The 144,179-nt window shown below is 46.7% G+C and overlaps 2 protein-coding genes across 2 annotated transcripts; both read right to left on the reverse strand.

The window, feature by feature from the left end:
- Positions 1-13,877: 13,877 nt before the first annotated feature.
- tmem214 (transmembrane protein 214) lies at positions 13,878-80,707 on the reverse strand. Its single transcript, XM_056294312.1, has 17 exons — positions 80,171-80,707; positions 58,980-59,173; positions 56,985-57,135; positions 55,629-55,763; positions 51,991-52,073; positions 51,631-51,736; positions 49,266-49,347; positions 41,002-41,103; positions 33,136-33,277; positions 28,145-28,236; positions 24,334-24,382; positions 24,089-24,196; positions 19,177-19,294; positions 18,424-18,520; positions 15,821-15,989; positions 15,480-15,631; positions 13,878-15,306 (listed from the first exon to the last, which is right to left on the reverse strand). Exons 1-17 carry the CDS (start codon positions 80,307-80,309, stop codon positions 15,180-15,182), a joined length of 2,046 nt encoding a protein of 681 aa, XP_056150287.1. The 5' UTR covers positions 80,310-80,707; the 3' UTR covers positions 13,878-15,179.
- Positions 80,708-101,834: 21,127 nt separating this feature from the next.
- mapre3b (microtubule-associated protein, RP/EB family, member 3b) lies at positions 101,835-130,142 on the reverse strand. The gene is made up of 8 exons (XM_056294493.1): positions 129,977-130,142; positions 123,722-123,785; positions 122,940-123,064; positions 122,684-122,829; positions 117,827-117,983; positions 113,758-113,894; positions 104,182-104,334; positions 101,835-103,681 (listed from the first exon to the last, which is right to left on the reverse strand). The coding sequence occupies exons 3-8, from the start codon at positions 123,058-123,060 to the stop codon at positions 103,613-103,615; spliced, it is 783 nt and encodes a 260-aa protein (XP_056150468.1). The 5' UTR covers positions 123,061-123,064; positions 123,722-123,785; positions 129,977-130,142; the 3' UTR covers positions 101,835-103,612.
- Between the last annotated feature and the right edge of the window lie 14,037 nt (positions 130,143-144,179).

Below are 144,179 nucleotides of genomic sequence, written 5' to 3' on the forward strand. Positions count from 1 at the left end.
TAGGGGCAGATGAAGGGGAGAGGGACCTGGGTAAATGAGATTTGGGGATGTTAAAATGTAAATTAAAAAAAAAGATGATACAGAGTCTTTCAACTGTAAGGTATATTTTGCTCAGTTTTCTGTTTTCCTTAAAAAGAAATAATAATTTTTAAAAAAGCAATGCTGAGTTCAAGCTGATGCAGTGGCTCCGTTTCAGTTCTTCATGGAAGCAGATCTTTTACCAAACATCTGTTAAGCAAACTGAAAAGAGGGCGAATCAAAGTTAATCAGTATAAATGGACGATCCAAACAATTCATAATTGCTAATATAATGTAATAGCCACTATCGACAAAGTAATAGCAGGCTGCAGATGGGTTTATGCATGGCAGCGGGTGGTCCTGGGGACATTCCAGGGCACATTCCTAGGGAAATTCCTGCAGTAGTGGCGGGGATAGATAGGATACGCACATGGGATAGGTAGGTGGGATAGGTAGATGCAGTAGGTAAATGGGATAGGTAGATGCAGTAGGTAGATGGGATAGGTACATGGGATAGGTAGATGCGATAGGTAGATGGGATAGGTAGATGCAGTAGGTAGATACAGTAGGTAGATGGGATAGGTAGGTGGGATAGGTAGATGCAGTAGGTAGATACAGTAGGTAGATGGGATAGGTAGATAGGATAGGTAGATGGGATAGGTAGATAGGATAGGTAGATAGGATAGGTAGATGGGGTAGGTAGATGGGATAGGTAGATGGGATAGGTAGATAGGATAGGTAGATGGGATAGGTAGATAGGATAGGTAGATGGGATAGGTAGATAGGATAGGTAGATAGGATAGGTAGATGGGATAGGTAGATAGGATAGGTAGATGCAGTAGGTAGACGGGATAGGTAGATAGGATAGGTAGATGGGATAGGTAGATGGGATAGGTAGATAGGATAGGTAGATGCAGTAGGTAGATGGGATAGGTAGATAGGATAGGTAGATGGGATAGGTAGATGGGGTAGGTAGATAGGATAGGTAGATAGGATAGGTAGATGGGATAGGTAGATGGGGTAGGTAGATAGGATAGGTAGATAGGATAGGTAGATGGGATAGGTAGATAGGATAGGTAGATGCAGTAGGTAGATGGGATAGGTAGATGGGATAGGTAGATGGGATAGGTAGATAGGATAGGTAGATGCGGTAGGTAGATGGGATAGGTAGATAGGATAGGTAGATGGGATAGGTAGATGGGGTAGGTAGATGCAGTAGGTAGATGGGGTAGGTAGATAGGATAGGTAGATGGGATAGGTAGACGGGATAGGTAGATGGGATACGTACATGGGATAGGTAGATGGGGTAGGTAGATGGGATAGGTAGATAGGATAGGTAGATGGGGTAGGTAGATGCAGTAGGTAGATGGGGTAGGTAGATAGGATAGGTAGATGGGGTAGGTAGATGGGGTAGGTAGATAGGATAGGTAGATGGGATAGGTAGATGGGGTAGGTAGATAGGATAGGTAGATGGGGTAGGTAGATGCAGTAGGTAGATAGGATAGGTAGATGGGATAGGTAGATGGGGTAGGTAGATGCAGTAGGTAGATAGGATAGGTAGATGGGATAGGTAGATGGGGTAGGTAGATGCAGTAGGTAGATGGGGTAGGTAGATGCAGTAGGTAGATGGGGTAGGTAGATGGGATACGTACATGGGATAGGTAGATGGGGTAGGTAGATGGGATAGGTAGATGGGGTAGGTAGATAGGATAGGTAGATGGGATAGGTAGACGGGGTAGGTAGATGGGATAGAGGCATAAGGGGCTGACTGGTTGGCTGCTAGTAAATCGAATAAAACGTTGCAGTGAAGGGCAGTGTGGTATTAGACCAAGGACAAAGAAAACATTCTGTATTGTAAGACCCTGTCAGTGTGAAGTCCACAGACACCAGCAGAGTCGTTCGTCTGTACACTTGGAGTGGACACCTCTATCTGGCACTTTTTATTTGCAGTCAGTTCATATGAGCTGAAAACGTTTCAGCTCTGATCAGCAGCAGCAGAGGACCGGGTGGACCAGGTGGACTGCTGGATGTCCACAATAAATACATCTTATTGGGAGTCGGAGAAAAGGGGGTGCATTCATTTTCTTTATAAGTTTTTTTAATCAGACATGTTTTTTTAGTTACATAAAAAATAAAGAAACACAGCATCCATGTCCAAACCTTTTAAGTTAAGGAAAACTGAGGTGATTTAATTGAATTTGATTGTATTCCACAAGTCACTAAAATAAAATGTAACGTTGACCTGCCTGGTCTGACACTGTAGGACATCACTGAAGGACATCACTGTAGGACATCGCTGTAGGACATCACTGTAGGACATCACTGTAGGACATCGCTGTAGGACATCACTGAAGGACATCACTGAAGGACATCACTGTAGGACATCACTGTAGGACATCACTGAAGGACATCGCTGTAGGACATCGCTGTAGGACATCACTGTAGGACATCGCTGTAGGACATCGCCGTAGGACATCACTGAAGGTCAACAGGAGGACTGACAGGACTGTTCATTATCTCACCTTTGGACAGGTTCTGAAAACGTATAGCTGATTTTACTGCACAACATGTTCGTTGGGTCCTGGGCCAGAAACTACCTCCACATGTGGGTAATGGCATCAACAACACCGGGCACCGCTGGGTTTAAGGGTGATACACTGGCACACTTCAGCTTGTGTCAAAGGTCAAACTACCTCTTCTGTGTGGGGTCTGTTCCCTGCGAACGTGTCTTCATGCCCCGTGGCCCCGTGTGTCTTCCGGTTGGTGTCCATCTAAAACAAAAATAGTAGTATAAATATGGTTATTAATGGCAATATTCAAAATGATCGATAGATAACAGTCGCATGGTGAGAGCAGTATAATGGTAATAACGGGGATTGAACAGAGGAGTACTGGTAACATCAGTACTGTTACATACACAACGCTACATGGTCTACATGGTATGACAGTAATAAGCACTACTGCAGAAGAGCCAAGTCTCTCCTGTGGTTCACCTCATGTTAGCTTCACTGTTGGGGAAACCGGGTGGCGTGGCGGTCTATTCCATTGCCGTCAACACGGGGATCGCCAGTTCAAATCCCCATGTTACCGCTGGCTTGTTTGGGGCGTCCCTACAGACACAATTGTCTGTGTCTGCGGGTGGGAAGCCGGATGTGGGTATGTGTTCTGGTCGCTGCACTAGCGCCTCCTCTGGTCGGTCAGGGCACCTGTTCGGGGGGGGGGGTACCGTGATCCTCCTACGTGCTACGTCCCCCTAGTGACACTCCTCACTGTCAGGTGAAAAGAAGCAGAGGAGGCATGTGGTAGTCTGCAGCCTTCCCTGGATCGGCAGAGGGGGTGGACAGCGACCGGGACGGCTCAGAAGAGTGGGGTAAATGGCTGAATACAACTGGGGAGAAAATGGGGGAACTGGACCATGGAGCGAAGGAAAAAGGTGGCCTGGTCTGATAAATCGGGTTTTCTTTACATCATGTGGATGGCTGGGTGCGTGAGCATGGTTTACCTGGGGAAGAGATGGAGCCAGGGTGAACTACGGGGAGAAGACAAGCCAGTGGAGGCAGTGTGATGCTCTGGGCAACTTTCTGGTGGGAAACCTTGGGTCCTGGCAATCATGTGGCTGTAACTTTGACACGTACCTCAACCTAAACATGGCTGCAGACTAGGTACACCCCCTCATGGCAGCAGTATTCCCTGACGACAGTGGAGTCTTTCAGCAGAATAATACCCCCTGCCACATTGCCCAAACTGTTCAGGAATGGTTTGAGGAACATGACAGAGTTCAAGGTGTCAGCTTGGCCTTTATTTCCCCAGATCTCACACTGATCGAGCATCTGTGGGATGTGCTGGAAAAACAAGTCTGATCCATGGAGGCCCTGCCTCGCAAGTTATAGGACTTAAAGGATCTGCAGCTAACATCTTGGTGCCAGATACCAGAGGACACCTTCAGAGGACAGCTTCAGAGGTCTTGTGGAGTCCATGCCTCAACGGGTCAGAGCTGTATTATGCAGCAGGACGGGGACCTACACAATATCAGGCTTTGCCTGATCGGTGTATTTGTTCTTGTACATGTATCTCCATAAAAGTTACATAGGTGGCTTCTTGAACACCGTCTCATTACTGTTTGGGCACAATACCTTTCCCCTACAGTAGCATAGCAGGTACAGGTTCAGCATCGAGGTAAGGGGAGGTAAGGGGAGGTAAGGAGAGGTAAGGGGAGGTAAGGGGAGGTAAGGAGAGGTAAGAGGAGGTAAGGAGAGGTAAGGAGAGGTAAGAGGAGGTAAGGAGAGGTAAGGAGAGGTAAGAGGAGGTAAGGGGAGGTAAGGAGAGGTAAGGAGAGGTAAGGAGAGCTAAGGAGAGGTAAGAGGAGGTAAGGAGAGGTAAGGAGAGGTAAGAGGAGGTAAGGGGAGGTAAGGAGAGGTAAGCAGAGGTAAGGGGAGGTAAGGAGAGATAAGGAGAAGTAAGGAGAGGTACGGAGAGGTAAGGGGAGCTAAGGAGAGGTAAGAGGAGGTAAGGAGAGGTACGGAGAGGTAAGGGGAGCTAATGAGAGGTAAGGGGAGGTAAGGGGAGGTAAGGGGAGGTAAGGAGAGGTATGGAGAGGTAAGGAGAGATAAGGAGAGGCAATGAGAGGTAAGGGGAGGTAAGGGGAGGTAAGCGGAGGTAAGGAGAGGTAAGGGGAGGTAAGGGGAGGTAAGGAGAGATAAGGAGAGGTAATGAGAGGTAAGGGGAGGTAAGGGGAGGTAAGGGGAGGTAAGGAGAGATAAGGAGAGGTAATGAGAGGTAAGGGGAGGTAAGGGGAGGTAAGGAGAGATAAGGAGAGGTAATGAGAGGTAAGGGGAGGTAAGCGGAGGTAAGGAGAGGTAAGCGGAGGTAAGGAGAGGTAAGGAGAGGTAAGGAGAGGTAAGCGGAGGTAAGGAGAGGTAAGGAGAGGTAAGCGGAGGTAAGGAGAGGTAAGGAGAGGTAAGCGGAGGTAAGGAGAGGTAAGGAGAGGTAAGGGGAGGTAAGCGGAGGTAAGGAGAGGTAAGGAGAGGTAAGGGGAGGTAAGGGGAGGTAAGGGGAGGTAAGGAGAGATAAGGAGAGGTAATGAGAGGTAAGGGGAGGTAAGCGGAGGTAAGGAGAGGTAAGCGGAGGTAAGGAGAGGTAAGGAGAGGTAAGGAGAGGTAAGCGGAGGTAAGGAGAGGTAAGGAGAGGTAAGCGGAGGTAAGGAGAGGTAAGGAGATATAAGGAGAGGTAATGAGAGGTAAGGGGAGGTAAGGGGAGGTAAGGGGAGGTAAGCGGAGGTAAGGAGAGGTAAGCGGAGGTAAGGAGATGTAAGCGGAGGTAAGGAGAAGTAAGGAGAGGTAAGGGGAGGTAAGCGGAGGTAAGGAGAAGTAAGGAGAGGTAAGGGAAGGTAAGGAGAGGTAAGAGGAGGTAAGGGGAGGTAAAGAGAGGCAAGAGGAGGTAAGAGGAGGCTCAAGGGTTTCATAGATGATCAAAAACGCGGACTTCCGGTTTGGCGAATGGCGGAGTAGGCAGCGAGTCGGAAAAGCTCTGTCACCATCCGACATTTATGTGATATCTGCTGTATTATTTACCCATATAAACACTGGGGAACCCGCCTCTAAGTCTGGCTTTTGACTTCACGTCCTTTATATCAAGTTCAACATGGGCAAAACAACCACAGCCAAAGACAAACAAGCAGGAAGAAGGTGAGGGGAATGGTAGTGAACGTGGCGGGTTAGCTTCCGAGCTAGCTAACGACGAGCCCAGGTATGACGGCGGCAGCAGCAACTCAGCGGTAACTTCGGCTGATATACAGAAGCTGCTCTCCGGCACGGAGGAGCCAATTATCACAAGCATGGCAGCACACATTTCCTCCATCCACGTGTTAGCGGCCTCGGGTGTAGGGGTGCCTGAGCCAGTAGCTACAGTTGCTGCCCAGTCCTGACATGGCTGTGGAGCAGCAAGGGACAGACACGGGTTTTGCGTGTTAGCAACTCAAGCGCCATATTTATTCTGCCCCTGACGTAACCGACGCGGCTTGAGTTGGGCGTTTCCCTACTGTACCCGGTGTTACAGCGACACCTGCTGTCACCAGACGGTAACCACATTTAAATGAATTGACGTATAGAAAGAAGACTATTTATTAAGGAGCTGGCGATTTACATGTTTTAGATTTACTTTACAAAAAAAAATAAGGGGGGGGGTGTCAGTTTTTACTTAACTTCCAACAGAGGCTATTTTCCCACCCTCTACACATGCTACTATTGCCAGACACGGTCAGACAGTTCAGACCATGAAACTGTAGCGAATTCAGGGGGCAACCACGGGAACCACCGCAGCCGGGACGCGAACCCGTATCACTCGCACCGCGGGACACATCGCTAACCGCTCGACTAAAGGGCACGACCCGTTAGCCAAGTGTTATGTATGCACACATCGACAGTGCTGCATTTGAGCGACAGCGCTGTGTCCTGACGTGGTTTAAAAATACAATACCAAGGGTTAACGTGTGTGTTTATCCGTGCACGTTACACTGTCAATGAATGACCCCAGGGGAGAATAACGGCACTAGAATCTACAGCTGGTCATCTTGTGAAGGAGCATGAACAACTGAAACTGAAGATCGACGACCATCAGAACAGGTCCAGGAGCTGCAGTATTCGTATAACGGGCATACCAGCGAGAGCCGAAGGCACCCAACCCACTTGTTTCACTCAATCCTGTCTCAGAGAAATATCTGGTGCCGGTGCTTTCTCGGCGCACCTGGTCCCTCCATAGCCTGTATACACCACCTCCAGGTGAAGCCCAAAATAATGCAGCTTGCACGTGAGAAAGGCCCTCTGTTTTACGGGGGCGCGGAGATCCCCATCTATCCAGATTATAGTGCTGGGCAGCCAGGAAGAGAGCCCCCTTCACTCCTGTCAAGACCGAACGGAGAAAAGCGGGGCTCGGCTTTAGCCTGCTCCTCCTTCTTCCTGCTGAGCTCCGTGTGTTGCAGGGGGTACCAGGCACGAGGTCAACACCCCGGCGGGAGCAGCTGCTTCAACAACACAACACCCCTCAGCAAGCATGGCCAGGGGACGTGTCATGACCGGGGCTGTCACATTCTCCGAGACTGGGTTGGTTGGACTGTCCGGTGCGTGAATAAAATTGCTGGCTAGCCGAGTTGACCAACACTTGAAAACTGAAGAACATCTCCCGTATGCTGTTAGTCCATGTGTGGGTGTTTATATGGGGGGGGGGTCTGCGTTGTGAGCAGTTTATCATGGGGGGGGGGGTGTTTGCATAACGCTGTTCAGTTGTTCAGTGGTTGCTAACTCTACGCCTCTCATGCTAAGCCTCTCATGCTAGGCCTCTCATGCTAGGCCTCTCATGCTAGGCCTCTCATGCTAAGCCTCTCATGCTAGGCCTCTCATGCTAAGCCTCTCATGCTAAGCCTCTCATGCTAGGCCTCTCATGCTAGGCCTCTCATGCTAGGCCTCTCATGCTAGGCCTCTCATGCTAAGCCATTAGCTCTCACGGTGAACCACATGCTGTCAGTACTAGCCGAGTACATAACAGCCCTTTATTAGGTTCAACGCTCAGCAGATGATCTCGGTCTGGCTGGTAAGGCGTGTTAAGTGTGTGCCTTGACTGTGTGCAGAGCCATGCAGCACAAGGGTTTTTCTTTATTTTCTGTATTTCTCTGACACCTCGCTATGTCACTGACGCGAATCTGACCAGGTAGAACAGAAACGGACGTGACGGTGCGTCCTCGGTCCTTCTTTTTTGGACCGGGCAGCCCGAAGGCTGCAGTGGTGCGTTGCTGCCCCCTGCTGTTTGTTGCACGTGTTCGGCGGTTGCGTGAAACACTGCAGAGTGCCTTCTATGCCCATGTCCACAACTTTATGGCTCAGAACTTTCTTTTAATAGAAAACTAGCGGTCTAACTGAATGTTTTAGGGCTCTTACTTTGACCTAGACAGAACCAACAATTCCCGATTATAGGTTTAAATGTCTAATTTCTATTTTATTCAAACTTTTTTCATTTTTTCTTTATCCTGTTGAGATACAGAACTGCTGATAGAGACATTGGTTGGAAATTCGTTTTCACTATATCATGGCTTAGATACATAAGTAGCAGGATACCAAGTTTAAATTCATTTTTCTTTGTTCTTCTCAATTTTCCATGAAGACAGAGCCTGAAGTGCAGGATTTAAGCACAAAGTGAATAGCAGTAAAAGGGAAAGGGTCGACAGGTTTACAGGTACATGGGATTTGAGTACCCCCCCCCCATTTTTTTCTCCCTCCCCCCTTCTCTTTGCTTTCTTATTACCTTCTTCCCCATTCATATGCTCTTTCAAACAGGACACTACCTTTGGGCTACCACATGTGGTTTGCTTCTCCCTTTTTATTTCTTTTCTTAGACTGTCATGGTAGGTCAATCCAATAAGGCGACTGATAACCCTACTAAGTTCATATCCTGGAATGTAAAAGGGGTCAATAGCCCAGTGAAAAGACAAAGAGTTATATCTCATTTGCAGCAACTGAAGGTAGACGTAGCATTTTTATAAGAAACTCATCTTTGTAATGCCAGTATTTCTGGGCTTAATCGAAAATGGGTTGGTTAAATATACCATTCCAAATTTAATGCAAACGCCAGAGGGGCAGCCATATTAATAAACAAAAACATTTCTTTTTGTTCCAATGAGGTAATTAGTGATCCAAACGGGCGATATACACTCACTGGCCACTTTATTGGGTACACCTTGCTAGTACCGGGCTGGACCCCCTTTTGCATTGAGAACTGCCTTAATCCTTCGTGGCATAGATTCAACAAGGTACTGGAAACATTCCTCAGAGTTTGGTCCATATTGACATGATAGCATCACGCAGTTGCTGCAGATTTGTCGGCTGCATATCCATGATGCGAATCTCTCGGTCCACCACATCCCAAAGGTGCTCTATTGGATTGAGATCTGGTGACTGTGGAGGCCATTTGAGTACAGTGAACTCATTGTCATGTTCAAGAAGCCAGTCTGAGATGATTCGAGCTTTATGACATGGCGCGTTATCCTGCTGGAAGTAGCCATCAGAAGATGGGAACACTGTGGTCATAAAGGGATGGACATGGTCAGCAACAATACTCAGGTAGGCTGTGGTGTTGACACGATGCTCAATTGGTACTAAGGGGCCCAAAGTGTGCCAAGAAAATATCCCCCACACCAATTACACCACCACCACCAGCCTGAACCGTTGATACAAGGCAGGATGGATCCATGCTTTCATGTTGTTGACGCCAAATTCTGACCCTAGCATCCGAATGTCGCAGCAGAAATCGAGACTCATCAGACCAGGCAACGTTTTTCCAATCTTCTATTGTCCAATTTTGGTGAGCCTGTGCAAATTGTAGCCTCAGTTTCCTGTTCTTAGCTGACAGGAGTGGCACTCGGTGTGGTCTTCTGCTGCTGTAGCCCATCTGCCTCAAGGTTCGACGTGTTGTGCGTTCAGAGATGCTCTTCTGCATACCTTGGTTGTAATGAGTGGTTATTTGAGTTACTGTTGCCTTTCTATCAGCTCGAACCAGTCTGGCCATTCTCCTCTGACCTCTGGCATCGACAAGGCATTTTCGCCCACAGAACTGCCGCTCACTGGATATTTTCTCTTTTTCGGACCATTCTCTGTAAACCCTAGAGATGGTTGTGCGTGAAAATCCCAGTAGATCAGCAGTTTCTGAAATACTCAGACCAGCCCGTCTGGCACCAACAACCATGCCACGTTCAAAGTCACTTAAATCACCTTTCTTCCCCATTCTGATGCTCGGTTTGAACTGCAGCAGATCGTCTTGACCATGTCTACATGCCTAAATGCATTGAGTTGCTGCCATGTGATTGGCTGATTAGAAATTTGCGTTAACGAGCAGTTGGACAAGTGTGCCTAATAAAGTGGCCGGTGAGTGTATTATTGTTGTTGGGCAACTCTTTACCAGTCCTGTTATTTTAGTGAACTTATATGCTCCTAACTGCGATGACAGTAATTTTTTTTGAGAAATTATTTTTGACAATACCTAAGCTCGACAGTGGATTTCTCATAGTGGGAGGTGATTTCAATCTTGTACTAGGTGTAACTTTAGATAGGTCATCAAACACTCCCCAGAATCTCTCTAGGTCAGCTGGAGTTGTGAGTGACTTCATGAATCAATGTAGTCTTGCAGATATTTGGAGGTTTAAGTTTCCCCACACCAGAGCTTATTCCTTTTTTTCTTACGCGCACCATACCTCTACCCGCATAGACTATTTCCTACGCGATAAAAGACTGCTGCCTAAGGTTAAAACTTGCTCATATAATAGTATTATTGTATGTGATCATAGTGCCATCATATTTGATTTGGATCGTCCAAATCGTCCTCCCCAAATAGCATCTGGAGACTTAACTTTCTTCTATTATCGGACGACAAATTTGTGGACTTCATTTCAGCCCAAATACAATTTTGCCTAGAGACAAACACTTCCCCCGAGATCTCACAAGCCACACTATGGGAGACTCTTAAAGTGTACCTCCGAGGGAAAATCATAGCTTGTTCTTCTACAATTAAAAGAGAAAACAACTCAAAATTAAATGAGATTTCTCAACAAATCCTAATATTGAACTCAGAATATACTCAGTGCCCGATCTATATAAGGAACATTTGAAACTGCAAACTGAATTTAATCTTTTATCCACTGATGAGGCAACACGTCTCATTTTGAAATCCAGCCACAACGTCTATGAATTTGGAGATAAAGCGAATAGATTATTGGCCTTGCAAGCCCGTCAAGCTACCCGCTCAATCACAAAGATTCAGTCACATACAGGAGAGATGCCGACAGATCACGATGACATAAACAAAGCTTTTTTTGCAATTTTACTCTAGCCTCCATGCATCAGAATGTAGTGATGACCTTGCTCCCCTACATGCCTTCTTTGAAAACTTGATTATTCCCACTGTATCAGAAGAACAAAATACCAATATGAGTGCGGACATTTCGATCTCTAAAATAATTACGGCCATTAAATCTATGCAAAATAACAAGTCGCCCGGTCCTGATGGGTTTACGGCTGAATTTTATAAAGTTTTCCCTGCAATTGGTACCAATTGTTCAAGCTATGTTTATAGAGGCACTTTCCTCAGGCATTCTTCCTATGACTTTGAGACAGGCCTCTATATCTCTGCTGGCAAAGATAAAGATCCGTCATTATGTGCATCATATCGTCCTATTTCTTTGCTAAATGTAGATTTTAAGGTACTGTCCAAGGTCTTAGCTAAGCGCCTGGAGAGCGTGATTCCAAATATCGTTTCACCAGATCAAACAGGATTTATTCAAGGCCGGCACTCTCACTCTAATCTAAGAAAATTATTCAATGTTGTCCACTCGGACCGGTCAAAATGCCCAGAAGTCATGTTTTCACTTGATGCCTTTGACCGGGTTGAATGGAAATATCTATTTTTCACCCTCCAAAAATTTGGCTTTAAAGACGAATACATTGCCTGGATCAAATTGCTTTATTCCGCTCCCCTTGCAGCAATAATCTCTAATAACACTCAGTCTGATTACTTTCCCCTTGGAAGGAGGACAAGACAAGGGTGCCTACTCTCCCCCCTATTGTTCGCATTGGCAATTGAGCCCCTAGCAATAGCACTGCGACACTGTAAGGACTTTAAAGGTATACACCGAGGTGGGCTAGAGTTTAAAGTTTCTCTCTATGCTGATGATCTGCTTCTGTATGTCTCCGATCCAGCTTTATCACTCCCCTGCATTCTAGACATCCTGAATCAATTTGGAAAAATCTCAGGGTATAAGATTAATTTGCAAAAAAGTGAACTCTTCCCTTTAAACACTGAAGCAGATACACCTCCTCCTAGCCTTTACCTCTTTGAAAGGGTCCAAGATGATTTTAAACACTTGCGAATTGAGGTCACTCACTCTTTTCTAGCTACTTTTACAAAAAACTTCACTGCTGTTTTTAATATGTGTAAACAGGGTATGAATCGCTGGTCCTCTTAACCATTATCATTACTAGGGAGCATTTACCTAATTAAAATGATAGTATTACCAAAGTTTTTATATCTCTTCCAAAACATCCCTATCCTAATTAAAAAATATATTTTTTAAATCCTTGATAAAAGTATCATCTCGTTCATATGGGGGAATAAGTCTAGTCAAATCAGCAAAACACATCTCCAAAGACCAAAGCGCTCAGGAGGCCTGACTTTGCCTAATTTCCTTTTTTTTTGGGCATGCAGTATTCAGAAAATAATTCACTGGTTTGAAGACAAACCAATTGCAGGAAAGGCAGACTGGGTACGATTAGAGTTCTCATCATGCCAACACCATTTGGGCTCAGTGGTTGGTGCAGCCTTGCCCCTTCTTAGCAATAACCTGACTTCAAATATAATAGTCAATCACTCAATAAGAATATGGGCTCAGTTTAGAAGGCATTTTTGGGCTGCAAGGAACTTCTATCCTCTGTCCTATTAAGTCAAATCACATGTTCATTCCCTCCTGTACAGACGCTCAATTTACTTTATGGTTTAACAAAGGGATTGGATCAATGCATTATCTATACATAGACGACATATTTGCGTCCTTTCCTCAATTATCCAAAGTCTATGACTTACCTAAGAACCACCTCTTTCATTATTTACAGAGCAGGAGTTTTGTACAAAAGACATATAACTGATTTCCAAACAAACCCATAAAATCACATGTCGACCATATCCTGGACTTGAATTCAGACCATGGAGGATTGACATCCCAGATTTATGAGTTCCTTAACATCAATCCACATTCCATGGAAAATTTAAAACTGGCCTGGAACTCTGATCTTGGAATAGATTTAAGAGATGACCAATGGGACTCTATTTTAGATTTGATACACACATCATCTACGTCTGCTAAACATAGCTTAATACAATTAAAAGTTGTAGAGTACATTTTACTTACGCTAGATTGGCAAAGATTCATCTAAACATTGAGCCTTTATGCTTTTGATGTAGAGGCCAGCCGGCAGATTTAATGCACAAGTTTTGGCTATGTCCGAATCGCTCCACCTTTTGGATAAGAATTTTCAAAGCCTTTAGTGAGATGTTTGAAATCCAATTTGACCCTGACCCAATCTGTGCTCTCTTTGGTTTAACATCATAGCAATCTCGTGCTATCTTACCAGATAAAGCCCATGTGATCATAGCTTTTACCATATTGATCCTCTTAAAATTGAAACAACACACTCCTCCATCCTTTTCTCATTGGGTCAAAGATGCTATGCATTTCCTAAATTTAGAGAAAATTAAATAAACACTCAAAGGGTCATCTGGTACCTTTGCTAAGATATGGAGGCCCTTTCTGGGTTTCTGTGACTCTCTACAGGAACCCCTTGAAAAAGTAGGGTAGAAGCCATAAATGTCCTATTACAGTAATGAGCACACCCCCCCGTTTTGTTTTTTTCCTTTCCCCCCTTCATCTTTTCTTCAAATAATTAATACAATTATTTGATTATCTTATGTTTTCCCTTCTTTACCTAAATGTATTCTGTAACCTGTGGTCCTATGAGTGGGTGGGTGGGTGGGTTGGTAGTGATGGGAATGGCGTTTTCAATTTGTTGATACATGTGGTGAATAATACTTTGTATCTGGGGATGAGTAGCTGACTTGACGTTATACATGTTTTGTAATTCTTGTGGGATAAAACAATTGAAAATCAATAAAATATATTCACAAAAAAAATGTTGACTCTGTCTCAAAACTCAACTATTTTTGACAGAATATAGACTCATAAAAAGTAAGTGTAGACCTAGCTAACTTGTGTGGAACAAGACGCCATCAGCAGCTAACAGCTGCCAGAGGATGGCGCCCATGGGTACAAAGCCAGAACTGAAACACAGACTAAATGATTTTCTGGACTTTATTATGAATCATTTACAGAAAAGTGACAAATTAATCATTGCTGTGTGCATCCAAACATATCTCCATGACGATGTGGGGTGGGAACCAGCTAGACTCAAAGGGTCACTCAGAGGAAGGGGAAGTCTCACACAACACTTGCACGAGGTCAATCATCACCCCATAACCGCAACAGGCATGCACATCAACACAAGCACACTACCACACACGAAGAGGAAACACTGTAACCCTTCAACTGAATGTGGGGTACAGCAGTTGCCGTCGTCTTCTTCTTCTTCTTTTTAACACAGTTCTATCTGGTTTCCAGTGACAGGCAGTGGGGGAACGAGAGAAATGAACTCAAAAGACTGAAACAGACGGCAGAGGAAGGTTCCGGGTAGTCAGCAGTATAGCTGAGAAGAAACGAGATGTCACCAGGGCAGAAGAGGTAGATTCTTTCTTCTGGACTTCCTTTCCAAACCTCACAGCTGAGACAACTTGACTGCTTTTAAACTCCTGTCCCGAGACAGGGGATCAGCCAGGTCTTCATCCTCCTCTGGTAAACTCAACGCAACCAGTGGATGTGGACTCCAACCACCAAATAATTCTCTGCTGCCTCAGGACAGCTCGGCATGACTGACAGTCCCCTGGGGGGGGGGGGGGGGGGTACAAAAGCTTGATGCAGGTGCTGACACAGTGGGAGGTACCTCGACTAGCTAATCAATTCCCTGATCACTGAGTTTAAGTGTGGGAGAGAACCAGCCCTCAGAACTACATCTACAATGGCTTAGAGTCACCTGCAACATCATGTGGTCTGGCCGGTCCCCTTTAGCAGGTTTTCATACAGCACGTCTTTGTGTACGTGAATAAAAAAGGGGTTTAAACCCCATACGGACAAAAGTTTTGTATAAATGGTATAAGCAGCAGCTTACAGGAGAACAGTTAAAAGTGTGAGACCGAAAAGTCAGGAGGGACAATCTGCACCCAACGGTGTGAAGGGGGTTGTGTAAAAAAAACAAAAAACAAAAAACAAAAAAACCTCATGTAAGCAGCATGCAGATCAATAAAATTTAGTCAAAACCGGGAGACAGAAGCATCATTTGCAGGAAAGTCTGTTTGTCTTCATCCCCGAGCCTTTGTGTCCTGCCAGTGCTGAAGAGGCAAGAAGCAGCAGCTGACGCACTGAAGGGCAGCGTCAGACTGGACCTGTGTGTGTGTTTACAAGCTGGTGTCCATGAGTGACAGTGGGCATGTCAGTTGAATGATCAGGCATCTGGATGCTTCCATCATGCTCGTGTCAGCAGTTCCTGTGCCCAGGCCTTGATGGCAGAGGTGGTGTGTTGGAGCAGGTGCCATGTGGAGTTGGTGAAGGACAGAGCGTGGCTCTGCAGACATGTGACCGACACTTCCCCGCTGCAGGAAAACCACAGACACCAGTCACATCAGACATCAGCATATTTAGGGTAGACAAGCAACAGACAGACACACAGTAAAAGACAAAATGAAGAGACAGACAGACAGCACTTCACAAGGTAGTAGATGGCACTCCAGTGGATCAGACTAAAATGTGGTGCAGCACTACTGACTTGCAAGAGTCCTGCAGGCTCATCCACACCAGCTGCAGCATCTTAGATATGTATGCCAGAGCAGGTAGTATGTAGCCCTGATGGAGGAGGAGCAGGAGCTCCTTCAGGTACACCAGCGCCTGGAACACACTGTCTGGTGTGTTGCTGCTCACCTGGGGAACAAACACAAGCTCATACTCTCAGCGCTCTGACAACTATGACGTCATATCTGCGGCTGGGTCTGAAAACGCTGTAACTTCAGTTTCACAAGAACATAGATTAACTGGGCTAAGATGTGACGATAACACACGGCACACTTTAAACAAAGTGGGTGCAAGAACAATCTTCCATGTCCGCCTCACCCATTCAATAAGCACTGGTGTGTTTTCCCTGACCCGCTGGACGAAGTGAGTCATTTTTTCAGAGATCAGGAGGGCGACTGCTTTTGCCTTCTCCAGCCCCTGCTCCGTCAGCGGCCCCGAGACACGCACAAACTCAGAATAGTAGTACGGTGTGTTTGTTTCCAACCAGCTGCAAAAGAGACACACAGTTGTGTATTAGTCATGCACATGACATTCTACACTCAAAAACCCCCCAAAATACATATGGGCAAACTGAAAGGAAAACTGAAGGACATGAATATTTTAATAATTCCCTCTCCACCTCAAGCTGGAGGGTGGTGAGAGAGTAGGGAGAGAGCATGGAGAGGTGGAGGGATGCACAGGAGAGAAGAGGAATGAAACTACTGACAAAGACGCAATACATACAGTGCATCCGGAAAGTATTCACACCCCTTCACTTTCCCCACATGTTGTTATGTTACAGCCTTATTCCAAAATGGATTAAATTCCTTTTTTTCTCATCAATCTACACACAATACCCCATAATGACAAAGTGAAAAAGGTTTTGTAGAAATTTTTGCAAATGTATTAAAAATAAAAAACTGAAATAATGCATGTACATAAGTATTCACACCCTTTGCTATGACACTCAAAATGGAGCTCAGGTTCATCCTGTTTCCACTGATCATCCTTGAGATGTTTCTACATCTTGATTGGAGTCCACCTGTAGTAAATTCAATTGATTGGACATGATTTGGAAAGGCACACACCTGTCTATATAAGGTCCCACTGTTGACAGTGAATGTCAGAACAGAAACCAAGCCATGAAGTCACAGGAATTGTCTGTGGATCTCTGAGACAGGATTGTATCGAGGCACAGATCTGGGGAAGGGTACAAAAAATGTCTACAACTTTGAAGGTCCCGAAGAGCACAGTGGTCTCCATCATTCGTAAATGGAAGAAGTTTGGATCCACCAGGACTCTTCCTAGAGCTGGCCGCCCAGCCAAACTGAGCAATCGGGGGGGGAGGGCCTTGGTCAGGGAGGGGACCAAGAACCCGATGGTCACTCTGACAGAGCTCCAGCGTTCCTCTGTGGAGATGGGAGAACCTTCCAGAAGGACAACCATCTCTGCAGCACTCCACCAATCAGGCCTTTATGGTAGAGTGGCCAGACGGAAGCCTCTGCTCAGTAAAAGGCACATGACAGCCCGCTTGGAGTTTGCCAGAAAGCACCTAAAGGACTCTCAGACCATGAGAAACAAGATTCTCTGGTCTGATGAAACCAAGATTGAACGCTTTGGCCTGAATGCCAAACGTCACGTCTGGAGGAAACCAGGCACCTCTCATCACCTTGCTAATACCATGCCTACAGTGAAGCATGGTGGTGGCAGCATCATGCTGTGGGGATGTTCTTCAGTGGCAGGAACTGGGAGACTAGTCAGGATCGAGGGAAAGATGAATGGAGCAAAGTACAGAGAGATCCTTGATGAAAACCTGCTCCAGAGCGCTCAGGACCTCAGACTGGGGCGAAGGTTTACCTTTCAACACGACAACGACCCTAAGCACACAGCCAAGACAACGAAGGAGTGGCTTCGGGACAAGTCTGTGAATGTCCTTGAGTGGCCCAGCCAGAGCCCAGACTTGAACCCCATTGAACATCTCTGGAAAGACCTGAAAATAGCTGTGCAGCAACGCTCCCCATCTAACCTTACAGAGCTGGAAAGGATCTGCAGAGAAGAATGGGAGAAATACCCTAAATATAGTTGTGCCAAGCTTGTAGCTTCATACCCAAGAAGACTTGAGGCTGTAATCGCTGCCAAGGGTGCCTCAACCAAGTACTGAGTAAAGGGTGTAAATACTTATGTACATGCAATATTTCAGTTTTTTATTTTTAATAAATTTGCAAAACTTTCTACAAAACCTTTTTTGCTTTGTCCTTATGAGGTATTGTGTGTAGATTGGTGAGAAAAAAAAGGAATTTAATCCATTTTGGAACAATGCTGTAACATAATAACATGTGGGGAAAGTGAAGGGGTGTGATTACTTTCCGGATGCACTGTATGTGTGAATGAGAGGGAGGACAGTGGAATGGTGAGGATGCAAGGAGTAGAGATGACGAACTGGATGAGTTTAAATACTTGAGGTCAACTGTCCAAAGTAACGGGGAGTGCAGAAGAGAGGTGAAGAAGAGAGTGCAGGCAGGGTGGAGTGGGTGGAGAAGAGTGTCAGGAGTGATTTGTGACAGAAGGGTATCAGCAAGAGTTAAAGGGAAGGTTTACAAGATGGCTGTGAGACCAGCTATGTTGTATGGTTTGGAGACAGTGGCACTGATGAAAAGACAGGAGGAGCTGGAGGTGGCAGAGATGAAGATGATAAGATTTTCATTGGGGGTAACGAAGAAGGACAGGATTAGGAACGAGTATATTAGAGGGACAGCTCAGGTTGGACGGTTTGGAGACAAAGCAAGAGAGACAAGATTGAGATGGCTTGGACATGTGTGGAAGAGATGCTGGGTATATTTGGAGAAGGATGCTGAATATGGAGCTGCCAAGAAAGAGGAGAAGAGGAAGGCCAAAGAGGAGGTTTATGGATGTGGTGAGGGAGGACAGTGAGAGTGTCATACCTGAAACACTGCTTAGAGTAGAGGGTCACCTTCCCCCAGGCCTGCTGGGACACAGCCATTGCCCCTGAGCTTTGCAGATAATGGGATGTCCTCGAGTCTGCAACACAACATGTGTGATAAGACATCCTCATGAAGCAGGAGTCCATCACAGTTCACAGCAGAAATTACTTCTTTAAAACTCATTTGTTTTGGATTTTGCCTTAACCATGTAGATAAGAGTGCAAAAAAAATGTAATATCAGATGTAACGGACCAACCCAGTAATTTAAAAATGCAGGTCATCTTCTATATGAATATGGTTTTCTAAAAAACGTCTTACAATGTGTAACAGACAGAATGAAGTTGTCTGGGTTTACACTGCCATGCGTCAGTGAGCCTTCAGTTTGAGAAGGCATCACATTTCGTACTGTAGGACACCTCATGGTGGAGTGAAACTCTTCAAGTACTGAATTGTGTAACACAGATCTGAGCTGAAACAAACCCCAGGAAGGGACATGGTAAACAGCAAAAACCATCTGAACGAGGGTATGAAACGTGTGCAGCTTGTTTTTAGGCAGTGTGATGCGTTATTTTGGTGTATTGTGCACAAAATCCTTTAATTTGACAGGTATGATTTGTATAAAGGGCCACTGGCTGACTACAAATCACAACATGCAGGTATGTGATGCTTCAGCTGCTGATGTAAGGATGATGATGATGATGATGATGATGATGATGATGATGATGATGATGATGGAGTAGGAGTCAGTCACACCTGTGAAGGAGCCATGGGACCTGATGTCGTGGGCGATGAAGCCCGCAGCAAACACCAGTAGGGCCATGAGCAGCCTGGACCAGGGGAATCCATGACCCCGCATTTTCACCTGGAGGGTCTGGGGCAAAAAACAACAACAGAGGGCAAGTTGAACAAACTCGTTAAATTCTCTGGTTGTCAACCCAGTGCCTACACAGATCACACAGTCAGCCCAGCGTTTCTTCAGGGGTTCTTCTGTTGGGTCATGTGTTGCATGAAATGTACAGTTTAACCAGTGTATTATGTTCTTTGATGGATCACCTTGTACAAAGAAGAAATCTCAAAATGTGTTGTCAAGGTTAACACTTCCAACATGTCAAGGTTAACAATTCCAACATGTCAAGGTTAACCTTCAAGGTTAACACTTCCAACATGTCAAGGTTAACACTTCCAATAGGTCAAGGTTAACGCTTCCAACATGTCAAGGTTAACACATAAAGGTCAACACTTCCAACATGTCAAAGTTAATACTTCCCACATGTCAAGGTTAACACTTCCAACATCAAAGTTAACACTTCCAATATGTCAAGCTTAACACTTCCAACATGTCAAGGTTAACACTTCCAACATGTCAAGGTTAACACTTCCAACATGTCAAGGTTAACACTTCCAACATGCCAAGATCAACACTTCCAACATGTCAAAGTTAACACTTCCAACATGTCAAGGTTAACACTTCCAAGATGTCAAGGTTAACACTTCCAAAATGTCAAGGTCAACACGTCAAGGTTAACACTTCCAACATGCCAAGATCAACACTTCCAACATGTCAAAGTTAATACTTCCAACATGTCAAGGTTAACACTTCCAAGATGTCAAGGTTAACACTTCCAAAATGTCAAGGTCAACACGTCAAGGTTAACACTTCCAACATGCCAAGATCAACACTTCCAACATGTCAAAGTTAATACTTCCAACATGTCAAGCTTAACACTTCCAAGATGTCAAGGTTAACACTTCCAACATGTCAAGGTTAACACTTCCAACATGTCAAAGTTAATACTTCCAACATGTCAAGGTTAACATTTCCAACATGTCAAAGTTAATACTTCCAACATGTCAAGGTTAACACTTCCAAGATGTCAAGATTAACACTTCCAACATGTCAAGGTTAACACTTCCAAGATGTCAAGGTTAACACTTCCAACATGTCAAGATCAACACTTCCAACATGTCAAAGTTAATACTTCCAACATGTCAAGGTTAACACTTCCAAGATGTCAAGGTTAACACTTCCAAAATGTCAAGGTCAACACGTCAAGGTTAACACTTCCAACATGTCAAAGTCAACACTTCCAACATGTCAAGGTTAACACTTCCAACATGTCAAGGTTAACACTTCCAACATGTCAAGGTCAACATTTCCAACATGTCAAGGTCAACACTTCCAAAATGTCAAGGTCAACACGTCAAGGTTAACACTTCCAACATGTCAAGGTTAACACTTCCAACATGTCAAGGTTAACACTTCCAACATGTCAAGGTTAACATTTCCAACATGTCAAGGTTAACACCTCCAACATGTCACGGTCCACACTTCCAACATGTCAAGGTCAACATTTCCAACATGTCGAAGTTAACACTTCCAACATGTCAAAGTTAATACTTCCAACATGTCAAGGTTAACATATGTCAAGGTTAACACTTCCAACATGTCAAGGTCAACATTTCCAACATGTCAAGGTTAACACCTCCAACATGTCACGGTCCACACTTCCAACATGTCAAGGTCAACATTTCCAACATGTCAAGGTCAACATTTCCAACATGTCAAGGTTAACACCTCCAACATGTCACGGTCCACGCTTCCAACATTTCAAGGTCAACATTTCCAACATGTCGAAGTTAACACTTCCAACATGTCAAAGTTAATACTTCCAACATGTCAAGGTTAACATATGTCAAGGTTAACACTTCCAACATATCAAGGTCAACACTTCCAACATGTCAAGGTCAACACTTCCAACATGTCACGGTCAACACTTCCAACATGTCAAGGTTAACACTTCCAACATGTGGAGCTCCAACAGTTCAACTGAAATGGCACTTTACGGCATTTTGCTTTTATTTATGTTCGCAGGTAGACAGTGAAAGTGACAGTAAAGTAAATCTTGGATCTTGAATCTTCTATGGCTGATAATGAAATGTGCCAGCTTAAGTCAGACGTGTGTGGGGTTGTAGGACCAAACAACTTTCCAAGCCGACTGACAGAATGGGAGGGAAAAAATTCAGATACACAGAATTAACTGAATGTGTGTGTGTGTATGTGTAATATGAAGTATTTAAGGTGTAAATGTAACTTTAAACAGCATTTCAAATTGTACATGTGTGTTTTGTCTCATATTTAGTCTTGAATGTAGAAGATCTGAACTAAGAGCTGAAGTCCTGGCAAATGAGTTTTGTGTAGTTTTCTGACAGTGGTACTACAGGTGTTTGAACAGTAAATCCTAGAAATCCATTTCAAATCACATGGTTGTGAATGCCCTGGTGTGACCACCTTTCCTACTGCCCACCAAAGACTCAAGATCAAACCCCAGTTTGAGGTACTGATGTTCTACTATGTTTTGATGCATGCTCCACAGTCACGGTAAGAACATCACAGCAAGCAGACCCACTTCATCTGGACACAAAGTGTACTGACAGAAACATGTCAACACTCATCTATGTGACCGCTTCAGTCTCACCTGCCTGCAGGTGTCCCCACCCTTATAAACAGTACAGTGACTGCAGGTGTCCCCACCCTTATAAACAATACAACTGCAGTCACTGTATTGTTTATAAGGGTGGGGTAGCTGCAGTCACCGTATTGTTTATAAGGGTGGGGTACCTGCAGTCACTGTATTGTTTATAAGGGTGGGGTACTTGCAGTCACCGTATTGTTTATAAGGGTGGGGTACCTGCAGTCACCGTACTGTTTATAAGGGTGGGGACACCTGCAGTCACTATATTGTTTATAAGGGTGGGGATACCTGCAGTCACTATATTGTTTATAAGGGTGGGGTACCTGCAGTCACTGTATTGTTTATAAGGGTGGGGTACCTGCAGTCACTGTATTGTTTATAAGAGTGGGGTACTTGCAGTCACCGTATGGTTTATAAGGGTGGGGTACCTGCAGTCACCGTACTGTTTATAAGGGTGGGGACACCTGCAGTCACTATATTGTTTATAAGGGTGGGGATACCTGCAGTCACTATATTGTTTATAAGGGTGGGGTACCTGCAGTCACTGTATTGTTTATAAGGGTGGGAACACCTGCAGTCACTATATTGTTTATAAGGGTGGGGATACCTGCAGTCACTATATTGTTAATAAGGGTGGTGACACCTGCAGTCACTGTATTGTTTATAAGGGTGGGGGCACCTGCAGTCACTATATTGTTTATAAGGGTGGGGACACCTGCAGTCACTATATTGTTTATAAGGGTGGGGGTACCTGCAGTCACTATATTGTTTATAAGGGTGGGGAAACCTGCAGTCACTATATTGTTTATAAGGGTGGGGATACCTGCAGTCACTGTATTGTTTATAAGGGTGGGGTACTTGCAGTCACCGTATTGTTTATAAGGGTGGGGGCACCTGCAGTCACTGTATTGTTTATAAGGGTGGGGACACCTGCAGTCACTGTATGGTTTATAAGGGTGGGGGCACCTGCAGTCAGGTGAGACTGAACAGGTCACTTAGATGATGATAACACGTTTCTCTCAATAAACATTGTGTCCAGATGACCTGAATCATCTTTCTGTGATATTCTATCTTTCTGTGATATTCTACTATCTTTATGTGATATTCTACGATCTTTATGTGATATTCTACGATCTTTCTGTTATGTTCTACTATCTTTCTGTGATATTCTATTATCTTTCTGTGATATTCTACTATCTTTCTGTTATGTTCTACTATCTTTCTGTGATATTCTACTATCTTTATGTGATATTCTACTATATTTCTGTGATATTCTACTATCTTTCTGTGATGTTCTACTATCTTTCTGTTATGTTCTACTATCTTTCTGTGATGTTCTACTATCTTTCTGTGATATTCTACTATCTTTCTGTTATATTCTACTATCTTTCTGTTATATTCTACTATCTTTCCCTTATGTTCTACTATCTTTCTGTGATATTCTACTATCTTTCATAAAGGTTTTCTGAAATCTTGACCTGTCAAATGTGCCTGGTGGAGGCGTGAGACACTTTGGACTGTACCTGCCAGGAGAGTCCTGCCAGACAGTAATCTTTTACATGAGCAACTTCAGAAGTGATCTGATTCCAATATTCATGCTCTAGCTATTATCTTAAACACACTAGGGATAAAAACAATCTAACGTTTGCACCTAAATCTTAAAGACTGTAGTGTAGGGATTTAAGATTGCATGGATTATAGTGTGTACCAGGAAGCAATAACAGTGTCAGTCAGTCCCCCCCCCCTTCCCCCCCCAATTGTACTTGGCCGATTACCCCACTCCTCCGCGCCGTCCCAGTTGCTGCCAATCCGGGGAGAGCTGCAGACTACCACATGCCTCCTCCGATACATGTGGAGTCACCAGCCGCTTCTTTTCACCTGACAGTGAGGAATTTCATCGGGGGGACGTAGCACATGGGAGGATCACGCTATTCCCCCAGTTCCCCCTCCCCCCTGAACAGGTGCCCCGACCGACCAGAGGAGGCACTAGTGCAGTGACCAGGACACATAACCACATCCGGCTGCCCACCCGCAGACACGACCAATTGTGTCTGTAGCCCGACCAAGCTGGAGGTAATTCGGGGATTCGAACCGGAGATCCTCATGTTGGTAGGCAACGGAATAGACCACCATGCCACCCAGACGCCCTGTGAGTGTATGTTTTAAAGTATAGAAATATGTCTGTGTCTTACTTGGCATAGGGTGTTGCACTCCTGGAGCTCCTGAGAGTCTATGATGTCTTTCATCTCCTCGTTGGTTACTCTGAACGACTGGATGGTTTCTTGAAGGTTTTTTCTGAGCTAAATATCAAGAAGAAGTCAGTCAGAGTGCTCCCTGTTATATTAAGAACATCTGATCAATTCTGGACCACAGCTCCATCATTTTGAAAGAGTTTGTCATGGCTTCCAAAAGGGTTGATATGTGTAGGGAGTTTTACCTTTGGTGGTAGTATGTTCCAATGCTTCAACAGATGATTCAGAAGCAGGCTACGGCAGGAAAGAGGGACATAATCAGCTCCACATGGTTTTGAACATCAACACAATTTATTTTGGCTTCATACTCCTCTTGTTTTGGATATGATCTGACACAATGGGCCTCATGCAACAACTCTTTGTGCACAGATTGGTTTATAAAATGTGCATACCAACTTTTTAAGAAGTGTCATGCTATTCACCTAATGTCTCTTCATTTGGATTTACTTGTTGCTACAATTAAAATTTTAGGGCAGTGCTGACCTGTCATATACAAATATGCACAACAGTTCCTGTACCACATCATTCTGATGAGGCAAATCAGTCTATCTCACAGAAAGATCAGTCTGGAGAACATAAATAAACTATCAGTCTACCTCACAGAAAGACCAGTCTGGAGAACATAAGAAGCTATTAGTCTACCTCATAGAAAAATCAGTCTGGAGAACATAAATAAACTATCAGTCTACCTAACAGAAAGACCAGTCTGGAGAACATAAATAAACTATTGGATTGACCTCACAGAAAGAACAGTCTGGAGAACATAAATAAACTATCAGTCTACCTCACAGAAAGACCAGCTAATCTATTAGTCTACCTCAAAGAAAGACCAGTCTGGAGAATATAAATAAACTATCAGTCTACCTAACAGAAAGACCAGTCTGGAGAACATAATAAACTATCAGTCTACCTAACAGAAAGACCAGTCTGGAGAACATAATAAACTATTAGATGACCTCACAGAAAGACCAGTCTGGAGAAGATAAATAAACTATCAGTCTACCTCACAGAAAGACCAGCTAAACTATCAGTCTACCTCACAGAAAGACCAGTCTGGAGAACATAATAAACTATTAGTCTAGCTCAGAGAAAGACCAGTCTGGAGAACATAATAAACTATTAGACTACCTCATAGAAAGACCAGTCTGGAGAACATAATAAACTATCAGTCTACCTCACAGAAAGCCCAGTCTGGAGAACATAATAAACTATCAGTCTATCTCACAAAAAGCCCAGTCTGGAGAACATAATAAACTATCAGTCTACCTCACAAAAAGCCCAGTCTGGAGAACATAATAAATTATTAGACTACCTCACAGAAAGACCAGTCTGGAGAACATAATAAATTATTAGACTACCTCACAGAAAGCCCAGTCTGGAGAACATAATAAACTATTAGACTACCTCACAAAAAGCCCAGTCTGGAGAAAATAATAAACTATCAGTCTATCTCACAAAAAGCCCAGTCTGGAGAACATAATAAACTATCAGTCTACCTCACAGAAAGACCAGTCTGGAGAACATTAACACATTGAGGCCTAATATGAATAAAACAGGCAGACAGATAAATACTCCCTAATTATATCAGAATTATCTTTAGAATGTATTGCATGTTGAAATGTATATTAACACTGATGCAGAAAAGCTGTTTGTAGCTCATATGAACAGAAACCAATAAGACCCTGCTCTGGGTAGTAATTCCTTTCCTTGTTTGTCAGCTCTTAGAAAACCGCTTTCGTTACACATAATTATCTAAAATCGGCTGTCCCTGTGTGGTGTTTATGAAGTGTTAAGCATGGTTGGACTAGGTCTGGACTGGGTCTGGCCTATTGGACTGGGTCTGGCCTATTGGACTAAATCCCTGACGATTCTTTTAGAGACCCGGATTCTTTTTTTTTTTAATATCAATAAAATGAACTGCATGAATATAAGTATCAAAATGACATTTGTCATATAAATTCAAGGGCTCTGCATCCTACCCACCCCCATGTTCTGGCTGCATCCACACATCCTACCCACCCCCATGTTCTGCCTGCATCCAAACATCCTACCCACCCCCACGCTCTGCCTGCATTCACATATCAAACTTTCGGGGTGGAGAGTGGAAGGAGATTGAGGAAGCTGGACTTGTCTCGTGTGAGTGGACTGCAGAAGGTTCTTAGTACTGTTAATATTGTTTATAAGGTAGGTGAAGTAAAAGCTGAAGTCATCCAAAAAGACATCGCTACCAACGGTCAACATTCTAGCTCAGTTTAGCACAGCAAGCACTAAGAGTACCGTTTCCATGACAAGATTTCTCACCCTTGCTCACCATGTTACTTTTCCTTTTTTTGGGGGGGGGGGGTTCCCCCTTTTTTCTCCCCAATTGTATCTGGTCAATTATCCCTCTTCTGAGCCGTCCAGGTCACTGCTCCACCCCCTCTGCCGATCCGGGGAGAGCTGCAGACTACCACATGCCTCCTCCGATACCTGTGGCGTTGCCAGCCACTTCTTTTCACCTGACAGTGAGGAGTTTCACCAGGGGGAAGTAGCACATGGGAAGATCACGCTATACCCCCCAGTTCCCCTCCCCCCTGAATAGCTGCCCCGACTGACCAGAGGAGGCACTAGTGCAGCGACCAGGACACATACCCACATCCGGCTTCCCACCTGCAGACACGGCCAATTGTGTCTGCAGGTGGGTCTGTAGGGACGCCCGACCAAGCCGGAGGTAACACGAGGATTCGAACCGGTGATCCCCGTGTTGGTAGGCAACAAAATAGACCGCTACGCTACCCGGACGCCCCTGCATTCGAATTGATTTAGATTCACCCACACATAGTTGCAAATTATTTTGGGGCAGTTTGCAGCACACAGTTGAAGTAGCTGGTGACAAGTAAACAGGGCAGATGTTACCTGCCCAGCTGTCAGGTCCCACGTCACTCTGAGCTTAACGACCAGGAAGTACACCTGTAGCAGCTCTTTCTTTGTACTCGGGACCAGGAAGTACACCTGTAGCAGCTCTTTCTTTGTACTTAGGACCAGGAAGTACACCTGTAAAAGCTCTTTCTTTGTACTTAGGACCAGGAAGTACACCTGTAGCAGCTCTTTCTTTGTACTTAGGACCAGGAAGTACACCTGTATAGCAGCTCTTTCTTTGTACTTAGGACCAGGAAGTACACCTGTAGCAGCTCTTTCTTTGTACTTAGGACAAGCAAGTACACATGCAGCAGCTCTTTCTTTGTACTTAGGACAAGCAAGTACACATGTAGCAGCTCTTTCTTTGTACTTAGGACCAGGAAGTACACCTGTAGCAGCTCTTTCTTTGTCCTTAGGACCAGCAAGTTCACATGTAGCAGCTCTTTCTTTGTACTCGGGACCAGGAAGTACACCTGTAGCAGCTCTTTCTTTGTCCTTAGGACCAGCAAGTTCACATGTAGCAGCTCTTTCTTTGTACTCAGGACCAGGAAGTACACCTGTAGCAGCTCTTTCTTTGTACTTAGGACCAGCAAGTACACCTGTAGCAGCTCTTTCTTTGTACTTAGGACAAGCAAGTACACATGCAGCAGCTCTTTCTTTGTACTTAGGACAAGCAAGTACACATGTAGCAGCTCTTTCTTTGTACTTAGGACCAGGAAGTACACCTGTAGCAGCTCTTTCTTTGTACTTAGGACCAGCAAGTTCACATGTAGCAGCTCTTTCTTTGTACTTAGAACCAGGAAATACACCTGTAGCAGCTCTTTCTTTATACTCAGGACCAGGAAGTACACCTGTAGCAGCTCTTTCTTTGTACTTAGGACCAGGAAGTACACCTGTAGCAGCTCTTTCTTTGTACTTAGGACCAGGAAGTACACCTGTAGCAGCTCTTTCTTTGTACTTGTTTTCCAAGATAAATGGGAAAATAACTAAACTGGTATCAAAGGTGTGTTTTAACTCACTAAGGGGATATGAGGGGTAGTGTGAGGGGTAGTGTGAGGGGTAGTGTGAGAGGTAGCGTGAGTGTTCAATATACTGCACCTGGACTGAGGTAAGTGTTTTGTGTACAGCTGCCTCCACACACCAAGACTCTGAACATCCACACACAAACACTCCGTCATGCTGCTCAACAACTACAGGAGAGAGGGAGAGAAACAGAGAGACGGTCATTCAGCTTTGTTTTGACAGCAGGAGAATAAAAACGTGTCATTGTGTGACCACGTGTTCTTAATTCACGCACAACCCAAAGCATTTATGGAATCAGACTTGTGTGAAATTATCAAACAAATCATCAATACAGACAGCCATTTTTCAATTTCAATTCAATTTGCAGACAAAATTAGCTCCAACGCAAAGAATGTTTTGTCTGTTTTTTGCTTCGATTTGCAAGTAAATTATTTTTGCAAGCAAATATTTCACAACAAATTATTTTTAGTAAGTGTAAATTAATCAAAACAGATCACTTAAATGTTGGTCTGCTGTGTACAAAATTCTCCACCTAGGTTAGAGTTCAAGTTTGTTTTCCCATACAGCTTGCTATTGCTTTGTTTTTTTGGATTTCCCCCCCTTTTCTCCCCAATTATACCCAGCCAATTACCCCAATCTTCCGAGCCATCCTGGTCTCTGCTCCACCCCCTCTGCTGATCCGGGGAGGGCTGCAGAGTACCACATGCCCCCTCCGACACATGTGGAGTCACCAGCCTCTTCTTTTCACCTGACAGTGAGGAGTTTCACAAGGGAGATGTAGTAGCACATGGGCGGATCACGCGATTCCCCCCAGTTCAGTTCCCCCTCCCCCCTGAACAGGCACCCCAACCGGCCAGAGGAGGCGCTAGTGCAGCAACCAGGGCACATACCCACATCCAGCTTCCCACCCGCAGACACGGCCAATTGTGTCTGTAGGAACGCCTGACCAAGCCGGAGGTAACACGGGGATTCGAACCGGTGATCCTTGCATTGGTTTCGTTTTGAATTCTGGCACAATTCTCTCATACAGGGTGGGCATTAATATGATACAACTGCACTGGTCAGAAGGTTTTAGAGCAACATCTCACTCTTCATCTGTCAGTAGCACTAAGTAGGCCTACACTGATGTTCCGAAGCTCTTTGGTGCTTAAAGGTGAATTAGTTATTGGGATGAAGGCTACTTAGTCTATCCATCTTTACAAAATCCACAGTGGTGACAAGAAAACCGGCAGAGAGGCTGTGCACGTGAATACTAAACAGGCAGTAGGGACGCTCTGCCACAGAGCTCCCCTGATTAGCTGAGGAGTATCATGAGGAAATGGAGGAGTGGCAAAGCTTTAATAAATCAGGGGAGTTCAGCTGAGATTTCAACATCCCGAATACAGACACAGGGGTAAAAACAGCTCGACTGTGCCTCAGATCATTTTAGGGGGATATGATTTTTTTCACAGAAAAACCCTGAAAGAAATTTCCCCACCTCAGCTTTAAGGGGACATTTCTTTATGAAGATTTATGTACATACCTAATATATATTTTTAATATTCTAGAGCACTGGTTCTCAACCTGGGGGTTGGGACCCCCCAGGGGGGTCATGAGATCATTTCCGGGGATCTCCAGATGGTTGTGGAGAAAACAAGCATGAAACCGCTGTGCCAGTGTAAAAAGTGGTGCGCTCTATGCTGGCCCTCAGTACACTTCAAGACTTGTTTGAGAGAACTATACAGTACTAAACATATTAGTAGATATTACTTATTCTTCATATCAGGGTCAGGATGAAAAAACTTTGCAGGTATTGACTGTTACTGAAACCGAAGATAAATCATTGCCATCTCTAAAAACACTTTCAATGTTATTGTCATATGATTCACCTGCAGGCATACTACATCAGCAGTAACAGCTTCTCTGCATATAATAGGGGGACATTTTAAGCATCAGCTTCTTAAGAGGACCCTGGGGTCCAGCAGTCTTGGTGGCTATTGTGTGTGGAGGAACAATTGTCAAGAAAATGGAAGGACCGCAAGGACAACAGCAGACGAGTAGCAGGTGCAGTCCAGAACAACAAGGTTAACATCTATAGTTGATATACCAAAGACGGGTAACAATTTATTTGAAGGGGTGTGTAAAAGACGACATTAAATCTGTCATAACCATGACGTGACACCTGTCATGACCATGACGTGACACCTGGCATAACCATGACGTCAAGGATCACTGCTACATCTCAATTTCAAATGCTTACCGTGCATTCCCGAGGGCTCCACTGGGGAAGTCCGACCATGCTGTGTTACTCCTCATCCCAAAATACAAACAAAAGCTTACATCCATCAAGAAAACATCCAAATCTGTCAGGTCTTGGTCCATGGTTGCCATTGAAACGCTTTGAGGGTGTTTTGAATGCACTAATTGGAATATATTTAGTGCAGCTTGCAACTCCCTGGATGAACTCCCTGACACAGTGACGTCATATATCAAGTTCTGCGAGGAAATGTGCATCCCTACCAAAACTGTGACATTTTACGGCAATAAAAAACCCTGGTTCTCTAAAGAATTACACCTCCTACACAAAGAAAAGAACCGGGCATACAAAAACGGAAACAGGGATCAGTACCGAGCAGCCAAGTATAAGTTGCGTGCTGCAATAAGAAAAGCAAAGTCCAGCTAGGCAACAAAACTCGAACAACAATTCTCTTCCAGTAAGTCCAGAGCAATATGGAAAAAACTTAAGGAAATGACAGATTACAACAAACACCCCTGCTCCCCTCCAGATAATGACCATAACTTCCCAAATAAATGAAATTCGTTTTATGCAAGGTTCGAAAAACTATTCCATGGACGCCTGGCCAATCCTAGCGCTTGAATGCTACGTGGGGCATGTCTTGCCTAGAAGTGCTGTGGGATTCATTCTAACGCCCCAGTCCAGTCCAGTCCCCCCCCCCCGAACAGGCGCTCCGACTGACCAGAGGAAGTGCTAGCGCAGCGTCCAGGACACATACCCACATCCGGCTTCCCACCCGCAGACATGGCCAATTGTGGCGGTAGGGACGCCCGACCAAACACGGGGATTCGAACTGGCGATTCTTGTGTTGGTAGGCAACGGAATAGACCGCCACGCTACCCAGACACACTGCTCACTCTTGCCATTGTGTAAGAAGTGATGATTTGAAAATTAATCTTTTGCCAAACCCTCACCTTTTAGTTTGGTTGACCTTCGCCCAATTCGAGTCCTTCTTCACCCATTTCCTCCTCAGTGAATGGTTCAGTGAACTCACTACATTGACCAGCAGCAGCTGTTTGTTATCTTTGTTAATCATGCACTGGGCTACAGTATAAAAAGTAAAAATGTTTTAATCTCAACACTGGTCCATTATTTTATGTTACTTTCTTTACAGAATTACAAAACTATCCGAACACAACCTGCCAGACGACCAGGTGACTATTAGGATATTTGGGACCAGCCCTACTCTTTTGAGCTTCTTGTAATTTAACATCGGTCTTGGTGAATTAAATACTGCATACTCACACTAACTGGCCTTGATATGACATGCTGTCTTGGCTATGACATGATTATCATTTAGTGCTCCAAGATGTGCGTGACTGTACTAGGACTTTAGCTTGGCGTTCTTGGTACAGTAGCGAGTGCAAGAAAAACACTTTTAATAGAACACAACAGAATGAAATAAAATAAGTATGTGAAAAAACATAGTATAGGAATACACACACACATACATAAATACATGAAAAAGAGCTAGAAAAAATATAAACAGCAAAAAGAAAGTAAAAGGACAGTGGACTAAGAAAGTGTTCAGACACCTTCACTGTTTGTACATTAGTGTGTTGTGGATTTATTTCTACATGGATGAAATTGCCATTGCAACTGGAAGTGGTGGGCTCACACTAAAAGTTATTATGTGAGCTAACCTAATGTACTAGCTGAGTTAGGCTCCTCAGCAGCGTATCTGAGGAAGTACAGCGTGTTAGCTGTCTACTTCACAGTCGTTCATCTGCATGCTGTTAAACATGGGGGTCATTATCAGAAGTAATCAACCTACTGACACGTAAAACCAAGTAACATTTATTAGAGGTAATTATCATTGTTGTTTTACGGCCCAGCACTTCTCCAATGCATTTCTCCTGGAACAATGCCCCCGGTGTGGGAAGATGGCTAGAAGAATTCACGTTTGCAGCGGCCTCACCCAGTGCTGGTGTCGGAAGATGGCGGCGTGAATTCACATTTGCAGTGGCCTCACCCAGTACCGTCCATGCAGTGTCTTTGTCCACGTCTGTGTCTAATTGTTGTCTTCGTTTGATGGCTGGGAGAGCTGGCGCTGGATCAGCTGGGGAGCGGAGCAGGCTAAGCTAACTGCTAGCCCATGTAGACAGGCAGTTCCGACGACACCAAGGGCGGTCTGGCGACGGCCTAACTTGGCGTTGACTGTGGCATTTTGTTGTTGTCGTGAGGAGTGCGGGGAGGTGTGTCAAGGGTGTCTGGCTGGGGGAGCTGGCGCTGGATTGGCTGGGAGAGCTTGGTCTGCTTTGTTCGGTGGGCCCGGGAACCACGGCCCCTCCCTGGAGCTGCGCCCAAGGAGGAAACACCGATGGTGGTCTGAGAGGATGCAGAAGCGGGGCGAGCTAAGCTAACTGCTAACCCATGAAGACCTGCAGTTCCGACAGTCATCCTAGCTGGCATTCATTTCCTTGGAAAGTGATTTTTGTTTAGTTGGATATGTGTGTTAGTTTGGATATGTGTGTTAGTTTGATATGTGTGTTCTTGTAGTTTTTGGATCTGTTGTTGTCTTTGTGTTGTACTGCTGTGGGCTGTGGGCAACGGCATTTCGTTTCATTTCATGTACATAAGTGCATGAAGTGAAATCACAGAGCGTTTCTGAAATGTGGACGGATGTGGGACTCCATATCTGGACATCAAATGATAACACACTTGAGAGGTGTACTGTACTAATCCACACAGCATTTTAACACATCTGTAACTTTTAACAAAGGGCAAGAAAATGCATCTCAAAAAAGAACAAGGGTATAAGTGAGTGAGAGTGAAAAGGTGAATTTCTTGCCTCTCTCTTCATGTCATCGGGGCAGTGTGGGGTGGCTCTCGACAGGAAGGAAGGCAGGTATGTGTGTAACGTGCTCTCTGGCTTGGCTCCGAATGCAAGAACTTTCAGACGTGGATAGAGATGCCTCAGCTGCTCCTGCAGACTGTACACAAACAAAAATGGGAGACTGGCTCATATTGACCTTTTCACTGGAAACAACCAGAGACTGAGAGTGTAGGTCATGTGTTCATCAATACACAGACTTATTCAATCAAACCTGCAAAATCGTTTAGGATCTCAATAAGCTCCTGCAGGGACATGTAGGGGGAAAGCTTGAGTTCAGTCCTTAGAACTAGAAAACCAGCAAGTCCAGATGCACAACAGGAAAAAATGTTATATATGTACTTTCTCCATTACTTGAATACTGGTAGAGTGCACGCTAAATACAACAAACAGACGGCTGTCTGCACTTTTTGTGTTCAAATGCTACCGCAATGACATTTCACCCATACAAACTTAGAATTACAACATGGGTAACAGATATGACACAACAGATATGACATGTAGAATTCAGAAGTTTCTTCTAACAGTTGCAGCATACAGACACGTTGCTCTCCATTTATACATCATCTCCCTGCTCTGCTCTCCCAGTTATCTGCCACCACAGTTTAAAAGAGGACATTCAACAAGTCCTCCTGTGAAAGCTTTAGGACAAGTCCTCCTGTGAAGGCTTTAGGACAAGTCTGTTTCTGTTGGTCCAAACGCTTTCATAGGAGGACTTGTCCTAAAGCTTTCACAGGAGGACTTGTCCTAAAGAAATGACACAACAGATATGACATGTAGAATTCAGAAGTTTCTTCTAACATTTGCAGCTTACAGACTTGTTGCTCTCCATTTGTCCATCAACTCCCTGCTCTGCTCTCCCAGTTATCTGCCACCACAGTTTAAGAGGACATTGGACAAGTCCTCCTGTGAAAGCTTTAGGACAAGTCCTCCTGTGAAAGATTTAGGACAAGTCCTCATGTGAAAGCTTTAAGAAAAGTCCTCCTATGAAAGCTTTAGGACAAGTCCTCCTGTGAAAGCTTTAGGACAAGTCCTTCTATGAAAGCTTTAGGGCAAGTCCTCCTGTGAAAGCTTTAGGACAAGTCCTCATGTGAAAGCTTGAGGACAAGTCCTAATGTGAAAGCTTTAAGACAAGTCCTCCTATGAAAGCCTTAGGACAAGTTCTCATGTGAAAGCTTTAGGACAAGTCTCCTATGAAAGCTTTAGGACAAGTCCTCCTGTGAAAGCTTTAGGACAAGTCCTCCGATGAAAGCTTTAGGAGAAGTCCTCATATGAAAGCTTTAGGAAAAGTCTCCTATGAAAGCTTTAGGACAAGTCTCCTATGAAAGCTTTAGGACAAGTCCTCCTGTGAGAGCTTTAGGACAAGTCCTCCTGTGAAAGCTTTAGGACAAGTCCTCCTATGAAAGCTTTAGGACAAGTCCTCCTGTGAAAGCTTTAGGACAAGTCCTCCTCTGAAAGCTTTAGGACAAGTCCTCATGTGAAAGGTTTAGGAAAAGTCTTCCCGTGAAAACTTTAGGAGAAGTCCTCCTGTGAAAGCTTTAGGACAAGTCCTCATGTGAAAGCTTGAGGACAAGTCCTCCTATGAAAGCTTTAGGACAAGTCCTCATGTGAAAGCTTCAGGACAAGTCCTCCTATGAAAGCTTTAGGACAAGTCCTCATGTGAAAGCTTTAGGAAAGGCCTCCTATGAAAACGTTAGGACAAGTCCTCCTATGAAAGCTTTAGGACAAGTCCTCATGTGAAAGCTTTAGGAAAGGCCTCCTATGAAAACGTTAGGACAAGTCCTCATGTGAAAGCTTGAGGACAAGACCTCCTATGAAAGCTTTAAGACAAGTCCTCCTATGAAAGCCTTAGGACAAGTCCTCGTGAAAGCTTTAGGACAAGTCCTCCTGTGAAAGCTTTAGGACAAGTCCTCGTGAAAGCTTTAGGACAAGTCCTCCTGTGAAAGCTTTAGGACAAGTCCTCCTATCAAAGCTTTAGGAGTAGTCCTCCTATGAAAGCTTTAGGACAAGTCCTCCTGTGAAAGCTTTAGGAAAAGTCTTCCTATGAAAGGTTTAGGACAAGTCCTCCTATGAAAGCTTTAGGAAAAGTCCTCCTGTGAAAGCTTTAGGACAAGTCTCCTATGAAAGCTTGAGGACAAGTCCTCCTGTGAAAGCTTTAGCAAAAGTCCTCGTGTGAAAGTTTTAGGAGAAGTCCTCCTGTGAAAGCTTTAGGACAATTCCTCCTGTGAAAGCTTTAGGAAAAGTCCTCCTATGAAAACTTTAGGACAAGTCTGTTTCTGTTGGTCCTAAAGCTTTCATAGGACTTGTCCAAAAGCTTCCACAGGAGGACTTGTCCTAAAGAAATGACACAACAGATATGACATGCAGAACTTCAGAAGTTTCGTCTAGCAGTTGCAGCGTACAGACCTGTTGCTCTCCATTTGTCCATCATCTCCCTGCTCTGCTCTCCCAGTTATCTGCCACCACAGTTTAAAAGAGGACATTGGACAAGTCCTCCTGTGAAAGCTTTAGGACAAGTCCTCCTATGAAAGCTTTAGGACAAGTCCTCCTGCGAAAGCTTTAGGACAATTCCTCCTGTGAAAGCTTTAGGACAAGTCCTCCTATGAAAGCTTTAGGAAAAGTCCTCCTGTGAAAGCTTTAGGACAAGTCCTCCTTTGATAGCTTTAGGACAAGTCCTCCTATGAAAGCTTCAGGACAAGTCCTCCTATGAAAGCTTTAGGACAAGTCCTCCTGTGAAAGCTTTAGGACAAGTCCTCCTATGAAAGCTTTAGGAAAAGTCCTCCTGTGAAAGCTTTAGAACAAGTCCTCCAATGAAAGCTTTAGGACAAGTCCTCATGTGAAAGGTTTAGGAAAACTCTTCCCATGAAAACTTTAGGACAACTCCTCCTATGAAAGCTTTAGGAAAAGTCCTCCTGTGAAAGCTTTAGGACAAGTCCTCCTTTGAAAGCTTTAGGACAAGTCCTCCTATGAAAGCTTCAGGACAAGTCCTCCTATGAAAGCTTTAGGACAAGTCCTCCTGTGAAAGCTTTAGGACAAGTCCTCCTATGAAATCTTTAGGAAAAGTCCTCCTATGAAAGCTTTAGAACAAGTCCTCCAATGAAAGCTTTAGGACAAGTCCTCATGTGAAAGGTTTAGGAAAACTCTTCCCATGAAAACTTTAGGACAACTCCTCCTATGAAAGCTTTAGGAAAAGTCCTCCTGTGAAAGCTTGAGGACAAGTCCTCCTTTGAAAGCTTTAGGACAAGTCCTCCTATGAAAGCTTCAGGACAAGTCCTCCTATGAAAGCTTTAGGACAAGTCCTCCTGTGAAAGCGTTAGGACAAGTCCTCCTATGAAATCTTTAGGAAAAGTCCTCCTATGAAAGCTTTAGAACAAGTCCTCCAATGAAAGCTTTAGGACAAGTCCTCATGTGAAAGGTTTAGGAAAACTCTTCCCATGAAAACTTTAGGAGAAGTCCTCCTGTGAAAGCTTTAGGACAAGTCCTCATGTGAAAGCTTGAGGACAAGTCCTCCTATGAAAGCTTTAGGACAAGTCCTCATGTGAAAGCTTAAGGAAAAGTCCTCCTGTGAAAACGTTAGGACAAGTCCTCCTGTGAAAGCTTTAGGACAAGTCCTCATGTGAAAGCTTGAGGACAAGACTCCTATGAAAGCCTTAGGACAAGTCCTCCTGTGAAAGCTTTAGGACAAGTCCTCCTTTGAAAGCTTTAGGACAAGTCCTCCTATGAAAGCTTCAGGACAAGTCCTCCTATTAAAGCTTTAGGACAAGTCCTCCTGTGAAAGCTTTAGGACAAGTCCTCCTATGAAAGCTTTAGGAAAAGTCCTCCTGTGAAAGCTTTAGGACAAGTCCTCCAATGAAAGCTTTAGGACAAGTCCTCATGTGAGAGGTTTAGGAAAACTCTTACCATGAAAACTTTAGGAGAAGTCCTCCTGTGAAAGCTTTAGGACAAGTCCTCATGTGAAAGCTTGAGGACAAGTCCTCCTATGAAAGCTTTAGGACAAGTCCTCATGTGAAAGCTTAAGGAAAAGTCCTCCTGTGAAAACGTTAGGACAAGTCCTCCTGTGAAAGCTTTAGGACAAGTCCTCATGTGAAAGCTTGAGGACAAGACTCCTATGAAAGCCTTAGGACAAGTCCTCCTGTGAAAGCTTTAGGACAAGTCCTCCTATGAAAGCTTTAGGAAAAGTCCTCCTGTGAAAGCTTGAGGACAAGTCCTCCTATGAAAGCTTTAGGACAAGTCCTCATGTGAAAGCTTAAGGAAAAGTCCTCCTGTGAAAACGTTAGGACAAGTCCTCCTGTGAAAGCTTTAGGACAAGTCCTCATGTGAAAGCTTGAGGACAAAACTCCTATGAAAGGCTTAGGACAAGTCCTCCTGTGAAAGCTTTAGGACAAGTCCTCCTATGAAAGCTTTAGGAAAAGTCCTCCTGTGAAAGCTTTAGGACAAGTCCTCCTATGAAAGCTTTAGGACAAGTCCTCCTGTAAAAGCTTTAGGACAAGTCCTCCTATGAAAACTTTAGGAGAAGTCCTCCTGTGAAAGCTTTAGGACAAGTCCTCATGTGAAAGCTTGAGGACAAGTCCTCCTATGAAAGCTTTAGGAGAAGTCCTCATGTGAAAGCTTAAAAGTCCTCCTGTGAAAGCTTAAAAGTCCTCCTGTGAAAACGTTAGGACAAGTCCTCCTGTGAAAGCTTTAGGACAAGTCCTCATGTGAAAGCTTGAGGACAAGACTCCTATGAAAGCCTTAGGACAAGTCCTCCTGTGAAAGCTTTAGGACAAGTCCTCATGTGAAAGCTTAAGGAAAAGTCCTCCTGTGAAAGCTTTAGGACAAGTCCTCCTATGAAAGCTTTAGGACAAGTCCTCATGTGAAAGGTTTAGGAAAAGTCTTCCCGTGAAAACTTTAGGAGAAGTCCTCCTGTGAAAGCTTTAGGACAAGTCCTTCTATGAAAGCTTTAGGACAAGTCCTCATGTGAAAGCTTTAGGAAAGGCCTCCTGTGAAAACGTTAGGACAAGTCCTCCTTTGAAAGCTTTAGGACAAGTCCTCCTGTGAAAGCTTTAGGACAAGTCCTCCTGTGAAAGCTTTAGGACAAGTCCTCCTGTGAAAGCTTTAGGACAAGTCCTCCTGTGAAAACTTTAAGACAAGTCGTCCTGTGAAAGCCTTAGGACAAGTCCTCCTATGAAAGCTTTAGGACCAACAGAAACCTTTGTCCAAAAGGTCAAGAATAGCAAAGTAAAAAAATGTCTCCATGTCTTCAATCGATAGGATGCCATTTACTTTTATCCCTCTAAAACCAACCCAAACGGCTCAGTGTGCATCACTGCTGATGTACATATGTCAGGATGTAGGACTACTGCTGTATGTCAGGGTGTATCACTACTGCTGTATGTCAGTGTGTATCACTACTGGTGTAAATATGTCAGTGTATATCATTACTGCTGTATGTCAGTGTGTATCACTACTGCTGTATGTCAGGGTGTATCACTACTGGTGCAGTATGTCAGGGTGTATCACTACCGCTGTACATATGTCAGCGTGTATCACTACTGCTGTATGTCAGTGTGTATCACTACTGCTGTATGTCAGGCTGTATCACTACTGGTGTAGTATGTCAGTGTGTATCACTACCGCTGTACACATGTCAGTGTGTATCACTACTGCTGTATGTCAGGGTGTATCAGTACTGGTGTAGTATGTCAGTGTGTATCACTACCGCTGTACACATGTCAGTGTGTATCACTACTGCTGTATGTCAGGGTGTATCACTACTTCTGCATGTCAGTGTGTATCACTACTGGTGTAGTATTTCAGGATGTATCACTACTGCTGTATGTCAATGTGTATCACCACTGCAGTATGTCAGGGTGTATCACTACTTCTGTATGTCAGTGTGTATCACTACTTCTGTATGTCAGTGTGTATCACTACTGCTGTATGTCAGGGTGTATCACTACTGGTGTAGTATGTCAGGGTGTATCACAACTGCTGTATGTCAGTGTGTATCACTACTGGTGTAGTATTTCAAGGTGTATCACTACTGCTATATGTCAGTGTGTATCACCACTGGTGTAGTATTTCAAGGTGTATCACTACTGCTCTATGTCAGTGTGTATCACTACTGCTGTATGTCAGTGTATATCACTACTGCGGTACATATGTAAGGGTGTATCACTACTGGTGTAGTATGTCAGGGTGTATCACTACTACTGTACATATGTCAGGGTGTATCACAACTGCTGTATGTCAGTGTTTACACTACTGCCGTATGTCAGTGTGTATCATCACTGGTGTATGTCAGGGTGTATCACTACTGGTGTAGTATGTCAGTGTGTATCACTACTGCTGTATGTCAGTGTGTATCACTACTGGTGTATGTCAGTGTGTATCATTACTGCTGTATGTCAGGGTGTATCACTACTGCTGTGTGTCAGTGTGTATCACCACCAGTGTATGTCAGTGTGTATCATTACTGCTGTATGTCAGGGTGTAACACTACTGGTTTAGTATTTCAGGGTGTATCACTACTGCTGTATATCAGTGTGTATCACCACCAGTGTATGTCAGTGTGTATCATTACTGATGTATGTCAGGGTGTATCACTACTGTTGTACATATGTCAGGGTGTATCACTACTGCTGTATGTCAGTACGTATCACTACTGGTGTAGTATGTCAGGGTGTATCACTACTGCTGTATGTCAGTGTGTATCACCACCAGTGTATGTCAGTGTGTATCACTACTGCTGTATGTCAGTGTGTATCACCACCAGTGTATGTCAGTGTGTATCATTACTGCTGTATGTCAGTGTGTATCACCACCAGTGTATGTCAGTGTGTATCATTACTGCTGTATGTCAGGGTGTATCACTACAGCTGTATGTCAGTATGTATCAATACCGGTGTAGTATGTCAGGGTGTATCATTACTGCTGTATGTCAGTATGTATCTCTACCGGTGTAGTATGTCAGGGTGTATCATTACTGCTGTATGTCAGTATGTATCTCTACCGGTGTAGTATGTCAGGGTGTATCATTACTGGTGTATCACTACTGGTGTATGTCAGTGTTAATCACTCCTGCTGTATGTCAGTGTGTACCACTACTGCTGTGTGTCAGGGTGTATCACTACTACTGTACATATGTCAGTGTGAATCACTACTGCTGTATGTCAGGGTGTATCACTACTGATGTAGTATGTCAGGGTGTATCACTACTGGTGTGTGTCAGTGTGTATCACTACTGCTGTATGTCACTGTTTATCACTCCTGCTGTATGTCAGTGTGTATCACTACTGCTGTATGTCAGGGTGTATCACTACTGGTGTAGTATGTCAGTGTGTATCAATACTGCTGTATGTCAGGGTGTATCACTACTGATGTAGTATGTCAGGGTGTATCACTACTGGTGTGTGTCAGTGTGTATCACTACTGCTGTATGTCACTGTTTATCACTCCTGCTGTATGTCAGTGTGTATCACTACTGCTGTATGTCAGGGTGTATCACTACTGGTGTAGTATGTCAGTGTGTATCAATACTGCTGTATGTCAGGGTGTATCACTACTGTACATATGTCAGGGTGTATCACAACTGCTGTATGTCAGTGTTTACACTACTGCCGTATGTCAGTGTGTATCATCACTGGTGTATGTCAGTGTTTATTACTCCTTCTGTATGTCAGTGTGTATCACTACTGGTGTATGTCAGTGTGTATCACTACTGGTGTATGTCAGTGTGTATCACTACTGCTGTATGTCAGTGTGTATCACTCCTGCTGTATGTCAGTGTGTATCACTACTGGTGTATGTCAGTGTGTATCACTACTGGTGTATGTGTATATCCACCTTGATGGAAGGGCATTCTTGGGCATGAAGGCAAAATCCAGCAAGGGGAAGAACTCTTTAGGTCCCATAATGCCGAATCCCTTTGTGAGGTTGGCATGGAGTCTGAAAGAACAGAAAGACACATTACAGAAGCAGAGCCACAAATAAAAAATTTTAAAAAAAATAGTCACAGCACAGTTGAGTGGAATAATAGAACAACCATTTTTCATTGTTTTCTAACTGAGCTAAAACAAAAGCTGGAACACACCATGTGACCCAGTCGAAACTACTGCTCCTCGCACACCATGTGACCCAGTACAAACTACTGCTCCTCACACACCATGTGACCCAGTCGAAACTACTGCTCCTCGCACACCATGTGACCCAGTATAAACTACTGCTCCTCGCACACCATGTGACCCAGTATAAACTACTGGTCCTCGCACACCATGTGACCCAGTATAAACTACTGCTCCTCGCACACCATGTGACCCAGTACAAACTACTGCTCCTCGCACACCATGTGACCCAGTACAAACTACTGCTCCTCGCACACCATGTGACCCAGTATAAACTACTGCTCCTCGCACACCATGTGACCCAGTACAAACTACTGCTCCTCACACACCATATGACCCAGTATAAACTACTGCTCCTCGCACACCATGTGACCCAGTACAAACTACTGCTCCTCGCACACCATGTGACCCAGTACAAACTACTGCTCCTCGCACACCATGTGACCCAGTATAAACTACTGCTCCTCGCACACCATGTGACCCAGTACAAACTACCGCTCCTCGCACACCATGTGACCCAGTCGAAACTACTGCTCCTCGCACACCAAGTGACCCAGTATAAACTACTGCTCCTCGCACACCATGTGACCCAGTATAAACTACTGCTCCTCGCACACCATGTGACCCAGTATAAACTACTGCTCCTCGCACACCATGTGACCCAGTATAAACTACTGGTCCTCGCACACCATGTGACCCAGTATAAACTACTGCTCCTCGCACACCATGTGACCCAGTACAAACTACTGCTCCTCGCACACCATGTGACCCAGTACAAACTACTGCTCCTCGCACACCATGTGACCCAGTATAAACTACTGCTCCTCGCACACCATGTGACCCAGTATAAACTACTGCTCCTCACACACCATGTGACCCAGTATAAACTACTGCTCCTCACACACCATGTGACCCAGTATAAACTACTGCTCCTCGCACACCATATGACCCAGTATAAACTACTGCTCCTCGCACACCATGTGACCCAGTATAAACTACTGCTCCTCACACACCATGTGACCCAGTCGAAACTACTGCTCCTCGCACACCATATGACCCAGTATAAACTACTGCTCCTCACACACCATGTGACCCAGTACAAACTACTGCTCCTCGCACACCATATGACCCAGTATAAACTACTGCTCCTCACACACCATGTGACCCAGTATAAACTACTGCTCCTCGCACACCATGTGACCCAGTATAAACTACTGCTCCTCACACACCATGTGACCCAGTATAAACTACTGCTCCTCGCACACCATGTGACCCAGTATAAACTACTGCTCCTTGCGCACCATGTGACCCAGCATAAACTACTGCTCCTCGCACACCATGTGACCCAGTCGAAACTACTGCTCCTCGCACACCATGTGACCCAGTATAAACTACTGCTCCTCGCACACCATGTGACCCAGTACAAACTACTGCTCCTAGCACACCGTGTGACCCAGTATAAACTACTGCTCCTCGCACACCATGTGACCCAGTATAAACTACTGCTCCTCGCACACAATGTGACCCAGTATAAACTACTGCTCCTCGCACACCGTGTGACCCAGTATAAACTACTGCTCCTCGCACACCATGTGACCCAGTATAAACTACTGCTCCTCGCACACCATGTGACCCAGTCGAAACTACTGCTCCTAGCACACCGTGTGACCCAGTATAAACTACTGCTCCTCGCACACCATGTGACCCAGTATAAACTACTGCTCCTCGCACACCATGTGACCCAGTATAAACTACTGCTCCTCGCACACCATGTGACCCAGTCGAAACTACTTCTCCTCACACACCATGTGACCCAGTACAAATTACCGCTCCTCGCACACCATGTGACCCAGTATAAACTACTGCTCCTAGCACACCATGTGACCCAGTATAAGCAACTGCTCCTCGCGCACCATGTGACCCAGTCGAAACTACTGCTCCTCACACACCACGTGACCCAGTACAAAGTACTGCTCCTCGCACACCACGTGACCCAGTACAAACTACTGCTCCTCGCACACCACGTGACCCAGTAGAAACTACTGCTCCTCGCACACCACGTGACTCCTCGCACACCATGTGACCCAGTAGAAACTACTGCTCCTCGCACACCATGTGACCCAGTACAAACTACTGCTCCTCGCACACCATGTGACCCAGTATACACTACTTCTCCTCGCACACCATGTGACCCAGTATAAACTACTGCTCCTCGCACACCATGTGACCCAGTCGAAACTACTGCTCCTCGCGCACCATGTGACCCAGTCGAAACTACTGCTCCTCGCACACCATGTGACCCAGTATAAACTACTGCTCCTCGCACACCATGTGACCCAGTATAAACTACTGCTCCTCGCACACCATGTGACCCAGTATAAACTACTGCTCCTTGCGCACCATGTGACCCAGCATAAACTACTGCTCCTCGCACACCATGTGACCCAGTCGAAACTACTGCTCCTCACACACCACGTTACCCACTATAAACTACTGCTCCTCACACATCATGTGACCCAGTACAAACTACTGCTCCTCGCACACCACGTGACCCACTATAAACTACTGCTCCTCGCACACCATGTGACCCAGTCTAAACTACTGCTCCTTGCGCACCATGTGACCCAGCATAAACTACTGCTCCTCGCACACCATGTGACCCAGTCGAAACTACTGCTCCTCGCACACCACGTGACCCAGTACAAACTACTGCTCCTCGCACACCACGTGACCCAGTACAAACTACTGCTCCTCACACATCATGTGACCCAGTATAAACTACTGCTCCTCGCACACCACGTGACCCACTATAAACTACTGCTCCTCACACACCATGTTACCTAGTATAAACTACTGCTCCTCACACATCATGTGAGCCGAAGATGAGGAGGATGTTAGCAAAATGAAATGCATAGTCAAACCTTCATGCATTACTTGGTGAAATGTGTGCAACATTTGGGGAGCAATGACTGCTGGGATAGATTCCAGCATCCCCGCGACCCTGAGCAGGAGAAGCGGCTTGGATAATGGATGGATGGACGTCACAGCTGGAGACGTCCTCAATGTTCTTCTGAAACTGTCCTATGATGAAACGAACCTCTATTCTGCTTCCCAACAGAAACAACCAATAGAAGTCTTGCTTCCTGGTTCGTATGACATTGAAGCTATGCTCAGAGGTGTGACCAGGGCTGTCATGACACTTACACTTCTGAACCTCAATACCACTTAAATAAAGTGTACCCATTTTGATATGATGATAAAAACAGACCACAATATTCCACAAAATATAAAAATGTTAACCGTACAATTTCTACTGACCAAAACACAAAAAGTTTTACTGAACCAACAAACCCGTTTCTCTTCTATACAATAAAACCATATTTCTAACCAGCTGAAAATTAAATAGTAAAGCAGTGACAGTTATTGAAGGTAGGACAAGTAGGATTTTTCGGTTGCGGTTTTCAAACGCAACATTCAAAGTTGGCCTCTCCTGCCTGTCTCAATCACACTGGAAGCACACGCCCCCTAACCGCAGCTGCCAGTAGTGATGCGAGGATCGACTCTTTTTACTGACTCGAGTTTGTATGAGTCACTCGCTAAAGACAGTCGGGTTTTCGGGTTACTTGAGTAGCTGAGTCAGTCACCCAGAGCCTTGGGATGGAATCACCCACCGGCCCCGGTGCCTATAGACCATGCACTCCCGAACGCAATGCAAGATGTTGGTGTAAACTTACATTTCATAGGCTTTGACTATTGTGTGTGCTTATGAACCGAATAGCAGTTTGGAGTATCCGGCCTTCTTGGGAGTCTCTGGGTGGTGTCCTGGATAGGGCTCCGCCTTGGGACTCTATAGTTCTGCTGGGGGACTTCAACGCTCACGTCTGCAATGATGGAGAAACCTGGAGGGGCGTGAGAAACAGCCTCCCCAATCTGAACCCGAGCGGTAACTTGTTATTTGACTTCTGTGCGAGTCATGGATTGGCCACAACAAACACCATGTTCGAACATAAAGTAGTTCATACATGTACTTGGTACCAGAACACCTTAGGCCAAAGATCGATGATAGACTTTGTGGTCGTATCATCAGATCTGCAGCTGTATGTTTTGGACACTCTGGTGAAGAGAGGAGCAGAGCTGTCAACTGATCACCACCTGGTGGTGAGTTGGATCAGATGGCGGGGAAGGCTGCCGGAAAGACCTGGCAAACCCAAACGTGTAGTGAGGGTGAACTGGGAACATCTGGCAGAGGCCCCTGTCTGTGAGGTGTTCAACTCCCACCTCCGCAAGAAGTTCTCATGTATCCCGAGGGAGGCTGGGGACATGGAGTCTGAGTGGGCCATGTTTAAAGCCTCTATTGCAGATGCGGCAGGCAGGAGGTGTGGTCATAAGGTAATCGGTGCCTATTGAGGTGGCAACCAAAGAACCTGCTGGTGGGCACTGGCGTTGAGGGGAGCCGTCAGGCTGAAGAAGGAGGCCTTTCAGGCCTGGTTGGGCCAGGGGTCTCCTGAAGCAGCAGACAGGTACTGGGAGGCCAGAAGGACTACGGCTTCAGCAGTCATGGAAGCAAATTCTCGGGTGTGGGAGGAGTTCGGCAAGGCTATGGAGGAGGACTTTCAGTTGCGTCCAGGAAGTTCTGACAAACCATCCGGTGACTCAGGAAGGGGAAGCAGAGCTTGACTCAGGCTGTGTTCAGCCGGGGAGGGAAAATGTTGACCTGGACTGGGGAAGTTGTCGAGTGGTGGAAAGAACACTTTGAGGAGCTCCTGAACCCAACTAACACGTTCTCAGTGAAGGAGGTGGAGTCTGAAGACTCAGGCGAAGCCCCACCCATATTCCGGGCAGAGGTTTCTGGGGTAGTTAAAAAGCTCCTCAGTGGCAAGGCGCTGGGTGTGGATGAGATTCACCCTGAGATGCTGAAGGCTCTGGACATTGTTAGGCTGTCTTGGCTGACATGCCTCTTCAGTGTCGCGTGGCGGTCGGGGACAGTATCTGTGGAGTGGCAGACTGGGGTGGTGGTTCCCATATTTAAAAGGGGGGAGCAGAGGGTGTGCTCCAATTATCAGCGCATGACATTGCTCAGCTTCCCTGGGAAAATCTACTCTAGGGTGCTGGAAAGAAGGCTTGACCGATTTGTTGAACCTCAGATCCAGGAGGAACAATGCAGATTCCATCCTGGCCGTGGAACAACAGACCAACTCTTTACCCTTGCGGAAGTGCTGAGGGGAACATGGGAGTTTGACCAGCCTGTCTACATGTGTTTTGTGGACTTGGAGAAGGCTTACGACCGTGTACCCCGGGGCACTCTGTGGGGGGTACTGCGGGAGTATGGGGTACTGGGGCAGTTGCTACAAGCCATCCGGTCTTTGTATAATCAAAGTGAGAACTGTGTCCATATTCTCAGCACAAAGTCAAACACGTTTTCGGTGGGTGTCGGACTCCGCCAAGGTTGTCCCTTGTCTCCAATTCTGTTTGTGATATTCACGGACAGGATCTCAATGCACAGCCAAAGTGAGGAGTGTGCCCATTTTGGAAACCTCAGAATTGCATCTCTGCTCTTCGCAGATGATGTGGTTTTGTTGGCTTCATCAGAACGTGACCGGTTTGCAGTTGAGTGTGAAATGGCCGGGATGAGAGTCAGCGCCTCCAAGTCTGAGGCCATTGTTCTCTACGAAAAATGGTGGATTGCTCCCTCTGGGTTGGGGATGACTTGGTGCCTCAAGTAAAGAAGTTCAAGTATCTCGGGGTATTGTTCATGAGTGAGGGTAGGATGGAACGGGAGATTGACAGGCAGAGTGGTGCAGCATTAGCAGTAATGCGGATGTTGTACCAGACAGTTGTGGTGAAGAAGGAGCTGAGCCGGAAGGCAAAGCTCTCAATTTACCAGTCAATCGTCGTTCCAACCCTCACCTATGGGGTGAGGGTTGCAGCAACTCTCCTCCACACATGTCCAAGCCATCTCAATCTTGTCTTTCTTGCTTTGTCTCCAAACCATCCAACCTGAGCGGTCCCTCTAATATACTCGTTCCTAACCCTGTCCTTCTTCATCACTCCCAATGAAAATCTTATCATCTTCAACTCTGCCATCCTCCAGCTCCTCCTCCTGTCTTTTCATCAGTGCCACTGTCTCCAAACCATATAACATAGCTGGTCTCACTACCATCTTGTAAACCTTCCCTTTAACTCTTGCTGGTACCCTTCTGTCACAAATCACTCCTGACACTCTTCTCCACCCACTCCACCCTGCCTGCACTCTCTTCTTCACCGCTCTTCTGCACTCCACGTTACTTTGGACAGTTGACCCAAGTATTTAAACTCATATGCCTTCGTCACCTCTACTCCTTGCATCCTCACCATTCCACTGTCCTCCCTATCATTCACGCATAGGTATTCCGTCTTGCTTCTACTGACTTTCATTCCTCTTCTCTCCAGTGCATACCTCCACCTCTCCAGGCTCTCCTCAACTTGCAACCTACTCTCACACCCAGTATTATATCAAATTAAGTTTTAACAGTACATTCCTTAGATTAAAAAGTAACATCCTGCTGAGGATAATGCGACATACATAAAAAACCCCCAAAAGGGGGCACCCGGGTAGCGTAGCAGTCTATTCCGTCGCTTACCAACCCCGGGGTCAGCGGTTCGAATCTCCGTGTTACCTCCGGCTTGGTTGGGCATTCCTACAGACACAATTGGCCGTGTCTGTGGGTGGGAAGTCGGATGTGGCTATTTGTACTGGTCGCTGCAGTAGTGCCTCCTCTGGTCGGTCGGGGCGCCCCCCGGATCGGCAGAGAGGGAGTGCCGCAGCAACCGGGATGGCTCAAAAAGAGCGGGGTAATTGGCCAGATTCAATTGGGGAGACATTTTTAAAAAAACCAAAAAACAAAAGAACCCATGGCTTGGAGGAAGACAAGGTTACTTTGTACACGGAGATTACACCATCTACTCACTTTTATGCTTTAATTTGTGAATGCCCTTAGACAACAGTTAGCAAGCTAACCACTTATTAGCTGGCTATCTGTGGTTATAGCGTTGGCTTTCTTGGCAGTATCACGGCAGCAGTGGCTTCAAGTCAGTGTTGGACTGAAATCGGTTGCAAAAGATGAAACATTTCAACACATCCATACGCTCAGTGGAAAACACGTTTTTTGCTCTTCTGTACTGAAGAGTGAAACTGGTGAGGTCTTTCAGCACTGAACCTACATGATGGTCCACCTTATTCTTACTGAAGACTGCATGATGCTTCCTGATGGCATCACAACAGAAGTACAAAAACAACTTTCTCATAGTCAAACATGCATAAACCTTCTCCTACACGCTCTCAGTAACACAAGCCACCAAACCATGCATGTGTTGGATACACGTGCGACCTTTTTAAAACTTAAAATTAAAAAACCCTTCAACAACTCACCAGTTAGTGCTAAATGTCTTCCATTGCTGGCCATGCAAAACAAGAATGTTAACAAGAACAATAAAGTATGATAAAAAGTGACAGAACTGACTTTCTGTGTTCAGGTTGTAGAATTATGAATCGAATTCAATAGAACAATATTTTGGTGCAAAAAATATGTTCCAGTGCAAAGATTTTAAATACAACTTTTATGTTTAAAATTGAGATAGCATAAAAATCTTTTCATATTCTCTTGGCTGCAATATGTAAATAAAAAGGTCTTGTAGCTACGGTAACACTACAGCAAAGTGCTGACGTACAAAGCTACACCATGCACAGCCGCGTGGCACTTCTCTGTACCAACTTTCTGTAGGACTCAGTAGCCTCTCCAAATTTGCTGCAATCGTTTCCACTTCCCGTGACAAAAAATAAAAAATATAATTTCGCGACCACATAATTGTCGTTTTCTGGGGGTCTAGTTGAAGTAAATGCAGTACATGTCTACGCCAGCGCTGGGTTGGCTCAAAAACATTTTAAGATCACAAATGCATTAGAAAATAATATAAAAGTCTGATATTTTTTTAAATACAAAGACTTACAGGAGGAGTCTCTCCAGATAGGCAATGGCATATGAAGACAGGGACTTCACGCCCAACACAGGAAGCATGATACCCAGCCACACTGAAACACACATCACCTGTTCAGTCAGTTCACAGTACTCAGGCCGCACAACAGAAGATATTGCAACATTAGAACACACAGTGATGCTGGAGGAAAGAGCAGCATGGGCCAAAACCTACATACTACCCAATATATGGTATTCAGTGTTCACATAGAAGAATCAACAACAACAACAACAACACGTGTAATTAGCGTTACAAAAGAAGGAAACAGGAAAATACAATTAAAATATATCAGGTAAAACCTTATTTGTGTTTTCTACATAGCCATGACTCAACCACCTTGTGGACATCTGGGTTACTACAGAGCTCTAAAAGACTCCCTGAAGTAATATCAAGGATGGAGAGAAGCTGGGCGTCCGGGTAGTGTAGTGGTCTATTCCATTGCCTACCAACACGGGGATCTCAGTTCAAATCCCCATGTTACTTCCGGCTTGGTCAGGTGTCCCTGCAGACACAACTGGCCATGTCTGCGGGTGGGAAGCTGGATGTGGGTATGTGTCCTGGTCGCTGCCCTAGCACCTCCTCTGGTCAGTTGGGGTGCCTGTCCAGGAGGGAGGGGGAACTGGGGGAAATAGCATGATCCTCCCACGCGCTACGTCCCCCTGGTGAAACTCCTCACTGTCAGGTGAAAAGAAGTGGCTGGTGACTCCACAAGTATGGGAGGAGACATGTGGTAGTCTGCAGCCCTCCCTGGATCAGCAGAGAGGGTGGAGCAGAGACCGGGACGGTTTGGATGAGTGGGGTACTTGGCAACATAAAATTGGGGAGGAAAAAGGGGGGGAAATCCCCCCCCCCAAAAAAAGGATGGGGAGAAGCTAACTAAAAGTAGCAGTGCTACCAAACTAACTACATTCTTCAGTAGCATAACAGTAGCTTAGCCATTTCCACAATGAGGATCATGCTATCCCAGTTCCCCCTCCCCTCTGAACAGGCGCCTCGACCGACCAGAGGAGGCGCTAGTGCAGCAACCAGGACACATACCCACATCCGGCTTCCCACCGCAGAAACGGCCAATTGTGTCTGTAGGGACGGGGCATTCGAACCGGCGAGCTCCGTGCTGGTAGGCAGTCACAGTTGACTTTGCTTATAGAATGTGACGACGTGGCAGCAGTGCAGGTTAAGCTAGTTTTCCTTTAGTTTCCCGAGTACCTCGCTACCTCCATCAGCAGGGTGGCTTGGCTGTAGCACGGTCATTCTGAATCACGAGGTGCTTGCAGTTTGGCGAGCGACACCATCAGAGTAGCTGCCCTACCCTTAATAATGTGCCAACAAACCATGTCCATGTGTGATTCTGACCAGCAAACTTCAACCTCATGATTTTATAAAGGGACTTTTTTATTTTAGAAATCCCTACGGATAAGCTGATTTTTACTTCTCTTACCACAGGGTGAGTGTTGTTATGCAACCTCAACCCTTTCTGGGCCATGCTGTTCTTTTCAGGGGTGTTCTGGCTACTGGTTGTTATGACCTCGTGACCCCCAAACAACTTTTGGCATCAGGAAAAAAAACAATTGTCAGTGATTTTTTTTCCCGGCTATCCTGGTTAAAGTAGAAACTAGCCATGGTATCTGGAGATCACGAAGCTTTTAGGGTCATTTTATTCCATGAGGGTTTATGTCAGACATTTCACACACAGTCCCGGCATTGTCTGTGAATGTTCTCATTCATCCAGGGCACGGTTATCCAAAGGAGTTGAATCCAGTGCAACTGGACTTGGTATATATCCGTGAGGACGTTTCGCCTCTGATTACAGGGGCAGTAAACCCAGTGGCATGCTGGGGTAGCACACGTGGTGTTTTAATAAGCTTGTGTTTTTTGTAACTGTGCCAGGTGACTGTTGTTTGTAACATCTGAAGTTTACATGGGCTGTTGTAGCTTTGTGGTATATGTCCCTGAATACCCAGTCTTCCTGGACAGTGAATGTCAGTTTAGGACTGGGTGCCAGCTCGGGCACTTACTCCTCTCTAACGGTTGGGAAAGCCATCCTGACGGCATCTGGTTTTGGTGTTCAACTCTCACTTGCAGATGGCTGACTGTGTGTGTCAGTTTTCTAGAATGCACTCTTGCTTCATATTCATACTCCCTGACCCAGAAGTCCTGCCGGCACACTTTCAACATACGGTTGTTGGGAAAGAGTGAGGTAGAGATGAAGACTGCCAGCAGGAGGTGGCATTGGACAGTAACATATACAGACAAAGGATGATGTACAATAACATAAGTTAATGTGCGACTGAGGAATCATTCTACATCCTCTCGCTTGTTGTGTGTGCCGATAGATCACCTCGTAGTCCCTGGCTGAGGTCATAGAATCCAGCTTGGCCCAGAGCCCACATTATGGTCAGACACTTGGCAGGACGATTCTGAACCGACCGCAACAACTCCAGGTACTAGAGAGAGCATTGAGGAGCAGGAAAACATATTTTAGTGTTTAAAAAACGTAAGGTGACAGATGTAAATTCCCTCATATTATCCATCCTTCCATCATCCATCCATCATCCAAACCGCTTATCCTGCTCCCAGGGTCGTGGGATGCTGGAGCCTTTCCCAGCAGTCATTGGGGGACAGGCAGGGAGACACCCCGGACAGGCTGCTAGGCCATCACAGGGTCCACACACACACACACACACACACACACACTCACCTCAGCCAGGTTTTGGGTTGCTATTTTTGGCTTGTCTTGCAGGATTGCCTGAATGCAAACTCGATAGCCATGCAAAGGCTCTCCTGGAGACGGGGAGAAACAGAAATGGATTATTTTGGAGTAAAGCAAGAATTATTCATTTAGATCAAATGATCGTTACGTTATCATGCAATCTTGTTTCAAGTTGGACATTCTAAGGAATGTCATCTTTTCTTCATCCTACAGACACCTGTTGTGATGCTGGTCATTTGCACTGGTTATTTGTACTAGTGTTTGTACTGGTCATTTGTACCGGTCATTTGTATTGGTGTTTGTACTGGTCAGTTGTACTGGTGTGTGACGACTCCAAATCACATTCGCATCCCTCCAAAATGAAACTCGGTGATGTTATATCAGGCCTTTCTTTCCCCACCATAGAATAAATCAAACACCTTTAAGCTTCTGGTGTTGTTTCTGTTGACGGAGGTATTTTACACCATTATTCTGCCATTCCTGCTTGTCAGCACAACAACCTGCCTGCTACCTGCCCCAGCACATCTGCCCCAGCACATCTGCCCCAGCACATCTGGCTGCTGAAGTGAAGGTGGAAAACACCAACATGTTTCCTGGGACAGTCACACCATACACTAACCACCAGAATGACCAGTGATAACAGCATTCATAATCTGAACATCAATTAGCTGCCGTCTTAAAAAACTCAGCAATAGAAAGTGTAGCACCAATTTTCAGCACGGTGACTCCAACTACCGTTCAGTGCTTCTTCTGTCTTCATTAGACAGTGCCTTCAGGAGAGAAACGGAAGGCAGCGAGAAGGACAGGGTGCGATGTGAAAAGATCCACGTCTTATAAGTCCCTAATAACTCATAAGTTCCCATGGTGGGAAGATAGCGCGCGAACTCGTGTTTACGGCGGCCTCACCCCGTGCTGACTACGCAGTGTCTTTGTCCATGTCTGCGTCTAAGTTTGTGTCTTTGTGTGATATTTTATATTTTGTTCGTCAATTTTTTTCATTTAATAGCTGGGAGAGCTGGCGTTGACTTGGCTGAAAGCGCTTAGAGCCTTGCCCAGAGCTGCACGGCCCTTCCCGGAGCTGTACGGCCCTTCCCGAAACTGTACGACCCTGTCTGGAGCTGTACAGCCCTTCCCGGAACTGTACGGCCCTTCCCGGAGCTGTACGGCCCTTCCCAGAACTGCACCGCCCTGCCCGGAGCTGTACACCCTTCCCGGAACTGTACGGCCCTTCCCGGAGCTGTACGGCCCTTCCCAGAGCTGCACCACCCTGCCCGGAGCTGTACACCCTTCCCGGAACTCTACGGCCCTGTTTGGAGCTGTACAGCCCTTCCCGGAACTGTACGGCCCTTCCCGGAGCTGTACGGCCCTTCCCAGAGCTGCACCACCCTGCCCGGAGCTGTACACCCTTCCCGGAACTGTACGGCCCTTCCCGAAACTGTACGGCCCTGTCTGGAGCTGTACGGCCCTTCCCGGAACTGTACGGCCCTTCCCGGAGCTGTACGGCCCTTCCCGGAGCTGTACGGCCCTTCCCGGAACTGTACGGCCCTTCCCGGAGCTGTACGGCCCTTCCCGGAGCTGTACGGCCCTTCCCGGAGCTGTACGGCCCTTCCCGGAGCTGTACGGCCCTTCCCGGAGCTGTAAGGCCCTTCCCGAAGCTGTACGGCCCTTCCCGGAACTGTACGGCCCTTCCCGAAACTCTACGGCCCTTCCCGAAACTCTATGGCCCTGTCTGGAGCTGTACAGCCCTTCCCGAAGCTGTAAGGCCCTTCCCGGAACTCTACGGCCCTTCCCGAAACTCTACGGCCCTTCCCGGAACTGTACGGCCCTTCCCGGAGCTGTACGGCCCTTCCCGGAACTGTACGGCCCTTCCCGGAGCTGTAAGGCCCTTCCCGAAGCTGTAAGGCCCTTCCCGGAACTGTACGGCCCTTCCCGAAACTCTACGGCCCTGTCTGGAGCTGTACAGCCCTTCCCGGAACTGTACGGCCCTTCCCGGAGCTGTACGGCCCTTCCCAGAGCTGCACCACCCTGCCCGGAGCTGTACACCCTTCCCGGAACTGTACAGCCCTTCCCGAAACTGTACGGCCCTGTCTGGAGCTGTACAGCCCTTCCCGGAACTGTACGGCCCTTCCCGGAGCTGTACGGCCCTTCCCGGAACTGTACGGCCCTTCCCGGAGCTGTACGGCCCTTCCCGGAGCTGTACAGCCCTTCCCGGAACTGCACCGCCCTGCCCGGAGCTGTACACCCTTCCCGGAACTGTACGGCCCTTCCCGGAGCTGTACGCCCCTTCCCGGAACTGTACGGCCCTTCCCGAAACTGTACGACCCTGTCTGGAGCTGTACAGCCCTTCCCGGAGCTGTACGGCCCTTCCCGAAACTGTACGACCCTGTCTGGAGCTGTACAGCCCTTCCCGGAACTGTACGGCCCTTCCCGGAGCTGTACGGCCCTTCCCGGAGCTGTACGGCCCTTCCCGAAACTGTACGACCCTGTCTGGAGCTGTACAGCCCTTCCCGGAACTGTACGGCCCTTCCCAAAACTGTACGACCCTGTCTGGAGCTGTACGGCCCTTCCCGGAGCTGTACGGCCCTTCCCGGAGCTGTACGGCCCTTCCCGGAGCTGTACGGCCCTTCCCGGAGCTGTACGGCCCTTCCCGAAACTGTACGACCCTGTCTGGAGCTGTACAGCCCTGCCCGGAGCTCCACCGGGGGAGGAAACACCAAGGCCCTCCAGCGGCGGCCTCGCCTAGCGTTGACTGTACAGTGTTTCTTTTTTATACATTTATTTCTGACTTTTCCCTTTTCTCCCAATTTAGTGGCCAATCGATCCCTATTTTAGTTCAAACACCACCCTTGTACTGCATGCATTCGCCAGCTGCATCTCTCCGGCCGGAAGTCTTGAAGGAGACGCTTCGCCATTTTCTTGACAAGGCGAATCCAGGCCGAACCACTGCTTTTTCCCCACACACCCAGAGATGCATTCATGTGACGAGCACAAGCCGACTCCGCCCCCCTCCTGACGACAGCGTTGCCAATTTTTGCTGCTTTATCGAGTCCGGCTACAGTGGGATCTGTGTCAGCCAGTTCATGCCTTTCTGACTAGACCAAGCTAGTCTAAACCAGACTAGCTTGGTCTAGTCAGAAAGGCATGAACGGATGAAGCCTCTTGGATGAGAGGCGAAACATCTTCACGGATATATACCAAGTCCAGCTGTACTTGATTCAATTCCTTTGGATAACCATGACCTGGATGAATGAGAACATTCACAGACACGTTTTAATGACTTCTTGGAGAACTGCCCTATTTTACCCTTTAATAATCACCTGTATAATTACTAAAGTGATAAATCCTTTGCAAGCAGTGCTCTGAAAGCTAAAGGCTCCATGTATCTAGTAAAACTGTGTAACTCCTCTGGTATTCAAGATTCAAAGAAGGACTGGTTGTTAAAATCCCTAGTGTTTGCACCGCAACAGTTTTGGTGGGAAATAAACTGGAGACGTCTGCCGAGGTGACATTGTCACCACCAGGACACATCGCCAGTTGTGTACCTTGATATTGCAACACAAAACCGCAGAAGACACCGCAATGTTGATTTTTTCCCCCAATATTGTTCAGCCCTAATTTCCTGCTACCTGTCTGTCTGTCCAGCTCCTTGAGCATAGTGTAAACACAGTGGTCAAAGAAGTCCATCAGATGGTCGCTGCATCGCCCAATCAGAGCCTTGATTACACTCCGCAGCTCTTTTCCTGTGAGACAGTAAGGGTAATCTGTGGAAAGAAGAAAGACATGATGATGGTATGAAGAAGTCTGGGTCCTGCAGAAACCTTTCACACTCACACTGTTCATCTTGTTAAAAAGTAAGACCAACCTAATGTGTGCATGAAACCAGTGTTAACATCACACATCCATCCATCCATCACCCGAACCGGTGACCCTGCTGTCAGGGTCACAGGGATGATGAAGCCTATCCCTGCAGTCATTGGGCAGCAGGCGGGGAGACACCCTGGACAGGCCGCCAGGCCATCACACAGGACCCCCACACACACACACACACACACACATTCATACCTAGGGACCATTTGGTATGGCCAATTCAGCTGACCTACATGTCTTTGATCCACTTGACCTACACGTCTTTGACTCATCTGACCTACATGTCTTTGATTCAGCTGACCTACATGTCCTTGACTCAGCTGACCTACATGTCTGATTCAGCTGACCTACATGTCTTTGATCCACCTGACCTACACGTCTTTGACTCATCTGACCTACATGTCTTTGATTCAGCTGACCTACATGTCTTTGATTCACCTGACCTACATGTCTTTGACTCAGCTGACCTACACGTCTTTGACTCATCTGACCTACACGTCTTTGACTCACCTGACCTTCATGTCTTTGACTCAGCTGACCTACACGTCTTTGACTCACCTGACCTACAGGTCTTTGATTCAGCTGACCTACATGTCTTTGATTCACCAGACCTACATGTCTTTGATTCACCTGACCTACACGTCTTTGATTCACCTGACCTACACGTCTTTGAGTCACCTGACCTACATGTCTTTGAGTCAGCTGACCTACATGTCTTTGATTCACCTGACCTACATGTCTTTGGACTGTGGGAGGAAACCGGAGCACCCGGAGGAAACCCACGCAGACACGGGAGAACATGCAAACTCCACACAGAGGACGACCCAGGACGACCCCCAATGTTGGACTACTCCGGGACTCAAACCCAGGACCTTCTTGCTGTGAGGCGACAGTACTAACCAATGCACCACCGTGCCACCCACATGACATTTTCAACAGGGAGAAAAGAAAGTTCTCAGTAAGTTTGTAGCTACTGCATCTTATGCATATCTGTATTGCCCCCTCCGCATTGTAACCTGGGCAGAAAAGAAAGTTCTCAGTAAGGTAATACTTGGTTCTACATCTTTTATTGACCAACTGACAAAATGGATGAAGACAGCATTCATTCGACTGACCGTAGGCATAGCTACTGAGTGTGGGCTCAGGTTCTGGGGCAGTCAGCTTGTGGTTGAGGTATCCTGCCAGATCTTTGACCCACACTGACGGGTTTTCCGGGAATAGAGTCTGACTCTGCACCAGTTGCTGCTTCAGCTCCCCAACATCCAGCTGAGAGAGCAAGACAGATTAAGGAGAAAGCATGAACAACAAAAACCCTCATTATATGAAGCTCAGACTGGGATTCAGCATGTGACAGTCTGCCTGTGATCTGTCAAGCCACAATAAATCACTGCTGCTACGTGCTTAAAGATATGGGCTATTCTGTACCAATGTAAAAAACTCTGCTGATTATGTGAGAGAACTATTAGTTTCATGGTCAAGATATTCTGATATCACTGCTTTTGAAGCCTAGAAATCGTCCATTGTTAGTGCAACCGTTGGCTAAGCTGGTGCAAATCAATATGACACAGTCACAATTTCTCTGAAAGGTCAATTTCTCTGAAAGGTCAATGCATAATGTCAGAAACAGTTCAACAGTTTGTCCTGTGCTCATTAAAATACAAACAAAAGGCAGCATAAGAATCAGAACAACATAGCTTTTTACATGGACTGAGATTCACCCCTGTAGAGGGAGGGTTCACCCCAAAATCAAACATACAAGTTTTTCCTCTTACCTGTAGTGCTATTTATCCATTTATCTTGTATGTGCTGTACATTGGACGTATACCGGTACACTCTGTCATGTACATCTACCTCAGGCATGTACGTCAGGAACCTGCTAACATGTATTTCAGCATCTCTGATATATTCTCTGCACCACTGCACCTTATCACCTCTTATTTCTCCTGCATAAGTCAGTCCTTGTGTATATATCTGAAGATTGTTGTGTTGTTATTCTACATTACTGCGAGAGCCATGAAACCTGAGTCAAACTCCACATGTGTACAGACCCACATGGCCAGTAAACAGGATTCTGATCGGTTTGGTGTGAGTCGCCGAGTTTTGGAGACATCGGCCGTAGAGATGTCTGCCTCCTCCCAGAAACAATGGAACTGGATGGCACTTGGCTTCTGTTGCTCAAAGCACCAAAAAAAAAACAACAACAAACAAACAAAAATAAAAAACAAAACATTTGAATAACTCAGCAGCAACGTCTCTTTCGAGAAATCATGACCCGGTTACATAACATCCAGACACCTTGTTGGGTGCAGTTTCATGAAGGAACGCTTCCGGTGTGGGAAAATGGCGGCGCGAATTCACGTTTGCGGCGGCCTCACCCAGTACCGTTGACGCAATGTCTTTGTCCACATCTGCGAAGTTTTTGTCTTCATCTGTTGGCTGGGAGAGCTGGCGCTGGATCGGCTGGGAGAACTTGGTCTGCTAAGCTGTGGGCCCCGGGACCGTGGCTTTGCCTGGAGCTGCACCCAAGGAGGAAACACTGAGGGCGGTCTGACAGGATGCAGAAGCGGAGCAAGCTAAGCTAACTGCTAGCCCATGCAGACCGGCGGTTCCAACAGTCATCCTGGCTGGCGTTTGTTGCCTTGGACAGTGTTTTTTTTTGTTTTTGTTTTTTGGTTTAGTTTGGATATGTGTGTTAGTGTGGATATGTGTGTTCTCGTAGTTCTTGGATGTGTTTTTGTCTGTATGTTGCACTGCTGTGGGCTGGGGGAAATGGTATTTCCCGATTCCTGAACCATTTTCCTACACCTACAGAAACTGCACACAACAAAGTGTGTGGATTATCTTGACTGAGTGGGTCATGATTTCTGGAAAGAGACATTGGTGTCCAGTTTTTCAAATGTATTTTTTTGGCAGTTTGAGCAACACAAGCCGAGTGCCGTCCAGTTCCACTGTATTTGAGAGAAGGCAGACATCTCTACGGCTGATGTCTCCAAAACCTGGCAACTCACATCAAAACGATCTCGATGGATAAGTAGCACTATGGGTAAGAGGAAAAATATGTACTTCTGATTTTGGGGTGAACTGTCCCTTTAAGACAGCACACTGCTTACTGCTTTGAAGGCCTCCTCAAGGTTTTTGTAGGTTGCAGAAGTGGGGCTGCTGCTGGAGTTTGGTTTCTTGGATGATTTGCTTGCTGGGGGCTTCTTGTTTTGAGGATTCACTGGTGGCGGTACCTGCTCCTTGTTCTGTTTCTTCCCCATCTTCTCAAAGCCCTCAAACAGAGTCTCTGACATCTTCAGGGGTGCTAAAGGGAACAAAGTGCTGGTTAAAACACCGTGCTGACTCAAGACCTTGCAGCTTACTGGTGCCGTATACATGTTGAAAACAGCAGACTTCTCTCTCGCTTCTGTATCCACCCAAATATGACTTCAAAATCAAACCAAAACTACAGCGCATCTCTCTCTCTCTTCTTCTCCCACTCCCCTGCTTGTGTAACGGGCTTCTGTTATCCGAGACAACCTTTAACACTTATGCAAGACTTCCTGCGGTCCACACAGAAACACAGCCAAGCACCACCAGCATTCTCAGAATTCCCGAGTCTTGCTGCCCCAGGGCCCGATTAACACGCCCCAACAAACGAAACCAGAGAAAACTCAGTTGAGCCAAGAGGAATCAAAGTCTTCAGACACCAACAGATCAGTATTCACGGCTCCGCATGACTTCAAGACCCCGAGGCCTTGTCATGAAGATGTGAAGGCACCGACAGGGGCGAGCTCACTGATCTCTCCACATATTGTTCACATCATCCTACACATCTGTGTGTATGTATACAGGTCAGTGTTTCGTTAGAAAGAAAGGATAGAACACCAGCTATCTAACGACAGGTTAACACAGTTAAACTGCACCGGAGCTTCTTGGGGTTGTGGTTACTATACACTGGCGCTACGGCAGAATGTTCTGACAAGCTAGGAAAAACTGACAAAGCACTGGCTACAGTCTGCTTTTGGACGATAAAACACTCAAAAGCTGGTGAATGAAGCTGACGCTGTTCCAAACATGTGAGGTGGAGGGGTGAGAGTGGGGGAGGGAAGGAAAAAAAAATCGCACAAATATATTCTTATAAGATAATGACTCGTACTTCTACAGAATAATGTGCCCACCAGGATCAACAGTGACCCACTCGGCATCGAGATCAGACGTTGCGGGCCACTGTTCAGGACTACTGTAAGGACATGACTAGTAGGGTCTGCCTACTGGCTCACAAAGGAGTCCAGTGGCCAGTTCACCAATAACACAAAATCAGAAGCAGGGATACGAATAAACCGTTTACATTTTGTATACAAATCAGCAAGATAAAATTAAGAGTGAAAATGACCTGGGGTGTCCGGGTAGCGTCGCGGTCTATTCTGTTGCCTACCAACACGGGATCGCCGGTTCGAATCCCTGTGTTACCTCCGGCTCGGTCAGGCGTCCCTACAGACACATTTGGAAGTGTCTGCGGGTGGGCAGCCGGATGTGGGTATGTGTCCTGGTCACTGCACTAGCGCCTCCTCTGGTCGGTCGGGGCACCTCTTCAAGAGGGATGGGGAAATGGGGGGAATAGCGTGATCCTCCCATGTGCTACGCTCCCCCGGTGAAACTCCTCACTGTCATATGAAGAGAAGCGGCTGGTGACTCCACATGTATGGGAGGAGACATGTGGTAGTCTGCAGCCCTCCCCGGATTAGCAGAGGGGGGTGGAGCAGCTACCAGGACAGCTCGGAAAAGTGGGGTAATTGGCCGGATACAATTGAAAAGGGGGGGGGGGTAAAAAAAAAGTGAGAATGACCTAAAAATTATTGTGAGATTTATTTCAATTTTAGTTTTTTTGTCCATTCACTCAAAGTAGCTGCTAAGAGCTTGACTTGTCTTTCAATTATATCATCTCAAAGAAAAGCAGCTTTCAGTGAGATTGTCCTTTAACAGATATCTTCTGTGTGAATCATTTATCATCCAAGCAACTATAAACAAGAGGGAGGTGGCACTACTCTGTAGATCTGATTAACAACTCATGCGTATTGATTTTTGTTGGTATCTTTATATGCCTCTGATGAAGTATCACACAGCCAGGGATGCTCAGACACCAGCAGAATCACATCCTCTCATAGAATGTGTAAAAACAGATGGACGTAGCGCTTGTGATGCCACCGTTGGATTCTGAAGGGGTGTTTTGAAGCCTAGAGTTTGGATTTATGCTCGCCACCATCTTGTCATTTGTTGGGAGTCAGAAAATCCATATTTGGCAACATGGCGGACCAAGAGTGGAGCTAGGGAGGGACCTCAGTGGCAGACAGACCTGTCAATCAAGGCAGACAATTAAATCCTCAATATCTCCTTTACAGAACAATGGTTTTCAAAATAATGACCCCCCACAGTGTGTGCCAGAGTCAAAATTACTAACGGAGACCCTCACCTCTTGAAGAGCAAAATGAATGGATTTTGTATTTGTTAGTAGAAGTTGGAAATTCTCTCCTTGGCTTTCTTTAGACTGGGAGTTTTGGAGTGTTTTTGGAGCCAGCCATCTACTGGCCCTGTTGAAACTGCAACTAAAGGCCCTTTCAAATCATCTTTCAGCCCTGGTGGTTGCCGCTTGGTTCACCTCTTCCTCCCGACTGGCCAACAGCCACCGGTAAATGTTCAACATGGTCAAACTTTAGCGGCAATGGCGGAAAAGGTGGAAAAACTTTGCACAATCAAGTGGGCGGCAGCCGCACACCCTCTTCAATACTGCTGCCATCAGGCTGAAAGGCAACGTGTCTCTCATTGAAATAAATAGAGGTGGAGACGAGCCGCTTCTCCGTTTGCATGCAGTTGCATTAGCACATTAAGCAAAGTGTGCCCTGACTGGACAAAACTGGCGAACCCCGTTTCTAATGTGCCTGCCGAGTGAGGATTCTGTCTCACAGAAGATAACGCAGACAAAGTTACGAGGCAGATGTGAACTGCAAGCTACGCCAAGACCGAAGTTTGACTTCACTTTACTACAACATCAAAGGGTAATTTCCAAGTTCTTTATTTAAATGATCACAATAATTGAGATTTATTATGCTCAACATTCTGAACAAAGCCATTGAGAATGCACAAGCCAGTGCATTCTTAGTGCCGGTCCCAAGTCCGGATAAACTGGGAGGGTTGCATCACAAAGGGCATAAAGGGGCGTCCGGGTTGCGTGGCAGTCTATTCCGTTCGAATCCCCGTATTACCACCGACTTGGTCGGGCGTCCCTGCGGACACAATTGGCCATGTCTGCGGGGGGGAATCTGGATGTGGGTGTGTGTCCTGGTCGCTGCACTAGCGCCTCCTCTGGTCAATCGGGGCACCTGTTCGGGGGGGGAAGGGGAACTGGGGAGAACAGCGTGATCCTCCCATGTGCTACGTCCCTCTGGTGAAACTCCTCACTGTCAGGTGAAAAGAAGTGGCTGGTGACTCCACATGTATGGGAGGAGGCATGTGGTAGTCTGCAGCCCTCTCCGGATCGGCAGAGGGGATGCAGCAGCAACCGGGACAGCTCGAAAGTGGGATAATTGGCCGGATACAATTGGGGAGAAAAAAAAAAGGGGGGGGGGATCTGAAAAAAAAGGACATAAAGCATAAAACCTTAGCCAAATCAAATCAAATATGCGGATCATAAATCAGATTTCCATATCGGATCGGTCAAGGCCCAGGCTACCAATGACTACCACTGGTACTGTTGGCCAGCAGGGTGCCGTTGGAAACTATGCTACTGTTGGGCAAAGGAGAAGGAGAGGGGGAAGGCATGTCCAGAGGCAGCAGGAGAGAGGGAAGGGTATGAGAATGGAGGTGAATGTTGGTACTATGACTGGTAAATGGAGAGAGTTGGCTGACATGATGGAAAGAAGGAAGGTAGATATACTGTGTGTGCGCAAGAGACCAGGTGGAAGGGGAGTAAGGCCAGGAGCATCGGAGGTGGGTTCAAAGTCTTCTACCATGGTGCGAATGGGAGGAGAAATGGGATAGGGGTCATTCTGAAGGAAGAGTATGTTAAGAGTGTGATGGACGTGAAGAGAGTGTCAGACAGAGTGATGAGTATGAAGCTGGAAATCGAAGGTGTATATTATCAGATTTGTATATTATTATCAAATATTATCAGCGCATATGCCAGTTGGGTGTGAGATGGAAGAGAAAGAAGAATTCTGGAGTGAGTTGGACGACGTGGTGGAGAGGGTACCCAAGGAGGAGAGAGTGGTGATTGGAGCAGACTTCAATGGACATGTTGGTGAAGGGAACAGCGGTGATGAGGAGGTGATGGGTAGATATGGTGTCAAGGAGAGGAATGTGGAAGGACAGATGGTGGTGGATTTTGCAAAAAGGATGGAAATGGCTGTGGTGAATACATATTTCAAGAGGAGGGAGGAACACAGAGTGACGTACAAGAGTGGAGTGGAGGGAAGTGCACACAGTTGGACTATATATGCAGGAGGTGGAATCTGAATGGGATTGGAGATTGCAAGGTGGTGACGGGAGAATGTAGCTTGGCAGCATCGGATGGTCAGTAGGATGACTTTGGAGACCTAAAAGAGGAAGAGAGTGAAGACAGAGCCAAGACTCAAATGGAGGAAGTTGAAGAAGGAAGACTGTTGTGTGGAGTTCAGGCAGGAGGTAAGACAGGCACTGGGTGGTAGTGAGGAGTTGCCAGATGGCTGGACAACCACTGCAGAAATAGTGAGGGAGACAGCTAGGAAGGTACTTGGTGTGTCATCAGGACAGAGGAAGGAAGACAAGGAGACTTGGTGGTGGAATGAGGAAGTACAGCAAATTATACAGAGGAAGAGGTTGGCAAAGAAGAAATGGGATAGTCAGAGAGATGAAGAAAGTAGACAGGAGTACAAGGAGATGCAGCGTAAAGCAAAGAGAGAGGTGGCAAAGGCAAAGGAAAAGGCGTATGGTGAGTTGTATGACAGATTAGACACTAAGGAAGGAGAAAAGGACTTGTACCGATTGGCTAGACAGAGGGACCGAGCTGCAAAGGATGTGCAGCAAGTTAGGGCGATCAAAGATAGAGATAGAAATGTGCTGACAAGTGAGGAGAGTGTGCTGAGAAGGTGGAAGGAGTACTTTGAGGGGCTGATGAATGAAGAAAATGAGAGAGAGAAGGTTGGATGAAGTGGGGCTAGTGAATCAGGAAGTTCAGCGGATTAGCAAGGAGGAAGTGAGGGCAGCTATGAAGAGGATGAAGAGTGGAAAGGCAGTTGGTCCTGATAACATACCTGTGGAGGCATGGAGATGTTTAGGAGAGATGGCAGTGGAGTTTTTAACTAGATTGTTTAACACAATCCTGGAAAGTGAGAGGATGCCTGAGGAGTGGAGAAGAAGCATACTGGTACTGATTTTCAAGAACAAGGGCGATGTGCAGAACTGTAGCAACTACAGAGGTATAAAGTTGATCAGCCACAGCATGAAGATTTGGGAAAGATTAATAGAAGCTAGGTTAAGAGGAGGAGAGGTGATGATCAGAGAGCAGCAGTATGGTTTCATGCCATGAAAGAGCACCACGGATGTGATGTTTGCTTTGAGAATGTTGATGGAGAAGTATAGAGAAGGCCAGAAGGAGTCACATTGTGTCTTTGTAGATTTAGAGAAAGCATACGACAGGGTGCCGAGAGAGGAGGTGTGGTATTGTATGAGGAAGTCAGGAGTTGCAGAGAAGTATGTAGGAGTGGTGCAGGATATGTATGAGGGAAGTGTGACAGTGGTGAGGTGTGTGGTGGGAATGACAGATGGGTTCAATCAAGGTGGAGGTGGGATTACACCAAGGATTGGATCTGAGCCCTTTCTTGTTTGCAATAGTGACGGACAGGTTGATGGGACGAGATCAGGCAGGAGTCTCCATGGACGATGATGTTTTGGATGACATTGTGATCTGTAGTGAGAGTAGGGTGCAGGTTGAGGAGAGCCTGGAGAGGTGGAGGTATGCACTGAAGGGAAGAGGAATGAAAGTCAGTAGGAGCAAGACGGAATATCTACGTATGAATGAGAGGGAGGACAGTGGAATGGTCAGGATGCAAGGAGTGGAGGTGATGAAGGTAACTGATTTTAAACACTTGGGGTCAGGGCGCCGTGGTAGCTCACCTGGTAGAGCGCGTACCACATAAGGCTGAATCCTTACTGCAGTGGCCTGGGTTCGAATGTGGCCCGGGCCCTTTGCTGCATGTCATCCCCTCTCTCTCCCCTGCCTTTCCTGTCTCTCTCTCGACTATCACTATCAAATAAAGGCGGAAAATGCAAAAAACAAAACAAAAAAACAATACTTGGGGTCAACTGTTCAATGTAATGTGAAGTGGAGAAGAGAGGTGAAGAAGAGAGTGCAGGCAGGGTGGAGTGGGTGAAGAAGTGTCAGGAGTGATTTGTGACAGAAGGGTACCAGCAAGAATCAAAGGGAAGGTTAACAAGATGGTTGTGAGACCAGCTATGTTGTATGGTTTGGAGACAGTGGCACTGATGAAAAGACAGGAGGTGGAGCTGGAGGTGGCAGAGGTGAAGATGATAAGATTTTCACTGGGAGTGATGAAGAAGGACAGGATTAGGAACGAGTATATTAGAGGGACAGCTCAGGTTGGACGGTTTGGAGACAAAGCAAGAGAGGCAAGATTGAGATGGTGTGGACATGTGTGGAGGAGAGATGCTGAGTATATTGGGAGAAGGATGCTGAATATGGAGCTGCCAGGGAAGAGGAGAAGAGGAAGGCCAAAGAGGAGGTTTATGGATGTGGTGAGGGAGGACATGCAGGTGGCTGGTGTGACAGAGGAAGATGCAGAGGACAGGAAGAGATGGAAACGGATGATCCGCTGTGGCGCCCCCTAACGGGAGCAGCCGAAAGTAGTAGTGTAGAAGTAGTAGTAGTAGTAGTAGTAGTAGATTGTTCCGAACACTGTGGAAGGATTACCCTAATAGGTTATGCACCGAAATTATATGGATGCGTGGTAAATTTCTCAAACATCCAGTACATTAAAATGTTGCCCGTCATGTTGACAGATGGCACAAATCCCTAACAGAAACTCCAGTACTAATGTTCTACAGAGGGGTAAATCAGAGGAGGGGCTTAATCTATCACAACATCTACAACACTTGTCTTTTACCACTTTACGCCCCTAATTAAAGGTGGGGTTGTCTACTTTTTTAAAAACATTAAATGTGTTTTCCTTGTTAACAACGATCCACATTTCCCATTTATATGTTGGCTCATGAATTGCATCCATGGCTGTTTTTGCCTGGATAGGCAAATAGCATCCATGGCCAGCAGGCTAAGCCAACAGTCTGATAAAATTCTGTCGACTTCTGTCAGACTGAACCCAGTTTTCATGGATCAGCTCAACAGGTGTGTTCATGTCTTGGTCGGGACAGTGCAACTGCAGTGCAGATTTAGGTGGTGAGAGATAGACATCAAGGGAGGAGTGTGAGGTTGTATGCCGGGATCTAAACAGGAGGCTTAGGTGGCAACCATGACACACAGAAGCATAGGAAACAACTTCACACCGAGATTTTGAAGGCCAGACCCGAATGTCTGAGTGTTCGGATATTTGTTCATTGGGTAGGTATTTGGTTTCAGTTTTGGGATTCGGATGTTGTTGTTTTTTGTTGGGGGTTTTTGGCTAAATGTTGTAGGCTATCAAAAAAGGCGAACTGCAAAATACATTGGTCAGCCCATTCTTGTTCTACATTTATACTTTTAAATTTCACTAATGTGTAAATACTATATACTGTCTCAGCTGCGGCGCCTGACATCCCTCTCACTCACAACAGTGACATCAAGGCAGTGGGCCAAATATGTGAAACTGGCCTACCACGGTGGCACAACAAGCACGACAAACCACCTGAATGCTGTGAGTAGTAGACTACTAGCTAGCAAACTTAGCTTAGCTCGTGTCTATTTTCCAGTCACCATTATCAAGCTGCTCTTCGCCGCCGTTTAAACAGTAACGCTACACACGATAAAAACGTGCACTCACTTTGCTTGTGAAATAGCTGCAACTGATCCGAATAGCTAAAATAAATATAAGGAGTCACGTGGGAATGTCTGGGGCTAAGGCAATTATTGGCATAAAAAACCCCCAATAACTTGTTCATAGGTGCATCCCCAGGCATCGCAGCCATCAACATCCTCAACCACACCCAAAACTACACAGCAGACCCTACAGGTCCAAAAACCAACAACGGAGAAAAGAAAGAGAGACACAACAGATGCCATGTTCTTCACTATGGATATCAGACCCACTAATGTAGTCGAAGGCAGAGGCTTCAGAATATTAAAGAAGAAGATGGAGCCCGACTACACTGAACCCAAACGCACCAGTATTTCACATGCCCTGTCTCAGAAGTACAGCAGCGTGCCAGACCAAATTCCAACTCTCGCTGAAAACTCAACTGCCTCGAGTTTCACAAAGGACATCTGGACCTCCGTGAGTATGGAGGCTTACATGTCTGTCACCTGTCACTTTATAACCCAGGAGCGGGAACTCTAGGCCTCTGTACTAGAAACCAAAGTAATAGAGGTGAGCCGTACAGGAGTCAACACTGCACAACAGCTTGGAGAAGTGGCGGACACCTTCACCATTCCCAGTTACAAGTGAGTAGCTTTTTATCTATTTATTTTTATTTGAATGTTTGGAAAAAAAATTTTTTTAAGTATTAAAATGTGTGCTGTGCTGCTGATTATAACTGCCATTAATGCGCTACCTACCTTGTTTTGTTTATTACAGTTAACTTAATTCTATATAAGGCCACTCATTTATTTTCATTTATATTGTTCGTTTATTGAAATGTGTGCTGCTGTTATTGTAATTGCATTAGCTTGTTCTATTTATTACAGTTCGTTCATTGTGGGAAAAATGTCAGGGTAATACAATGTTAAGCCTACTGTTATGGCTATCTCATTACAAGTGTTGCTGTTATAACAGAAATAAGCGTGTTCTGTATCTGTTTGATTCTTGTTGGGTTCAGGTTGTAAAATGTTATAGATTTAGGCTAATAGCTGACGGAATGTGGAACTGGATTTGGACCCACCCACTGCTCCTAGTGTATAGGAAGGGTTAAATGTGGAACTGAAGTTGGCCCCACCCACTGCTCCTAGTGTATAGGAAGGGTTAAAAGTAGAACTGGAGTTGGCCCTGCCCACTGCTCCTAGTGTATAGGCAGGGTTAAATGTGGAACTGGAGTTGGCCCCGCCCACTGCCCCTAGTGTATAGGAAGGGTTAAATGTGGAACTGGAGTTGGCCCCGCCCACTGCTCCTAGTGTACAGGAAGGGTTAAAAGTAGAACTGGAGTTGGCCCCGCCCACTGCTCCTAGTGTATAGGCAGGGTTAAATGTGGAACTGGAGTTGGCCCCGCCCACTGCCCCTAGTGTATAGGAAGGGTTAAATGTGGAACTGGAGTTGGCCCCGCCCACTGCTCCTAGTGTACAGGAAGGGTTAAACGTGTAACTGGAATTGGCCCCGCCCACTGCTCCTAGTGTGTACAAAGGGTTAAATGTGGAACTGGAGTTGGCCCCGCCCACTGCTCCTAGTGTATAGGAAGGGTTAAATGTGGAACGAGTTGGCCCCGCCCACTGCTCCTAGTGTATAGGAAGGATTAAATGCAGACACATTTCATTTCAACGTATGCGAGTACTGAGAAATGACACTAAAGAAATTATAAATACATATAAATCTTATAAGTATATATCTCAAATTTGTCGGAGCTAGTATGCTGTTTCTGTGCTTCTGTTTCACAGCACTTTGTCAGGTGTTGTCTCAGATTCGAAGCCTATTAAAATGACAATTTTTATCCATCCATTAGCTGAACCGCTTATCCTGTTCTCAGGGTTGCGGGGATGCTGGCGCCTATTCCAGCAGTCATTGGGCGGCAGGCGGGGAGACACTCTGGACAGGCCGCCAGGCCATCACAGGGCCGACACACACACACACACATTCATACCTAGGGACAATTTAGTACAGCCAATTCACCTGACCTACATGTCTTTGGACTGTGGGAGAAAACCGGAGCCCCCGGAGGAAACCCACGCAGACACGGGGAGAACATGCAAACTCCACACAGAGGATGACCCACCCAGGTTGGACTACCTGGGGCTCGAATTGTCACTGCTACATTGGTGACCATTTTTAAAAGGTCTATTATTTATCTATGATAAGAAAAAGTTGTCAAAAGCTGTTATGTCACAAAAGGTGCATAGATAGGACCTCGTTCAACCAAATCCCTCAGGATTACAAACATGCATAAAATACACCAAACCTCTTGGAAAATGTTTTTAAATTAACAAACAACAATACTGTCGAACAACAGAATCGTTCACAATCAATATCTTTAATTAGACTGAAAGACATGCTGCACTGCTATGCTGTCCATCTCAGCCAACAACAGAGTTGGCTGACTCCTTCCTGGGTCATGCCCCTTGAAAACCTCAATATGAGACTATTGGGGATGACTATTGGTAATATATTGAGATATTATACAATCATATCACTATATTACAATCATATCAGTATATTGATATTATATTGATATATCACCCAGCTGCAGTGTAGTCATCCATGCTTCTTCTTCAGTCACCAAAACATGGATTCCTTAATTTCTGTCAAGTGACCTCACAGAGGTTCGACAGTTCCCACAACCCTGACAAAGCACATGACAACTGTGTCTTTCCAGCTGCAGTGATATTCGCTGCATTACACTGAGAGAAAGCAAGACATTATTAGCAACATTGTCAGCTGGTCCGTGCACAGAAAGGTTACATAGCCTAAAGACCAACACACATCGCCGCAGAAACAGAGTGGCGAGTCAAATGACTCGAGTCAAGTGCTGCCTATGGCAAACCCTGGAAGCACAGTTGATGCCCCTCAAATATGAACGACACTATATTTATAGTACATGGGCCAGGCCAGAATTTTCACTTACTGGTGGCGGAAGCCGGAATCCAATATGCCGATACACACGGTTTGAAGCGCCTTATTGTAAGACAAAATAACAAAAGCGCTTAGAATTACAAGTATAACAAAAATATTTGTATACTTTGGCTTTGCAATACTGATTGGTTTGACACAAACAAGACTGAAACATCACAAACACAACACTGTATCCATTCCCAAACAAATGGAAACCATCAGTAACTGCAAGCAACTAAGTGTGCCATTTTTAACTGGGCAAGGAAACCACTGAGTTAGGCCTAATGGCACCGATGACGGCATGGCACTGACATGCAATCTCACACTGCACGCAGAGCTTGTCAGTCTGTAGCTCACCACTGAAATTAAACTTCTCCACTACGCTTATATAACTGGTTTGATTTTATTTGATGTTGTGTTATTCTCAGCACTTTGAAGACCTAGTGTATAGATGAAATGACATGTACCTAAATATGAGACAAATTGCATCCCTTATTGATTCAATACAGAACGCAGCATTTTATTTTCCAATATAGGATGATCCCGGATTATGAAGGGGGTGGGATTTTCTCGACAACTGTTCATCCGATCGACTCCACATTTAATGGGTGTATTGCTGAGGACGCAGGGAAGTGCAGTGTCGATTGTGAAATTGTTTGGATGAGCGGTTCCCGAGAAAACTGCAAGCAGTAAAGTTTTCAGTGAAGTTAGTCACAATAAATTCCACTTCTTCACTTCACATGGAGTCAACGAGAGGAAACATGAACAGCACATTACTGCCACTGCAACTGACAATAAGGTCGGAGAGCGGATTACACCCGTATTTCTTTGAGTGTCAAGTGTGACGTTTGGATGAACGGGCACTGCACTACCAGTAGGATGTAAAAACACCAACTCATACAGGCGAGTGATGTTATGTTCGTAAAATGGTAGCTAAAATAAGTTCTAGTTGCACTGGCACCAACGTTACTCAAAAATAATGCTATTTCTATAAATGATCCCTATTTTGTTATAGTTGACTGTGTATCATTGCAACAAAGTGCATTATTCTGGCATTGCTGGGATGTGCTTGGACCCCTCCTCTTTACCATCTACAGATCAGATCACCCACCACCACGGTTAAGTTTCCATTGCTACGCTGATGACATGCCGATTTATCTCAACACTAGACCATCCCCTCAGCACCCCCCCACAATCCCTTGTTTACTGTCTCTACCAAATAAAACCTGGATGTCACCAAATCTACTCAAGCTAAATAGCAATAAGACTGAGCTCATGGTTGTGGCTTCCAAGGCGCTGCTCTGGAAGGTTGGAGATCTTCTCCTCAACGTGGACGGCTGCTCCATCTGCCCATCCCCAGAAGTCTGCAACCTTGGTGCCATCCTTGGTGCCATTCATTCCAGTCACACTTCAGATCTGTCACCAAATCTGCTTTCTTTCACTTCAAAAACTTCTCCAGACTCTGGCCATTACTCTCAGACTCCGTGGCAGAGATCCTGATCCATGCCTTCATCACCTCCCGTCTGAATTATTGCAATGGAGTCCTGTCTGGGGTACCTAGCAAAGCCTTAGACAGAAAGAGAAATATGGCGACTAGATTGCCGTTGTAGTTGAGTTGGCCACCCCGGTCACGGGTCTTCCTCAGGATGTCCATTGCGTCCCTGTCATTGTGTAATTTTGCAATGATCACACACAGCTTGTCTCCCGGGTTTCTCTGTGTCAGGCTCCGATGTGAGCACTCGATCTGTATGTCTTTGTCCATCTTGAACACTTCCTTAACAGGTTTGGAAACTGCCGTGGGAGAGCCTGATCCTGGTTGCTCAGCGACCCCCATGATTTGAATGTTACCTCTCCTCATCCTCCCCTTCATGCCCTCACATTTTTCTTTTAAGTCTTCGACCTGCTTCTTCAGGTTTGTTACAGTGATGTGTACCGACACTACTTCATCCAACCATGTTGACAGTCCTTCCTCCACGGCTTTTACATGAGCTTTAACCTGAGCTATTTCTGCGTGGGTTGCGGTTGTATTGTTAGTAATTTTACTTTTCACTGCCTTTATTTCATTTTTCAGACCTTCGAAATCATCTGCTAAAGCCCTCTTCAGCTTTTCTCTTATAGAGGATATATCTTTTCTTGATGAGGAAAGGATATCCGCTTTGATTGATGCAATGTCCATGGTCGGACTTTCCGCAGGTGTGGGTGAGGCTCACTGCTCCATCCTCTTTTGCCAATCCGGGGAGGGCTGCAGACTACCACGTCTCTTCCGACACATGTGGAGTCACCAGCCGCTTCTTTTCACTTGACAGTGAGGAGTTTCACCAAGGGGACGTAGCATGTGGGAGGATCACGCTATTCCCCCCAGTTCCCCCTCCCCCCCGAACAGGTGCCCCGACCAACCAGAGGAGGTGCTAGTGCAGCGACCATGACACATACCCACATCCGGCTTCCCACCCACAGGCAAGGCCAACTGTGTCTGTAGGGTCGCCCGACCAAGCCGGAGGCAACACAGGGATTCGAACCGGAGAGCCCCGTGTTGGCAGGCAACGGAATAGACCGCTACGCCACCCAGACACCCCTTTGCATATTTATAAGAAAAATGTTATCCAAAGGAATTGAATCAAGTGCAACTGGACTTGGTATATATCCGTGAAGACGTTTCGCCTCTCATCCGAGAGGCTTCATCAGTTCGTGCCTTTCTGACTAGACCAAGCTAAAGGAAAATTTTGTTAAAATATGGATTTAGCAAGGATTCTGCAGGAGCACTGAAAAGTAGGTCTTCCTCTATTTGCCACTCAACCAGAAGTCTTGATCTTTGTTTTAATCTTCTTTTTTTAAATCTAGTGTAAAGCATCCTTAGAAGTTTTAGCTAGTTAGCCATAGAGATTTTATACAGTCTTACTGTAATTAAGGTTACTTTTGATAGATAACGGTATATCTATATGCAGATATTTTACACCTATGTATATTTTTATATTTAGCGCAGGTGCTCAAAATTGTATTTTATTTTCTTCTCTACAGTTTCACTCGTCGTCGTCGTCGTTTCACTATAGTTAACGGCAAGACGTCATTAAATTCCCCTGACTTAGAGTTTGGCTTGCTGTTCATCTTTGTTCCAACACTTCTGGGAAGTTTACAACATTGAGGGAGCAGTACAAACATATGTTTCATTCTGTAAGACATTTTTAAGTTATTTCACTGACGCAAACAAACTGCACAAAAATCTCAATGACAGAAATGTACCGTCACTGTGAGACTTCACAGGTGGTCATGAAGAGGCACTAGTCAGCTCAAAGCACCAGTGTGGGAGTTTTGTACTGAACTGAGCTGCAGCGTTCTTAACTCGCATCAGCTGGCACATGGTGGCCTTTATTTCAGTTATTGAAAAAGCTATAATCTTTACAAGTATCAGATATCACAGTTTTTCTTTAAAGGTTTCAATAATACCACTTTCAAAGCAACTGATCCATCTCCGTCCACTATCTATACAGGACTCATCTAAATCATGGTGCTGGGGGCTGGAGCCTACTCCAGCAGGCACTGGGTGGAAGGTGGGGAGACACCCTGGGCAGGTCGCCAGTCCACTCCAAGGCCCATTCATAGACCATCCCACAGATATGCAATTTCCAGACTCAAATCCACCTTACATGCAAGGCTTTGGGCTGAGGGAGGAAACCAGAGCACCCAGAGGAACCCCACACCACTATGGGGAGAACACCCCCCCCCCCAGCAGAGATGGGCTCGGGTCAGGACCCTGCTGCTGTGAGGCAACAGTGTTATCCACTAAGACAACCTGCCACCCACAGGGCAATTCAAACTGGTTTGAATATTTGGGGAGGCTGCTCGAACACTAAAACGTCTGTCCAACTTAATACTAGGCAGGGATTTGAACATGCTGAACCACCAGTTAAAAACAAAACAGCCATTCTATTATGCAATCGTTTAAGGCCTCAGACCAATATATTGACAGAAAGTGCTTTTGAACACATACTGGTTGCACAACAGATTGTTTTTTTCAGCAGTTTTTATAAGTACTAACGCTTCTGCACATGTTCGGGTGTAGTTCATGGTACTTCAGGTTTCATCATCTCAGCAGCAGAAATGATATCTCACAGGCCTGAGTCTAAGAGCGTTTTTGAAAAAAATATGTATTCTTTTACCCTACACCCTGGACCCTTTTTTGCATCCTTCGCCAGCCGTCCAAAAACTGCCACCACTGCCCTTCTCTAAAAGCAAGACTTCAGATGGCTTTATCACAACAAAAAGCAGCAGCAGAGATTTTAATTTAATTGCCCCGTCCGGTCCACATATCACTCTAGTAACTACTCCACTAGACAGGGTATTTTCAACTATGTAGGCCACACCTCTCTCTCTTTCTGACAGTCTACAGTAAAGGCAAGACTGCTGTGGCATAAAGATGCTGGGACCGATATCAAACCCGCCCCTACAGTGCATCCACGTTTCCCTCTATAACACCACCACTCTGCTCTGGACCAGTGCAGCGACCTTCTGACATAATAACCCCTGACCCTTATAATTCTTTTTTTCCCCACACATCACTTTAGTAACTACTCCACTCGCAATGGTGATGGACAGGTTGACGGACAAGATCAGGCAGGAGTCTCCATGGACGATGATGTTCGCGGATGACATTGTGATCTGTAGCGAGAGTAGGGTGCAGGTTGAGGAGAGCCTGGAAGAGGTGGAGGTATGCACTGGAGAGAAGAGGAATGAAAGTCAGTAGGAACAAGACGGAATACTTATGCGTGAATGAGAGGGAGGACAGTGGAATGGTCAGGATGCAAGGAGTGGAGGTGATGAAGGCATATGAGTTTAAATACTTGGGGTCAACTGTCCAAAGTAACAGGGAGTGCAGGAGAGAGGTGAAGAAGAGAGTGCAGGCAGGGTGGAGTGGGTGGAGAAGAGTGTCAGGAGTGATTTGCGACAGAAGGGTACCAGCAAGAGTTAAAGGGAAGGTTAACAAGATGGTTGTGAGACCAGCTATGTTATATGGTTTGGAGACAGTGGCACTGATGAAAAGACAGGAGGTGAAGCTGGAGGTGGCAGAGTTGAAGATGATAAGATTTTCACTGGGAGTGATGAAGAAGGACAGGATTAGGAACGAGTATATTAGAGGGACAGCTCAGGTTGGACGGTTTGGAGACAAAGCAAGAGAGGCAAGATTGAGATGGTTTGGACATGTGTGGAGGAGAGATGCTGAGTATATTGGGAGAAGGATGCTGAATATGGAGCTGCCAGGGAAGAGGAGAAGAGGAAGGCCAAAGAGGAGGTTTATGGATGTGGTGAGGGAGGACATGCAGGTGGCTGGTGTGACGAAGGAAGATGCAGAAGACAGGAAGAGATGGAAACGGATGATCTGCTGTGGCGACCCCTAACGGGAGCAGCTGAAAGTAATAGTAGTAGACTTAAGTAACTACTCCACTAGACAGGGTATTTTCAACTATGTAGGCCACACCTCTCTCTCTTTCTGACAGTCTACAGCAAAGGCAAGACTGCTGTGGCATAAAGATGTTGGGACCGATATCAAACCCACCGCTACAGTGCATCCACGTGTTCCTCTACAACACCACCACTCTGCTCTGGACCAGTGCAGCAACCTTCTGACATAATAACCCCTGACCCTTATTATTCTTTTTTTCCTCACCTCCCTTCTTCTTCTTCTTCTTCTCTCCTTATACATCTTACTTGTATTGTAATTCTGTTATCTGCTTACACCTTCCAGTGTAGTCATGTTTGCTCTTATAAAACATCACTACACACTTTCCAGTGTAGTCATGTTTTGTCTTACCTTAGATAAAACATCACTACACACTTTTCAGTGTAGTCATGTTTTGTCTTACCTTACAAACCCCAATTCCAATGAAGTTGGGACGTTGTGTAAGACATAAATAAAAACAGAATACAGTGATTTGCAAATCCTTTTCCACCTATATTCAATTGAATACACTACAAAGACAAGATATTTAATGTTCAAACTGATAAACTTTATTGTTTTTTTGCAAATATTCCCTCATTTTGAATTTGATGCCTGTAACACGTTCCAAAGAAGCTGGGACAGGGGCATGTTCACCACTGTGTTACACCACCTTTCCTTTTAACAACACTCAATAAGCGTTTGGGAACTGAGGACACTAATTGTTGAAGCTTTGTAGGTGGAATTCTTTCCCATTCTTGTTTGATGTACGACTTCAGTTGCTCAACAGCCCGGGGTCTCCGTTGTCGTATTGTGTGCTTCATAATGCACCACACATGTTCAATGGGGGACAGGTCTGGACTGCAGGCAGGCCAGTCTAGTACCTGCACTCTTTTACTATGAAGCCCCGCTGGTGTAACACGTGCAGAATGTGGCTTGGCATTGTCTTACTGAAATAAACAGGGACGTCCCTGAAAAAGACGTCGCTTGGATGGCAGCATAAGTATGTTGATCCAAAACCTGTATGGACCTTTCAGCATTAATGGTGCCTTCACAGATGTGCAAGTTACCCATGATGCCATGGGCCCTAACACCCCCCATACCATCACAGATGCTGGCTTCTGGACTCTGGGCTGAGAACAATCTGGATGGTCCTTTTCCTCTTTAGCCCGGAGGACACGACGTCCATGATTTCCAAAAACAATGTGAAATGTGGACTCGTCAGACCACAGCACACTTGTCCACTTGGCGTCAGTCCATCTCAGATGAGCTCGGGCCAGAGAAGCAGGCGGTGTTTCTGGGTGGTGTTGATATATGGCTTTGGCTTTGCATGGTAGAGTTTTAACTTGCACTTGTAGATGTAGCGACGAACTGTGTTAACTGGCGATGGTTTTCCCAAGTGCTCCTGAGCCCACGTGGTAATATCCTTTACACAATGATGTCGGTTTTTAATGTGGTGCAGCCTGAGGGGTCGAAGGTCACGGGCATTCAATGTGGGTTTTCCGCCTTGCCGCTTACATGCAGAGATTTCTCCGGATTCTCTGAATCTTGTGGTGATATTATGGACTGGAGATGAGGAAATCCCTAAATTCCTTGCAATTGTACGTTGAGAAACGTTGTTCTTAAGCTGTTGGACTATTTGCTCACACAGTTGTTCACAAAGTGGTGACCCTCGCCCATCCTTGCTTGTGAACGACTGAGCCTTTCGGGGATGCTCCTTTTATACCCAATCATGACGCTCCCCTGTTTCCAGTTTACCCGTTCACCTGTGGAATGTTCCAGACAGGTGTTTTTAGAGCATTCCTCAACTTTCCCAGTCTTTTGTTTCCCCTGCCCCAGCTTCTTTGGAACGTGTTACAGGCATCACATTCAAAATGAGTGAATATTTGCAAAAAAAAACAAAAAAGTTTATCAGTTTGAACATTAAATATCTTGTCTTTGTAGTGTATTTAATTGAATATAGGTTGAAAAGGATTTGCAAATCATTGTATTCTGTTTTTATTCACGTTTTACACAACGTCCCAACTTCATTGGTATTGAGGTTTGTAGATAAAACATCACTACACACTTTCCAGTGTAGTGATGTTTTGTCTTACCTTAGGTAAAACATTACTACACACTTTCCAGTGTAGCCATGTTTTGTCTTACCTTAGTGTTTAATGGATGAGTCACCTTTGTCTTGTACTGTCACTTATAAATGCCAATAAAGTTTGTTAAAAAAAACAGTGCCGCTGTTCTCATGATTCATAATCAGAACCATACTCAGATGCATTAATACTGTATAAAACCACAAATCAAATTACTGAGTAAAAAATTGTACTGTATAACCATTGACGTCTACAGGCAACAGGGGACGCCGCCTCTAGTTTGAATTTCAGGATCATTTCTAACTACATGACAAATCTAGTTTCTGTGTCAAACTGTCTGCTCCAATTTATAAATCAAAAATTCATCCAATGTATCCCATGACAGCGGTACTCATGTCTCCACTCAAAGTGAATGGTATCAAAAGTACCTGGGCGTTAATTTAACAGCTTCCACAACCAAAGAGATCTGTCAGATTAGCTGCAGAGTAAATATGGTGTGGATAAGCACTGAACCAGGGAAACTATAGTGTGGATAAGCACTGAACCGACGTAACTATAGTGTGGATAAGCACTGAACCGACATAACTATAGTGTGGATAAGCACTGAACCGACATAACTATAGTGTGGATAAGCACTGAACCAGGGTAACTATAGTGTAGATAAGCACTGAACCAGGGAAACTATAGTGTGGATAAGCACTGAACCAGGGTAACTATAGTGTGGATAAGCACTGAACCGACGCAACTATAGTGTGGATAAGCACTGAACCGACGTAACTATAGTGTGGATAAGCACTGAACCGACATAACTATAGTGTGGATAAGCACTGAACCAGGGAAACTATAGTGCGGATAAGCACTGAACCAGGGAAACTATAGTGCGGATAAGCACTGAACCAGGGTAACTATAGTGTAGATAAGCACTGAACCAGGGAAACTATAGTGTGGATAAGCACTGAACCAGGGTAACTATAGTGTGGATAAGCACTGAACCAGGGTACTATAGTGTGGATAAGCACTGAACCGACGTAACTATAGTCTGGATAAGCACTAAACCAGGGTAACTATAGTGTGGATAAGCACTGAACCAGGGTAACTATAGTGTGGATAAGCACTGAACCGACATAACTATAGTGTGGATAAGCACTGAACCAGGGAAACTATAGTGCGGATAAGCACTGAACCAGGGAAACTATAGTGCGGATAAGCACTGAACCAGGGTAACTATAGTGTAGATAAGCACTGAACCAGGGAAACTATAGTGTGGATAAGCGCTGAACCAGGGTAACTATAGTGTGGATAAGCACTGAACCGACGCAGCTATAGTGTGGATAAGCACTGAACCGACGTAACTATAGTGTGGATAAGCACTGAACCAGGGTAACTATAGTGTGGATAACTACTGAACCGACGCAACTATAGTGTGGATAAGCACTGAACCAGGGTAACTATAGTGTGGATAAGCACTGAACCAGGGTAACTATAGTGTGGATAAGCACTGAACCGACGTAACTATAGTCTGGATAAGCACTAAACCAAGGTAACTATAGTGTGGATAAGCACTGAACCAGGGTAACTATAGTGTGGATAAGCACTGAACCAGGGTAACTATAGTGTAGATAAGCACTGAACCAGGGAAACTATAGTGTAGATAAGCACTGAACCAGGGTAACTATAGTGTGGATAAGCACTGAACCGACGCAACTATAGTGTGGATAAGCACTGAACCGACGTAACTATAGTGTGGATAAGCACTAAACCAGGGAAACTATAGTGTGGATAAGCACTGAACCGACGTAACTATAGTCTGGATAAGCACTAAACCAGGGTAACTATAGTGTGGCTACGTACTGAACCAGGGTAACTATAGTGTGGCTAAGTACTGAACCAGGGTAACTATAGTGTGGCTAAGTACTGAACCAGGGTAACTATAGTGTGGATAAGCACTGAACCGACGCAACTATAGTGTGGATAAGCACTGAACCAGAGTAACTATAGTGTGGATAAGCACTAAACCGGGGTAACTATAGTCTGGATAAGCACTAAACCAGGGTAACTATAGTGTGGATAAGCACTGAACCAGGGTAACTATAGTGTGGATAAGCACTAAACCGGGGTAACTATAGTAGTGTGGATCAGCACTGAAACAGGGTAACTATAGTAGTGTGGATAAGCACTGAACCAGGGTAACTATAGTGTGGATAAGCACTAAACCGGAGTAACTATAGTAGTGTGGATCAGCACTGAACCGGGGTAACTGTAGTAGTGTGGATCAGCACTGAACCGGGGTAACTATAGTAGTGTGGCTAAGCACTGAACCGGGGTAACTATAGTAGTGTGGATAAGCGCTGAACTATGTCGTAACACAGCAAGTAGGGTAACAAGCGGGGGGGGGGTCGCTGTGATGACGTTACCCTTGTTATCATATGGCTACAGTGGCTATGTTGCTAGTAGTTAGCTAGCGAAGCTACATGACAGATGTCGCCTGTCGTTTGGGTCCATGTGTTAGAGGACTCGAACCCAAACAGGGATGGTCTTCACAGAGAAGCTCGCCGGAAACTCTCAGACAGTACAAGGTGTGTGCAGCTAGCTGGCTAGCTACAGCGCTTGGCTGGCTAGCTGGCTAGCTACAGCGCTTGGCTGGCTAGCTAGCTAGCTAGCTGAGCGCTGTAGCTAGCCAGGTAGCAGTTTGGTCACATCTGAGTGACAGGCAGAGCCGTCTCTGCAGCGGTCATTGCCAACGGGGCCCAGCAGACACGCAGCAGCCGCGGCCCTTCCGTGGACTAGCCTGTGAAGCGGGGAAAGCGGCTCACACCGCCCCGTCAGCCATGCTGGGCCGGTGCACTTACGTCGCGACGGTAGGTTCGCCTCGGCCAGGGCTTTCCTCCCCGCGCCGCCGGTCGAGGTCTTTCCTCCTCCCGAACTGCTGCTTTTCTTCCCTTTCTTCACCACTTCCCACTTGCCGGCCGAGCCGTTATTGGAAGCCATGTTCGCTGCCCCGGGCGGAGGGGGTGTCGGCCGGGCGATCGGGCTTTCTGCGACTTCCTGGCTGCTTGCCCCTCCGCGGTGCGTGCCGGCCGGATGAGGAGTGAACGAGCGCTCGCTCGGTGGAGCGCTGCCGAGCCTTCAGACGGTCCCCGTGCCACGTCTCCTTAGTGACGTCACGCCGGGGTTGGAGGACGCCGTGTGCACACGCCGCGTCTTCCGCTCTGCCCCGCAGTCTGCCGTGTCGGCCATGTGGTCACCGGCGGTGACGACACCCGAGTAACGTCTCATATGAACATCTCCCCGTGGCAGTGCGCACTAACAAGGGATACGAAGGCATTTCCCACAGGACTGTCAGTCCCGGATAGCACACCCGCTGCTGCTGTGGCCCGGACCCGGCCCACACCACACCGACACCTCCATCCGGCCCACACCACACCACACCGACACCGACACCTCCATCCGGCCCACACCACACCACACCGACACCTCCATGCGGCCCACACCACACCGACACCTCCATCCGGCCCACACCACACCACACCGACACCGACACCTCCATCCGGCCCACACCACACCACACCGACACCTCCATCCGGCCCACACCACACCACACCGACACCTCCATGCGGCCCACACCACACCACACCGACACCGACACCTCCATCCGGCCCACACCACACCGACACCGACACCTCCATCCGGCCCACACCACACCACACCGACACCGACACCTCCATCCGGCCCACATGGCGCGTGGGATGATGCCGCTCCTGCTTGCCAGACCTGGACCACATGTGCCACATATTTGCCAAAGGTTGCTTATATTATTAGTTTTGTGCTATTTGGGCCATATTCACCATGTACCACACGGGCCACTTCAGGGTCACGTCCAGGTCGCATGCTGCCCAGAGCGCCGCAGCTTTGCCACAGAAAAAAAAGGGGGGGGGGCATATTTGGGCCATATTTGCTATGATCCATGTGGGCCACTTCAGGCTGACATCCATGTTGGCAGGGCCAGAAGAAGGCCATCAGTGCCGCATCGTTGCCTGACTTGGCCCACATCCGGATGCTGTCCGGGGTAGCTGTTATCAGCGGGACACCTCCACCAAGTACGGTGAGCTGTTCCCATCCATCCGTCCTCTGCGTGATGACGGTGTTTGGCTAGGAGGTTCCAACACACCGAGCGAGGCAGGACATGTTGGATACGCTTTTTACTGTCATCAGCATCATCATCATCGTCGAGCTGGTCTCGACCTGGAAAATGTTTGCAAAACCTGTAAGATGTCTGTCTGGTCCCAGACCAAGTGTCAGTACGTGACATGTGACCTTGAAACCAGAGGTGGGACCAAATCGTTGTTTTTCCAGTCACAAGTCTTGGTACTCAAGTCCCAAGTCCCTAATCGAGTGTCGAGTCCTGAAACTCTCACTGTGCTCATTCTGCCGTCTTCATCACACTTTAAGCTCGGCTGGGCTACCCAGACACGAAGAAGAAGAAGAAGAAGAAGAAGAAGCCCCTTGTTTTGTGTAATTGTACAGTTGTCGGGTTACAGCGACTGTGTCTCTGCACGCCACCGTCCTGTTGCATAGCAGCAGGGGGCAGCTGCGGCACCCGGGGCCCAGCTCCACTTCTTCTTTCCATTGCCTTGCTCAGGGGCACAGGCAGGAGTATTAACCCTAACGTGCGCGTCTTACCGACGGTGGCAGGGAGCCGGAGCAGCCGGAGGAAACCCACGCAGACGCGGGGAGAACGTGCAAACGCCACACAGAAAGGACCCGGGACGACCGGGGGTTCGAACCCGGGACCTTCTTGCTGGGAGGCAGCAGTGCTGACTAGTGGGCCACCCGTGGTTTGTTGTGAGAGGCCTTTTTTGTTGTGTTGGTTGAACTTTTCTTTACATCCCAACAGCAATCAATAAATAAAATGCTGCCAAAACTCAGAACAGAAACCAGTCTGGTACCAGTGGCTGTGCTGTCTGGCAGATTTCCTGGAGCAACGGCTCACACACACACACACACACACACACACACACACACACACATACATGCAGAGAGGTTCTGCTGCAAACCAGCAACGCTTTTCCCAATGTGCATCCACTACGGCACAAGTCAACAGGCACCTGGTTAAGGGAACTAGGGGTTTACTGGCTGCTGGGTACACTGGGAGGAGGAGGAGGCTGGGTATGGAGCTGCCAGGGAAGAGGAGAAGAGGAAGGCCAAAGAGGAGGTTTATGGAGGTGGTGAGGGAGGACATGCAGGTGGCTGGTGTGACAGAGGAAGATGTAGAGGACAGGAAGAGGTGGAAACGGATGATCCGCTGTGGCGCCCCCTAAAGGAGGCAGCCGGAAGTAGTAGTAGCAGTAGCAGTAGTAGCAGTAGTAGTAGTACCAGCAGTAGTAGTAGTAGTAGTAGTCGTAGTAGTAGCAGTAGTAGTAGAAGTAGCAGTAGTAGTAGCAGTAGCAGGAGTAGCAGTAGTAGTAGTAGTAGTAGCAGGAGTAGTAGTACCAGCAGTAGTAGTAGTAGTAGTAGTCGTAGTAGTAGCAGTAGTAGTAGCAGGAGTAGCAGTAGTAGTATCAGTAGCAGGAGTAGTAGTAGTAGCAGGAGTAGCAGTAGTAGTAGCAGGAGTAGCAGTAGCAGGAGTAGCAGGAGTAGCAGTAGTAATAGTAGCAGTAGTAGTAGTAGCAGTAGCAGGAGTAGTAGTAGCAGGAGTAGCAGTAGTAATAGTAGCAGTAGTAGTAGTAGCAGTAGCAGGAGTAGTAGTAGCAGGAGTAGCAGTAGTAGTAGTAGTCGTAGTAGTAGCAGTAGTAGTAGTAGTAGCAGTAGTAGTAGTAGTAGCAGTAGTAGTAGCAGGAGTAGCAGTAGTAGTAGTAGTAGTAGCAGGAGTAGCAGGAGTAGAAGTAGTAGTAGTAGTACTAGCAGTAGCAGTAGCAGTAGTAGCAGTAGTAGCAGGAGTAGCAGGAGTAGAAGTAGTAGTAGTAGCAGGAGTAGCAGTAGTAGTAGTAGCAGTAGTAGTAGCAGGAGTAGCAGGAGTAGAAGTAGTAGTAGCAGGAGTAGCAGTAGTAGTAGCAGGAGTAGCAGTAGTAGTATCAGTAGCAGGAGTAGTAGTAGTAGCAGTAGTAGTAGCAGGAGTAGCAGTAGTAGTAGCAGGAGTAGCAGTAGTAGTATCAGTAGCAGGAGTAGTAGTAGTAGCAGGAGTAGCAGTAGTAGTAGCAGGAGTAGCAGTAGTAGTAGTAGCAGTAGCAGCAGGAGTAGCAGTAGTAGTAATAGTAGTAGCAGTAGCAGGAGTAGTAGTAGCAGTAGTAGCAGGAGTAGTAGTAGCAGGAGTAGCAGTAGTAGCAGGAGTAGCAGGAGTAGAAGTAGTAGTAGTAGTAGCAGGAGTAGTAGTAGCAGGAGTAGTAGTAGCAGGAGTAGCAGTAGTAGCAGGAGTAGCAGGAGTAGAAGTAGTTGTAGTGGTAGATTGGCTGCACACCTTTTAAAAGCAGTTATGTCTGCTGGGGCTTGGAGAAGGTATCGAGTCTTTCAAGTCAAAAGGCTCAAGTCCAGGTGAAGGCGTGGGTCTCTGGTCTTAAGGTCAAAGTGGAGCTGCAAGTCTTTTTCATGGCTGCCAAGTCCGAAGTCTGAATTTGTGACTCAAGTCCAAGTCATGTGACACGAGTCCACACCCCTGCTTAAAGGGGTGTGTTATTTGTGTTTCCAGCCGTTGGGGTTTTGTACAGTGTTCACCAATACTCCCGAGCCCTGGCGACGCATGAGACACTGCCGGACCCACACCAAACCTGCACACATACGCAGTAATGGCAGGGGGGTGGTGCTGAGGAGGAGGAGGAGGAGGAGGAGGAGGTTCTGCTGAAACCTCTGCAGTACCTCACCAGTGAAGTGATCCAGTCCTGGGTGATTTATGTCAAGCATGGGACAGACAGTCTGTCGTGTCAGTAAACCAGAAAAGTTGACAGAGGACAAACATCCTGGACTGATGTGCTCAGTCAGATCCAGATGCACCTCAACCACAGCGGGTGGAGAACTGTACTGAATGCACCTCAACCACAGCGGGTGGAGAACTGTACTGAATGCACCTCAACCACAGCGGGTGGAGAACTGTACTGAATGCACCTCAAGCACTGAATGCACCTCAACCACAGCGGGTGGAGAACTGTACTGAATGCACCTCAACCACAGCGGGTGGAGAACTGTACTGAATGCACCTCAACCACAGCGGGTGGAGAACTGCACTGAATGCACCTCAACCACAGCGGGTGGAGAACTGCACTGAATGCACCTCAACCACAGCGGGTGGAGAACTGTACTGAATGCACCTCAACCACAGCGGGTGGAGAACTGCACTGAATGCACCTCAACCACAGCGGGTGGAGAACTGTACTGAATGCACCTCAACCACAGCGGGTGGAGAACTGTACTGAATGCACCTCAACCACAGCGGGTGGAGAACTGTACTGAATGCACCTCAACCACAGCGGGTGGAGAACTGCACTGAATGCACCTCAACCACAGCGGGTGGAGAACTGTACTGAATGCACCTCAACCACAGCGGGTGGAGAACTGTACTGAATGCACCTCAACCACAGCGGGTGGAGAACTGTACTGAATGCAGCTCAACCACAGCGGGTGGAGAACTGTACTGAATGCACCTCAACCACATCGGTTGGAGAACTGCACTGAATGCACCTCAACCACATCGGGTGGAGAACTGCACTGAATGCACCTCAACCACAGCGGGTGGAGAACTGCACTGAATGCACCTCAACCACATCGGGTGGAGAACTGCACTGAATGCACCTCAACCACAGCGGGTGGAGAACTGTACTGAATGCACCTCAACCACAGCGGGTGGAGAACTGTACTGAATGCACTTCAACCACAGCGGGTGGAGAACTGTACTGAATGCACCTCAACCACAGCGGGTGGAGAACTGTACTGAATGCACCTAAACCACAGCGGGTGGAGAACTGTACTGAATGCACCTCAACCACAGCGGGTGGAGAACTGCACTGAATGCACCTCAACCACAGCGGGTGGAGAACTGTACTGAATGCACCTCAACCACAGCGGGTGGAGAACTGCACTGAATGCACCTCAACCACAGCGGGTGGAGAACTGTACTGAATGCACCTCAACCACAGCGGGTGGAGAACTGTACTGAATGCACCTCAACCACAGCGGGTGGAGAACTGTACTGAATGCACCTCAACCACAGCGGGTGGAGAACTGTACTGAATGCACCTCAATCACAGCGGGTGGAGAACTGTATTGAATGCACCTCAACCACATCGGGTGGAGAACTGCACTGAATGCACCTCAACCACAGCGGGTGGAGAACTGCACTGAATGCACCTCAACCACAGCGGGTGGAGAACTGCACTGAATGCACCTCAACTACAGCGGGTGGAGAACTGTACTGAATGCACCTCAACCACAGCGGGTGGAGAACTGTACTGAATGCACCTCAACCACAGCGGGTGGAGAACTGTACTGAATGCACCTCAACCACATCGGGTGGAGAACTGCACTGAATGCACCTCAACCACATCGGGTGGAGAACTGCACTGAATGCACCTCAACCACAGCGGGTGGAGAACTGCACTGAATGCACCTCAACCACATCGGGTGGAGAACTGCATTGAATGCACCTCAACCACAGCGGGTGGAGAACTGTACTGAATGCACCTCAACCACAGCGGGTGGAGAACTGTACTGAATGCACTTCAACCACAGCGGGTGGAGAACTGTACTGAATGCACCTCAACCACAGCGGGTGGAGAACTGTACTGAATGCACCTCAACCACAGCGGGTGGAGAACTGCACTGAATGCACCTCAACCACAGCGGGTGGAGAACTGCACTGAATGCACCTCAACCACAGCGGGTGGAGAACTGTACTGAATGCACCTCAACCACAGCGGGTGGAGAACTGTACTGAATGCACCTCAACCACAGCGGGTGGAGAACTGTACTGAGTGCACCTCAATCACAGCGGGTGGAGAACTGTATTGAATGCACCTCAACCACAGCGGGTGGAGAACTGTACTGAATGCACCTAAACCACAGCGGGTGGAGAACTGTACTGAATGCACCTCAACCACAGCGGGTGGAGAACTGCACTGAATGCACCTCAACCACAGCGGGTGGAGAACTGTACTGAATGCACCTCAACCACAGCGGGTGGAGAACTGTACTGAATGCACCTCAACCACAGCGGGTGGAGAACTGTACTGAATGCACCTCAACCACAGCGGGTGGAGAACTGTACTGAATGCACCTCAATCACAGCGGGTGGAGAACTGTATTGAATGCACCTCAACCACAGCGGGTGGAGAACTGCACTGAATGCACCTCAACCACAGCGGGTGGAGAACTGTACTGAAGGCACCTCAACCACAGCGGGTGGAGAACTGTACTGAATGCACCTCAACCACAGCGGGTGGAGAACTGTACTGAATGCACCTCAACCACAGCGGGTGGAGAACTGTACTGAATGCACCTCAACCACAGCGGGTGGAGAACTGCACTGAATGCACCTCAACCACAGCGGGTGGAGAACTGTATTGAATGCACCTCAACCACAGCGGGTGGAGAACTGTACTGAATGCACCTCAACCACAGCGGGTGGAGAACTGTATTGAATGCACCTCAACCACAGCGGGTGGAGAACTGTACTGAATGCACCTCAACCACAGCGGGTGGAGAACTGTATTGAATGCACCTCAACCACAGCGGGTGGAGAACTGCACTGAGTCACAACCTCCTGCTGCTGATCCCACATAACAGTAGTAGGAGCAAGGTGTCCAGGACAAAGAAACAGAACTTTCCTTTTCATCGTAGGCGGAAATATTTTCAGAAGTCTCCTGTGTGATACGGGCCTGTGTGATATGGGCCTGTGTGATACGGGCCTGTGTGATATGGGCCTGTGTGATACGGGCCTGTGTGATACGGGCCTGTGTGATACGGGCCTGTGTGTGATACGGGTCTGTGTGTGATACGGGCCTGTGTGATACGGGCCTGTGTGTGATACGGGCCTGTGTGTGATACGGGTCTGTGTGTGATACGGGCCTGTGTGTGATACGGGTCTGTGTGTGATACGGGCCTGTGTGATACGGGTCTGTGTGTGATATGGGCCTGTGTGATATGGGCCTGTGTGATACGGGCCTGTGTGTGATATGGGCCTGTGTGTGATATGGGCCTGTGTGATACGGGCGTGTGTGATATGGGCCTGTGTGTGATATGGGCCTGTGTGATACGGGCGTGTGTGATACGGGCCTGTGTGTGATACGGGTCTGTGTGATACGGGCCTGTGTGATACGGGCCTGTGTGTGATACGGGCCTGTGTGATACGGGCCTGTTTGATATGGGCCTGTGTGATACGGGCCTGTGTGATATGGGCCTGTGTGTGATACGGGCCTGTGTGATACGGGCCTGTGTGATACGGGCCTGTGTGTGATACGGGCCTGTGTGATACGGGCCTGTGTGTGATATGGGCCTGTGTGATACGGGCCTGTGTGTGATATGGGCCTGTGTGATATGGGCCTGTGTGATATGGGCCTGTGTGCTACGGGCCTGTGTGTGATATGGGCCTGTGTGATATGGGCCTGTGTGATACGGGCCTGTGTGATACTGGCCTGTGTGATACGGGCCTGTGTGTGATACGGGTCTGTGTGATATGGGCCTGTGTGTGATATGGGCCTGTGTGATATGGGCCTGTGTGTGATATGGGCCTGTGTGTGATACGGGTCTGTGTGATACGGGCCTGTGTGTGATATGGGCCTGTGTGTGATATGGGCCTGTGTGATATGGGCCTGTGTGATACGGGCCTGTGTGTGATATGGGCCTGTGTGTGATACGGGTCTGTGTGATACGGGCCTGTGTGTGATATGGGCCTGTGTGTGATATGGGCCTGTGTGATACGGGCCTGTGTGTGATATGGGCCTGTGTGATACGGGCCTGTGTGTGATATGGGCCTGTGTGATACGGGCCTGTGTGATACTGGCCTGTGTTATACTGGTCTGTGTGATACGGGTCTGTGTGTGATATGGGCCTGTGTGATATGGGTCTGTGTGATACGGGCCTGTGTGTGATATGGGCCTGTGTGTGATACGGGCCTGTGTGATATGGGCCTGTGTGTGATATGGGCCTGTGTGATACGGGCCTGTGTGATACGGGCCTGTGTGTGATACGGGCCTGTGTGATATGGGCCTGTGTGTGATACGGGTCTGTGTGCTACGGGCCTGTGTGTGATATGGGCCTGTGTGATACGGGCCAACACATTCAGAAGGAATGAGCTGACAGACCACAAGCTCATAGATCTGCTCAAGTCCTCACTTAACGAAGGAAGGATGGATGGCTAGATGGGCTAAAGTTAGCATGAGAGCATGGCAGAGGGTAGACAGGGGGCAGACAGAGGGCAGACAGGGGGCAGATAGAGGGCAGAAAGAGGGCAGACAGAGGGCAGACAGGGGGCAGACTGGTCTGCATTTTCAAAATCTTAATTCCACCCAGAGGTTGAACATGTGTACTGCATCCACCAGTATGAGGCTTCTCAAAGGCTCGACAGTGTTCAAAAGAGCCAAACATAAGGTATATCTGTCCCTCCCCTTTTTCTCCCCATTGTACTCGCCGCTCCACCCCCTCTGCTGATCCGGGGAGGGCTGCAGACTACCACATGTCTCCTCTGATACATGTGGAGTCACTGACAGTGAGGAGTTTCCCCAGGGGGACGTAGCGCGTGGGAGGATCACGCTATCCCCCCCCCCCGATCAGACGCCCCGACCGGCCAGAGGAGGCGCTAGTGCAGCAACCAGGACACACACCCAAACCCGGCTTCCCACCCGCAGACACGGCCAATTGTGTCTGCAGGGACGCCCGACCAAGCCGGAGGCAACACGAGGATTTGATCAAGCGATCCCCGTGCTGGTAGGCAACGGAATAGCTCACCACGCCACCCGCACACCCAGATACAGTAGAGCTTAAAACAGAGACTCAGATACAGTAGAGCTTAACACAGAGACTCAGGTACAGTAGAGCTTAACACAGTATCAGATACAGTAGAGCTTAACACATAGAATCAGATACAGGGGAGCTCAACGCAGAGAATCAGATACAGTAGAGCTTAACACAGAGAATCAGATACAGTAGAGCTTAACACAGAATCAGATACAGTAGAGCTTAACACAGAGAATCACATACAGTAGAGCTTAACACAGTATCAGATACAGTAGAGCTTAACACAGAATCAGATACAGTAGAGCTTAACACAGAATCAGATACAGTAGAGCTCAACGCAGAGAATCAGATACAGTAGAGCTTAACACAGAGAATCAGATACAGTAGAGCTTAACACAGAATCAGATACAGTAGAGCTTAACACAGAGAATCACATACAGTAGAGCTTAACACAGAGAATCAGATACAGTAGAGCTTAACACAGAATCAGATACAGTAGAGCTTAACACAGAGAATCACATACAGTAGAGCTTAACACAGAGAATCAGATACAGTAGAGCTTAACACAGAATCAGATACAGTAGAGCTTAACACAGAGAATCACATACAGTAGAGCTTAACACAGAATCAGATACAGTAGAGCTTAACACAGAATCAGACACAGTAGAGCTTAACACAGAGAATCAGATACAGTTGATTTTAACACAGAATCAGAAACAGTAGATCTTAAAAAAGAGACTCAGATACAGCGGAGCTTAACACAGAGAATCAGATACAGTAGATCTCAACACAGACAAGCAGATACAGTAGAATTTAACACAGAGAATCAGATACAGTAGAGCTTAACACAGAATCAGATACAGTAGAGCTTAACACAGAATCACATACAGTAGAGCTTAACACAGAATCACATACAGTAGAGCTTAACACAGAGAATCACATACAGTAGAGCTTAACACAGAATCAGATACAGTAGAGCTTAACACATAGAATCAGATACAGTAGAGCTCAACGCAGAGAATCACATACAGTAGATATTAAAAAAGAGACTCAGATACAGTGGAGCTTAACACAGAATCAGATACAGTAGATTTCAACACAGACAAGCAGATGCAGTGGAGCTGAACACAGAGAATCAGATACAGTAGCTCTCAGCACAGAGAATATGATACAGTAGATCTTAACACAGTATCAGATACAGTAGATCTTAACATAGAATCACACACAGTAGATTTTAACACAGAATCAGATACAGTAGATATTAACACAGAGAATCGGATACAGTAGATCTCAACACAGAGACAGTAGAGCTTAACACAGAATCAGATACAGTAGATCTCAACATAGACTCAGATACAGTAGAGCTTAACAAAGACACAGATATGGTAGAGCTTAACACAGAGAATCGGATACAGCAGAGCTTACCACAGAGAATCAGATACAGTAGATCCTAACAGAGAATCAGATTCAGTAGATCCTAACAGAGAATCAGATACAGTAGAGTGTAACACAGAGAACCAGATAAGGTGGATCTCAACACAGAGACTCAGATACAGTAGATCTTAACACAGAGACACAGATATAGTAGATCTTAACACAGAGAATCAGATACAGTAGAGCTCAATGCAGAGAATCAGATACAGTAGCTCTCAGCACAGAGAATATGATACAGTAGATCTTAACACAGTATCAGATACAGTAGATCTTAACATAGAATCACATACAGTAGATTTTAACACAGAATCAGATACAGTGGAGTGTAACAAAGAGAATCAGATAAGGTGGATCTCAACACAGAGACACAGATACAGTAGATCTTAACACAGAGACTCAGATACAGTAGATCTCAACACAGAGACTCAGATACAGTAGAGCTTAACACAGAGACACAGATACAGTAGATCTTAACACAGAGACACAGATACAGTAGATCTTAACACAGACAAGCAGATACAGTAGAGCTTAACACAGAGACACAGATACAGTAGATCTTAACACAGAGAATCAGATACAGTAGATCTTAACACAGAGAATCAGATACAGTAGAGCTCAACGCAGAGAATCAGATACAGTAGATCTTAAAACAGAATCAGATACAGTAGATCCTAACAGAGAATCAGATACAGTAGATCCTAACAGAGAATCAGATACAGTAGAGTGTAACACAGAGAATCAGATAAGGTGGATCTCAACACATAGAATCAGATACAGTAGAGCTCAACGCAGAGAATCACATACAGTAGATATTAAAAAAGAGACTCAGATACAGTGGAGCTTAACACAGAATCAGATACAGTAGATTTCAACACAGACAAGCAGATGCAGTGGAGCTGAACACAGAGAATCAGATACAGTAGCTCTCAGCACAGAGAATATGATACAGTAGATCTTAACACAGTATCAGATACAGTAGATCTTAACATAGAATCACACACAGTAGATTTTAACACAGAATCAGATACAGTAGATATTAACACAGAGAATCGGATACAGTAGATCTCAACACAGAGACAGTAGAGCTTAACACAGAATCAGATACAGTAGATCTCAACATAGACTCAGATACAGTAGAGCTTAACAAAGACACAGATATGGTAGAGCTTAACACAGAGAATCGGATACAGCAGAGCTTACCACAGAGAATCAGATACAGTAGATCCTAACAGAGAATCAGATTCAGTAGATCCTAACAGAGAATCAGATACAGTAGAGTGTAACACAGAGAACCAGATAAGGTGGATCTCAACACAGAGACTCAGATACAGTAGATCTTAACACAGAGACACAGATATAGTAGATCTTAACACAGAGAATCAGATACAGTAGAGCTCAATGCAGAGAATCAGATACAGTAGCTCTCAGCACAGAGAATATGATACAGTAGATCTTAACACAGTATCAGATACAGTAGATCTTAACATAGAATCACATACAGTAGATTTTAACACAGAATCAGATACAGTGGAGTGTAACAAAGAGAATCAGATAAGGTGGATCTCAACACAGAGACACAGATACAGTAGATCTTAACACAGAGACTCAGATACAGTAGATCTCAACACAGAGACTCAGATACAGTAGAGCTTAACACAGAGACACAGATACAGTAGATCTTAACACAGAGACACAGATACAGTAGATCTTAACACAGACAAGCAGATACAGTAGAGCTTAACACAGAGACACAGATACAGTAGATCTTAACACAGAGAATCAGATACAGTAGATCTTAACACAGAGAATCAGATACAGTAGAGCTCAACGCAGAGAATCAGATACAGTAGATCTTAAAACAGAATCAGATACAGTAGATCCTAACAGAGAATCAGATACAGTAGATCCTAACAGAGAATCAGATACAGTAGAGTGTAACACAGAGAATCAGATAAGGTGGATCTCAACACAGAGAATCAGATAGAGTAGATCTTAGCTGCAGTCTGGGAGGCATGAAAGGTTCTTTTCCCATCAAGGGTTTCTTCATTAATGCCGATGTTGTCATTTGCATACATGATGTATCCAGGGAGCCTTGCATTAACAAAGTTTTGTGGAATAAATACTCTACCATTGTCAAAGTAATGCTTCACAGCCTCGTTTGCTATAGCAGTATCTGTTCTCAGCACTGAATCATAGCTTATACTGTGCCCAGCAGCATGACGTAACTGCACTAAGCCCTTTGAGCGTGTAGCTTGGTGTACTGCAACTCCAATTCCAATGTGCTTTGGTGTTGGTCTCTGTCCACCACATGCCAGGAACACAATGTCTTGAGCAATGCTGAGTAGCTTTGTGTTCACGGTTTGTTTATCCATATTTTCTTGGTCGCCATCATCAGTGCATAGAAGTCATAACAGCAGGTACAGACTCTCAAGTACAACTTCTTCTGCATGGTGCTGATCAATCCCTCCAATGACATCATGTCTTGGGGACTCCCTGATGTCTGCCTTGATCTTTAATGACACCCAATACAGCCAACCCAGTATCTCATCGTCACAACTAGGCATACTCATTCCTTTAGTGTCATCTTGGGATTCCTGTTCATCATCCATTGTTTTCCTTAGGTTTTGGAGGGCAGCCTCAGCTGTCATTTCAGGAAATATCATTAAGGGCTCAGTTGGGCTCAGTGATTGCACAAATAATGCTTTCCCTTTAAACAATTTGTCAAGCTTTGTCTTAAATGATGACATTTGTATATTCCTGGTTCTAAGTCAAAGCCTTCAATAAGTTCACAGTATCTTTCCCAAACTGTTTTCAAAGAGTATATTTCACCTCTGGCAAGGCCAGTTCTAAGCTCAGCTGCCACATTGTCGAAGCAAATGCCATATGGATCTGCTCCTGAGGTAGTGCTTTGGTACTTCCTGGAGAATGCCCTGTAGCAGATAAGATGATATTTGCCCTCTGCGGCAATCAAGTCATTGACTCCTGCAAGCCTGCATCTCAATACTGTGTCTAGCCGAGCTAGGTGAAGAATATATTTTCCAATGTACGTAAGACTTGAATGTTGTGAAGGTTTTCCTGAGGCTTATCCTTCTGACAAAAAATACATTTTCCCCAAATGACTGGAGCAATTGGACTTCTAGCGGAACGAGGGCAGCTTGCAGGTTCCAGTGTGTCCTTAGTGTTTTCAAAGCGCCGATAAGACGATCAATAACAACGGCATGGGTAAAATCAGCGTAGCATGTCTTGTGCCACCGGATCTCTTCTGCTTTTGTGTGCAGGAACTCCTGAATTAGATTTAGAGTATCAACATATTCTACATTTTTGTATTTTACTCGTTCACTTGCTCTAAGTCTAGTGCATTTCAGTCCATCCTCAGATGCTTTTCTTAGCAGTTTATCTTGCCTGTTATTCCCATAGTCATGTTGACAAATAAAGCATTTTCCCCAATTAATAGCATTTGCCATTCTTCTTCTTTTACACACTACAGCTCCCACTGGCTCCATATTGGCTCATCTGAAAGGCAAGAACGTAGTATCATCTAGTCTCTATTCTACTTGACCACTTCTTGTGAGGAGACATAAAAAAGTGGATCACTGCAACATCTTTTTCTGTAACCTACGTTACATCTGCTGGCTAGTTAACCAGCAGATTTAAACTTCTAGTATTCTAATAAATGCACAATAGATGCTATCGCTATATTCCCAGTACACATGCTCACAAAAACTCATGTGCACATAGCACTCCTTAATTATAACTGTTGGCGAGGTGAAAAATTGGAAATAAAATAAGATGAAATGATCTGTGCTTGCTAGCAGATGGGGTAGCTAGCTTGCAGATGGAAAACTGTTTAGCATACCTGTTTTTTGGCAACACTTGGTGGTCGAATCCGGAGGTAACTGTTATTTGGTCGTCAAATAACAGACTTAAACCATTTATGATCTCAAATCACCCATTACTTGATAGTTTTGTTTGAACTGTAGAACTCTTCTGTGATTATCTTCACTGTCATTGCTGCTGTTCTTTTGCTGTATCAAATCACAGCTTTGCTGATAACAAACAGCACCCCCTGTGGTAGGCTATGATATTGTTTTACCATTAGTTGATTTTTTATCAATAGTTAAGATCATACTTTCACAGGAGATATATTGAGGGATCATATTACAAATTTGCTCAAAATTGCCGGAGCAAATTTTTACTCATTTGGCAGCTTTGTGGAAAAAGGTCCGATTTTTACCACTAACAATGATACAATGATAAAATGACAAGAAATCATTTTCAAAGATGTCAACATAGCTAGAACATATGTCAAGGGGTTAAACATGAATACTGGATAGGTTGACAGCTTCTACCCAAAAGCGTCAACTTAAGTTGCGATATCAGTTTTGGCCCCTGTAATAATACATATAATAGCCCGTTTGGCTATAAGGTTGATGTGATACAAGCACTCCTATTGGCTGTTAAGTTAGCTGCAAGCTGATTGGTCCATCTTAGGCGTGAGGGCGCAGGGGGACCGCATAATCGCCAGTCTATGTTTAGCACTCAGACGAGTCACTACTGCGGAGCTAGCTACTGTATGATTGTAACCGTCACCGTTGAGATAAAGACACTGAACTATACAGTCGTCGTCGGATCCCTCCATAGAGACAGCAAGTCAGACATGGTGTCAGAGTGAAAACGTGAAAAGGAGAAGAAGGAAGAAACAGAACAGTCCGAATGGACGACGCTGGAGTTCCTGCACCCCGCATGGACTGGGAAGCTAGCAGTCTGTCCGAAGCATGGCGCAAGTTTCAACTGCACGTCGAGTTGATGTTTTCCGGACCTTTAAAGAGGAAATCGGAGGAAGAAAAATGCAGCTACCTACTGATTTGGGTAGGAGAAAATGGACGGGACATTTGGAATACATGGACGCTCTCAGAAGCGGAAGGGAAGCTGTTGGAAACATACTACGGTCGTTTTGAACGGTATGTAAAACCCAAAGCAAATGTGATCTTCGCGCGCTATAAGTTCCATGGAAGGGCACAGGCAGCTCGCGAGCCTTTCGTACAGTTTGTGACTGATTTGAGACTGCTTGTGAAGGACTGTAATTATAGAGAGAGTGAAGAGGAGATCAGAGACCGTATCGTTTTCGGAGTTCATTCACCGAGAGTGAGAGAGAAACTACTGAACATCGGTTCCGAGCTAACATTGGAAAACGCAATAGACGTTGCTAGGTCTCATGAACTATCACAAGCACAGCTCAAAACCATTGCTAGCACCAGCACGGGCACGCGCCAACAGGCTGTGCATGCGATCGGTCGGAATGCAACAAAGAAGAAGCATTGGAAAAGGCGCGAGGACGACACAAAATGGCGCGCAGCGTCAGACAATGCCTCATGGAGAGAGGGAGACAGCAGCCGCAGTAAAGGATGCAAATACTGCGGGAACAAGACTCACAGTGGAAACGAAACCTGCCCAGCAAAAGGCAAGCAATGCAACAGCTGCAGCAAACGGAACCATTTGGCTAAAGTGTGTCTCTCCAGACCAGGACAAGGCGTACACACTGTGGAGGAAAATGAGTCTGACAGATGCTCAGACAATGAAGAACTGTTCATCGACGCACTGACACAAGGTAAAGACAGTAAAAATACGGATCAAGTTTTCGCTGATATGCAAGTAGGTCCAAACAAAAACACAGTCAGTTTTAAAGTAGACACTGGGTCCTCAGCTAATGTCATTCCCACACAAGCTTTCAGAAGACTGGGAATACAGAGTGCATTGCAGCCCTCCACTCGCCCACTATATGGCTATGGGGGTGAGCGGCTCGTCATTCAAGGTAAATGTGACCTGAAATGCCAGTACAAAGGCACCCAGTCAATGTTGAAGTTCTATGTTGTTGACACACAGGCACCACCTGTGCTAGGATTAAAAGCATGCCTAGACTTTGGACTGATCAAGCTCATACTGTCTGTATCCAACACACCCGAGGTATCACTCATTGAGGAGTACTCAGATGTTTTCAAAGGAAAAGGACTGTTTCCTGGTGAACGCATAATCCACGTTGACCCAAATGTAACACCTGTGGTCCACCCACCGAGGCGCGTTCCAGTAGCCTTACGCGACCGTCTCAAAGAGGAGCTACAGAACATGGAGAAGCAACAGATTATTGTGAAAGTCACCGAACCGACTGAATGGGTCAACTCAATGGTGGCAGCAGAAAAGCCACGCACAGGAAAGCTCAGAGTGTGCCTCGACCCGAAGGACCCGAACAAGGCTGTGAAACGACCTCATTATCCTCTACCTACCCTCGACGACATCACCTCCAAACTGGCAGGGGCCTGCTATTTCAGTGTGATGGATGCTCGCTCAGGGTACTGGGCGATAAAACTCGCAGAAGAGTCGTCCAAGTTGACAACATTCAACACGGTGTTCGGAAGATACCATTTCCTTCGTCTACCCTTTCGGGTGATCTCCGCCCAGGACGAGTTTCAACGGAAGGTTGATGAGACCTATGAAGGTCTACATAGAGTCACAGCCATAGTGGATGATGTCCTCGTATATGGAAAGGGCAAGGAGGAGCACGACAGCAACCTCCGAGCCATGTTGCAGCACTCCAGAGAGCGAGGAGTGAAACTCAACCCGGAGAGGAGCACGATCTGCGCCACCGAGGTCAGCTATTTTGGGCATCGCATCACAAAGGATGGGGTCAAGCCTGACCCAGCCAAGATTGCAGCTGTGAGAGACATGGAGCCACCCAAGGACAAGAGTGAGTTGGAGACAATCCTTGGTATGGTTAACTATCTGTCCAAGTTTGCCCCGATGCTCTCAGACATCAACGCACCCATGCGTCACCTGCTGAAGGAGTCAAGTGAATTCCGATGGGATGCGCAGCATGACGAAGCTTTCAGGAAGATGAAAGAAGTGATCACACGCGAACCAGGACCAGTCTTAGCCTACTATGATCCTGGTAAAGAGCTCAGACTACAAGTCGACGCATCGAAGTACGGACTAGGTGCAGTCCTGCTACAGGAAGAAAAGCCCATCGGATATGCATCCAAATCGCTAAATGACAGTGACGTCTATTACGCACAGATAGAGAAAGAGCTATATGCTATTCTGTTCGGATGCAAGTGTTTTCACCAATACATCTATGGTCGTCATGTCATCGTGGAGAGTGACCACAAACCGCTTGAGTCCATTATGAGAAAACCACTCGCAGCAGCGCCTCCGAGACTACAGCGGATGATCCTCCAGCTACAGCGGTATGACTTCACCATCATGCACAGACCAGGCAAGGAGATCCACGTGGCAGACACGCTGTCCCGCAAGTCGCTCACAGACCAAGATGACAGCTTCAGAGAAGGCATGGACATGCAGGTACATACAGTGTACAGTGGCCTGCCGGCCAGTGACACGAAACTGACAGAGATCAGAGCTGCGACTGCCGCAGCCACACAGCTCACAATGCTGAGAGAGACAATCAGAGAAGGATGACCTGAGGAGAGAGGAAGATGCCCTCAGAGAGTTGCAGAATACTGGAACCACCGAGATGAACTGTCAGAGATGAATAACATTTTGTTTAAAGGCGAGAAAATCATCATACCTACCTCGCTCCGCGCAGAGATGTTATCCCGGTTACACACAGGACACAGGGGCATGGAGAAATGCAAGCAGAGAGCCCGTGACATAGTGTTCTGGCCGGGTATGAACAAGCAGATCGAGGAGATGGTTGGACAGTGCCCCACCTGTCTCACCTACAGACCGTCAAACACTAAAGAGCCCATGATCAGCCACAAGATCCCGGACAGGCCATGGCAAGTAGTCGCCACTGACTTGTTCACCTGGAATCATGACAATTACATCGTCACAGTGGACTATTACAGCAGATACTTCGAACTCGACAAGCTACCCAGCACAACATCCTCAGCTGTGATACGCAAGCTGAAGGCAACCTTCGCCAGACACGGCTTACCTGAGACTGTTATTTCGGATAATGGACCTCAGTACTCAAGTATGGAGTTTGAGACCTTCGCGAAGACTTGGGAGTTCACCCACACGACTACCAGTCCGCATCATCCCCAAAGCAACGGCCTCGCCGAAAAAGCAATACAGATCGCCAAGTTGCTGATGGAAAAGGCCAAGGCTGACCAGAGAGACCCCTACCTGAGTCTGCTTGAGTATCGGAACACACCCGTCGACAGCTTCAGATCACCAGCCCAGCTGCTCATGAGTCGTCGTCTACGCTCAATTCTACCCAACACACACCAGCAGCTTCAGCCCAAGGTCGTCAGTCACAGAGACCCGCACGCCAGGAGAGTCCAACGTCAGCTGCAGCAGAAAAGGTACTACGACAGGTCAGCGAAGCCGATGTCACAGCTGCACGAAGGACAACACATCAGACTCCAGGAGCATGGCTGTTGGAAACCAGCAGTTGTCATCCAGCCAGCGGATACCAACAGATCCTACCACGTCCGCACAGCTGAAGGACAGGAGTACAGACGAAACAGACGTCACCTCCTGGACACAAAAGAAACACACACTGACACTCACACCAACACAGGAACTGACGAGAACCACGGTCAACTCACAATTCCCAACACACCACACGTCTCACATGCAGTGGCTGAGACAGCCTCAGAGACTGTCCCCTACCAGACAAGGTATGGACGAGCAGTGAAGCCCAGAGAGGTTCTGGACCTGTAATGTACAAGGGGGTAGGCGGATCGCTGCCCTTATCTAAAAAAGGAAATTATTGTAAAATGTTCTTGTGATTTGTAGTACCTCTTAAGTGTTTGATTACTTACCGTAGTTTAATATGCATACAGTAATACTGAATGAATGATATTACCTGTTTTATTAAGAGTATTGACTCTGTCAGTGATTACTATACAATGTGTTTTATTTCCTCCGGATTGTTCATGTTTGATATAGGACATGTGCTACTAATGTTGGGAGTCTAATGTTTGATTTCCGTTTCTCAAGAAGGGGGATGTAGTATTCTCTAGAATATAATAGCTAGACGGTAGATGTGATACAAGCACTCCTATTGGCTGTTAAGTTAGCTGCAAGCTGATTGGTCCATCTGACGCACGCGGGCGCAGGGGAACCACGTAATCGGCAGTGTGTGTTTAGCACTCAGACGAGTCCCTAGTGCGGAGCTAGCTACTGGACGGTGGTGGTGGTGGTGGTGGTGTTGGGTGTAGTAAAGACCCTGAGCTGTACAGTCGTCCTCGGATCCTCCATACAGACAGCAAGCCAGACAGACAGACAGACAGACAGGCAGGCAGCCCCTGACTACTGCGCCGCCTAGCGACCCGCGTGTGGAGGTCGGCGGGCTGGCGGGCGAGCGGGCTGGTGTGCATCTGAAACAGGGGATGTGAGAAGACAGAAAAGACTAGTTGGCTACTTGGTGATTGTGTTGCTTATTTGTGTTTCTTCACTTTTACGGAAGGACAAAGAGAAAAGCGAATGTGTGGAGTAAAGCCTTCAATATGTGCTCCACCTGAAGAAGACGTCAAGCTCCAGCCGCCTCCATGCTCCACTTCGCTACCGGCCTCCACCTTGTTAGCAGGGTGTGGCGTTCACTACACACCCTGTCACGTGTGTGTTGTTCACTACACACCCTGTCACGTGTGTGTTGTTTACTACACACCCTGTCACGTGTGTGTTGTTTACTACACACCTGGTGACGTGTGTGTTGTTTACTACACACCTTGTGACATGTGTGTTATTTACTACACACCTTGTGACGTTTGTGTTGTTTTGTACACAACCTGGTGACGTGTGTGTTTACTACACACCCTGTGACATGTGTGTTATTTACTACACACCCTGGTGACATGTATGTTGTTTACTACACACCCTGTGACGTGTGTTATTTACTACACACCTTGTGACGTTTGTGTTGTTTACTACACACCTTGTGACGTTTGTGTTGTTTTGTACACAACCTGGTGACGTGTGTGTTGCTTACTACACACCCTGGTGACGTGTGTTGTTTACTACACACCCTGTGACGTGTGTGTTATTTACTACACACCCTGTGACGAGTGTGTTGTTTACTACACACCTTCTGACGTGTGTGTTTTTCTCTACACACCCTGTGACGAGTGTGTTGTTTACTACAGAACCTGTGATGTGTGTGTTGTTTACTACACACCCTGTGACGTGTGTGTTATTTACTACACACCCTGTGACGAGTGTGTTGTTTACTACACACCTTCTGACGTGTGTGTTTTTCTCTACACACCCTGTGACGAGTGTGTTGTTTACTACAGAACCTGTGATGTGTGTGTTGTTTACTACTCACCCTGGTGACGTGTGTGTTGTTTACTACACAACCTGTGATGTGTGTGTTGCTTACTACACACCCTGGTGACGTGTGTGTTGTTCACTACACACCCTGTGACGTGTGTGTTATTTACTACACACCTTGTGACGTTTGTGTTTACTACACACCCTGTGACGTGTGTTGTTTACTACACACCCTGTGACGTGTGTTATTTACTACACACCTTGTGACGTTTGTGTTTACTACACACCCTGTGACCTGTGTGTTGTTTACTACACACCCTGTGACATGTGTTATTTACTACACACCTTGTGACGTGTGTTATTTACTACACACCCTGGTGACGTGTGTTGTTTACTACACACCCTGTGACGTGTGTTATTTACTACACAACCTGTGACGTGTGTGTTGTTTACTACACACCCTGTGACCTGTGTGTTGTTTACTACACACCCTGTGACATGTGTTATTTACTACACACCTTGTGACGTGTGTTATTTACTACACACCCTGGTGACGTGTGTTGTTTACTACACACCCTGTGACGTGTGTGTTGTTAACTTGATACCACATGCTAGTGCGATGTGTGTGTGTGTGTGGTATGTGCGTGTGTGTGTGTGTGTGTGGTGCGTGCGTGTGTGTGTGTGGTGTGTGTGTGGGTGTTGTTCACTAGGAGAAAAAGACCACAGCCAGCATCCCCGTTGATACTGAACCCCAGACCTTTATTTCAGTATTGCAACAACTCCAAATGATGTAAGTTTATCACACGGCTGCCGAGGACACAAGCAGTGAGAGCGAGAGAGCGAGGGAGAGGGAGGAGGGAGAGAGAGGGAGGAAGAGCAAGAGGGGGAGAGAGAGAGAGCGAGAGGGAGGGAGAGACAGAGAGGGAGGGCGAGTGAGAGAGACAGAGAGAGAGGGCGAGTGAGAGAGAGGGAGAGAGAAAGAGGGAGGGATGGCCTGCTCTCTGTGATGATGTCAGTCAACAGAAACACGCTGTGCTGTCCATCAACATGTCTCAGACCCGCTAGTTCCTGGCAGCCACTAGCATGTTACACTAGCATGTGACACTAGCATGTGGCACTAGCATGTGACACTAGCATGCGACACTAGCATGCGGCACTAGCATGTGACACTAGCATGTTACACTAGCATGTTACACTAGCGTGTGACACTAGCATGTGACACTAGCATGTGACACTAGCATGTGGCACTAGCATGTGACACTAGCATGTGACACTAGCATGCGACACTAGCATGTGGCACTAGCATGCGGCACTAGCATGTGACACTAGCATGTGGCACTAGCATGTGACACTAGCATGTGACACTAGCATGTGACACTAGCATGTGACACTAGCATGTGACACAGCTATGCAGCATATCCAAACTCAACCGATGAAATAGGGCAAGTGAAAACAATACAGAGATAGCAGCTAAAATCACTTCAACTCAAATAACAGTCAGACATTAGTAATGAAGTGGTGTCTGTCGTCCGTCCGTCTGTGTCTGTTCGCAGGACTGACATTTCTGCAGCCTGCTCTATAAATACATTTCACATTGACTTCCTGCACGCCACTGCACCATCAAATGCAAACAACACATCTGGATATTTAAAACAACAAATCTAAACGTATAAAATTGCATTTAACTGTAGCTGTCCAGCTGCAGCCAGCCACTGCATGCTGGCCTTCTAGAAGGTTCCAGTCAGATGGTTCTGCTAATATTAGTGCAAGACTTTCCCCAAATCAAAAACATGTTCTCTTCTGAGGAAGTGCAAGTGTAAAGACCAGATAAAAAATCATAAATAAATAAAAAGATAAATACTTCAGGCTGCTTAATAAATACGTGTGGACACAGGAAGCAAGACTGCAGTGGGCCGTGCTGATGGATAGCAGCACCTAGTGTTGTCTGCCCTGGGAGCCGGGACTCTGGTGTACGGTGTGGCTGATATGGCTGCTGGCTTTGTGGACACGGACAACAGAAGCTCAGAGTGTGTAGCAACCCTCTGTCACGTCTCCAGACAGGAAGCCTGGAAATGATCAAATGATAACCTGCATCCAGATGGACCACTGTCCACAAACACTGCAGAGAGCCCACTTGTGTGTGTCTAGTGTGTGTGTGTGTGTGTGTGTGTGTGTGTGTGTGAGTGTGTGCCGTGCCGTGCATGTAGGTATATTTGTATGGTCACATCTCAGCGTGCATGGTAAAGATATCTGCCCTACCTCGGCAAGTATTTCAATAAATGAGTAGAGAGCACTGCTGGCTCGGGCTGCCAGGGCTGGAACCCTGTATACTTACTTCATACATCTACAACCATGTACAGACTAGCCCGTACAGGACTACGTCTTGCCAGGCCAAACTAGTCCTGCCATGCAGCTGTCCCCTCTTGAAACAGATTAGAATGTGGTGATTTAGGCAAGCCGGGCTGCAAAGCCCCGTTCCAGACCGGTCTGGGTTAAGTGTCCTCTGCTAGCAGGAGTCTGGGAAGCAAGGCTGTGCAACAGAGTCATGATGTGTATACTGACAGCCGCAGGGAGTACATGAGAATGAGGGGAGATAGTAAAAAAGAGGGGGAAGATGACAATCATGAGCAGGTGAGACATGGGGAGAGGGAGTGGACAAGTCTGACAGATGCTGAGCGAGAGAGGAGGGTTCAGTATTCCTCCTGGTCTCCATGTGGCCCCTCATCAATTTCTTCATCCTCTGGTGGTGCAAAGCCCTCCTGGAGAAGAAGGTGTAAAGTCAATATATTGTAGAACGAGGTACAGCACACGAGTCATTTGGAGAGCCAATCCAAACTTCCTCATGTCATGCAGCGTTCTCTAGTTAAGCTCTGATTCATCACGCAAGTCAGCCACACAGCTCAGCCACACAAGTCAGCCACACAGTTCAGCCACACAGGGGACTAAACCCAGTGCAGGAATAACCATCCTCTAAGTATGGTCACTTTTACAACTGTGACTGGAGAGAGAATGAATTCCTTGACCCTGGCTTACACATATACAGGATGACAACTGACCGTAACGGACACATACAGTGTGATTACTTAAAGGGATAATCCTGTATTTTAAGTGTCTCGCAAAGTCTTACACAGCAAACATGCACACATTTACGGCACAGGTGGACATTGACTTTGGCAGCATTCACTCATCACATACTAATGAACTTAGCTAGGCGATGACAGGTGTGTGTGTGTGTGTGTCAGGGAGGAGGGTGTTTTACCTCTGTGGCGTACAGTATGTCCATGATTTTGCTGAGAACAGGGCTATTTTCGCTTTCGTTTTCCTGGCAGATCAGCTCAATGTCTCTCAGCTTACCGAAGTAGAAGTCCCTCTCCTTTTCCAGACCATCGACGGTCAGCTTCAGGTCCAACAGCTGGCCCGGTCAGCAGAGGGCAGGAACCAGGAGGCAAAGGACCCAGACGGAGAGAGAGAGAGAGAGAGAGCAGGTCAAACAGGAGGAAAGCTGATTAGCATGATGCACCCTATACATACTGTAAAAGATGAGCCAATGGTATCATGCCCCCCCCCCCCCCCCCCGGATGCATTGGTCAGCTTCCACAACTTGTCTCTGTGCATGCTCCACGATCCAGGTCAGAAAAGCACAGAAGGTTGGACCAGTTCATGTGGACATGACGTCTAATGACAGAAACGTTTCATCTTCAGTCTCAACTGACTGCATAAACGTTGTGTCCACATGAACCAAGTCCCACTACTAGTTCAGAGAGGCGTGACAAACCTGAAGCCCAGGTCATGTGACACACACAAGGCATGACAAACCTGAAGCCTATGTCATGTGACACTCACAAGGCATGACAAACCTGAAGCCCATGTCATGTGACACTCACAAGGCATGACAAACCTGAATGAAGCCCATGTCATGTGACACACACAAGGCATGACAAACCTGAACCCTATGTCATGTGACACTCACAAGGCATGACAAACCTGAAGCCTATGTCATGTGACACTCACAAGGCATGACAAACCTGAAGCCCATGTCATGTGACACACACAAGGCGTGACAAACCTGAAGCCCATGTCATGTGACACTCACAAGGAATGACAAACCTGAAGCCCATGTCATGTGACACTCACAAGGCATGACAAACCTGAAGCCTATGTCATGTGACACACACAAGGCATGACAAACCTGAAGCCCATGTCATGTGACACACACAAGGCGTGACAAACCTGAAGCCCATGTCATGTGACACACACAAGGCATGACAAACCTGAAGCCCATGTCATGTGACATACACAAGGCATGACAAACCTGAAGCCCATGTCATGTGACACTCACAAGGCATGACAAACCTGAAGCCCATGTCATGTGACACTCACAAGGCATGACAAACCTGAAGCCCATGTCATGTGACACACACAAGGCGTGACAAACCTGAAGCCCATGTCATGTGACATACACAAGGCGTGACAAACCTGAAGCCCATGTCATGTGACACACACAAGGCATGACAAACCTGAAGCCCATGTCATGTGACACACACAAGGCATGACAAACCTGAAGCCCATGTCATGTGACACTCACAAGGCATGACAAACCTGAAGCCCATGTCATGTGACATACACAAGGCATGACAAACCTGAAGCCCATGTCATGTGACACACACAAGGCGTGACAAACCTGAAGCCCATGTCATGTGACACTCACAAGGCATGACAAACCTGAAGCCTATGTCATGTGACACACACAAGGCATGACAAACCTGCAGCCCATGTCATGTGACATACACAAGGCGTGACAAACCTGAAGCCCATGTCATGTGACATACACAAGGCGTGACAAACCTGAAGCCCATCTCATGTGACACTCACAAGGCATGACAAACTTGAAGCCCATGTCATGTGACATACACAAGGCGTGACAAACCTGCAGCCCATGTCATGTGACAAACACAAGGCATGACAAACCTGAAGCCCATGTCATGTGACACACACAAGGCATGACAAACCTGAAGCCCATGTCATGTGACACACACAAGGCGTGACAAACCTGAAGCCCATGTCATGTGACATACACAAGGCGTGACAAACCTGCAGCCCATGTCATGTGACACACACAAGGCATGACAAACCTGAAGCCCATGTCATGTGACATACACAAGGCATGACAAACCTGAAGCCCATGTCATGTGACACACACAAGGCATGACAAACCTGAAGCCCATGTCATGTGACACTCACAAGGCGTGACAAACCTGAAGCCCATGTCATGTGACACACACAAGGCGTGACAAACCTGAAGCCCATGTCATGTGACACACACAAGGCATGACAAACCTGAAGCCCATGTCATGTGACATACACAAGGCGTGACAAACCTGCAGCCCATGTCATGTGACACACACAAGGCATGACAAACCTGAAGCCCATGTCATGTGACACACACAAGGCATGACAAACCTGAAGCCCATGTCATGTGACATACACAAGGCATGACAAACCTGAAGCCCATGTCATGTGACACACACAAGGCATGACAAACCTGAAGCCCATGTCATGTGACACACACAAGGCGTGACAAACCTGAAGCCCATGTCATGTGACACACACAAGGCATGACAAACCTGAAGCCCATGTCATGTGACACACACAAGGCGTGACAAACCTGAAGCCCATGTCATGTGACATACACAAGGCATGACAAACCTGAATGAAGCCCATGTCATGTGACACACACAAGGCATGATAAACCTGAAGCCCATGTCATGTGACACACACAAGGCATGATAAACCTGAAGCCCATGTCATGTGACACTCACAAGGCGTGACAAACCTGAAGCCTATGTCATGTGACACACACAAGGCGTGACAAACCTGAAGCCCATGTCATGTGACACACACAAGGCGTGACAAACCTGAATGAAGCCCATGTCATGTGACACTCACAAGGCGTGACAAACCTGAAGCCCATGTCATGTGACATACACAAGGCGTGACAAACCTGCAGCCCATGTCATGTGACACACACAAGGCATGACAAACCTGAAGCCCATGTCATGTGACATACACAAGGCGTGACAAACCTGAAGCCCATGTCATGTGACACACACAAGGCGTGACAAACCTGAAGCCCATGTCATGTGACACTCACAAGGCGTGACAAACCTGAAGCCCATGTCATGTGACACACACAAGGCGTGACAAACCTGAAGCCCATGTCATGTGACACACACAAGGCGTGACAAACCTGAAGCCCATGTCATGTGACACACACAAGGCGTGACAAACCTGAAGCCCATGTCATGTGACACACACAAGGCGTGACAAACCTGAAGCCCATGTCATGTGACACTCACAAGGCGTGACAAACCTTAAGCCCATGTCATGTGACACTCACAAGGCATGACAAACCTGAATGAAGCCCATGTCATGTGACACACACAAGGCATGACAAACCTGAACCCTATGTCATGTGACACTCACAAGGCATGACAAACCTGAAGCCTATGTCATGTGACACTCACAAGGCATGACAAACCTGAAGCCCATGTCATGTGACACACACAAGGCGTGACAAACCTGAAGCCCATGTCATGTGACACTCACAAGGAATGACAAACCTGAAGCCCATGTCATGTGACACTCACAAGGCATGACAAACCTGAAGCCTATGTCATGTGACACACACAAGGCATGACAAACCTGAAGCCCATGTCATGTGACACACACAAGGCGTGACAAACCTGAAGCCCATGTCATGTGACACACACAAGGCATGACAAACCTGAAGCCCATGTCATGTGACATACACAAGGCATGACAAACCTGAAGCCCATGTCATGTGACACTCACAAGGCATGACAAACCTGAAGCCCATGTCATGTGACACTCACAAGGCATGACAAACCTGAAGCCCATGTCATGTGACACACACAAGGCGTGACAAACCTGAAGCCCATGTCATGTGACATACACAAGGCGTGACAAACCTGAAGCCCATGTCATGTGACACACACAAGGCATGACAAACCTGAAGCCCATGTCATGTGACACACACAAGGCATGACAAACCTGAAGCCCATGTCATGTGACACTCACAAGGCATGACAAACCTGAAGCCCATGTCATGTGACATACACAAGGCATGACAAACCTGAAGCCCATGTCATGTGACACACACAAGGCGTGACAAACCTGAAGCCCATGTCATGTGACACTCACAAGGCATGACAAACCTGAAGCCTATGTCATGTGACACACACAAGGCATGACAAACCTGCAGCCCATGTCATGTGACATACACAAGGCGTGACAAACCTGAAGCCCATGTCATGTGACATACACAAGGCGTGACAAACCTGAAGCCCATCTCATGTGACACTCACAAGGCATGACAAACCTGAAGCCCATGTCATGTGACATACACAAGGCGTGACAAACCTGCAGCCCATGTCATGTGACAAACACAAGGCATGACAAACCTGAAGCCCATGTCATGTGACACACACAAGGCATGACAAACCTGAAGCCCATGTCATGTGACACACACAAGGCGTGACAAACCTGAAGCCCATGTCATGTGACATACACAAGGCGTGACAAACCTGCAGCCCATGTCATGTGACACACACAAGGCATGACAAACCTGAAGCCCATGTCATGTGACATACACAAGGCATGACAAACCTGAAGCCCATGTCATGTGACACACACAAGGCATGACAAACCTGAAGCCCATGTCATGTGACACTCACAAGGCGTGACAAACCTGAAGCCCATGTCATGTGACACACACAAGGCGTGACAAACCTGAAGCCCATGTCATGTGACACACACAAGGCATGACAAACCTGAAGCCCATGTCATGTGACATACACAAGGCGTGACAAACCTGCAGCCCATGTCATGTGACACACACAAGGCATGACAAACCTGAAGCCCATGTCATGTGACACACACAAGGCATGACAAACCTGAAGCCCATGTCATGTGACATACACAAGGCATGACAAACCTGAAGCCCATGTCATGTGACACACACAAGGCATGACAAACCTGAAGCCCATGTCATGTGACACACACAAGGCGTGACAAACCTGAAGCCCATGTCATGTGACACACACAAGGCATGACAAACCTGAAGCCCATGTCATGTGACACACACAAGGCGTGACAAACCTGAAGCCCATGTCATGTGACATACACAAGGCATGACAAACCTGAATGAAGCCCATGTCATGTGACACACACAAGGCATGATAAACCTGAAGCCCATGTCATGTGACACACACAAGGCATGATAAACCTGAAGCCCATGTCATGTGACACTCACAAGGCGTGACAAACCTGAAGCCCATGTCATGTGACACACACAAGGCGTGACAAACCTGAAGCCCATGTCATGTGACACACACAAGGCGTGACAAACCTGAATGAAGCCCATGTCATGTGACACTCACAAGGCATGACAAACCTGAAGCCCATGTCATGTGACATACACAAGGCGTGACAAACCTGCAGCCCATGTCATGTGACACACACAAGGCATGACAAACCTGAAGCCCATGTCATGTGACATACACAAGGCATGACAAACCTGAAGCCCATGTCATGTGACACACACAAGGCGTGACAAACCTGAAGCCCATGTCATGTGACACTCACAAGGCGTGACAAACCTGAAGCCCATGTCATGTGACACACACAAGGCGTGACAAACCTGAAGCCCATGTCATGTGACACACACAAGGCGTGACAAACCTGAAGCCCATGTCATGTGACACACACAAGGCGTGACAAACCTGAAGCCCATGTCATGTGACACACACAAGGCGTGACAAACCTGAAGCCCATGTCATGTGACACTCACAAGGCGTGACAAACCTGAAGCCCATGTCATGTGACACACACAAGGCGTGACAAACCTGCAGCCCATGTCATGTGACACACACAAGGCATGACAAACCTGAAGCCCATGTCATGTGACATACACAAGGCATGACAAACCTGAAGCCCATGTCATGTGACACACACAAGGCATGACAAACCTGAAGCCCATGTCATGTGACACTCACAAGGCGTGACAAACCTGAAGCCCATGTCATGTGACATACACAAGGCATGACAAACCTGAAGCCCATGTCATGTGACATACACAAGGCATGACAAACCTGAAGCCCATGTCATGTGACACACACAAGGCATGACAAACCTGAAGCCCATGTCATGTGACACACACAAGGCGTGACAAACCTGAAGCCCATGTCATGTGACACACACAAGGCGTGACAAACCTGAAGCCCATGTCATGTGACACACACAAGGCGTGACAAACCTGAAGCCCATGTCATGTGACACACACAAGGCGTGACAAACCTGAAGCCCATGTCATGTGACACACACAAGGCATGACAAACCTGAAGCCCATGTCATGTGACACACACAAGGCATGACAAACCTGAAGCCCATGTCATGTGACACACACAAGGCATGACAAACCTGAAGCCCATGTCATGTGACACACACAAGGCATGACAAACCTGAAGCCCATGTCATGTGACACTCACAAGGCATGACAAACCTGAAGCCCATGTCATGTGACACACACAAGGCATGACAAACCTGAAGCCCATGTCATGTGACACTCACAAGGCATGACAAACCTGAAGCCCATGTCATGTGACAGACACAAGGCGTGACAAACCTGAAGCCTATGTCATGTGACACTCACAAGGCATGACAAACCTGAAGCCTATGTCATGTGACACACACAAGGCATGATAAATCTGAAGCCCAAGTCATGTGACACTCACAAGGCATGAAAAAACTGAAGCCTATGTCATGTGACATACACAAGGCATGAAAAACCTGAAGCCTATGTCATGTGACACACACAATGGCCCAGACTACTGCTTTTTTGTTGTCAACAATATTTGCCTAAACGTTTAGCTGCAGACACAGAACACTATAGTGTGACGAACAAAAAAAGCAACCAATGAATAAACAGAGATAGATCCATGCCCCACCCCACACTAGAGATAGATCCATACCCCACCCCACACTAGTGATAGATCCATACCCCACCCCACACTAGTGATAGATCCATACCCCACCCCACACTAGAGATAGATCCATACCCCACCCCACACTAGAGATAGATCCATACCCCACCCCACACTAGAGATAGATTCATACCCCACTCCACACTAGAGATAGATCCATACCCCACCCCACACTAGTGATAGATCCATACCCCACCCCACACTAGTGATAGATCCAACCCCACTCCACACTAGAGATAGATCCATACCCCACCCCACACTAGTGATAGATCCATACTCCACCCCACACTAGTGATAGATCCATACCCCACTCCACACTAGTGATAGATCCATACCCCACTCCACACTAGAGATAGATCCATACCCCACCCCACACTAGAGATAGATCCCTACCCCACCCCACACTAGAGATAGATCCATACCCCACTCCACACTAGAGATAGATTCATACATACCCCACTCCACACTAGAGATAGATTCATACTCCACCCCACACTAGAGATAGATTCATACATACCCCACCCCACACTAGTGATAGATCCATACCCCACCCGACACTAGTGATAGATCCATACCCCACCCCACACTAGATAGATCCATACCCCACCCCACACTAGTGATAGATCCATACTCCACCTGACACTAGTAATAGATCCAAACCCCACCCGACACTAGTGATAGATCCATACCCCACCCGACACTAGTGACAGATCCACACCCCACCCCACACTAGAGATAGATTCATACCCCACCCCACACTAGTGATAGATCCATACCCCACCCCACACTAGTAATAGATCCAAACCCCACCCGACACTAGTGATAGATCCATATCCCACCCCACACTAATGATAGATCCATACCCCACCCCACACTAGTGATAGATCCATACCCCACCTACACTAGTGATAGCGCCATACCCCACCCCACACTAGTGATAGATCCATACCCCACCTACACTAGTGATAGCGCCATACCCCACCCCACACTAGTGATAGATCCATACCCCACCCCACACTAGTGATAGATCCATACCCCACCTACACTATAGCGCCATACCCCACCCCACACTAGTGATAGATCCATACCCCACCCCACACTAGTGATAGATCCATACTCCACCCGACACTAGTAATAGATCCAAACCCCACCCGACACTAGTGATAGATCCATATCCCACCCCACACTAGTGATAGATCCACACCCCACCCCACACTAGTGATAGATCCATACCCCACCTACACTAGTGATAGCGCCATACCCCACCCCACACTAGTGATAGATCCATACCCCACCCGACACTAGTGATAGATCCATACCCCACCCAACACTAGTGATAGATCCATATGCCAACTCACAATAGTGATAGAGCCATACCCCACCCCACACTAGTGATAGATGCACACCCCAGCCGACACTACTGATAGATCCATATCCCACCCCACGCTAGTGATAGATCCATACCCCACCCGACATTAGTGATAGATCCGTACCCCACCCACACTAGTGATAGATGCATACCCCACCCGACACTAGTAATAGATCCATATCCCACCCCGAACTAGTGATAGATCCAGACCCCACCCCACACTAGTGATAGATCCATATCCCACCTGACACTAGTGATAGATCCATACCCCACCCCACACTAGCATTAGATCCATACCTCACACAGATGCTAGTGATAGATGCATACCCCACCCAGATGCTAGTGATAGAGCCATACCCCACCTACACTAGTGATAGATCGATACCCCACTAGTGATATATCCATACCCCACCCCACACTAGTGATAGATGCATACCACACCCCACACTAGAGATAGATCCATACCCCACCCGACACTAGAGATAGATCCATATCCCACCCGACACTAGTGATAGATCCATATCCCACCCCACACTAGTGATAGAGCCATGTCCCACTCCACACTAGTGATAGAGCCATACCCCACCAACACAAGTGATAGATCCATGTCCCACCCCACACTAGTGATAGATCCATACCCCACCCCACACTAGAGATAGATCCATACCCCACCCCACACTAGTGATAGATCCATACCCCACTCCACACTAGAGATAGATTCATACATACCCCACCCCACTCTAGTGATAGAATTTACAGAATATTATAGAATATTATAGATTATAGAATATTGGAGAATATTATAGAATACTATAGAATATTCTAGATTATAGAATATTGTAGAAATTATAGACTGTTAAAGAATATTATATAATAAGCATCTCAAGAGAAACAGTTTGTTGGCGCTAATTCACCACTCATGTGCCAGCAGCACAACAAGATGATGTCATTAAAAGAGCGCCAGTCCAACAACAAACGGTGGAAAACGAGGTGGAAGTAGTGGTGGAAATATGACATTTCTGTTACTTTCATCCAGCTGTTCTTATACAAATGAATGGAAATGATTCTAACCATTATGCAAAATGATGGCGGTCAGGTCACATAATCTCGATCAGATGATGATGTAATAATTGTGACAGTTCTAACTAACGCCCTGGCCTGACTTCAGCATGATGGTGGGGAATATTGTAAATGATAACCCATCACCACCACTCAAACAACCTTACAAAACATAGAACATACAGCAGGACAAAAAGAGAACAAAAAGAAAGGCAAAGGAAACACAATATGTGAGGACAGAATAAGAGAATAAAAGCAGATATGTTCAGGCTGATGCAACTTCATACAGCTCTTGAGGAAAGATCCCTAACGTGGTTCAAACAGCGGAGAGTTTGAGCTGTGGTACCTGCTGGTTAAGCTCTAGGAGCTCTGCGTCTCCTCCATTGCGGCTCATAGGTGTGGTCCTGCGGGGAGGCGTTGCGCTGATCTGCCTCTGAGGAGTGGGGACAGTCTTGGGAGCAGTGGGAGATGTTCTCATGGGTCCTGGCACATAGACAGACACATGAAGAGCACTGACCAAAAGCAAAACCTCATATGCCAAAGTGCTGCACAAGCAATTAGTTCATTAACCTTTCAGATCATTCCCATAATGCATCTGTCTACTGGTGCATGATGCCTCTGACATTTCTTTGCATTGGCAGGCAGAACGCGAACCCCCCCCCCCTTTTCTCCCCAATTGTACTTGGTCGATTACCCTATTTTCCGAGCTGTCCCGGTCTCTCCTCCACCCCCTCAGCTGATCCGAGGAGGGCTGCAGACTACCACATGTCTCCTCCAATACATGTGGAGCCACCAGCTGCTTCTTTTCACCTGACAGTGAGGAGTTTCACCAGGGGGATGTAGCGCGTGGGAGGATCATGCTATTCCCCCCAGTTCCCCCTCCCCCTGAACATGCACCCCGACCGACCAGAGGAGGTGCTAGTGCAGCGACCAGGACACATACCCACGTTCGGCTTCCCGCCCGCAGATACGGCCAATTGTGTCTGTAGGGACGCCCGACCAAGCCGGGGGTAACACGGGAATTCAAACCACCCATCCTCATGTTGGTAGACAACGTAATAGACCACTACGCTACCTGTACACCACATGCGAACTGTTTTTAACAAACATAATAACCAGTAAAGCTTGTATGACGTTAGAATCTCTTACTCTCTTTCATAAGTAAAACCCACTTTACTGCCTCAGCTTGCAAGCTAGCTCGCATTAGCAAAAAACCCAAACCAGAGCAAAACCTGGTCAAGACAGCACACAGAGCATCCTGAACGAGAGCTGAGAGTCATGAATCACACGTGGATGGATAGTTATCATTTCTCAACAAGACAAAACAACTTAATCTTTCTTCTCCTTTTTATGACTTGTGGGGTAAGGGAATAGTCTTTAGGAGTAAGACAAGGCTGTTTTACTCCTAAAGACTATTCTATAATGTCCGCCTAGACGTTATACTGTACGTCATGCCACGCCAGCAAGCACACTGAAAGAAGCAGGGTGATGCACATAATGCTGGAAGTTAAGCAATCAATCACCGCCCCAATGTCACCCTAATCCAAACAACCATAGACCTGGGTTATCATGCTGCTATGACTCAAACCCAGAGCTGGAAAAGAGGTAGCATTTATTTGTTGAACTCGGGTGCTACAGGAGTATTTCTAGTGACTTTCAGATTGTGTACTCTTTCACAGTGCTCCAGAACTGTCTCCTTCAGGAGGTTTATTTTTGCAAAGTACCCCTGATATCCCACAAACACAGGGCTAACAATACCTATCCTCACAAAACCAAATGAAACCAGATGACACTGCGGTGAACTCAGCCACAGTACGTTTACACACCGACGAGAAATCTGATTATGACTTGTCAGTTTACACCAATATTTTTGATTATTGTGTACACGTATTTACTGCTTCCCTTCATCTCTACACCCTTTAGCCTACGCAATGGACTTATCACTTTCTCGCCACAATCTATATACAATTTAATGTGTTTTGCTAAGACTGAGTCAGCTGACAAAGGTGTTCATTTTCCCATCTGTAACGAATGAAAATAGGCGTTATCTTCAGCTTGTGTGTCTTTTTTTGTTTACCGGCATGCCAAAGAAGTATTGATATCAACACTTCTTTGGCACCCTGGCAGCCATGTTTGTAGTCATCTAGGATCTGCGACTTTCCCCTGACGCGCAGCTCCAAAAACAGAAAGAAATCTGGGTGAGACCTGCACATTGCTTCAAAAGTCTGAAAGGCTGGGTAAAAACCCAGGGGTAGTTTGGATTGTGGATATGTCAATTTAGACCTTGCCCCAGCTTTGGAGTCAGACGAAGGCGTTCAGTCGGCCATTTCAATAACCACAGTACTACCATACTCGGTAAGAGTGGCGTGGTGCTGTGACTGTAAACACTCACAGCACCACGCCACAACAAACAAGACCGGCAGCTTGACTTCTGAACTAACCACAACGCTGCAGTACACTGTACGGCTGTAACCACAACCACAGTGACACTGTTAACCTGAAGAAGCCAAACTGGAGGTGGGGGGCTGGACAAACTGGAGGTGGGGGGCTGGACAGCGAGGCATACACACAAGCAGCTTTCAGAGATGAGCAGACTGAGCAGGAGGTGTAAAATAATGGATAATAGCACATTTATTGGGGTAGACCTATTACCGACCGGTATGGCCGATTATCGGCTTGGATAATCCTGATTTTCCATATTACTGTTATCGTCGGCCAGCCGGTTAACAAACGTCCGCCGCACAACACGCACGCCTCCGACGCAGCCTTCACTCTCCTGAAGCACAGCACCACACTCACTCCAACAACACAAAGACACAAGAGGAGCATGGAGGAGTAGGAGCAGGCCAGATGCCATAAAACCCACCCGGCTGGTAAGAAAAGCATGCCACAACGTTAGTTAGGTTCTCTGTCTCGCTCCCCTCCCACACACACACACCAAAGAGCATGACGTGGGTCCGACGTGAACTCGACAACACAGAACGGTTTCCCCTGCTGTGCTTAACCTTCACACGTAGCCAGGCTACAAGAAGAACGCTAACGTGCGATGTGTTAGTTACACACACACAGTGTTGCTGTCAGGGTTGTGCATGAACGGGTCACACGGCCCTTTCACGTGGAACTACATTCTCTTAACCACAGAACGTCCGTCGGATTCCGCTGATCTGCGGAGTAATAACGTGTGCAGCATAGGTGCACTTATGCGAAGGGATACAGACATTCTGCGGCTGAGAGAAAGTAGTTCCACATGAGATGGCCGTCTGACGGCAAGACACAGCGGTGAAAATATTCAAAAAATAGCGCACACTTAAATGGACTTTACTATTTTAGGTGAGCCTTTTCTTAAGAGGCACTGATGCATTTTGTCCGTGTCCCTGTCTGCAGCAATACATTCCTCAACTTCGGTGCCGGCTGCTACTGCTGAACCCCCAAACTGGGAGCGCACAGACCCCCCCCACCTTCTGCAGGTAACACAATGACTATCAGTAAGTACCTCATACAACCCACTTCAGAATACCCCCACTTAAGATAAGAGAAGGGGAACATGACGACACTAATGTACTACATGTTTCCATCCAGCTCAGCCAAAGCCTGCTGGGAGCACTTTAACCAGTTTATGTGGGGTTATTTTATTATTATAATTATTCAGTTTAATCAAAGTTTACTTCCTGCCGTCCATGCAGTTTAATTCCTTCCATTTTTATGTTTTGGAAGCTATTTATTTTTTATTTAAAAAATATTTCCACTCACACTGTTATCTAGTGTCTTGAACATCATGCACTTTATTTTATTCAAATATTTTCTGTTTTACACAAAATTCAATTAAACATATTTAAACATTAAATTAAACATATATCTAAAGGCAGCCTCGTGTTAGGGTTTGTGTTGCTGTAAATTTTGGCACATCATTTTTCACATGTACTGCAAATGAATATCGGCCATCGGCCTCCACAACTTCACAATAATCGGTATCGGCTCTGGAAAACAAACAAACAAACAAACAAACAAGCATATCGGTCGACCCCTAATATGTATACACATAGGACAGTGAGTGAGTGAGTGAGAGAGAGAATCCTTCAGTAGGTGTTCCCTCCAGCAAACAGAACGCCATGCCCCATGGGGGGCAACAGATCTGTCAGAGGCAACATGAAATGCGTATGACACTAAGGGCATTCACACACATAGTCACACACAATGGAATGGATGTTACCTGAGCGGATGGATCCTTTGGGTTTATGGATTATAGATTCACCTGGGTTGGGGAGGGGGGGGGTAGTTCCATAAGGAAGTGAGGGCAGTGTAATGATGGCGTGTATGAGGTCACACATTTGCTTGTGTGTTATGTAGTATGTGTGAAAATATGTCTGCATATCTTTGCCAGCTCGTATGTGTGTGCATGTGTGTGTATAAAGTACCTGGGTTGGGTAGAGGTGTTCCCTCTTGGCCCTGCCGTGTCTGTAAAGGGTCATACTCCTTCCCGTCGTAGTTGGCATCAAAGAACTTCTTAAACCACTGGACAAACTCAAAGTTATCCTGGAACTTCCCCTTCACTAACTTCTCCACAGGGATGATCTACGGGAGACAAACAGACAGACATGAGGAAGATGGAAGATGGAAAATGGAAGGCACGACAGAGGGAGACAAAAGAGAGTGTGTGTGTGTGTGTGTGGGGGGGGGGTATCAGAAAACTTCTGTACATATAAATACACTTAAATGTAGTTTTATGGAAAACAGACACAACCCCTGGTTAGCAGTTACCCTGGAACAACAGAACAACACTGGCCTAGGGATTCAGACATAAGCTTGTGAGCAATACGTCATTAGTTCACAGATGGTGACATTTGGAGACGGGTGAGAAGAGGAAACTGGAGAATCACGACTCTGGCCATACTTTTTCAAGTGTCATTAACTGAAGCAAAGTTCAGAATTTTTAGAAGTCTAAGCTATCATTCATGTATCCAGCCACTTTTGGGGTTTTACATGCAGCAGGATGGTGTAGTGAATAAGTTAACACTACATTTAACAGAGGGCTTGGATTCAAGACCTTAAAAAACAGCCAGCTTGAACAAAAAATGCCAGCTTCCTCAATAAGGTCTATCTTACAATCCAATGCTCGAAACAAAAGGATGTATTTTATACATATATGCACATAAAGTAAAATAGCTGTATATTCACATCAGTTTGCAGCTTTACTACTTTAAAGGTGGAAACTGCAGATTCAAGCTGTGAAAAAGTAAGTCACAGTCAAGTATTTTATTTGTTATTTCAGAAGTGACCAAGGAAGTCTTCTAATTTCAATCCAAGGAAAGGTCGCCATGGTTTCACTTCCTGTTTATATGGCCAGGTTTCAGTTCGAACCAGCGTCGTTCCCTTGAGAGAAGAAAAGCTTGCTTGTTTAGCATCAGAGAACTCTTCAGCAGGAGCAGCAGAGAAGGAAATGGGCTAACTTGGAGCAGAACTCAGCCCTTGTGTCAGCAAGCTGTGCCCCTTCAGCAAGATCATGAACCTACCATCAGGGGCACAGCTCTGCACATTTGGGGATAGAGTACAACAAAAACACCAATGCAACATTTTCATACCCGAGTTTTGTTTTTTTTACGGATAAATTAGCCACCATCTCTTTGCATTAGTTCATTATGTTAGTGCAAGTCAGTGGGGTATGACACCTTTACCCTAGAAACTGCAGTTTAAGCAATTCAGCGCATTTCCATACACTTCCTAATAAGGTAATAATGTTCCTCTGCAGTTTCAGAGGAACAAAGGTCAACAAGTTTGTGAAATCCTTAGTAGGTAGCCTCATTAATGGTACAGGCTCTTAAACTCCAGTCTTCCCTTCAACTAGCAGCTCCATGTGTAAATACAAATGCTCCTGTGAAACAGGGCACTCCTTAAGTCAGATGCTTAAGTCAGACAACTCAGCGGCACTGATGGTAAGAGAGGCATGAATTCAATGTGGTCTGGTCTTTATTTACGACAATAAAGATGGCGGCGCGCTGGACGCAGCGGCTACTGTGGTTCCCTGTTCAGTGTCGTGTTTTCTTTGTTATTCATACGTTAGTTTTAAGTTTACTTACAAGTGTAGGTCCTGCGCTCTTCTACAACCGTCAGGAACGTTTAAACCTCAGAAGGGATTACTCACTTCCCTCCACCATCACGGACAACTTCCCCATCCATATGATCCGCTCACCGGCCTCGCAGTGGAAACGCTGCCCCCTGTCGGCAACGTGAGCAAAAGCGGGGGAAGCGAGGCGGGCTACATGCTAAGCTAAGTAACGCTCCCTTCAAAGTGTCCCTCCCCAGCATCTTCATGGCTAATGTCCGGTCGTTAGCTAACAAAATGGACGAGATAAGACTCAGGCTGTCCTCTCAGAAAAGGCTGCAGAACTGCTGTCTGCTGATGTTTACGGAGACTTGGCTCAGCAGCAACATGGCGACTCGGCAGGCGAGCTAGCGGGCCGCACAGCCTTCCGTGCCGACAGGACAGCGGACTCCGGCAAGATCCGTGGAGGAGGTTTGAGTATTTATGTCAGTAACTCTTGGTGCAACAATATAAAGATGGTTGAAAGGCATTGCTCTGCTGATCTGGAGCTGCTTATGATTCAGTGCAGGCCTTTTTACCTGCCCAGGGAGCTAACAGCCATTACCATCGCCGCTGTATACATCCCCCCACATGCTAATGCTAAGGTAGCACTGAAGCAGCTACAATGTGCCATCAGCAGACAACAGACCCAACACCCAGACAATGCCTTTATCATAGGGGGTGACTTTAATCAGGCTAACCTCAGGGCTGTATTGCCCAAATTCCATCAGCATGTCTCCTGCCCCACTAGGGGACAAACCACCCTGGACCATCTCTATACAAACATCAAGGACTCATACAAAGCTACTCCCTGCCCTCATCTGGGGCATTCTGACCACCTCTGCCTGTTCCTGGTCCCAGCCTACAAACCCCTGATAAAACGGGTCAAGCCAGCAGTAAAGACAACCACTGTCGGGCCAGTAGGAGCAGTCTCTGAACTCCAGGACTGTTTTGACAACACAGACTGGAGTATTTTTGCACATTCAGCTACCCATGGCTCTCATATAGACATTAATGAACAGACATCTGCCATACTAGCCTACATTAACTTTTGCACTGAGAGTGTCACAACAAAAAAATCAGTCCACACCTTTCCAAACCAGAAACCCTGGATGACCAGTGAGGTCCGGCAGCTGCTGAAAGTCCGGGGATGCAGCGTTCAAGTCAGGTAACTGTGAGGCCTACAGCGCAGCCAGATCCAACCTCAAAAAGGGCATCAGAACAGCCAAACATAAATATTCCCTACGAATAGAGGACCACTTTCACAATAACTCTGATCCTCGGTGAATGTGGCAAGGCATTCAGTCTATCACAGACTACAAAAGCTCTAATCGCGGTCCCGCTGTCCATGATGCCTCCCTGCCAGACAAGCTAAATCATTTCTATGCCCGCTTCGGCAAGGACAATACTGACCCAGCCACAAAAATCCCCAGCCACCCAGAAAACCGGGTGCTCACTCTATCAATCACAGAGGTCAGAGAATCACTGCGCAGAGTGAACACACGGAGGGCTGCCGGACCAGACGGCATACCGGGTTGGGTCTACCGGGAATGTGCCGACCAGCTGGCTGAGGTCTTCACACCTGTATTTAACCTCTCACTGTCCCAATCTAAAGTCCCGGCATGCTTTAAGACCACCTCTATCGTTCCTGTCTCCAAGAAACCAACATCCACATGTCTGAATGACTACCGACCCATAGCACTCACCCCCATTGCCATGAAGTGCTTTGAAAGACTGGTTCTGGCTCACATCAAAAACATTATCCCCCCCACGTTCGACCCACATCAGTTCGCCTACCGTCCCAAAAGGTCTACTGAGGATGCCATTGCCACTGCCCTGCACATTGCTCTGACCCACCTTGAACTTAACAACACATACACCCGGATGCTGTTTATAGATTACAGCTCTGCCTTCAACACTATCATCCCCGCCAAACTAACCACCAAACTCCTCTCCCTTGGCCTCAACCCCTCCCTCTGTAACTGGATCCTGGACTTCCTGACCAACAGACCTCAGTCTGTTAGGTTAGGTGACCACTCCTCCTCCACCCTGACCCTCAGCACAGGTGCCCCTCAAGGCTGTGTTCTAAGCCCCCTCCTTTTCTCCCTCTTCACCCACGACTGCCTGCCAACTCACCCTTCAAATGTTATAGTTAAGTTTGCAGATGACACCACAGTCATTGGCCGTATCACCAACAATGACGAGACGGCCTACAGAGACGAGATTGAGCACCTCACATCATGGTGTACTACCAACAATCTTGTCCTTAATGTGAGGAAGACAAAGGAGCTGATTGTGGACTTCAGGAGGTCTAGAAGCTGCAGCCACTCCCCCATACACATCAATGGGGTGGAAGTGGAGCGTGTTTCCAGCTTTAAATTCCTTGGAGTCCACATCAGCGAGGACCTTTCGTGGACATTAAACACCCAGGCCCTTGTGAAAAAGGCCCAACAACGCCTGCATTTCCTGAGGAGGCTGAGGAGCGCCCGTCTACCCCCCAAAATTCTCACCAACTTCTACCACTGCACCATAGAGAGCATCCTGACCATCTGCATCTCAGTGTGGTACGGCAGCTGCACCTCAGTAGACCAGAAAGCTCTGCAGCGGATCGTCAAGGCGGCCCAGCATATTACCGGTACCCAGCTCCCAGCCATAAAAGACATTTATCACAAACGCTGCCTTCGAAGGGGTCTGAGCATCAGCAGAGATCCCACCCACCCCAACCATGGACTGTTCTCCCCCCTGCGCTCTGGGAGGCGCTACAGGAGCCTCAGAGCCCGCACTACCAGGCTCAAAAACAGCTTCTTTCCACAAGCTGTTGCCCACCTGAACCTGGCTACCCACTGAATGTCTGTAGATATTTTTAAATATTTTGTACTCCAGCTCTTTTTTAACTTATTTTAGCTTTTGGTCTTCATGTGTGTATATCTTATACTATGTTTGCTGTGTTTGTCTGTGTCTGTCTTGCACTGTTTGGTGAAGCCACAGCCCTCATTTCATTTTTAACATGTGCCTGCACATTGTTTTTAATGACAATAAAATTGAATTGAATTGAATTGAAATGCTTCCCATGAGTCATTGTCCAGTCTTAAGTAACACGAGTTCGAGACCTGGTCATAATTTATGTTAAATAAGATGTAAAGACAACGATCTACCATACTCTCCATTTGTGTTTGTGTGTGTGTGTCTTTACCTTATCCACATTCATTCTCTTGAAGGCTGCCTGTAAGACTTTAAAATTGTGGATGAATTCATGTTCCAGGCGAGCATTGAACTTGACTTTCTTCAACAAGATGCACCCTGGAAACAGCATGTCCATGAACTGACAATACGCAGCGCCTTGAAGAAAAAAGAAATCATTCACACACAGCTTCAATATAAAAAAAGAACAAGTTTGTTCAAAATATAATGAATGTGTAAATATATGGTGTTGCGTGTACTGGTTTCACCTGAACATAGCTGTTCTATCTTGGTGTAGGTGAGCTGTAAAGAGTCATTGACCCAGGCCAACATATCATGGCGACTCAAGTTCTCTATGGTCATTGACGTGGAGTAGACATTCACCGCCATCCTCCTGTGTTGCACAAGGGCACACAAATAGCCACACAATGCTCATGGATTTTCTCAGAACTCATGTACCTTGTTGTTTAGGTGCTGCAAGTAGACACTACATTCCCTTTCTAACAGGACTATTTCAATATTCTGCTTTCCGCACACAAGTGCGTTTTGTGAGCTAAATGAGGTGATGTGTACCCAAGATAAGAGCATAAATAAGAATATCAAGTGTTATCTGGGATGCTGTGTGCATGTCATAAACAGAATGTCACCACCCTGACCTCAGCCTGAGAGGATTAGCACGACATGAGAGTCATTGTGAGGAAACAGGATGCTCTTCATGTCTAGGGACCTTCAAGATAATCTCATTTATATTCCACAACCGGCATATTCCACACACAACAGGTGAGCAACCGTCAGCACTGCCTTGTCCAAATCCAGAGAAAGGAAAAGAAGTATACGATGCAAAGGGTTCAAATCATTAAATAATACATTTCAGGCAATATACAACAACAATAGAACAACAATGCTTTGCCCTCACCTTCCTTGGACCTAAAAATTAGACTCCACACTGACAGAACTGCCATGTTTAAACCCACAGTTATTTTTCATTGTCAACAGGTGTGTGTGTTGGAGAAACTCACCTGTGTAGTGTGTGTGTGTTGGAGAAACTCACCTGTGTAGTGTGTGTTGGAGAAACCTGTGAAGACTTGGCTGCCACTGGTCCACCTAATAGAAACCTGGAGTGAAACCGAAACCATGCAGAATATCAGTACCTTTGCCATGCATGCTGTGCCACATACTCTAGGTTAAACTGAGATTACTTAGGTAACCATCCCGTAGTGGTTCAGCGTCATTAGATTTGGTGTTTTTGATTTCTCAACAGGTTTCCCTGGTTCCCCAATGCGGACCTTGTTAACCCAGGCGATGGCTGAGCCGGTAATCTAAGCCACAGGACCCCCCCCCCACACACACAGGTCAGCCAAAACATTAAAACCACTGACAGGTAAGTGAATAACATCGATTATCTCGTTACAATGGCACCTGTCAAGAGATGGGATATATTACGCAGCAAGTGAACAGTCAGTTCTTGAAGTTGATGTGTTGGAAGCAGGAAAAATGGGCAAGCGTAAGGATCTGAGTGACTTTGATGGCTAGACGACTGGGTCAGAGCATCTCCAAAACAGCAGGTCTTATGGGATGTTCCCAGTATGCAGTGGTCAGTACACACAAAAAGCAGTTAGGAAGGACAACCGGTGAACCAGTGACAGAGTCATGGGCGCCCATGGCTCATTGATGGCGCATGCGGAGTGAAGGCTAGCCCGTCTGGTCCGATCCCACAGAAGAGCTACTATAGCTCAGTTTGCTGAAAAAGTTAATGCTGGCTATGTCAAGTGTGCTGGAGGTGAAGAGAGTGTCAGATAGAGTGATGAGTATGAAGCTGGAAATTGAAGACGTACGGATGAATGTTATCAGCACATATGCCCCGCAAGTTGGGTGTGAAATTGAAGAGAATGAAGAATTCTGGAGTGAGTTGGATGACGTGGTGGAGAGGGTACCCAAGGAGGAGAGAGAGTGGTGACTGGAGCAGACTTCAATGGGCATGTTAGTGAAGGGAACAGAGGTGATGAGGTGGTCATGGGCAGGTATGGTGTCAAGAAGAGAAATGTGGAAGGACAGATGGTGGTGGATTTTGTGAAAAGGATGGAAATGGCTGTGGTGAATACATATTTCAAGAAGAGGGAGGAACACAGGGTGACGTATAAGAATGGAGGAAGGTGCACACAGGTGGACTATACCTTAGGCAGGGGCAACGATCTGAAAGGGATTGGAGACTGCAAGGTGGTGATAGGGGAGAACGTAGCTAGGCAGCATCGGATGGTGGTCTGTAGGATGACTTTGGAGATCAACAAGAGGAAGAGAGTGAAGGCAGAGCCAAGGATCAAATGGTGGAAGTTGAAGAAGGAAGACTGTTGTGTGGAGTTCAGGCAGGAGTTAAGACAGGCACTGGGTGGTAGTGAAGAGTTGCCAGGTGGCTGGGCAAGCACTGCAGAAATAGTGAGGGAGACAGCTAGGAAGGTACTTGGTGTGTCATCAGGACAGAGGAAGGAAGACAAGGAGACTTGGTGGTGGAATGAGGAAGTACAGAAAAGTATACAGAGGAAGAGGTTAGCAAAGAAGTGGGATAGTCAGAGATGAAGAAAGTAGACAGGAGTACAACGAGATGTAGCGAAAAGAGAAGTGGCAAAGACAAAGGAAAAGGCGTATGGTGAGTTGTATGAGAGGTTGGACACTAAGGAACCGATTGGCTAGACAGAGGGACCGAGCTGGGAAGGATGTACAGCAAGTTAGGGCGATCAAAGATAGAGATGGAAATGTGCTGACAAGTGAGGAGAGTGTGCTGAGAAGGTGGAAGGAGTACTTTGAGGGGCGGATGAATGAAGAAAATGAGAGAGAGAGAAGGTTGGATGATGTGGGGATAGTGAATCAGGAAGTTCAGCGGATTAGCAAGGAGGAAGTGAGGGCAGCTATGAAGAGGATGACGAGTGGAAAGGCAGTTTTTCCTGATGACATACCTGTGGAGGCATGGAGATGTTTAGGAGAGATGGCAGTGGGGTTTTTAACTAGATTGCTTAACACAATCTTGGAAAGTGAGAGGATGCCTGAGGAGTGGAGAAGCAGCATACTGGTACCGATTTTCAAGAATAAGGGACACCTTCAGAGATCGTGTTGAGTCCATTCCTTGACGGGTTAGGGCTGTTTTGGCGCCATGAGAGGGACCTATACAATATCAGGTAGGTGGTTTTAATTTTTGGCTGATCGGTGTATATCTATAACACACACACATATCTATCTATCTATCTATCTATCTATCTATCTATCTATCTATCTATCTATCTATCTATCTATCTATCTATCTATCGAGAGAGAGAGAGAGAGAGAGAGAGAGAGAGAATCTGTAGGCACAGGACAAGATTCTGGTATCGGGAGCATGCTGGTTTCCATTTTTGATTTAGTCTGAGTAGTACTGACCAATCACGTTTAAGTAGGCGGGGATGATTTCTACAGGAACATGCTTTGGTTGCATGTTGGTAAACAGTCCATGTGGGGAGCGTAATAGGTGGAAGGCATTGGCCAAAATGTCGTTTGGACCTAAAACACGTACAAAAAGTATCAATGTTTGTGTATGGTGTGGAGAAACATTCGACTTGTGTCGACTACTTCTGAAAGAATCCCGTCATAGACGCTGTCTCTCAACTTCTTGTGTCTCAAGTTGTTAATCTGACCGTAACAGTGACGGGTGCACGGAAGAGGAAGTTTTCCTGGGAAACAGAAGCGAGCAGCCAGCTGCTACACCGGAAGCCCTGAAATATTGGTAGCTGCCCCCAGAAGCCTTATCCCGATTTCCACCAACATGATGATGCATTAAATAGGCCTGAGATGACAGGTCTTGATGGGAAGATAGGTGGCGCTACAGCCTACAAATAAATCTCTACATTATGGACTATTTCTGTTTCAATGTGACGATTACTGGTGCATTTTGAACTGATGAAGTTAACATGTAACTTTATGTGCATTTCTAATAACTTGTTGTAATGAATGAAATCGTCCTGTAACGACTTGTTTTCACTTGAGGCGACATTGTGACTCTACACTTTGCACAGAGGCGTCCAAGGATCTACCTGTTATTGAACTAAGATGTTTGAAAATGTTATTCCAAAAGACATGTTCCACGTTTTCTACATTTAAGTTGAAGCAATTTCTGTTCATCGCCTTCAGTGGCTGCCTGCCAACACTTGGACACAGTGTAGAGTTAAGAATTAAATCAGGTCAGTGCTTTTTTAGATGTCTACATGTGCACCAAGCATCATAATTACAGTACAACAACAACAACATCAACAACAACAACAGATAAACTGCCCTGGTGGAAACTAAGACACACATGGTGGGATTGCAACGAAATGAAAAATATAGGTATCCTCTAACATGAGCATGGATATGATCCGTTACTGGCAAAAAACTTAGTGAAACATGTGACATATTGATTATTTGTGTGCAAAATAACCCAGTGAACACTTAACATCATTAACGGCTATCAGTTACTGGCTCTTGGGTAACACATTCAGTAAACAGTTCTGAGCAAATTGCTGTAGACAGCAAGCATCAACCTGCTTGTGGGTAAAAAGGCAAGTCAGTGACTACTCCACAGCTCGAAAACATCAATGAAATAAAATGGCTTTAAATGTAAGGTCAAATATTTGGAGTAAGTAAGATGCACGCCGCGTATAAATGTTACATAATTTGTGTATAATCCTAAATTTTGACTTGGCCAATAATTCTGTAGAACATAAAAACATGACATCACCTGTTGTTGTATGACCCCAATCAGGGATGGGCAACATGATCCAGAAAGGGCCGTTGTGGGTGCAGGTCTTCGTTCCAACCAAGCAGATACACACCTGATTCTATTAGTCAACCAATAGTCTAAGGACCTGGATTTGTAGACTCAGGCGTGTAACTGCTTGGTTGGAGCAAAGACCTGCACCCACACCGGCCCTTTCTGGATCATTTTGCCCTTCCCTGCACCAAACCACTCACTCCCAACACCACGCACGCGCACACGCGTCTCCTTTATGGAAATAATGAGAAATAATAAATTGCAGAAGGTTAAAATTCTCAATTTATGCCTTGCATATGAGTAAGTAGTGGAGCTTAAGGGTGACAGTTCTCAAACGACCCTGGCAAGATCAGAAATATTCATTCCAAACAATTTGGAAAGACCAGAAAACGTGATCTTTATATGGTCTCCACCGGCACCCTGCAGCTAACGGGACTCATGCTACTATCGGCATCAGCTTTTGCTACTGTGCCCTTACTTATTCGAACACCAACACAGTATGTTCGCTGTGTACCATTGGGTCCTCCTCCTACCTGCACTTGACATTTTATGCTCTTAAAACAGTGAAAATGTAAATCTGATTAGTAGCCTATGTTGATTTTCCCGTTCTCCGCGTCTTGACGCACTGACGCGCACTTACACTAATCCACTTGACATAACATGCACTCTCGACTATATGTTACTCTGTAGTGACTACAGCATTCACTACCGAGTACAATACTGTATGTCAGCATGTGGCGTCAAGCTGTGGAATTCTTCAGAGAACGACCTCAAGGGCTGTATAAATATCTTTCAGTTCGAGAAAACGTACGAGGAAAGAATAATTAGACAGGATGGCGTCGTCAGGTAATGGCTTCCCCCCCCCCCCGTTGATGGTGAATTACTGTGTATGGCTTTTGATTCTTTTCCATTTCCCATGTTGCTGTGAGTATTAGTTGTTGAGTAACTGACTGACAGACCATGTGTTCTGTTGTGTATTTATGTTTGAGTAAGAAACAGGGACAGGTGAAATACGATTTTCTTCTCCTGCTGCTGCTTTTCAGTCGTGGAATGTGTAATCTGAGTTGTGTGTGACCATGAATTGCTTGTTTCTCTCTGGAGCTGTGCGTTATTACTACGAGCGCAATAAATAATAATGAATGAACACGGTTACGATGCTACACAAACATACAGCACTACACTGTGATGCCAGCTGATAACACTGACATGATCTCCTCATTAGCGTTTCTCTTGGAAGTCGCTCTGGATAAAGTGTGTGCCAAATCACCACATGTACTCCGCCAAATCAGTAGATGTACTCTACCAAATCACCACATGTACTCCGCCAAATCAGTAGATGTACTCTACCAAATCACTACATGTACTCTGCCAAATCAGTAGATGTACTCCGCCAAATCAGTAGATGTACTCTACTAAATCAGTAAATGTACTCCGCCAAATCAGTAGATGTACTCTACCAAATCAGTAGATGTACTCTGCCAAATCAGTAGATGTACTCTGCCAAATCAGTAGATGTACTCTACCAAATCAGTAGATGTACTCCGCCAAATCAGTAGATGTACTCTACCAAATCAGTAAATGTACTCTGCCAAATCAGTAAATGTACTCTGCCAAGTCAGTAAATGTACTCTGCCAAGTAAATGTACTCTGCCAAATCAGTAAATTTACTCTACCAAATCAGTAAATGTACTCTGCCAAATCAGTAAATTTACTCTACCATATCAGTAAATGTACTCTGCCAAATCAGTAAATGTAGTCTGCCAAGCCAGTAAATGTACTCTACCAAATCAGTAGATGTACTCCGCCAAATCAGTAAATGTACTCTGCCAAATCAGTAAATGTACTCTGCCAAATCAGTAAATGTACTCTGCCAAATCAGTAAATGTACCCTGCCAAATCAGTAAATGTACTCTGCCAAGTCAGTAAATGTACTCCGCCAAGTAAGTAAATGTGTTCTGCCACATTAGTGAAGCTATTAGGAAACCCATTATACCGATGTGGTTAAGCGTCAGTTGTGCTGGTGACGTAGTAATTAAAGGGAACGACGCTGGGCTGAAGCGAGCCCGCCATCATCCGGAGACGGGATACCTGGTGGTTCTGGTGACGTCAGAGCCGCCGACGGCGCGACAGTAACGCAAACAGCTGCGGTGAGCGAAGTCGTTCACTAAGCCAAACTCCACCGTCCAGCGACTGGTAGCTATGCTAAGCTAAGTTAAGCTAGCTAGCGGCCGGGACTCTGGGTCCCGGCGTCTTGCCAAGTATAACTCTGCTCCTGCGGGAGTGGTGCTTGGTCCCAAAACACAGTGTCGACTCCTAACGCGAAGCGACCGACCATTTGTTTCGGCTGAGCGTCCGGAGGCCTGGCCGTCACACACGCACACACGCCGCTTGCCGTGGCGGACCGCGCCGCCGCCGCCGCCGCGCCGCCGTCACCCGCCGGACGGGCTGGACCGGGATTAGTCAGTCGGTCAGGCAGGCAAGGCAGTCACGTCCACGGCTACGCGGCCTAATGTCCCACATCCACGAACGTACCGTTGGCTCTTCTTGCTGAGCGCTACTCGCTGTCGTGCGCCACCCACAGACCGGGCCACCGACCGACAGACCCACAGAGCGACAGACAGACCCACCGAGCCACCGACCTTTCAGCCCCGTCTCGTCGTTTGCGGCGATAAGCCACTCCGTTGCACTAGCGCGTGCCCGTTCGGCAAGTCGCGCGAGAATTCCCAACTCCCCGGGCCGCCGGCAGTGCGCCTGCGCCGCACAGGCGCGAGCATCGACACGTATACTTTCTTCTTTTTAAATACATGTTTACTGAACATTGTTCATGTTCATGTGCAGATTCTTGGAGGAAGTTGATGACAAAGCAAACATGGCAAATAGACCTGCCATCCCGGAAGCCAGGGATAATATCTGCAGAGCGCCAAGGGGGACAGTGTGGTGACATGTCTACACAGCGTGTGTCAGCACGTGCGTAGAGGGTGCATGTCACGTGACAAGTACACGGTGACGTATTGTGAAAACAAGGGTGCACACGAGAACAAGTTAAATACATGACATACACACTAAGTGGAAATAATGAACCATAGTCCATCATACAAGGGGGGGGGGGAGTAATAAGGATACCGGCCTTCTGATTCAGGGGGGAAATGTCTTAACACCTCATACATCTGTAGAGCTGTTGTATCGCTCGTTAGTTCTAAAGATTTCAAGTATAATCTACATTCATTTAAAAAACAACACATTTGGGGGACGACTTAAAGTATCTACTTTTATGAATAAGGAATTTGGCTGAGCAGAGGATTACATTACAACAGAGTTCATCGTTTTTGTTTTGCAAAATCCTACCAGATGTTATATTGTGTCTAGAAAGCCAAGTTGGGAAGGCCAACATCCTTTGCTTGATCCATGTGTGAACGTCAAGCCAGAACACAAGCACCACATCACACCACATGAGAGAAATACATGGTCCCTAGTTTCTATGTCACTCTCACAAAATGAACTTATACGTTATCGTCAAAACCAAACCGTGATCCAAGTAGTTCTTTGGAGGGATATAATATGCTATTCATCAGTTTGAAGTGTGTTTCCTTCGCTTTGGGGCGGGGGGCGGGGGGGTAGGAAATGTTAGATACATTGTTCTCAATTTATTTTTATCAAATTTGTGTAAAATGTCATTTTTGTTTTGTCTTTCAGGGAATACGTTTTCAGTGAGACAGTTTCTAATAAAATGATTATCACATTTTTTGTCCAAGATTAGAAACCCTTGAATTGACAGTGGGGCCAATCGTGGCTGTATAGGTTGGTGAGTCATTATATTTTTTTATCAGAGATACAAATTCTTTGGGGAGTGCTTTATGTAATTTAGTAAAGTCTGATTCGGAAGGCTTGAAAGTATGTTTTGTCTGGAATTGTTCATAATTTAATAACTTACCACTAGGATCCATTAGATCAACTATCGACCATATATTTTCCTCATACCAATCTCTAAAGAATAAAGACTTGTTCCGATACAATATACACTCACCGGCCACTTTATTAGGCACACCTGTCCAACTGCTCGTTAACGCAAATTTCTAATCAGCCAATCACATGGCAGCAACTCAATGCATTTAGGCATGTAGACATGGTCAAGACGATCTGCTGCAGTTCAAACCGAGCATCAGAATGGGGAAGAAAGGTGATTTAAGTGACTTTGAACGTGGCATGGTTGTTGGTGCCAGACGGGCTGGTCTGAGTATTTCACAAACTGCTGATCTACTGGGATTTTCACGCACAACCATCTCTAGGGTTTACAGAGAATGGTCCGAAAAAGAGAAAATATCCAGTGAGCGGCAGTTCTGTGGGCGAAAATGCCTTGTTGATGCCAGAGGTCAGAGGAGAATGGCCAGACTGGTCCGAGCTGATAGAAAGGCAACAGTAACTCAAATAACCACTCATTACAACCGAGGTATGCAGAAGAGCATCTCTGAACGCACAACACGTCGAACCTTGAGGCAGATGGGCTACAGCAGCAGAAGACCACACCGGGTGCCACTCCTGTCAGCTAAGAACAGGAAACTGAGGCTACAATTCGCACAGGCTCACCAAAATTGGATAATAGAAGATTGGAAAAACGTTGCCTGGTCTGATGAGTCTCGTTCTCTGCTGCGACATTCGGATGGTAGGGTCAGAATTTGGCATCAACAACATGAAAGCATGGATCCATCCTGCCTTGTATCAACGGTTCAGGCTGGTGGTGGTGGTGTAATGGTGTGGGGGATATTTTCTTGGCACACTTTGGGCCCCTTAGTACCAATTGAGCATCGTGTCAACGCCACAGCCTACCTGAGTATTGTTGCTGACCATGTCCATCCCTTTATGACCACAGTGTTCCCATCTTCTGATGGCTACTTCCAGCAGGATAACGCGCCATGTCATAAAGCTCGAATCATCTCAGACTGGTTTCCTGAACATGACAATGAGTTCACTGTACTCAAATGGCCTCCACAGTCACCAGATCTCAATCCAATAGAGCACCTTTGGGATGTGGTGGACCGGAGATTCGCATCATGGATGTGCAGCCGACAAATCTGCAGCAACTGCGTGATGCTATCATGTCAATATGGACCAAACTCTCTGAGGAATATTTCCAGTACCTTGTTGAATCTATGCCACGAAGGATTAAGGCAGTTCTGAAGGCAAAAGGGGGTCCAACCCGGTACTAGCAAGGTGTACCTAATAAAGTGGCCAGTGAGTGTATATCTATTATTCCAAAGTCCAGTGGTGTGGGGTGAAAAGTTATGTACATACAACATTCTCCAATACACCAGCATCTGTTTATGGAAGTCTGATAATGAAACAGGAAGTTTATCAATATTGTAGTCAGATCTGAGTAGACATTTCAATCCTCCAGTTTTATTGAATAAGTGATTTGGAATACAGTACCAGAAGGAGTTACTAGGGTCTCTGTGCCGAGGTGAATGGCATTACTCGACACATCGACCAGAGCCCCCCAGCGAGTCAGCAAGTCCAGCCCGATGATGCAAGGGTCTTGGATTTCAGCCAACCAAAACTTGTGGGTGGCTGCAACTTTCCCTGCCCGCACCTGCAGTGCTCTCTTCCCCAGCATGCTGGTTAGTTCCCCAGTCACAGTTCTGATTTTACAGTGGTGGGCCTCCACTCTGTCTCTGGCAGCACCCCTGGACGCACAATGGAGATGGTGGACCCTGTGTCCACAAGGGCCCAGCAGCGGTGTCCACCAATGGAGCAACAAAGAGAGAGACCGTGTGCGTGGCCCACTCTGCCGATCTGGGAAGAGTTCTTAATGGGGGATATGGTCGGTCGGCTGGGTAGCAGTCTCCCCGCGGTGCCACCCCATTCTAGTTTTCCGACTGGGGAGTGCTACGGCGTCGTGGTGCAGGGGCAGGGCAGTCACGGGCCTTGTGCCTCGCTTCTCCACAGCGGTAGCATGGATCACGAGGCGACCAAGGTCTGAAGGGTGGTTGGCGTCGGCCTGGTTGCTTTCGGCGTGGTGACGGACGAGCCTGGCAGACGACCCCTCTTTCGACGTCTCCTTCATCTGCGTGGACCTCAGCCTGACGCACTCGGGGTCTTGGTTGGTTGTGTGGGGCCATCACAGCCTCCACCCACTCTGCCTCTTCCAATGCAGTCTTGAAGGCTGTAGGTGCCGTGATGCGGAGGTGCTCCTTCAACCTCTCTGGGGTGAGCCCCTGGATGAAGGCACTCAGGGCTAACTCGTCACGAGCTGCTTGATCAAAGGTGGGGTAGCAACGACGTGCAAAGAAGCGCACGTCCGTTCCCAGGGTCCCGCCCTCTTGGCGGCGCCGGCGGGCCAGTCGGTCTCGCATGCTGTCAGTAGAGACCCGTTGACCAAAGCAGCGGCCAGTGTCTCGTAATCCTGCTGTTCTGACGGCATAAGGCCGAGCAATACCTGCAGCGCATTCCCTTCGAGCGCCAGGGCAACATGGGCATCAGTGTCTTGGGTGCTCCACTGGTTGTGACTTGCTACCAGTTTCACTTGAGCTAGGTATGGCTCCAGGGCTGTGATGCCTGCATACCGTGGGAGCTTGAAGATGCTTGGGGATGGCAGCATCACATTAGCAGGGGGTGCTGGGGTTGTAGTGACGTTGGTCAGCGAAGTGGTGACGGTGACCGGTGACGTAATGGCGGCCGGTCGGCGGCGACATGGTGGCTGTTGATAGTGGATGGGTGGTGGCCGGCGGTGACATGGCGTCGGCCGGCGGCGGAATGACGGCTGTTGGTAGTGGGTGGGTGGGTGGTGGCCGGCGGTGACATGATCGGTGTTGAAATCAGAGTAGGCCGCGGCTTCTCGGCGGCAGTTGCCGCCTCCGAATCGCTGAACCGGCCGGCCGTGTCGGGTCCTGAAGGACGGGGGGGCGCTGGCTCCGTCGGCCCTTCCTCCGCGGGACATCTTCTTCCAAGCGGCGATGCTCACTCCCCGGGAAAGCTCTTTTTCCAGACACTCGATGAAGTCCTCAATCTCCCGGAGCTTTACATCGAAGCTTCTTCTTGACGTTGCCATCTTTGATTTGTGGGTATTGGCTGCAATCCCACTTCTGACCGCAGTGTGGCGAACGTAGAAGCAACGACAAAGGTAACTTTGCAGCCCCTTTATTGAACTCACACAGAAACAAGAACTTACAGAAATGTGACACAATACATGGCGGTCATCTACTCGAACAACAAAGTTGTTCAGGGTTTCAGTACCAAGGTTACACAACACAACAGAATGACAACTACAATTACACCACAACAAATAGTAATCACATAAAACCACATGAAACGCTTACAATCTGCACGCAGTGGCTGATGGGTAAAACAGGACGGCACAATTCTGACGAGGTAGCGACTTCGCTACAATACTGTAAGGGGTCAGTGTTTAAGATCTTTGCTCTGGTTGTGTTATTTGGTTCCTGTAACAGATGTGAATATGCAGTGAGTTAACATTGTTAATGCTTTATTCTTTTGTGCTTTAGAGATGGAGCCGCCTGGAGGTGACGCTGATATGGCAGGGTTTAGCAGGGGGGAATGTAGGGTATGCAACTATTCTGAGTATAGTCGTACAGGCGTGTCTCCGGCGGCTCGTCTCGTGTGCCCAGGATCCATCAGACTGGTATTTGGGTCAGTTCCGTTATTACTCATTACTAGACTGTGTTAACAAACCACCTGAACTGTTTATGTTTGAACATTCATTGGTTTTGATGCTCAACATTTAGAGTGAGTTTCTCATTTGAGGTTGTGTTGATATTGTGTATACCAAGAGATACTGTGTACACAAAGAAAGTCAAACTCTATGTTTTGTTGCATTTTTTTGTTTTGTTGCTATTATCATCCTATAGTATTACATTCAATTAATACTAAACTGTTGTTGCCTATTGATTCACCTTTACTGTGTTTGGAGTTTAGGGCTTATTACAATACTTACCTGAGGGTTTATAAATATGTTGGAGTTGTGTCCTTACCTTGGAGTAGGGGCGTCTCAACTGTCCTGTTAGTTCTGGGGAGGGAGGGTTACGCTGAGTTGGACCCATAGCACAGCATACACTCTACACGTCAGGGGCCGCCGTGTCAAATACCTTAGCGTGAAGCCCACCCTACAATATCTTACAGGCTGTAACGTACTGACCACTCTGTTCAGCAGGACAGGCATCCACATACTTACCCACGTAGGCACTGAGATTAATTGTTTTGGGAACGGGGACCCAGATCCCTTCATTACCCTAATCTTTCAAGGTAAATAAGTACTATTACTACCCCTACAAGGCGTGGCTTATTATGCCTGCTACATAATAAGCAAGCATCAGCTGTCAGTAAAGCTACTCAGGCCGTGTGGCTTTGTTGCTGTCAGAGAACAAACGAATAATCAAGATGTTGCCCAAAATCGCGCCACAGTGGACAGGGAAGATGGAGGACGTTGTGGACTCATCACATCGCCTTGGAAGAAAGATCGAAGGCAGAAGTCGACAGATCATCGTGCAGTTCACCACGAGGATTCATCGGGACGCAATATGGCGAGCTTCCAAGAATCACGCTGCATGTAAGGAGTACGGGATCCGCTTCACAGAGGATCTGATCAAAGCCGACAAGGAGGCCTGGAACGCTGTGTGTCCGAAGACAAAGGAAGCCAGAGCACTTGGTCTAACAGCCTTTTACTGTGGTGCCACTGGTCACGTCAACAACCGTCCTATTCCAGCGCCATAGGTACAGGTGAAACCAGCTCAGGTTACATCCACATGTATGTGTTAACACACAGTTTCACTAAGATCTATTATCTCTTATTAACTGTTAAATGACTGTTAGTACTTCAGACTTTGTTTTTATTTTAATGGCATGTTTAAGCAAAAAAAAGAAAAGAAAAAAAGGTGCATTGTTCCAGTGCCATAGCTTGTCCAGATTACACTGCACACACGCGTGTTAAATGACTGCATTCAGAAGTTACTTTACTCAGATTTTTCTTTGTATGATGCCGTTTATATTTCTTGTTCGTACAAAAGAATGGCTTATTAACCCAGCCACTGAGGATGCACTAGCCAGTGCATTCTTAGTGCCGGTCCCAAGCCCGGATAAATGGGGAGGGTTGTGTCAGGAAGGGCATCCGGCGTAAAATCAAATATGCAGTGTGGGCATGGGATCGTGGGAGTAGCTGGGGGGTTGCTGGCATGGTCTTTCCTGGCCTGCCTGCGGCTCTCTGCTGCAGCAATCCTGGCAGCCTCATATGTGTTTGCACCATTTCGGACAGCTGCATATCACTCTCCTCTGTTCAAAGCTTTCTGTTCCCATGTATCGTAGTTGATGGTGACGGCCTTTAACGAAACCTTCAAGGTGTCTTTGAAACGCTTGTTTTGACCACCATGGGAGCATTTGCCTTGCTTGAGTTCACCATATAACAGTTTCTTTGGGAGCCGGTGGTCTGGCATGCGAACTACGTGGCCCACCCAACGAAGCTGTGACTGCATGAGGATGGTGTGTATACTCGGCAGTCTTGAGCGAGTGAGGACCTCTGTGTCAGGGATCTTGTCATACCACTTTATGCCAAGAAGTTTTCTGAGGCATGTGGTGTGAAAGTGGTTTAGTGTTTTTACATGGCGTTTGTAAACTGTCCATGTTTCGCAGCCGTAAAGCAGTGTGGTGAGAACTATGGCCCGATACACTTTAATTTTTGTCTCCTGGGTGATGCCTCTCCTGTTCCACACATTCTTGTGGAGTCTGCCAAAAGCAGTACTTGCTTTAGCAAGTAGTGCGGTCATCTCTTCATCAGTGGTGACATATCTGGAGAGATAACTGCCCAGGTAAGTGAATTTGTCAGCCGCATTTAATCGATGCCCATTTATGGTGATGTTGGGTACATTTCATGGCTTGCCTGGAGCTGGCTGATGAAGTACTTCAGTCTTTTTTATGTTGATGGTGAGGCCGAAGTTGTTGCAAGCCTCTGAGAACGTATTGATACTTTGTTGCATGTTGGCTTCGGATGTAGCATTGAGGGTGCAGTCATCTGCAAACAGATGATCGTTGATGGTTGCCGTTTTAACTACGGATTTTGCTTTAAGCCGCTGAAGGTTGAAGAGAGAGCCATCAAAACGGTAATTGACAGCAATGCCAGCGTCCCTCTCTCTGAAGGCATCTGACAGCATGGCTGAGAACATAAGGCTGAACAGGGTTGGGGCAAGGACACGGCCTTGCTTTACTCCATAGGGATAGTGAATCAGGAAGTGCAGTGGATTAGCAAGGAGGAATTGAGGGCAGCTATGAAGAGGATGAAGAGTGCAAAGGCAGTTGGTCCTGATGACATACCTGTGGAGTCATGGAGATGTTTAGGAGAGATGGCAGTGGACTTTTTAACTAGATTGTTTAACACAATCTTGGAAAGTGAGAGGATGCCTGAGGAGTGGAGAAGAAGCATACTGGTACCGATTTTCAAGAACAAGGGCAATGTGCAGAACTGTAGCAACTACAGAGGTATAAAGTTGATCAGCCACAGCATGAAGATATGGAAAAGAGTAATAGAAGCTAGGTTAAGAGGCGAGGTGACAATTAGTGAGCAGCACTATGGTTTCATGCCACGAAAGAGCACCACAGATGCGATGTTTGCTTTGAGAATGTTGATAGAGAAGTGTAGAGAAGGCCAAAAGGAGTTACATTGTGTCTTTGTGGCTCTAGAGAAATCATATGATAGGGTGCCGAGAGAGGAGGTGTGGTATTGTATGAGGAAGTCGGAAGTTGCAGAGAAGTATGTAGGAGTGATGCAGAATATGTATGAGGGAAGTGTGACAATGGTGAGGTGTGCAGTTGGAATGACAGATGGGTTTAAGGTGGAGATGGGATTACATCAAGGATCGGCTCTGAGCCCTTTCTTGTTTGCAATGGTGATGGACAGGTTGACGGACAATATCAAGCAGGAGTCTCCGTGGATGATGATGTTTGCAGATGACATTGTGATCTGTAGCGAGAATAGGGTGCAGGTTGAGGACAGCCTGGAGAGGTGGAGGTATGCACTGGAGAGAAGAGGAATGAAAGTCAGTAAGCAAGACGGAATACCTATGTGTGAATGAGAGGAAGGACAGTGGAATGATGAGGATGCAAGGAGTAGAGGTGACGAAGGCATATGAGTTTAAATACTTGGGGTCAACTGTCCAAAGTAACGGGGAGTGCAGGAGAGAGGTGAAGATGAGAGTGCAGGCAGGGTGGAGTGGGTGGAGAAGAGTGTCAGGAGTGATTTGCGACAGAAGGGTAACAGCAAGAGTTAAAGGGAAGGTTTACAAGATGGTTGTGAGACCAGCTATGTTATATGGTTTGGAGACAGTGGCACTGGTGAAAAGACAGGAGGTGGAGCTGGAGGTGGCAGAGTTGAAGATGCTAAGATTTTCACTGGGAGTGACAAAGAAGGACAGGATTAGGAACGAGTATATTAGAGGGACCGATCAAGTTGGACGGTTGGAGACAAAGCAACAGAGACAAGATTGAGATGGTTTGGACATGTGTGGAGGAGAGATGCTGGGTATATTGGGAGAAGGATGCTGAATATGGAGCTGCCAGGGAAGAGGAAAAGAGGAAGGCCAAAGAGGAGGTTTATGGATGTGGTGAGGGAGGACATGCAGGTGGCTGGTGTGACAGAGGAAGAATGCAGAAGACAAGAAGAAATCCGCTGTGGCGACCCCTAATGGAAGCAGCCGAAAGTAGTAGTAGTAGTAGTAGTACATCATCATCCTGCATCATTTAATGTAGGAAATCAGGAGAACTACTAGTCATCAGAGGTCGTAAGTGCATCTAAAGAAGCATCTAAGAGCAAAAACAGTGCTAAAGTAAAAGCGCAAGAAAGAGATTTTTTTTAAATGAGTTAATAAAATAAGTGCCAAGAACAAGTAACAGCGTAGTAGTTCTTGAAGAGGTGAGTTTTCAACCTGCGTCGAAAGATGGGCAGCGACTCCGCTGTCCTGACATCAGTGGGGAGTTCATTCCACCACTGTGGGGCCAGGAAAGAAAAGAGCCATGACCAGGTCGATCGGCAGTAGGGGCCTCTGAGCGACGGGGCAACCAGGTGTCCCGAGGCAGCAGAGCCAAGTGGTCGGGCGGGGGTGTAGGGCTTGACCATGGCCTGGAGATAGGAAGGAGCTGTTCCTTTCACTGCCCTGTAGGCTAGCACCAGAGTCTTAAACTGGATGCGAGCAGCTACTGGGAGCCAGTGTAGGGACATGAGAAGGGGAGTTGTGTGGGAGAACTTAGGGCGGTTGAACACCAGACGAGCTGCAGCTTTCTGAACAAGCTCCAAGGTCTGATGGCCGACGCTGGGACGCCAGCAAGGAGGGAGTTGCCGTAGTCCAGCCGGGAGATGACCAGAGCCTGGATGAGCACCTGTGCCGTCTCGTCGGTGAGGAATGGGCAAATCCTCCTGATGTTATAGAGGAGAAATCTGCAGGAGCTAGCAACCGATGCAATGTTTGCTGCAAACGTTGTAGTAGTAGTAGTAGTAGACAAAAGAATGGCTTATTATAACAGGAAGTATAATTAGAATATTTCATCAAGGAACACTGCCTTTGCAAAGCTAGTCTAGTTAGAGACACTAGAGTCTACAAATACTACTAGTACTTTTCACTTTTGTCTATTTTTATTTTTACGTTTTTTTTTCATTTTCATGTCTTCCTTAACGTGTCAGATAACATTTAACAGTTTGAGTACTAGCGGTCTACAAAATCAAATCAAAAGAAAAGCAATCATTTTATTCTGTAAGGGACTAAAAGCCCATATTACATTCCTACAATAAACTCATTTAAGTGAAAATTATGTTAAATTCTGGTGGGGGGATAGAATGAAATTTAGCTATGGTTCTACAGGCTAAGGTGGAGTTGCTATTTTATTGAGCAATTGCCCAGGGAAGGTCATAGCTTACAAAGCAGATGAAATGGTCATTGGATTGTGTTAGTTGTGAATATATTGGATTCATTTTTTATTCTTTGCAATTTTTATGGCTAAAATAACAGCACACAGAACAAGGATTTGCTGTCAGATATCAGCACTTTAGTTGAGGAAATGAAAATCCTACAGAAAATATTATAGTTGGGGGAGATTTAAATACGACCCCAGATGAATGGAAAGACAGGTACCCATCAAGGTTTGACACACATCACTATAAAGACACCATAACGGACTTCTGTAACGCACTGAGTTTATAGAAGATATATGGAGAGACAAGAACCCCGAGAAAGTACAGTACTCTTTCTTGGTTTAAACCAGATAAAACATGTAAATCTAGAATTGATTATTGGTTACTTTCTCCTAAATTATCAAAACGTGTCTCTGATTTAACAAGGGATAGTGCCACTTTAACAGACCCCAGCCTAATACACTTGGAGCTGAAGGCAACTAATACTAATAGAAACAACAAAGGTTTTCAGAAATTTAACTCAAGTCTATTGAAAGATGAAGGTTACTGTCAGAAAATCAGAGTCATGCTGGAGGTGTATCAAAATGACCCTGCAATTCAATCATGTGTAAACAAATGGGAATTCTTTAAGTATAAGGTCAGAAAATATTCTAATTCTCTTAGTAAAGAAAAAGCTCTTATGGCTAGAAAGGAGGAAAAAGATTTAATTAAGGAATTGAACACACATTGTAATAAAAGTGATCTCACTGAGGAAGGCAAACAGAAAATTATGGAATTGCAAAACAAGTTTGATGTCATCTTTGTTGGCAAAGCCAAGGGTGCATATATTCAAAGGCTAAATGGATAGAAGGAGAGAAAAAAAACTCATATTTTTGCAAACTAGAAGAAAAGTCGGCAAGAGAGAAAAGCTATCAAAACATTGTCGATTGAAAATGAAGAATGTTCTGATCCTAAAACAATTTCTAATGAAATCTTCTTCTATGATCGATTATATAGAACGCCATACTCTGAACATGATTGCTTAATGTTTTTGAACTGATTAAAGATAAAATTCCCACAATTGATCAAGAGTTCAAAAATATTTGTGATGCAGAAATAACACTTGAAGAATTGGATAATGCACTCAATCGTTTACACTTGGACAAATCCCCAGGGTCTGATGGTCTGACAGCAAATTTTTAGTGTGAAATTAAAGATTTTTTTATAATATGTTGAAGGCTCTTGGTGAGCATACCCTTCCAACAAGTATGAAACAAGGGGTCATAGTGTTAATTCCAAAACCAGGTAAAAATCCCAAAATCATAGACAATCTTGTAAAAGGTATATCTCAAGTTGTCACTGAAACCCAGTCAGGTTTCTTAAATGGTAGATCTATTTACATTATTCGGAACATGTGGCTCGTTAGGAGGTCCGCCATCTCAGAAGCCGATGGGAGTCTGGGGAGGGCCACCAGGTGCACTCCCTTACGGAAGCGGTCCACCACTGTCAGGATCACAGTGTTACCCTGGGAGGGAGGCAGTCCGGAGACAAAATCCAACGCCACATGGGACCAGGGCCGGCTTGGAGTTGGGAGGGGCTGCAGCAGACCCGCGGGTGCCTGGTGAGAGGCCTTGCTGCGAGCACAGACGGAGCAGGCCCCTACGAAGTCCCTGACGTCGTTCCTCATGGTGGGCCACCAGAAACGCCGAGCCAGAAAGGTGAAGGTGCGGTGGACACCTGGGTGGCAAGCAAACTGACTGGCATGGCCCCACTGGAGAACGCGGGGCCAGACTGCGTCCAGGACGAATAGGCGGTGTGGAAGGACGTGGCTCGGGGCGGGATGGGAGCACAACGCCTGCCTGACCACGGTCTCGATGCCCCAGGTAACCACCCTGGCCTCAGGAAGGATGGGAGTCGGCTCCTCTGTAGCTGGCTCCCTCCTTGGGTGTTGTCGGGACAGGGAGTCTGCCTTCGTGTTGAGGGACCCGGGGCGATAAGTCAGCGTGAAGTCAAACCGACTGAGGAAGCTGGCCCACCGTGCCTGCCGACCATTGAGGCGCTTGGTTGCCCGGATGAACGTCAATTTCTTATGATCTGTCCAGATGGTGAACGGCTGTTCCGCCCCCTCCAGCCAATGGCGCCACTCCTCCAGAGCAGCCACCACTGCCAGCAGCTCCCGGTTCCCGACATCGCAGTTCTCCTCAGCGGGGAGGAACCAGCGAGAGAAGAAGGCGCATGGGTGGACCTTCAGGTCAGACGCTGACCGCTGGGAGAGGACAACCCCCAACCCGGTGTCCGAAGCGTCCACCTCTACGATGAACTGCCCCTTGGGGTCGGGGTGGAGCAGGACCGGGGCGCTGGTGAACCTCTCCTTGAGGGACTGGAACGCAGAGCGGGCAGCCGGGGACCAGATGAACGGCTGGGAGGGGGAGGTCCGCCTGGTGAGAGGTTCTGCCACGCAGCTGTAGTTCCGGATGAACCTCCGATAGAAGTTCACAAACCCGAGGAAGCTCTGTAATTCCTTCCGTGATGTGGGATCGGGCCAGTCCACCACAGCCTGGATCTTGCGGGGGTCGGCCAGGGTCTGTCCCCTCTCAACGACGAAGCCCAGGTAGTCAACGGAAGGGGAATGGAACCGGCACTTCTCTGCCTTGACGAAGAGCCGGTTCCGGAGGAGACGTTCGAGTACCCGGCGGACATGCTGGACATGTTCCTCGAGGGTCCTGGAGAAGATGAGGATGTCATCGAGGTACACCACCACAAACTTGTCGAACATGTCGCGGAGAATGTCATTCATGAGAGCCTGGAATACCGCCGGGGCGTTGGTGAGGCCGAACGGCATGACCAGGTACTCATAATGATCCCGGGGCGTCTTAAAGGCTGTCTTCCACTCGTCCCCCTTCCGGATCCGGACCAGATGATAGGCACACCGGAGGTCCAGCTTAGTGAAGACTGTAGCCTGGGTGAGGGGCTCAAGGGTGGAACTCATGAGAGGAAGGGGGTACTTGTTTTTGACGGTTATCTCATTGAGTTGGCGATAGTCAATGCAGGGTCGGAGGCCCCCGTCCTTCTTCTTCACGAAAAAGAATCCAGCTGCCTCCTGGGAGGACGAGGGCCGAATGAGCCCCGCTGCCAAGGACTCGGAGATGTACTCGTCCATCGCAGCTTTCTCGGGGATGTTCAGACTGTACAGACGACTGCTGGGGAGGGGTGCCCCAGAGTGGAGGTCGATAGCACAGTCATAAGGCCGATGAGGAGGAAGAGATTGGGCCCGGGTCTTGCTGAAAACCTCACCTAACTCATGGTACTCAGGGGGAACAGAGGAGAGGTCGGGAGGCGGGGTACTAGGGGCACGTCGGGGGGATGGGGCGGGAGCTGCCTGGAGACATTGGGCATGACAGGAGGAGCTCCACTCCATGATGGTACCGGAGGCCCAGGCGATGTGTGGCTCATGCTGCACGAACCAGGGGCGCCCTAGGATCACAGGGACTAACGGGGACTGGATGATGTAGAACCGAAGTCTTTCCACATGGTTACCTGCTATGGTGAGAGAGACAGGGTGGGTGCGTTGGGTGACGCTGGCCAGGCAGCGCTCGTCCAGCACGAAGACCTCCATGGGCTTCTCCAGCGTCTCTAGCAGGATGTTAGCGTGGGCAGCAAACTCCGAGTCCAGGAAACACCCATCAGCCCCCGAGTCGAGGAGTGCACCCACCGTGAGCCGCTGGTCAGCCCAGGCCAGGGTAATGCTAAATAGATGGTTCTGTGGGGCAGGACGGCGGGAACAGGAAAGTCGGCTCACTAGGATCTCCCGGGGCCCCAGTGAGCCTAGTCTTTTGGCCGAGTGGGGCAGCCGCTGAT

The sequence above is a fragment of the Lampris incognitus genome, chromosome 15 (assembly GCF_029633865.1).
Source record: "Lampris incognitus isolate fLamInc1 chromosome 15, fLamInc1.hap2, whole genome shotgun sequence".
Lineage (NCBI taxonomy): Eukaryota > Metazoa > Chordata > Actinopteri > Lampriformes > Lampridae > Lampris > Lampris incognitus.

Bases quoted from the DNA above. Each gene is read 5' to 3' on its own strand.
- mapre3b (XM_056294493.1), bottom strand. From the start codon at position 123,060: ATGGCGGTGAATGTCTACTCCACGTCAATGACCATAGAGAACTTGAGT. The intron at 122,830-122,939 runs GTGAAACCAGTA...TTTTTCTTCAAG, and splicing joins GATAGAACAGCTATGTTCAG to GCGCTGCGTATTGTCAGTTC. The intron at 117,984-122,683 runs GTAAAGACACAC...TGTCTCCCGTAG, and splicing joins AGAGAATGAATGTGGATAAG to ATCATCCCTGTGGAGAAGTT.
- tmem214 (XM_056294312.1), bottom strand. From the start codon at position 80,309: ATGGCTTCCAATAACGGCTCGGCCGGCAAGTGGGAAGTGGTGAAGAAA. The intron at 24,197-24,333 runs GTAAAACTCCCT...CTTGATATTTAG, and splicing joins GGAACATACTACCACCAAAG to CTCAGAAAAAACCTTCAAGA. The intron at 15,632-15,820 runs GTGAGGCGGACA...TTTGTTCCCCAG, and splicing joins CACCAGTGCTTATTGAATGG to GTGAGCAGCAACACACCAGA.